Source organism: Sciurus vulgaris, assembly GCF_902686455.1.
Source record: "Sciurus vulgaris genome assembly, chromosome: 17".
NCBI lineage: Eukaryota > Metazoa > Chordata > Mammalia > Rodentia > Sciuridae > Sciurus > Sciurus vulgaris.
In genome coordinates this window covers 61,422,121-61,543,488 of record NC_136478.1, presented here as the reverse complement: position 1 = coordinate 61,543,488, position 121,368 = coordinate 61,422,121, and the positions used below count along the sequence as shown (strand labels likewise).

The following is a 121,368-nucleotide window of genomic DNA, read 5'->3' as shown; positions in this document are numbered from 1 at the left end:
AATTTGAGTTTTCTCTCCCCTCTTTGTTAGTGTGGCTAAGCGTTTGTCTATTTTGTTTACTTTTTCAGAGGACCAACTTTTGTTTTGTCAATTTTTTAAATTGTTTCTTTTGTTTAAATTTCATTGGTTTCAGCTCTGATTTTAATTATTTCCTGTCTTCTACTTTTAGTGTTGTTCTGTTCTTTTTCTAGGACTTTGAGCTGTAATATTAGGTCATTTAGTTGTTGACTTTTTATTCTTTTCTGAATGTACTCCATGCAATGAATTTTCCTCTTAGTACCGCTTTCATAGTGTCCCAGAGATTTTGATATGTTGTATCGTCATTCTCATTTACCTCTAAGAATTTTTTTATCTCCTCCCTGATGTTTTCTGTTATCCATGCTTCATTCAATAGCATATTATTTATTCTCCAGGTGTTGGAGTAATTTTTTTTTGTTTTTTTTTTTTTGTCATTGATTTCTAATTTCATTCCATTGTGATCTGATCGAACACAAGGCAGTATCTTTATTTTTTTGCATTTATAAGGGCTGCTTTGTGGCATAACAAATGGTCTATTTTTGAGAAGGTTCTATGTGCTGCTGAGAAGAGAGTGAATTTGCTCATTGATGGATGGAATATTCTATATATGTCTGTTAAGTCTAAATTATTGATTGTGTTATTGAATTCTATGGTTTCTTTGTTTAGTTTTTGTTGGAAGATCTGTCCACTGGTGACAGTGGTGTGTTAAAGTCACCCAAAATTATTGTGTTATGGTCTGTTTGATTCCTGGCATTGAGAAGGATTTGTTTGCTGTACATGGATGCACCATTGTTTGGGGCATAAATATTTATGATCATTATGTCTTCCTGATTTATGGTTCCCTTAAGCAGTATGAAATGTCCTTTATCCCTTCTGACTGATTTTGGCTTGAAGTCCATTTTATCTGAAATAAGGATGGAAACCCCTGCTTTTTTACTGAGTCCTTGTGCGTGGTAGGTTTTTTCCCATCCTTTCACCTTTAGTCTGTGGATGTCTTGTTCTATGAGATGAGTCTCTTGAAGGCAGCATATTGTTGGGTCTTTCTTTTTAATCCATTCTGCCAGTCTATATCTTTTGATTGATGAGTTTAGGCCATTAACATTCAGGGTTATTATTGAGATATGATTTGTATTCCCAGTCATTTGAGCTTATTTTTGGTTTTAACCTTGAGTTGGTTCTCCTTTGAATGGGTTTTCCTTTAAGGTAGTTCCTCCCTTTGCTGACCTACATTGTTGTTTTTCATTTCCTCCTCATGGAATATTTTGTTGAGAATATTCTATAGCACAGGCTTTCTATTTATAAATTCTTTTAACTTTTGTTTATCATGGAAGGATTTTATCTTGTCTTCAAATCTGAAGGTTAGTTTTGCTGGATATAGAATTCTTGCTTGGCAACCATGTTCTTTCAGAGCTTGAAATACGTTGTTCCAGGTCCTTCTAGCTTTTAGAGTCTGGGTTGAGAATTCTGCTGCTATCCGTATTGGTTTCTCCCTATATGTAATCTGATACTTTTCTCTCTCAGTCTTCAAAATCCTATCTTTATTTTGAATGTTAGGCATTTTCATTATAATGTGCCTTGGTGTGGATCTGTTGTGATTTTGTGCATTTGGTGTTCTATAAGCCTCTTGTATTTGATTTTCCACTTCATTCTTCAGGTTTGGGAAATTTTCTGATATTATTTCATTGAATAGGTTGTTCATTCCTTTGGTTTGTATCTCTGTACCTTCCTCAATCCTGATAATTCTTAAATTTGGTCTTTTCATGATGTCCCATAGTTCTTGGAGATTCTGTTCATGATTTCTTACCATCTTCTCTGTTTGGGCAACTTTATTTTCAAGATTAAATATTTTGTCTTCATTGTCTGAGATTCTGTCTTCCAAATGGTCTAGTCTTTTGGTGATGCTTTCCATTGAGTTTTTTTATTTGGTTTATTGTTTCCTTCATTTCAAGGATTTCCGTTTGGCTTTTTTTTTTTTTTTTTTTTTTTTTTAGAATCTCTGTCTCTTTGTTGAAATGATCTTTTGCTTCCTGCAGTTACTCTTTCAACTGCTTATTGGTGTGATCATTCATTGCCACATTTGCTCTTATCTCATCCTTTGCTTCATGAATCATTTTAATCATGTATAATCTGAAGTCCTTTTCTGACATTTCTTCTATCATACTGTCACTGGATTCTATTAATATAGAATCTAGATTTGTTTGGATCATTTTCTTCCCTTGTTTTTTCATGTTGTTCATGTATCTTCCCCTCTAGCTGTGCAGGCCTGGGGTATTGCAGTTCCCCCCACAACCATAGAGTGACTCTATAGGTTTCCAAAACCTTTTCTTTAAGGGGGAGATCAATATTAGCAGTGCCCAGTACAGACAATATGCAACCTAAACCAAATAGCCCCTATGAGGATGTTAACAATATTGTCATAATAAACAGAATGAGTTCAATTATTATCTTCAGTATAACAAATAGATTTGTGATAAGGTGTGCAGTTTCTAATGGGGACAAAGGATGCGGACAGATGTAGAATGTAGCTGTTAGTGGGATAAGAAAAGAGTATATAAAAGTTCTAAAAAAATAAATAAATAAATAAAAGCAAATGAGGGGGAAAAAAAGTTCTATATCATAGAAAGAGAGTAATCAAAAGAAGTTGGATGTTAGCATGCAAAAAGGGAGAAAGAGACTCTGAGGGAACAGGTAAAAGGAAAAGAGAGTGACAAAAGTAAAGAAATAAAAACTTAAATTTTTTCAATAAGGAGAAAAAAGAAAATCTGCAGTGTAACAGTCACATAGTATTCAAACCTCCCAGTCTTCAGTAGCCTGATATATGAGCAGTGGTGGTGGTTTTTTTTGTTTTGTTTTGTTTTTTTGTTTTTTTTTTTAACGGTGCTGGGGATTGAACCCAGGACCTGTGCTTATGAGGCAGGCACTCTACCAACTGAGCTATATCCCCAGCCCTAGTGGTGGTGTTTTTTAAAAACAATTTTTACTGCAAGAGCCCTCTGAACCCACAGGAAATGAAGGAACACCCTGCATTTCAGGGGGACCAGGCAGGCAATTGGGGAGGACACTAGTCCTTCTGCCTCCTAGCAACCATTTCTCCCTGTGAACACAGTGCCACCTCGGTGTGGAGGCTGAGAAGAGCCCCTCCGCAACCAAACGATAGCAGGTCCTAATCTCTGAACCTAAAGACATTATTTTATTTTTGAAAAGAGGTTTTGCAGATGTGTTTTCAGATCTTGAAATGAGCAGTTATACTGCATTACACTCTTGGGCCCTAAATTCCATCATAAATGTCCTATAAGAAAGAGTTAGAGGGAGATGAGAAAGAGGATCAGGGAAGAAAAGCGACGTGAGGATGGAATGGAGAGAGAATGGAAGATGCCGGTTGTAGTGAATTCTTATGATTCAATGTGCCCTGGACAGCCACTTAGAATATGCGGGACTTTCCCAGGCCTAAGCAAGGCTCAGCCTCCCAGACACAATTTCTAGTTCTCTGGCTCCTCCCATTTAATCCATGTGGTCCATCTAGATACCTGCCTCCACGTGGGACAGTACAGACAGCCCACCTGAGTGGCCCCCTGACACCACAGCCACATGGACCACGCAGATGCCACAGTGACCACGTCTCAAGCACCGCATGAATTCCTGACACTCATGCCCACCTGCTTTAAACTGATCCATAAACTCCCCTCTAGAAATGAGTCGGGATAACACCCTGGGCCCAGGCTCAGGAGTTGGCTCACAGATTTGTGTCTTATTACAGGTAATTCCTGACTTTGCGTGTGGCCTCCAGGTATACCCTGGGGTAATCTTTATTTCCATCCTGTAGCTCTCCAAATATTGGAGGAGAGCCCATCATCTTAAGATTCTAAATTACAACACTGATTTTCAAAGATAGGGGCTGGAGGTACAGTTCAGGGGTAGAGAACACGCTCAGCATACATAGAACCAGCTCCAAAAACAAACAAACAAACAAAAAAATAGAGCGACACAGTGACAAGCCAAGAATTGCCAGAAGCCACCAGAGGCTGAAAGAGGAAAGGAAGGATACTCCCCTGAAGCCTCCAGAGAAATGGGACTCCCTGCCACTTTGATTTCCATCCAGCAATATTGGTTTTGGAATTCTGGTCTCCAGAACTTTGAGAGAATATATATCTGTTGTCATAAATCACCAAGTGTGTCATAATTTGTTACAGCAGCCACAGGAAACTAATACACTGCCCTCTCTCATTCTCAGCTACATCAGAAACATAGGCAAAGGAAACAGGCACATTCTCTGTGGCTAGTGTGTGGATCAGGGATGAGCACAAGAGCTGACTCAGACCCAGCATCCCAGGATACACCGTCCGAGAACATGCTCTTGAGCATCCGAGAATGCCCTCTTGTGAGCTGCTTGGGGGGGGTGATCCTCACGTTCTCATCAAAGCACCTAAATGGAGCCATCTCTGGGCAAGGAGACCTGGTGAGCTCACCGAGCCTGACTCCCGTCATGCCTGAAGACAGACCCACCCTGGCGTTGTCAGCCTCCAAACACCAAAACATGGCCACTTGCTTAAAGAGTCTCCTCCCTCACTTGCAACCAGTGATCCCGGATTGTTCAGGGGACTCTTTTTCCTTCCCCTGAGCCTCTTTAGGCCGAGCTGCCTATAGAACTTCGGACTTGCTACCTCAGAGTAGTTTTGTAGCTGCATAACAAACCATCCTAAAAGGTGGAGCCACTGCTCTGAAGTGGCTTTCTCTTGAAAGAAGCTTGCTCTTACGGTTACTGCAGGTAGAATCCCTTCCGACGAGACTGGAGAAGTGTCTGCGGACTCACTGAGTCGGAATTTGGTGGGATACATCCAACTGGCTTTGGTGGAGATGCCACAAATACCGATTCGGTGGCTGATTGTGAGAGGTGTGGACAGTGCTGATTCCAGGTGGAAGCCCAGCGTGAACGGCTGGGTGGAAGGTGCTGGCCATGGGGCCATGTTCTACAACAGCCCTCCACGCAGCATCTGATGCCATCCTGTGTCAGTGGAGTCCCGTCATGAAGGTGTTTCTCACTAAGCCCTTATAATACAGACCAAGGGCTTGCTGCCCAGCCTACACAGAGCCAACACAGGGCACCAGGAAAGGAAAAACTTCTCATTGAGGGCCACCCATCAGAGACAGAGAACAAATGCTCAAATCTGCCTCTCCGCGGAGTTGGTGGCTGAGGAGGTTCTAGGAAGGGGCAGGGAGGGAGCTGCTTGTGCTTGGAGAGCAAGGGGGGAGGTTTGGGGTTCTCCTGGGGAGAAAGGGACTGCCGCCCTTCCTCTTGACAGGTCACAGGATTCTTTTGGGGGAAGTACCACGTTCTGCACAGCAGATTCGGAGCTTGTGGTGTCTAAAGGTCATTGACCAGAGGAGCAGGCTTCTGCTCATGTCCATTCTAGAAAAGTTTGTTTCAGATCAAACTTGGAAGCTTTTCCTGAAAAGCGTCTGAAGCACTTTGTTATTTAAGGAAATGTACGGCCAGGTTGTGTCCATGCCTGACCCAACTGCACTTAGGCTGTTAGAACTGAGCACGTAAAGGATTTCTTTTAATTCTTTTTTTTTTTTTAATTCTTAACATTCTGTATTTTTAATTTTCTTGCATTTAAAACCTCCGTGAGAGAATCCTTGTTTTCTTTCCATGAAGCAGGGAAATCATACTTTAATGCCGATGAAAAGTGACTTAGTCCACTTTCTGTTTCCATAACAAAAGTCCTGAGGCTGACTACTATGTAAAGCAAAAAGATGTGCTGAGCTCACAGTTCTACCTGCGTGACATCTCTGGAAAGGAACTTGTGGCACATGGCACCACAGTGGCAGGAATGTGGGAGAAACAGGGACCTTAGAGAGAATGGAAGCCAGAGAGAGGACCAGCTGGGGTGTGGCTCAGGAGAAGGGCTCTTGCTTAGCATATGTGAAGCCCTGGGCTTGGTCCCCAGCCCTACAGAAAGGTGGGGAGGGGAGTCAGGCTTGTTCTTCTTGAAACCAGGATGGCTGTCCTCTGAGGATGGCACCCCATGAGCCAATCACCTTCAACCAGGCCCTGCCACCCCAACATCACCACACTATGGACCAGGCTTCCAACATGTGAACCCGTGGGGACTCACTGAAAGCATAGTTGAGCCATGTCTAAGAGTCTCCCAGGATGTTTGACTTTCTTTCTTTATTTTCCTTTTTTTTCTTCTTTTTTTTTTTTTTTTTACTGGGGATTGAACCCAGTGGCACTTTACCACCAGGCTACATCACAGTCCTTTTCATTTCTCATTTGGAGACAGGGTCTCACTAACTTGCTCAGGGCCTCTCTAAATTCCTAAGGCTGACCTCAAACTTGTGATCCTCCTGCCTCAGCCTCCCTAGTCACTAAGATCACAAGTGTGCATCCCCACACCTGCCACAAATTGCTGACTTAAAATAATCTATGGAGTTGAGTCAATTTCATTTCTTATTTACAGTTTGCAATAGTTTTTTATCAATAGGATTATACAAATTAAAAAGAGCAGACAGCAGGGTAAGTACTACACTGATGACAAATGGTAGAATGTGATAAGGAAAGGATTGATGAAAAATGTGTCCCTTCAGGTGTCCAGGCTGTTCTTCCAAAGGACATTATTTAGAAGGGGAAATTCAATTTTTGATTTCTTAAAGTCATGATTGTAGTATTTCCCATGACTGTTTTGAAAGGATTTTACCATTTACAGAACGCAGTATTTACCAATGTTACTGATATGCTAGCAGATGGGGAAGTTGGAATCATCAAGCGCCCTGTTGAAAAGAGGGCCAAAATTTGACAACGATGTTCTTTCCTGTCACAGACACCATTGTCACACGTCATTGACCAAGACGTGCAGTGTCCTCCTGAGGGGAAGGAGAGCCTCGGCCAGGGAATCCGAGGAGCCGCAGCCAGGTCCTTCCCTTGCGGCCAGCACGGCTCACGCAGGCCGGGCTCCTGGAGCTCATGTCCACCGAGCCTTCTCACTAACAAAGGCACAACGGAAAGGAGCAGAGGAAGCAGGAAGTGCCCCCGGAAGGGCCATGTCACTCTGTGTGTGGAACCCAGACTGCAGCCACGGTCAAAGAAGCAGCCGAGAGGCAGAACCAAAGCAGCAGGCCGTGCACCTCGGCAGGAGGGGATCGGTTGACACCGCTGGGGTCTGTTCCAGGTGAACAGGAGCGCTGTGCGAGCAGAGGTGGGGTCCCGGAAACAGCCGAGGAGACGGCGTGTGGGTGCGAGGAGGGACAGACAGGGTGTCGCCCTAGCAGCTAACCCGCGTGGAGGGGAGCAGGGAGGAGCAGGCGGGCAGGAGGATGGCTGCAGCCCAGGGTCGCCTGACTGACCCTAGGGGCACTGTGAAGCTGGGGCACCCTGCGGGGTGTGCCCCGACTGGGCCAGGTGGACAGACCTAGTGGGCTCCACACTAGTGTGTGGCCTTGGCAGGGGGCTCTGGGCCACGGCCTCGCTGCAGACACAGTCCCTGGGGTGCTTGCTGGCGCTTCTTCCTTGATGGCCCACCACAGTCCTGTGAGGTAGGTCCATTTTGCAGAGGAGGAAATTGAGGAGTGAAGTCACTTGCTCAGAGTCGGGCTCCTCACTGGTGATGGGGCTGAAATGGGGGCCCAGTTCGTCCCAGCACCAGGGCGGGGCCCCCCTCTGCTGCTCCCTCTCCTGTGCACGTGGAGAACTGCTGGCCTAGGACTGTCCCTACGTCTCCCTCCCAGGAAGTCCGGGCGCTCCTGAGGGCCTTCACTTGCAGAGGTTGATCTCTGCATATTCTGTCCTGCTGGTGGCCGCCTGCTCCTCGGGCTGGCGGGGCCGGAGCTCCAGGAAGCTGAGGGAGGCGTAGTGCAGCTCCTGGAGCTCTGGCCCCTCTCCCCAGGTCAGCGTGGCCTCGGGGGTGGGATCGCGTGTGGGGCTGTCTGACCAGGACGCCTCCTCGTGACCCTGAAGTGGGGCAGGAGACGGGATGGAATGAGGACGGGCTGGGAAAGAGCCAGGAGGACCCACAAGCCAGCCGCACACTGAGCACTCGGTCTCTCATCTCTTCACCCACAAAACGGGACAGGGCTCCCCTGCTTTCTTGCACACAGTCACGTTTACTCAGAGGCGTGTGTTAGCACAGAAAGACCGGGCAGGACGCAAAGCTCAGGAATCATCTCAGCCGTTTATTCAGGATTGAAGTATCACTCAGGAACAGGGGATGCAGGGATGAAATGACGGTGTGGGACCCACTTTCCTGGTGGGAAATGAGCCACTGAACAAAGAAAGGGACTGGGTTCATACAGGTTGTTTGAGGGGTGGGCTAGTGAGCATATCAGTTTTCTAGGGCACTTAGGAATTTGGGATGTTTTACTGATTAATGAATGTGTCAGTTTGAGTGCTCAGGAATTTGGACTCTTTGGGTCAGGAGTCCGTATTCCACATCTGGAGAGGATCTGCTCTGGGGAGATCAATGCTTCTCAAGGACTCTCATTTTAGATGTAATGAAACACCTCTTTCCTGCCTGCAGCCAGCATCTGGGAGACATTTGTCTTGGGAGAATACAGGAGGTCACACCTTTGCCACGGCTCCACCTCCTCTACCCCCCAGGCAGCTGCTGAGCCCCACCTCACCCTACCCCTCACCTGGGCACCCTCTGAGGGTCTTCATTACCCATCTCCCAGACTCTTCAACCCTAAAGGATAGGACATTAAGAAACTAATAAGAAATACCCTGGGGGCCAGGCTTTTAGCTCAGTAGTAGGAGGCCCTTCATTTGTATCTCCAGTACCACAAACCCTACAAATTTAAAAAAATGTCACCAGCAAAATGTGGTGTCTCCGTAGAATGGAATATCATTCAGCCATAAAAAGGAATGAAGTGCTCACTTTGGCAGCACATGTACAAAATTGGAATGATACAGAGAAGATTGGCATGGCCCCTGCGCAAGGATGACACACTGATTCATGAAGCATTCCACATTTTTAGAGACCGTGCGCCTAATAGAAGAAAAAGTGGGCCCAAATCTCCACCATGTCAGCTTAGGAACTGACTTCTTTAACAAGACCTCTAAAGCACAAGAAGTAGAATCAAGAATCAATGAATGGGATGGAATCAAACTAAAAGCTTCTTCACAGCAAAGGAAACCATCAATAACATGAAGAGAGAACCTACAGAATGGGAGGAAATCCTTACCCCATGCACCTCAGAGAGAGAATAATCTCAAGGATACATAAAGAACTCAAAAAACTTAACACTAAAAAACAAATACCATAATCAATAAATGGGCTAAGGAACTGAACAGGCACTTCACAGAAGAAACACAATCGATTGACACAAATATGAAAAAATGCTCAATGATCTAGCAATTAGAGAAATGCAAATCAAAACTACACTGAGATTCCATCTTACCCGTCAGAATGGCAATTATCAAGGACACAAGCAACAAGCCAGGCGTGGTGACACACAACTGTAATCCCAGCAGCTTGAGAGGCTGAGGTGGTAGAATTGCAAGTTCAAAGTCAGCCTCAACAACTTAGTGAGGCCCTAAATAACTCAGTGAGGCCATATCTCTAAATAAAATATTTAAAAAGGACTGGGGATATGGCTCAGTGGTTAAGCACCCCTGGGTTCAATCCCCAGTACCAAAAAATAAAATAAAATAAAATAATAAAAGGGGCTGGGGATATAGCTCAGTTGGTAAAGTCCTTGCCTTACAAGCACAGGGCCCTGGGTTCAATCCCCAGCACCAAAAAATAAATAAATAAATAAATAAATAAATAAATAAAATAATAAAAAAGAATATAAGCAACAATGAATGTTGGTGAGGTACACTCACATTGCTGGTGGGATTGCAAATTGGTGCAACCACTATGGAAAGCAGTATGGAGATTCCTCAGAAAACTTGGGAAAAAGTTTATACCCAAAGGACTTAAAATCAGCATAATACAGTGATGCAGTCATGTAAATGTTTATAGTAGCTCAATTCACGATCGCTAAACTATGAAACCAACCTAGATCCCCTTAAACAGATGAATGGATAAAGAAAATAATACACAATGGAATATTACTCAACCTTAAAGAAGAATGAAAATTAAGGCATTTGCCAGTAAATGAATAGATTATGCTAAGTGAAATAAGCCAATCCTAAAGAACCAAAGACTGAATATTTTCTCTGATATGTGGATGCGAATTCACAATGAGATGGGGAGAATAGAGATACTTTGGACTAGACAGAGGGAAGTGAAGGAAGGGGAGGGAGCCTGGGAGTAGGAATGATAGTAGAATGATTCAGACATTATTACCCAATGTGCATACATGATTACATGACCTGTGTAACTACATCATGTACAACCAGATGAATGAGAAGTTGTGCTCCATTAATATATGATGGGTCAAAATGCATTCTACTGTCATGTGTAACTAATTAGAACAAATAAAAAATTTAAAAAATGAATTAAGTTTGATACATGCTACAATATTATGAAGCTGAAAAACACTATATTCAGTGAAATAAATCAAATATTACATAATTCCACTTATGTGAAATGTCAAGATTAGGCAAATCATAACTCTAGAGACAGGAATAGATTCGTGTTGCCTTGGGGAGAAGTGGCCACTTAACAAGTACTAGATCTTCTTAAGGGATGGTAGAAAGTTCTCAACTAGATAGTGATGCTTAGTACCAGTGACCTGCACATTTCAAAATGGTATGATGGCAAATTGTTATATTTTTTCACCATAATTTGTTTTTAATTGACAAAGAATAACTGTATATATTTATGTGGTACATTGTCAAGTGTTTTAAAAATGTATACAAGGAGCTGGCGGGTGAGTCAGGCCGCTTGCATCATGGAGGTAGAAGGCGGGCACCCCAACCCGCCTGCCTTGCGGAGCTGGGCGCGAGTAGCCAACCCACCCAACCACCAGGCCAGAGACAGACGCCATCGCTGAACAACCCCACCCGACCACCACGCCGAGGTTTGTCGCCATCATGGAGTTAGCCAGAGGCTTCTTTATAGGCTGGTGCAGGCATTTTGAATTACTCCTGAGGGCGTGGCCATCATCACTGGAAGGGCAACTCCCTTCCTGAGACACCTACAGGAGGCTAGAGGACCTTTGACAAGACCCAGGAGCCAAGAAGAGGAGGTATTGAGAGACCTGGGACCAACTCAGAGCCACCGGGGAATATACCCCACCTGAAGGCCACCACCCGTAGAAGGCCAGCTTCCTAGTGGAGCACCACATTATCAAGTTCCTCCAAGACTTCAGGCTACTGAAGGCTAAGAGGTGAGTTATTGGAAATCTACAGAGACAATATTAGTCAATAGAAGAAATCTGCAATATCCCAGAGTTTCACTATTAGAGGGGTAGATACCTGAACAATATGAGAAAACAAGGGAAGAAAATGTCCCAAACAAACCTACAGGGTATAGAAATAAAATCCAATGACAGCATGGCAGAAGAAATGTCAGAAAGGTGTTCTGTCCAGAGGAACCAGCACAGAGAAAGGAGACACCACCAATCTTTAGTTGACGAGATTTATTGCTTCCTCCCTGTTTTTCTGCCTCCTTTGTTCTGCCACTATCTCCCTTCTCCTACCCTCTCCCTCTCTCCTCCCCCAGGCTCCTAGCTTATCAGCCAATTATAGCAAAGCTTTCTCTCACGCAGGAGAGCATGCAGAGGAATGTCAGCATAGCACTATATGAATCACGAGCTGTCCACACGCGGCATGATATTAGATAGCCAATCCTAGAGCCTGGTGTCAACACATCATAAGTCTCCAAGGAACTAGTAAGCAAGCAACCTTTTTGGGTACTTCCTTATTTTGGTAGCCAGTGCCCTTTGGCTCACTGCCAGGCACCATCTTGTCCAAGACGGCCCTCAACAGAAACCTGGGAGTTCAGAATGTACATAATCAAAACGATCAGGGAAGCAAACGAAGAGATGAAAGAGCAAATGCAGGCATTGAAGGATGAGATGAAAGGGCAAATACAGACATTGAATGATCGCGCCAATCGACAGTTAAAGAGCAAATACAGGAAGCAAAAGATTATTTCAATAAAGAGTTAGAGATATTGGAAAAAAAAAAAAACAAACAGAAATCCTTGAAATGAAGGAAACAATAAACCAAATTAAAAATTCCATAGAAAGCATAACCAATAGGATAGAACACCTGGAAGACAGAACCTCAGATTATCGAAGCCAAAATATTTCATCTTGAAAACAAAGTTGACCAAACAGAGAAGACAGAAATCGTGAACAGAATCTACAAGAACTATGGGATATCATGAAAAGGACAAATTTAAGAATTATTGGGATTGAGGAAGGCTTAGAGAAACAAACCAAAGGAATGAACAATCTATTCAATGAAATAATATCAGAAAATTTCCCAAATCTGAAGAATGAAATGGAAAATCAAGTACAAGAGGCTTATAGGACTCCAAATACACAAAATTACAATAGACCCACACCAAGGCACATTATAATGAAAATACCTAACATATAAAATAAAGGCAGAATTTTAAAGGCTGTGAGAGAAAAGAATCAAATTACATTCAGGGGGAAACCAATACGGATATCAGCAGATTTTTCAATCCAGACCCTAAAAGCTAGAAGGGCCTGGAACAACATTTTTCAAGCTCTGAAAGAAAATGGACACCAACCAAGAATCTTATACCCAGCAAAACTTACCTTCAGATTTGACGACGAAATAAAATCCTTCCATGATAAACAAAAGCTAAAAGAATTCACAAAAAGAAAGCCGGCATTACAGAACATTCTCAGCAAAATATTCCATGAGGAAGAGATGAAAAACAACAATGTAAATCAGCAAAGGGAGGAACTACCCTAATGGAACAACCAAATAAAGGAGAAATAAAGTTGTGTCAAAAAAAAAAAAAATGAGTCAAATGACCGGGAATACTAATCATATCTCAATAATAACCCTGAATGTTAATGGCCTGAACTCATCAATCAAAAGACATAGACTGGCAGATTGGATTAAAAAGAAAGATCCAACTATTTGCTGCCTGCAAGAGACTCGTCTCATAGAAAGAGAATCCCACAGACTAAAGGTGAAAGGATGGGGAAAAACATACCATGCACACGGAAACAGCAAAAGAGCTGGAGTATCCATCCTCATATCAGATAATGTGGACTTTAAGCCAAAGTTAGTCAGAAGGGATAAAGAAGGACATTTCATACTGCTTAAGGGAAGCATAAATCAGCAAGACATAACAATCATAAATATCTATGCCCCAAACAGTGGCTCATCCATATACATCAAACAAATCCTTCTCAATGCCAGAAATCAAATAGACCACAACACAATAATACTAGGTGATTTTAACACACCTCTCTCACCACTGGACAGATCCTCCAAACAAATATTGAACAAAGAACCATAGATCTCAATAACACAATCAATTTAGACTTAACGGACATTTATGGAATATACCATCCAACAAAGTGTGAATACACTTTCTTCTCAGCAGCACATGGATCCTTCTCTAAAATAGACCATATATTATGCCACAAAACTAATGCATGCATATTGTAAGGGAAGAAAACTGAACAATACAGAGGCAGATAGAATAGGAAAGTTCTCTCTTCTGATTCAATTCCAATTCCTAGACTATTCTGTTTTAAAACCTAGATATTGATGTGGGCATACACAAGCAGATGTATTTTTTAAATGAGATCAATGTGCATTCTATTTTGTAACTGACATTTTGTCACTTGACAGTGTATAGTGGGTAACTTTCAATGTTGCTTGTGTGGATTACCTTTTTCCATGTAACATTTGCACCATATTCTACTGCATGAATAGCTTATTTAACTACAGCTTATTGGCTTTTTTAAAATAATCATACATATATGTCTCTCCTTCTTTATAGCTTCTCAGTTCCAAAACTGTATATTTTCTCTTCTTATCTACAAATTTCCAGGTATATGTATATTTCAAAGAATAAACTCTAGCTTTCTTTGATGAATTCTATAAAAAATGTTTACAAACAGTAGAATAACTAAATATAGCTAATTTGTATATTCATCGCCTTGCATATCCTTTTTTTTTTTTTTTTTTTTCTGGGGATTGAACTCAGGGGCACTCGACCACTGAGCCACATCCCCAGTCCTATTTTGTATTTTATTTAGAGACAGGGTCTCACTGAGTTGCTTAGCGCCTCACTTTTTTGCTGAGGCTGACCTTGAACTCAGAATTCTCCTGCCTCAGCCTCCAGAGCCCCTGGGTTTACAGGCCTGTGCGACCATGCCTGGCTGTACCGTTTTTTTAATTGAGAATATTTAAGATCTAGCCTTAGCAATTTTGAAATATGCAGACATTATTATTGACTCTGGTTACCATGCTGTGCAATAAATCACCAACACTTACCTCTCACGTCTAACAGAGACTCTACCCTTCAACAACACCACCATCCTGTCCCACCCCCAGGTAATCGCTCTCCTATTTATACCTTTTTAATTTTTATTTTATTTATTTATTGTTGAGATGGATCTCTCTAGGTTGCCCAGGCTGGCCTCAAACTCCTAGGCTCATGTGACCCCCACCTCAGCCTCCCCGGTAGCTGGGGCTGCAGGAGCTGGTTTTGCCCTGCTCTCTATGTACACATTTTTAAAATGTTGAGTCGCAAAAGAAAACCCAAGACAGGTCAAGAGAGAACCCATGGAAAGAAAGAGAAAGCTTCTTCCCACCTTTTATAAAGGGGATCTACTTTTTCATTTCGTTCTGCGTCTTGAAAATTCCGTAGCTGGCCCTGGGGAAGAGGTTTCTGGAGGTCAGACCTGCCCTGGCTGAAGGGCGTCGCTCGGCTGGCCCGGGAACACAGGTGCTCACCTGCATCAGGACGTCAGGGGAAGGAGGGGTTTGGTGCTGAGCTGAGCCTCCGTCTCCTCTGGAAACTCCTCAAACCCTCTCTAGAGACATCTTCTCTCGGGACAAAGGGTCTTCTCCAGCCCCCACACTCCGAATGCTCAAGTCAGTTTCACTTTCTTAAGTTTCTCCTCAGCAGATTTGGGCCTGGCTCATCCCTCCCACCCTCCATCTTCCTTTAGCATCACCCCAAAATGTCTCTCCAGGACCCCCACGTTAATCATTGTGTAAGGGAGAAGAGACAAATACCCCAGGGAGAATATTTTGTGGGAGGCGACCCTCAAGGCCGTGGCAGGACTCCCCGTCCCTTAAGGGTGGGTTTCACATGGTGATCTCCTTCCAGAGAGGTCAGTATGACAAGGGGGAAAGGGGGAGCTTTACAGTAGAGAAATCTGAGCACACCACCTCACCCAGGTGATCAAGGTCAGCATCAGGAGCGACAAATCTCAGGCCCTTGAGAGGATGTGAGAAGGGTATTCAGCCTGCCAATTTTCCTCCACCAAATCCACAAGGTTCAATGGAGGGCCAGGCGACAGTGACACATGCCTGTAATGCCAGCAACTCGGGAGGCTGAGGCAGGAGGATTGCAAGTTCAAAGCCAGCCTCAGCAACTTAGTGAGACTCTAAGCAACACGGTGAGACCCTGTCTCTAAATAAAATACAAAAAAGGGCTGGGGATGTGGCTCAGTGGTTAAGTGCCCTTGGGTTCAACCCCTGGCCACCTCCCACAAAAAGAAAGAATCACTGGAGGCAGGTGGGAGGGTGGCAGTGGTGCAGCACTTGTCCGGCAGGCGTGAGGCCTTGGGTTCCCATTGTGCTTTCCAGTCTTAGCCATGACATGCCATCCAGGCTGTGGAAGATGCAATTTCCCCAGAGACGTGAACACAGTGGCACCAGAAGCAGCAAGGATCGACTTGGACAAACATCACCCTGGCGACTTTGGGGTGCTATGAGGCATCACCACTTCCAGAGGAACCAGCAAGCAGCCTTGATAGCTCATGAGCCTTGGCAGGGAGCGGACACCAGCTGGAGCAGCTCCCATCCCTGATGTGGCACAGCTGGGCTACTAGGAAGTTCTGGCAATGGGAAACTCCTAAAGCCTCCTGTCACTGGGAGGTCAAGCTCCTTAGCAGAAGAAGAGAAGAGAAGTTCAGGGGGTTGTTGGTGGTGGTTGTGTCCTGAGGCCACATGGAGGGAGGGTCACAAAATGCTACCGGTGTTTGAAACAAAAACACAAGCCCTGGGCTGGGAACTGGCTCGGTGGAAGAGTACCTGCCTGGCATGATTGCGGCCCTGGGTTCTGACCCCAGCAACCCACGCACTAAAGGCAAACCCAAAGCAGTGGCGTGCTAAGACATCCCCGAGCAGGCAGGGGAGCCAGTGCCCTTGGGGAGCGTGCAAGATGGGGTCCTGGGTTTGAGGCCAGCGAAGGGGAGCCCCTGTGGCAGGCGTCGGGGGTCACACTCTGCTCTTTGCCTGTGTGGAGCAGAGGTCGGCCTGGGCAGTGAGGAAGCGAGGCCCCCATCCTGCATCTGGGGCTGTGACAGGCTGTTTCACCTATGAGGCAGGATCTCCTGCCCTGAGGCTGAGGCTGGCTGTCTTCTTCCTGCCAGAGGCAAGTCCCTTGTACCCCCTGCCCTTCAACCCACTTCCATGAAAGGAGGCTATGAAACCAGGACACATGTTTCTGAGGTTCCTCTTTTGTGGCAGTCAGTGGCCCTCCCCCAGGCCTCCTGAGGGAGTGTCCTCTCAGAGTGGCAGAGCCAAAGGCCAGAGGATCCCAGGACAGGACAGGCCCTCTGAGTCCGAGATGCTGCTGCTGGCCCTGCTGCTGTTCCAGTTGAGGGCGGGTGAGTGGTGAAGGGCCAGGGGTCCCAGGAGGGGCTGGGGCTGCGCTGAGCCTCTGTGTCTCCCCAGGGTCCCTGCAGAAGGTGCCGTCTTACTGGCTGCAGGTGCAGGAGCTGGTGACAGTGCAGGAGGGCCTGTGTGTGCTTGTGCCCTGTGCCTTCCACTCCGAGGCTTCCCGGAACCGCTCCACACTTGCTCACGGCTACTGGTACAAGAAAAAGGAGAATTCCAAAATTGATCAAAAAACCGATGATCTTGTGGCCACAAACAACCCAGACAAGGAAGTAAAAATGAAGAACAAACGTCATTTCCTCCTCCTCGGAGACCCCCAGGCTGCCAACTGCTCCTTGAGCATCTCGGGCGTGCAGAAGGCCCACAGCGGGAGATATTATTTTCGGTTAGAGAAAGGAACTGTGAAATACAATTACAGAAGTAACCTGCTCACCCTGATTGTCACAGGTAAGGACAAGTGCCCAAGAACAGACAGCACGAGTGGGTAGGGTGGGTCAACAGGGTCAGGGAGGGACCCTGGTCTTGAGGGGTGCAGTGGGGCCCAGGTGGTTCAGGTGTCTGTCTCAGAGGCACATACAGTTTCCCTCTTGGATCTGGGCTGTCCCTCTCTCCTCCCCAGGTTTGACCCAAACCCCAGACATCCACATCCGGGAGCCTCTGCAGTCGGGCCACCTCAGCCACGTGACATGCTCCATGCCTGGGGCCTGTGACTGGCCCATGGCTCCCAATATCTCCTGGGCTGGGGCTGCCCTGAGAGCCCTGAGGTCAGGCCTGGAGCCCTCCACCGCCTCAGAGATCCAGCTCACACCCAACCCCCAGGACCATGGCACCCACCTCACCTGCCGGGTGACCTTCCCTGAGGCTGGCGTGTCCTCGGAGAGAACTGTCCAGCTCAGTGTGTCCTGTGAGTGCTGTACCAGGGCCCTGGGCTGCTGTGCTGGGGCGGAGGGCTGGGGGTGCTGTGGTCTGAATGTCTGTGCCCCCAGTGACGATGTGGGGACCTTAACCCCCAAGGCAGCCGGGCAAGGAGGTGGGTCTTTGGGAGGTGGCTCTGGAGAGTCAGAACAGCTAGGACAGACTGAGAGAGGCTGCTGAGCTTGCGTCCTGGAGGCCAGGGACCCACAGGAGTATAGGGAGGACACTAGCCTCCTGGGTGCTGCTTCCTGTTTCCTTTCTGTGGCTTCTGGGGTGGCAGGGAGAAGCGCGTGCCATCTATGCATCTGACTCTCACCAAGTCTCTCTGTCCAGATGCTCCTCAGAACCTGACCATCAGCATCCCCACTGCAGATGGCCCAGGTAGGCGGGACGTCCCTCTGGGGCTGGATGGGAGCGGGGATTTCTGCCCGCAGGGAGCTGATCCCTGCGGCAGCCACACCAGGGAAGCCTGGGGGCCTGGGGAGGCGTCTCTCCTCTGGAAGGAACCAGGGCTCTTCCACTCACCAAGTGCAGTTAGAAGGACTCGCACAACACAAACGCCCTGACGCCCCGCATGGTAGGAGAGGAACAGCCCCTGAGACTCCCGAAGGCCTCAAGGCCCGCAGTCTCTTGCAGTCTGTTTTCTCACAGTTTTACCAAACATGCCTGAATCTCCCATAGCCTTTAGTTTGCCTTGGTTTCCTCCCAGGTTTTAGTAAACAGGATGCAAACGCGTGCTACTGCCTGACCTCCACTCCCTCGTGCAGACGGAGGTGCGATCCATGCCTTACAGGGCTGACCACTTAGAGTGAGCATGGGGGCCGCCTTTGGTGCCCTCACAGTGTGGCACTGCCACCAGTCCCCCAGGCCCAGAGCACACTCTTCACAGCAAAGAGAGCCCTGTGCCTGACCTGCTCTCCCAGTTGTCCCCGCCAGGCCTGGCAGCCACTCGTTGTCCCTTGTCCCTTTGGATTTGTCTCCTAGGGACCCTACCTCTAAAGGCTGTCACATAGCATGCCCCTTTGTGTGTGGCTTGTCAGGTGGCCTCGAGGTTTCCTAGACCCAGGCCAGGACTTCTATCCTGGTGGCTGGAGAATGATCTGCTGTCTGGAAGGAGCACACTGGCTTTGCCATTCATCAGCTGAGGGTCGCTGGGGTCCGTTCCACCTTTGTGTGTTCTGAACATCCCTATACAAGTGTCCACTTAGGTCCTGTTCAATTCTGTGGGTCTGTGGCTGGGGTGGAACTGCAGGGTCCTAAGTGCCGTGTCTCTCTTGACGTGGCCTCACCTCGTGTTCTCGAGGTCCATCCGTGTAGCCTGTGGTGGTCATTACTGTGTCCTGCCTGTGGTCACTGTGCTGTGTGAAATGCCACAAGTCACTAACCCAGTTGCTGTTGCTAGGCACGTGGGTTAGATTCCCGATAATGCCTCTGTGAACATTCCCCCTGAACCTGTACCCACATTGTCTGGGGCTCTTGTGAAATCTCCACAGCTGCCTCAGGAGGTCCTGGCAGGGCTGAGGTCTGCCTTTCTAACTGGTTCCTGGGGATTTCTATGCAGAAGACCCGATGCCACAGAGACCACCCTTGGGTAATGGTCTAGGTGTTGTGTCCAGGAGCAAAAACAGGAAGGCAATCCACCACACCCCTAGAAAATGCTGCTGTAGAATAGCTGTGGAGCCAGGCAGTGATGCACGACTGTAATCCTAGCAGCTCAGAAGCTGAGGCAGGATGATTTCAAGTTCAAGACTGCCTGGATAACTTAGGGAGAATGTGTCTGAAAATAAAAAATATAGGGGCTCATTCATGCCCATTACCAGAAGAAAAAGAGAGCTCTGGAGGAACACCCCAGAAACTGGCATTCAGTTGCCTCTGACAAGAAGAACTGTTGCTGGGGTCCCCATGGGAGGGAGTTTCAACAGCCCTTTCTTCTCTGAATTGTACAACACCCTGGAGGGAGAGAGATGGGGAGAGGGAGATCAGCTCCCCCAGAGCTCTGGAGAGCTGATAATTGGATTTTGGATACTTAAATGAAAACAGGCTCACAAGTGTTGGGTGGTTAATATGAACAAGGACCAATGCCTCAGAAAAGTCAAAGAACAACCGAGTTGTCAATCAACTAATGGATGGATGCACAAAATGTGGTGGATTCAAACAGTGGAATATAATGCAACCCTAAAGGAGGGCTGAGCTCTGGCAGGTGCTGTGCACAATGACCCTGGAAACATGGCACTGAGGGAGAGAAGCCAGACACAGTCCACCACACATGTGGGATTCTGTGGATATGTAATGTCCTGCGAAGGCAAATCCAGAGATAGTGGGTTTGTGTATTTGGGTGGGGGAAGGAAGGGTTGGGCCAGAGGGCTGGGGTGTGGGGTTTCTTCCTGGGGTGGTGGGAATGCTCTAGCATTGAGGTGGCAGAGGAACAGCTCTGAACGCACAAGAGCCATCGAACTGTTGACCTGCAGTGTCTGTCAGGGCCATTGTATGGCATGTGGATCATAACTGGACAGAGCTGCTTTGAGAGAGAGAGGAGCGCAGTGTCAGGACCCTGGGCCACACTCAGCTCTGTCTCTGTCTCTGTCTCTGTCCAGCCCCAGAGTCCCAGGGAAACGTCTCATATCTGGAAGTCCAGAAAGGCCAGTTCCTGCGGCTCCTCTGTGCTGCCGACAGCCATCCCCCTGCCACTCTGAGCTGGGTCCTGGAAGACCGAGTCCTCTCCTGGTCCTGCCCCTCGGGTCCCAGAACCCTGGAGCTGGAGCTGCCCACCGTGAGGCCTGGGGACTCAGGGCGCTACACCTGCCGAGCAGAGAATGGGCTGGGCTCCCAGCGTGGCACCCTGGACCTCTCTGTGCAGTGTGAGTGTGACCAAAAGGGTCTGGGTCTGGGAGGGGAGCCGAGGAGGGGCCTGGGACCCCAGGACGCTGGCACCAGGCTCCTGTCCTGCTGGACCACTGGGTCGTCAGAGTCGGGGACCCAGCAGGCGACTTTCCCCTCCCATCACCGCAGTCTCCTGGGATGGATCCTCTGCCCAGAGGGGAGCTCCAGCCCACCTGGAGCTGATCCGTCTCCATTGCAGATCCTCCGGAGGACCTGCGAGTGACAGTTTCCCAAGAAAACAGGACAGGTAGGAAGGCAGAGAGGAAGCAGGGGCCCTCGGTGCCCCGTTGATGGAGCCACAGGTGATGGAGCCACAGGTCAGTCCTGCCTCTTCCTTCCCTAGTCCTGGAAGTCATCCAGAACGGCACGTCCCTCCCGGTCCTGGAGGGCCAGAGCCTTCGCCTGGTCTGTGTGGCCCACAGCCACCCCCCAGCCAGGCTGAGCTGGACCTGGGGGCCGCAGACCCTGAGCCCTGAGTGGCCCTCAGACCCTGGGGTCCTGGAGCTGCCCTGGGTGCAGACAGAGCACGAAGGAGAATTCACCTGCCACGCCCGCAGCCCGCTGGGCGCCCAGCACATCTCCCTGAGCCTCTCTGTGCACTGTGAGTGGGTGAGGGCAGGCCTGGGGTCGGGGCGAGGTGGCACCTGCTGACCCTTCTCTCGCTCTCCACAGACCCCCCGCGGCTGCTGGGACCCTCCTGCTCCTGGGAGGCCCGGGCTCTGCGCTGCAGCTGCTCCTCCCGCGCCTGGCCCGCCCCCTCCCTGCACTGGCGGCTGGGGGAGGGGCTGCTGGAGGGGAACAGCAGCAATGCCTCCCTCAGGGTCACCTCCAGCTCCACGGGGCCCTGGGCCAACAGCTCCCTGAGCCTCCATGAGGGGGTCAGCTCTGGCCTCAGGCTCAGCTGCGAGGCCCAGAACGCCCACGGCACCCAGAGCGCCACCGTCCTGCTGCTGCCAGGTCAGGGGGCCTGTGGAGTCCAGGTTTAGGGAGGTGAATCTGAGGAATGGCCAAGCACAGGGCTTGGGGCCGATGGGCTGAGGCTGGACAGAAGGAGTGGACAGAGGCTGTTCTTTGGCTGTTTGGGGGATGCAGGACTTGAGAGCTCCAGGTGTGCGGAGGGGAGGACAGTGGGGGTCCTGAGGCTCAGAGGGACGTCACCATAAACCCACTTGTCTGCAGGGAAACCAGAACTCAGGGGAGGAGCACTTCTGGGGACACTGGGGGCTGCTGGTGGTGCTGCTCTACTCTTCTGCACCTGCCTCATCTTCTTCTTGTGAGTGATCTTCCTGGGCAGGACACCAGGTGTGGTGGGAGTGTGCGTCCCCCATGACCCCACAGGCCCTGCTGGGGGTTCTGACAGGGCAGCGCGTGTGGGATTGGGCCTTGGGCCAGAGCATCAGAGCAGGGATCTGTGCCCTGCCCATGATCCCAGGAATCACCCAGTAAGACGCGTCCCCCTGACTCCTGGGCTAAGGCAGGCATTCTAGGCTATTTTAGTAGGGTCCACAGAAGTCCCACTGAAGGTCTGAGTCAGCATGTGGCTGAGAGGTCCCTGCCTCCTCCTTTAGGATGAAGACCCACAGGAAGAAAGCTGGCCGAACAACAGGCACTGTGGGGGACGCCCCCACTGACCTGGGTCCTGTCTGTGGGGTGAGTGAGGAGCCCACTGTCCACCAGCCCCTGAACTCCCCAGGTGGCCAGGGCCAATCCTCTTGACAGCCTGGAGATTCATTATGCCCAAATGCACTTTGCTCCCGGATCCCCATCAACACAGCCCCCAGTCCCAGCCTAGTGTCCTGGAACCTCCCCAGCCAAGCCCCTTCTCTGCTGCCACAGCCACGGCCACCCAGGCCTGACCACCCACTGCCTGGGCTCAGTTCAGCCGGTCCCTTCCAATCCCATCTCTTCATTTCTCCCTGAACCCCCGACTCCATTCCCATTCTTCTCACTCCTCAGCAGGACAGGATGCCACAGAGATATCCCCCAAATGGCTGCTGTCTGCTAGGAGCCTCAGGGCGATCTCAGTCCCTCTTTGTTCCTGACACCAGTGGGCCTGTCCCTGTGGAGTCTCTCCCCCAGCTCCTGGTTCTCCGGGGCCAGTGCCTGACAGATGGAGCAGTGTTGCCAACCAGGAGCTCCACCTCAGCCTGGGCAGCCAAGGCTCTACGAGGGGCTGCTCACGCTGATAAGTGGCATCTATGTGGCTGGCCTGGGACACTGGTGTCTAGCTCCTCCAGAGAACAAACTGATGCCACATGACCCTATGTGGCCACCATAATTCACACCATTAGCCTAAAGCGTAGGTCAAACAGCCTGGTCTGTCAGTCAGGCAGGATCATGTGGGACCTGAAGGTACATAATCCCACCCAGGAGCTGGGAGCAAAGGGTCCACCCTTTCTTCCAGTAAGATGAGTCCCAAGGGACAGTGGCTTTTGTTTCTTGGGCTCATGGCAGGCTGCACAGTTGCCTTTGCATGCCTGGCCTCTGAAATGGTCCTGGGTCCTGAGAGCACTGGCGTCTGGGCTGAGGCCTGCTGCTTGGCACTGCCCATTCTTGTGTGTCGTACCACATTTGCTGTTTGACAGGCTCTTTAAGACGGTCACGTCTGCTTGGCCTTCCCCACTGCAAACTGGGTGAGGTCAGGGAGGGTGCCAGCTCAGTTCCCCATGCAATATGCAGGGCTGCCACAGGGGCGCTCTTCCACAGAACACAGGGCGCTGGACTCAGACCTGGCCAGGAATCCTGCCTGACCACTCGTTAGGTTGCTTTGGAAGTGTTTACTTAGCCCCACTATCTCCAGCTGGTAAGCGGGCAAGTTAGTGTTCCTCGGGGATTTCGTGAAGGTTTTAGGAAATGGGCACTGACCAAGAACCAGGGTTCAGGCTTTCCCAACCACTGAGTGAACGTGACTGGGTGCAAGAAAGCAGGGGAGCCCTGTCCCGTTTTGTGGGTGAAGAGATGAGAGACCGAGTGCTCAGTGTGCGGCTGGCTTGTGGGTCCTCCTGGCTCTTTCCCAGCCCGTCATCCTCATTCCATCCCGTCTCCTGCCCCACTTCAGGGTCACGAGAAGGCATCCTGGTCAGACAGCCCCACACGCGATCCCACCCCCGAGGCCACACTGACCTGGGGAGAGGGGCCAGAGCTCCAGGAGCTGCACTACGCCTCCCTCAGCTTCCTGGAGCTCCGGCCCCGCCAGCCCGAGGAGCAGGCGGCCACCAGCAGGACAGAATATGCAGAGATCAACCTCTGCAAGTGAAGGCCCTCAGGAGCGCCCGGACTTCCTGGGAGGGAGACGTAGGGACAGTCCTAGGCCAGCAGTTCTCCACGTGCACAGGAGAGGGAGCAGCAGAGGGGGGCCCCGCCCTGGTGCTGGGACGAACTGGGCCCCCATTTCAGCCCCATCACCGGTGAGGAGCCCGACTGAGCAAGTGACTTCACTCCTCAATTTCCTCCTCTGCAAAATGGACCTACCTCACAGGACTGTGGTGGGCCATCAAGGAAGAAGCGCCAGCAAGCACCCCAGGGACTGTGTCTGCAGCGAGGCCGTGGCCCAGAGCCCCCTGCCAAGGCCACACACTAGTGTGGAGCCCACTAGGTCTGTCCACCTGGCCCAGTCGGGGCACACCCCGCAGGGTGCCCCAGCTTCACAGTGCCCCTAGGGTCAGTCAGGCGACCCTGGGCTGCAGCCATCCTCCTGCCCGCCTGCTCCTCCCTGCTCCCCTCCACGCGGGTTAGCTGCTAGGGCGACACCCTGTCTGTCCCTCCTCGCACCCACACGCCGTCTCCTCGGCTGTTTCCGGGACCCCACCTCTGCTCGCACAGCGCTCCTGTTCACCTGGAACAGACCCCAGCGGTGTCAACCGATCCCCTCCTGCCGAGGTGCATGGCCTGCTGCTTTGGTTCTGCCTCTCGGCTGCTTCTTTGACCGTGGCTGCAGTCTGGGTTCCACACACAGAGTGACATGGCCCTTCCGGGGGCACTTCCTGCTTCCTCTGCTCCTTTCCGTTGTGCCTTTGTTAGTGAGAAGGCTCGGTGGACATGAGCTCCAGGAGCCGGGCCTGCGTGAGCCGTGCTGGCCGCAAGGGAAGGACCTGGCTGCGGCTCCTCGGATTCCCTGGCCGAGGCTCTCCCTCCCCTCAGGAGGACACTGCACGTCTTGGTCAATGACAATGTGTGTGACAATGGTGTCTGTGACAGGAAAGAACATCGTTGTCAAATTTTGGCCCTCTTTTCAACAGGGCGCTTGATGATTCCAACTTCCCCATTGCTAGCGTATCAGTAATGTAAGGTTGGATGCGGGTGGCCAAGAGTCAGACCCAAAGCGGCTGAACAAAGCTCTACTGGGGTTGGCCCTCTGGCGAGATTCACCAGTTCCCCAGGGTGAAGGCCAGGGCAGAGGAGCGGGAAATCGGAGCATGGCTCTGGCTGGCCCAGGTCTTTATAGTTTGGAATTGGCTGGGGGTCCCGATGAGTGACAAGTGAGTTCGAGGCGCCATTAAGGTTCATCTGCCAGCATCTGGGGGGCTGCCTGATGCCCTGCCCCCATCCAGCTGCTCAGACCTCCCTAACAAGTAACATCCATGAATACTGCGTTCTATAAAGGGCAAAATCCTTTCAAAACAGTCATGGGAAATACTACAATCATGCCTTTGAGGAAATCAAGAATTGAATTTCCCCTTCTAAATAATGTCCCTTGGAAGAATAGCCTGGACACCTGAAGGGACACATTTTTCATCAATCCTTTCCTTATCATATTCTGCAATTTCTTGTCATCAAAGTAGCACTTACCCTGCTGTGTGCTCTTTTTAATTTGTATAATCCTATTGATTAAAAAACTATTGCAAACTATAAATAAGAAATGAAATTGAGGGGCTGGGGATATAGCTCAGCAGGTAGAGTGCTTGCCTGGCAGGCACAAGGCCCTGGGTTCAATCCCCAGCACTGAAAAAAAAAAAAAAAAGAAATTGACTCAACTCCATAGATTATTTTAAGTCAAGGATTTGTGGCAGGTGTGGGGAGGCACACTTGTGATCCTAGTGACTAGGGAGGCTGAGGCAGGAGAATCACAAATTTGAGGTCAGCCTTAGGAATTTAGAGAGGCCCTGATCAAGTTAGTGAGACCCTGTCTCCAAATGAGAAATGAAAAGGACTGTGATATAGCCTGGTGGTAAAGCTGTCCTGGGTTCAATCCCCAGTACAAAAATAAAGGAAAAGTAGGAAAGAAAGTCAGAGATCGTGGGAGACTCTTGGCCATGGCCAATGATTTGATTATGTACATAAAACCAGTGAGGAATGTGATGGTTTGACATCTTTGACTCCATGGAAATGTCACAGACAAGGCTATACGGCAATGACTAAACAGACTCCATTTTACCCTGAGACAATGGATGTTATGTAGGAAATGCTTCTCCCATGGGAACGCCCCACCTCTGTACCCATCAACAGTTGCTTGGCATGACTTGTTTGGCAATAGAAAATGATGAAATGACAAGTCTTGTATAATGAAAAATTGTTCTCTTTTTGATTCCTAGTTTCCTAAACAATATCTCATGGTAACGGTGATTTCAACAGTGATTGTTTGGATGTTAGTAACCATTCTTTAGTTTGTTCCTAAGTAAGGTCATTTTGACCCACTTCCCCCTCTGCTGATGATTTCAGATCCCATGATGTTAGTTTGTAATTTTAAATCATAGCAACTGACACTTATGATTGATGTACTGACTTATGGTATAAAAAGCCCTACAACCCTATAGTCGGGGTTGTTCTCCCAATAGCCAATTTTGGGGCCTTGTGTGAGACAGTCAGCCGACCAGTTAATAAAGACTCTCAGATTTGGACTTCCCAGTGGTGATCCATCTGTTCTTAAGTTGTGCCCTATAATAACCATCTTCCTACCTCCTTGCCTGGCTACTTCTCCACCATCTTTCATAGTTCTCCATTCTTACTGTGTTACTGGAACTCACCTTCTCAGATCCAGAATTGTAGAAGTGAACTCCAGGTCTAGAAAGCACTGAAGTGCAGGCAAGGTGTTATTGAGGGACTTCTGCTTAAGCCAGAAAGGAGACAGCATGTGGGGAACAGAAATCCCAGGCTAACTTCAATAAAGAACAAGGGAAGAGCTTTCCAGGTGTCTCCCAGGCAGGCAGGGTTTGGGTCTCCTGACGTCATCACGTGTAGAAGAGATTCACTATCTTGGGTCTCTGCCTCAGGGTGTGAGTCTTACTATGCTAATAAGGCAGACCTCCCTGCCTTACCCATCCTGGTGTGTCACCTCACTCCTGTGGCCTCGGAGATTGGTATACTTTTTAACTCCTAATTTTCTAGTGGGACATTTAACTCCATGAGACGCAGAGCTAGCTCACCTGCCTTAGTTTCCTGAGATGTGTTTATCCCTTCATCCTAAGGGAGTCTTGTTTCTCATGGGAATTCCTATCTGTGTCAGTGCCACTTCAGGTTCCTCCTGGCTGTGACAATTTCTCAGACTGTTACCATCTAGAGGTGCTGAGTTTGTTGTCTCTGTTCTGCAAAGAATTGAAGAACAGGACACAGATAGCAAGCAAGCAGCAGGTTTGTAAAAGCAACAGTGACAGACTTCTCTGAAGAGAAGAGACCCTGAGCGGAGAGTCCAGTGGGGGAGTTCTGGCTTGTTCTTTTTATGGTCTCGAATTTTCTCCTTTCCTTATCTCCTCCCCTGTCCATGTTCTCCTCACTATTATCGGTTGGTGCGCCCGCTGTCCACGAGTCTGCATTAGTTTTTCTATTGGATCCCCCACTTAGAAGCAAGAATATGGAAGTGTCTGACTGATTGGGTCCCTGCTTGTATCCATGAGCACCTTCATCAAGCAGGAAGGTGACCTCCAGAAGACCCTCTCCATGCTCCTTTGTTGTGATCCTGCCCCTGACCACCTCACTCACCATCTTGCACGGCTGCCTAAGCCCTTCTACAGCTCTCTCAAGACCTTCCTTATTTCTGATAACCTTGAAAGTTTGGGTAAGGACTGATGCCTGAGAGGAGACCTTCACTGTCACCATGACGTGTACATCAATCTTCAGCAGAACTCATAGTAGACAGCTGGGACGCTTGGGAGTCTGAGATAGATGTGCTTGCTCAGAAGTTGTATGCAAATACTGTGTCATTTTATAAAGGAACTTAAGCTCTGTGGATTTTGGTACCGCTGAGGTCCTGAACCAATCTCCCAGATAGTGGGGGATGGCTTTGTAAATATGCATCAGAGAGTGTTAAGTGCTATTGAGAGAAATAGGAAGCAGTGTTAGGCTGGGGTGCAGTTCAGAGGTAGAGAGCCTGACTAGCATGCAGGAGACCCTGGGTCCCATCCCCAGCATCACAAAACCCTCTCTTGTCTCAAACAAGAGAGTCAGAGGATATTGTGATGACAGACTCTGAGATGCCCCGGGGTCTCCTGCCTCCTGGAATTCATGCCCTGGTGTAAATCCCTCCCTCTGAGTAGAGGTGGGACCTTGATTTGTTTTTAACCAAGAGAATATGGCAATATGGAAGCGATGTAGCTCACATGATTAACTAAGACACCAACTTCTTACTAGCAGATTTTCTCCCTTGCTGATTTTTTAAAATATATTTTTTAGTTGTAGATAGACACAATACCTTTATTTTATTTATTTATTTTTTTATGGGGAGCTGAGGATCAAACCCCCTCATGAGCACATGCTAGGCAAGTGCTCTACTGCTGAGCTACAATCCCAGCCCCCCACCTTGCTGACTTTGATTAAGCAAATTGCCATGTCAGGAGTTGCCAGAGAAAGAGGTCCATGTGGCCTGGAATAGAGGCCACAAAGGAACAGAAAGACCTGCAGTAAAGCAACCCTCAGACAATGAATCTTGCCCACAGCTACATGAGCTTGGAAACATGCAGAAGTATGCAGAAATGATGAGATAATAAATGTATGTGGTTTTAGACTACTAATATTGTGACCACTTGAAGCAATTGATAATCTGCATGGATGGTTTTTCTGTTTTATAGAATGTGGCCATGGAACACCTCACTAAAAGATAAGAATAGAGCAGAATCCTGCAGCAAGTGAGAGAGGGAGTCGGACAGATACATTTGGGGAAGAGTGAACTGGACAGAGGAAAGAGAACGCACAAGATTGGGGGCAGTAGCATGTTTACATGACTAAAGTAGCCAAAGAGCAGTCATTGTTCTAGTGAAAATGACCTCCTGTCAAAGGTACTTCAGGGCCTGGGGGTGTGCCTCAGTGGTAGAGCTCATGCTTGCACTAGGCCCTGGGTTCAATTCCCAGCATACGAAAAATATATACATCTGTTAGATCATCCTCAGTTCGCTTTTGCCGACAACCTCGTAGCCCTCTGTACACCTGGCAGAGCAGGTTACAGTCCCAAGGCACTCATCTGCCATACGAATGGCGCTGTCCGTGGTGCTGAACGAGAGACTAGACACTATCTACCTGAAGACATCTCTTTAAAAAATGAATATCCTGGACTGGGGTTGTAGCTCAGTGATAGAGTGGTTGCCTAGGACATGTGAGGCACTGGGTTTGATCCTCAGCACTACCTAAAAATAAAGGTAGTGTGTCCATCTACAGTTAAAAATTATTTAAGAAAAAATATCCTAGCCAGGTATAGTGGCACATGCCTGTAATCCCAGTAACTCGGGAGGCTGAGGCAGGAGGATCACAAGCTTAAGGTCAGCCTGTGAAACTTCGAAAGATCCTGTCTCAAAAAAAAAAAAAAAAAAAGATAAATAGGTAGCTCAGTGGTACAGTGCCCCTGGGTTCTATTCCCATATTCCCAGTACTAGGGGAAAAAAAAAAAAAAAAAAAAAAAGAGGTTTCAGACCCGCTAGGATGGCTGGAGTGGAGGCACACAGAAAATAACAGGTTGACAAAGTAAAGAGAAGGTGAAACTCTAATAAATTATCATTGGTAGAAACAGAAAATGATACAGCCTCTATGGAAAACAGTTTAGTGGCTCCTGAAAACGTTAAAGAGAATTACCATGTGACTAATCAATTTCACATCTAGGTATATACACAAAAGAATTGAAAGCAGATGTTTAAAAAACTCTGTGGGAATGTTCACAGCAGCATTATTCACAAAAGACTTAAGAACAAAACATTCATCAAAAGATGAATGAATAAACAATACTGGCCCATAGGTGGCGCTGTTGCTTCGATATTAGGTTTCTGGTGGCAACAAAAAGCAGCTCCCAGCTGAAGCAGAGAGCAGGATTTCACAGCCCACAAGCAGAACAAACGTTATCTCAGGCTGGACTGACTGCGAATCCCTCAGGTTCTGGGTCCATTCAGCACATGCACTAGTGGATTTTTCCCTGGAAAGTTACAAGGAAAGTTAAAAGGAAACTGGTGTTGAAGAAAACAAGAAGCACATTAAGGACTCATCATTCATCCATTCAGAAAATCCTTCACTATCTCTCTTCAAAACGATGAGCTATGGCAGCTGTTCAGCAAAGACTCTGGGATGTTTTGCTATTGCACCTTGCATTGGATTATTACCTCCTTGTGGAGGGAGCACAGAGGATCACAGAACAGGGAAGGGACCTTCAAGACCACCAGTTTGCATAGTATCCTAGCTCCTACTGCTTCTTTCCAGTGGAGGAGCACACAAGGACAGAGGTAATGACTGCCTGAGAGCCTGTTCTTGGCTAGAGAGCATCTGTTGGTTATGTTGTTGACTTTGTTTTCACTCCTTACTTTGTAATGCATTACAATTCAGTATCACTGAGGCAGAGTAGCTCTGTAAATGCAACGGCCAGCACATTTTACTCCCCCACCCGGGTTGTTATGGCAATCTGGAGGCAAATCATTCTATTTAAATGAGTTTTGCTTGCATAGCTAGTCCCCAACCCAGAGACCCTGACCCAGAGCTCACTCTAGTCCAAGCCTTAACACTCATGCTGGCCTGTATCCTCTGCAGAAACATTTAATGCTGGGCTTTGACAGCTGTCGATTATGTACAGGAGCTGGCTTCACTCCTGCTGCAGATCCCATGGAGAGGAACAGCCTCAGGGATGGGAATCAGAATCACAGGACTTAACTCTGAAATCCTCTCCTGGGGGGAGAAAAAGTGGGTATGAGATTCACTACCTTTCTCTGGTTCTGTTTTCATTTCTATAAAATGGGAATTTTTAAGCAATTGGTTTCAAAATCATGCCAGGCCCCTCCTGAGTGTTTTACAAGGATTAATCCATGCAGTGTTCACAACAACACTTTGAGGTGATTGCTATTATCATTCCTATTTTATAGCAGGGGAAACGGAAGCGCAGTGAGGCTAAGCAAGCTGCCCAAGATCACACAGCTGGGGGTGGCATGGCCGTGGGCACCAGAAGCTTGAACTTTTTGTTATTTTGTTTCGTTTTGGGTTTGGTGCTGGGGATCGAATGCAGAGGTGCTCTACCGCTGAGCTACGTCCTCAGCCCTTGATTTTTTATTTCGAGATAGGGTCTGCCAAGTTGCTGAGCCTGGCCTTGAACTTGGCAATCCTCCTGTCTTAGCCTCCAAGTCACTGGGATTACACAGTATGCCACCCCCCGCCACACACACACACACACACACACACACACACACACACACACACAGAAGCTTGGCTCTTAATTCCCAGGTCGGAATTTGGGATTTGAGCCCTTGGGGTTGGGACCTCTTTTGGTGTCAGAGGTTTAATGGACATTGTGAACTGAAGAAGGGACGAACGGATGGATGTCTTAGGAGAGCCCATCTTGACTGCCTGAAAGCCCTTGAAGGATTGTGCTTCGGATACTACATTCGAGGTCAGGGTTTCTAGTTCCAGTAAACAGATCCTTGGACGAGGCAGGACCAGAAGGAAACCACCTGCCTGGACCGTCTGAGTAGAGGATGGTACAAAACCCACTCCCGACGGGGCACGGGCGCCGGCTGGCGGCAGAGCTCTGCTAAGACCGCGCCGCAGGAGACAAACGTTTGATTTGGGGGACGGGGTTAGTGGAATTGGTGCCCCATTGGCAGATCAAGGGTGCGCTAATGTACAGTCGTGGTCAGAAAACCGATGCGCGACGCTGGGGACCGTTGCCAGTGGCTTCCAAACTTATCTGACAATGATGCCCAGTAAGAATCATTTCACATCAACACCACCATGTACTACATGAGCTTCTTACTCTATTCTGCTCCTATTTTTAAACACTGTTCTGAATCCCTGGATTTCAGGCTCTGTAACAGGTGCCCACCTGCCCCATTTTTTGTTTTCAGCTCGACAAAGATTGTGATGGAGAAAGTGTTAGCATCTGGGTGTTATCTCCCTACTCTGTGCTGCCTGTCAGGCCCAGCCTTGTCACCCCTGACTCCTGTGATGGGCTGAGATCTGGCTCCATGAGAATGTTATAGGCCAGACAGACTCCATTTTGCTCTGAGACTCCATGTTATGTAGGAAATAAGCTTCTCCCATGGGAACACCCCACCTTTGTCCCCATCATCAGTTACTTAGCGTGACATGTTTAGCAATACAAAATGACAATTCCTATGTAATGAAAAATTGCTCTCTTTTGATTCCTATTGCTCCTAAACAACGTGCCATGTGAATGGTGATTGTGTGGATGTCAGTAACCATTCTTTAGTTTGTACCTATCTAAGGGTCGTTTTGACCAACTTCCCCCTCTGTTGATAACCTCATGATGTTAATTTGTAATTTCAAATCATAGCAACAGACACTTATGATGTGATTTTTGGTAAAAAACCTACAACCCTATGGTTGGGGCTGTTCTCCCAATAGCCATTTTTGGGGCATTGTGAGAGACAGCCAGCCGGCTTAATAAAGACTGTCAAATTTGGACTTCTCAGTGGTGATGGATCTGTTCTTAAGTTGCACCCCCTAACAACTCCCAGGTAAGGAACCTGAGCTCAGAGAAGTGAAGACACTTGTCCAAGGCCACACAGTTCAAATATGACAGTACCAGTTCCCCTGTCCCCCATGTGCTCAGAGAAAAATCACTAAATGCTTCTAACTTCATTGTTATCAAAGAGAAGTTAAATTCAGTCCTTTAACTGCCAATAAGATTGACCTGAACTGCCCTGCTGTTTTTTTATACTATTTTGTTTTGTTTTAGACAGAGTCTTGCTATATTACCCAGGCTGGTCTCAAACTCATGGACTCAAGTGATCCTCTCACCTCTGTCTACCAAATAGCTGGGACTTCAAGCTTGCACCACTCCCCCCACCAACTCTTACACTGTTTAATGGAAACTAATGATGTTCTGGAGCCCAGGCTTAAAAATCCAAATCTTTGTACATACAAAATGATCTGAGATGGAGATTAAGAGTCTGTATTGAAGGATGGGGATGAGACTTAGTGGTAGAGCACATCTCTGAAATGTGTGAGGCCCTGGGTTTGGTTCCCAACACCAGAAAAAAGAAGGAAAAGTCTGTGTTGGTGGCGTGGTAGTCTATTCTAGATTGTGCAAACAAACCATCTCACTTAAATTTATATAAAGCATCAGAAAAACATCTGCACGGCAAGGACAAGGCCTTGTGAAATATTGGTCAGGATTCCCAGGTCCAAGTCCATGGGGAGAGCTGGAACCTGAGAGTAAGAATGGAGATGCTTTGTCCTGAGGGCCCTTGGCTGCAAACTTCAACTCAGGCCTTGACATTTGTTTGCTCCTGCCAGAGAACTGGGATCCCAATCAGGGATGCTTCAAACTAAATTCAAGCCCTGAGGGTCCCCACCCTCCAGCTGAGAGGTCAAGGTGGAAATTCACAGGAGAGTTGGTCAGTGGCCATGGCATCTCACAAATGTATCTTTTTTCTTTTTTCTACTTTGCTGTGCTCAGCACCAAAAAGTGAAGGATAAAGAAGCAAATGCCAAAATGATGCTCACCACTTCAAACTGATTGGTTTCCTAGGGCTGCCATAACAAACTACCACACTTGGTTGTTTAAAACAACAAAATCTACTTTTTCACAGTTTTGGAGACTGGAAGTGTGAAATCGAGAGGTTGGCAGGACCCTTTCTTCTAAGGTTCTAGGGAAGAGTCCTTCCTTTCCTCTTCCAGCTTCTGGTGGCTCCAGAAGTTCCTGGGCTTGTGACTCTGCTTCAAATTTGACCTCAGCCTTCACATGGCTCTCTCCTGTTTCTCCTCCATGTCCGTTATGGGACATTTGCAATTGGATTTAGAGCCCAAATCTGTCTTTTTCCAAATAAAGTCCGGTTCACAGGTTCAGGGGTTAGGATGGAGCACATCTTTTGGAGGGCTACCATTCAATCCACTGAAGACCTCAGACTGAACAAGCAATTCCCAAAGGAATTGGAAGTGGGGTCTTGAGAAGTCTGCACATCCACACATACAATGGAATATCAGTCAGCCATAGGAAGGAAGGACATTCTGGCACATGCTACAACATGGATGAACTTTGAAAATGTTATGCTAAATGAAACAAGCCAATCACAAAGGGAGAGATGTCAGGTTCTAGTTACCTGAGGTATTCAGAGCAATCAAATTCAGAGACAGAAAATGGGAGGCTGGTCATCTGGGGCAGGAGGAAGGGGAATGGGGAGTTATTGCTTAATGGGCACAGAGTTTCAATTTTGCCAGATGAAAAAGAGCTCTGGAGATTGGTTATGCAAAAATGTGAATAATAATGTGAATTGTACTTAACAATATTGAATCATACACTTAAAAATGGTTAAGAGGTGGGCTGGCTGGGGATATAGCTCAGTTGGTAAAGTGCTTGCCTCGAAAGCACCAGACCCTGGGTTCAAATCCCCAGCACTGCAGGAAAAAAAAAAAAAAATGGTTAAGAGGATCTAATTTTTGTTATATGTATTTTACATCAAGTAAAATTTTAAACACCAAAAGAGGAAATATTTTACCATCCCAGTGGTGAGTGAACTGTGCACTGTGATCTGGCTGATTCTTCCTCAACTGGATTGTGAGCTCCATGACAGGAACCACATCTGTACAGTTCACTCCTCTAGGCTATGTCTAGACCATGCCTGGCACATAGAGAGGGTGCTCAGTAAGTACACGCTGGATTTTCCCTGTCAGTGTTCCCACATCTGCTCAGTTAGGGTGCCCCAGTCCAAATCTTCTGCCCATCAGTGAGTCACCTTGAGGGTAACACACACTGTTGCCTGAACTCAACATCCACTCCCTGCCCTCTCTCCAATGTACCTTCACTAGAGACACTAGGAAAGCTAAATAGCTGCATCCTCCCTTGTAGTGAGGAGTATCCAAGTGCCATAACTCTACATAATAAGATGTGAGGTTGGGTTGGGGATATAGCTCAGTCGGTAGAGTGCTTGCCTTGCAAGCACAAGGCCCTGGGTTCGATCCCCAGCACCGCAAAAAAAAAAAAAAAAAAAAAAAAAAAAAAAAAAAAAAAGGGAGGCAGAAGCTGCTAGAATCTCCTACGAAAGTTTTGACTTCCTGCCTTGAATTCATGTACAATGCCTGCAAATGTTGCCTCAAGGTTTTGACCATGAAGGAAAGGTCAAGAAAATCAGAGACCCAAGCCCTGAGGAGTGCCCGCAGTTCCCCACTGCACACTTCAGTGACAAAAATTAACCTCTGCTCTATGCAACCCATGGTCAGACCTGTCACTTGCAACCAAAAGCATTTGGAACTGATACAATTGGCCAGGTGAAATAATGTGAGTCTCCACACCAGGATGGATGGAAAACACTTGTTCACCACTGTGTGCCCACTGGTCCCCTTCCCACCAGCACTTGGCAGATGGAACTGCACAGATGGACTGGGTGGTTGTTTCCTCACCCAAAAGTTAACCAACTATACCTTCCTCTTGGGTTAACTGAGATAATAAACATTAAGAACCAAAAACAGTGCTTGGCACATAGTAAGCCTTCTACACATACAGGGGAATGTCTCCACCATGATCTGCAGAGACCTCAAAACCAGCCACAGGGGCCACACAGGAAGCTGGGTCCACAGTGACTCAGTCCTGGCAGAATACCCTGTGATACCCCAGAACATCAAGGAAAGATGGGGCAGTGCGCCCTTCAGCAGTAGGTTACCCCTAAATCTTATTGCACTGGTCCAGTCCTCTGATTTTGTGGGATTTTAATTTTTTTTTTTTTAATGTATGTGACAAAGGTCATGGGGACCTGGCACCATTGGCTAGCTTTTCTTCTGCTGTCAATGTTAACAATAAATGGTCTGAATCTAAAAATGGCTCTTTTATTTTTACCAGTTGAGTCTGTCACTTCTCTGCCAGGTATATGCACTTGACAATGAACAAAGTCTGTAATCTTTATTACTGTCTGCCCTGAGACTCCCTCTCCCCAACTTCTCCCAAGACAAGACACACAGGTCAGAGCAAACTCAAGTTTTATTTCTGCTCACAATCCCCCAAAGGATCACACACCCTCACCTAGATGCAGCCCCTCCCCCCAAACCTTCACAAAACACTGATTTTCTCCCAGAGCTAAAATGATCCCCCAGTCACCAACTATAGCCATCCCCCTTCTTTCCCGTTGGCCTGCAGATCCACCTGATCTGTGGACATGGCTCCCTCCTGGAACAGATCCCCAAGGACACTTGGCTTGCTTATTCACCTATATTACATGGGTCCCCTTATAAGCCCCACATAGAATTTCATTTGCAGAGTATCCCTGCTCTGTCTTGGGGGTCAGTCCACCCACCCAGGACCACCTGTAGGAAGCCACTGATTTGCAATTGAGAGACTAGGGCTCCTGGCTCTGAGCTCCCGGTTGGCTTTGGCTCCTCATTGTAGTGGAGGGTGTCAATGTTGACTAAGGGTGAACATTTCCATTGTTGGTGGGGTGGAAGGCATAAAATTCAGAATCAAGAGGAGACAACAGCAGAAGGGGGGCAGAATAAAGGTAGAGGCAGAGGGATGCAGGAGGACCCCTCCCTCCACCTCAGCCCCAGGACAAAAATGGACCTGAGCTGATAAGCAGCCCCTAGAACTCAAAGGCCTGGCCTCTAGCTGCTGCGGGTCCTCTGGCTGCGCGCCTTGTACACCTCAATGAGCAGGTCCTTGACGTACTGGATTTCCCGCTCCACAGACTCAGCCCTCTCCCGCAGCTCCCGGTTCCTCGCCTCCAGCCCCTGGCATTCGCCTTCCAGGGCCTCACCCTCTGCCCGCTTCCTCTGGCGGTACCTCAGAGCTGCTGACTTGTTCTGGTCTCTCTTCTTCTGCTTGCGGTCCCCTCGGGCAGTGGCAGGATTTGGATAGGGGGCTGAGCGAGAGGACGGAGGAGGAGGAGGAGGAGGAGGAGGAGGAGGAGGAGGAGGAGGAGAAGTCTGCTGCTGCTGTTGCTGCTGGGGTGGGACCAGGGGCACCAAGCCCACATCCCCCTGCCCAACCTCACTGCGACAGTAGATGGCCAACAAGTCGAGGGTATCCAGGGCAGGGGGCTGTGGGAGGTCAAAGGTGGGGAAGGAGAGGGGAAGGGAGGGTGCTGGTGGTGGTGGCGGTGGTGGGGAAGGTGGTGGGAAGAGTGGGGCTTCAAGGAAGAAGTCTTCCATCTGCTCCAGCTCCTTCTTGAGCAGGGAGGCCATGGCTTCCAAGTCAGGGGGAGGTGAGGAAGGTGGGGGGAGGGCGCCTGGGGGCAACGGGGTCTCCAGAGGGAGGAGGGCTGTAAAATCAACTCGCTCAGTCATCCAGTCAGAGAAGCCGTCACCTAGGGAGTGGAGGGGGGGACATAAAGTGCCCTGAGTTCCTGGTCCTCCACCCAATTAGGTGATCACTCATGTCTGTCTCAGGCTCACTTGTCTTATTCAACCAGTCAACCAACTAACAAGTCATCAAACTAGTCAACAAGTCACACAGGAAGGAAAGGAAACAATGAACCAGTCAACCAACTAACCAGTCAAACAGTCATCCAACCATCAAGGAATCAACCAACCAACCAATCAACCCATTAACTAATTAATCAGTTGACTAAACCAACAAATCAACCAAAGTAAAAATCAGTTAACCAACTAATGAACCATTGTCAATAAAATAGTCAACTAACCATTTTTTTAACCATCCAGCATCCTCTTCTCCTAAGGACCTGTATCTGCAGTTTCTCTGATTTATTCTCTATTTTTTTTAAATGAATAGTGGATGGTGACCACCAGGTTATTTATTTATTTTTAGTTATAGATGGACACAGTATCTTCATTTTATTTATTTATTTTTATGTGGTGCTGAGGATCGAACCCAGTGCCTCACATATACAAGGCAAGCACTCTACCACTAAACTAAAACCCCTGCCCTATTCTCTATTCTTAAAAGGCAAGTAAGAGGGCTAGGGATATAGCTCAGGCCCTGGGTTCAATCCCCAGCACCAAAAAAAAAAAAAAAAAAAAAAAAAAGGGCAAGATCACATCACACACAGAACCATTTTTTTGAAACTGGGTCTAGCCCAGGCTAGCCTTGAACTTCTGGGCTCCACAATCTTCCTGCCTCAGCCTCCCAAGAAGCTAGGACTACGAGCACATGCTACCCACATCTGGCTACTTATTAATTATTGAAGACCCACTATGTGTCAAGCATTTGGGATATAATAATAAATGTGTTAATTTTTGCATAATGGTCCCTGCATATGCTATTCCCTTCCCTGAAATGTTCTTTACTTTCATCTCCTGGCTCATTTCGTCTCATCCTTTAGGCCTCAGTCCCTACATGACCTACTTGGAGGCTTCCTGGCTACCTAAACTCTGAACCAGGTCCCTATGTCATTTTTAGCCCCACTGCTGCTTTCCACTTCTCCCAGTTCCTCATCATCTGTCTCTTGCCTGTCTCCCCACTACTCTGTGAGCTTGAAGGCACAAGGATTGTGTTACTCTTGATGCCAGCTGTATCTCCAGCACCTAAACAGTGCCTGGCACATTGCAGGCCTTCAATAAATACTTATCGAATGAACAAGGAATGAGGAATCCTTCCTTTCCCCCATCCCCCACCTCCCAGCATACCCCATCTCCAATCTCCATCTGTCCTTACCTGCCAGGGGTTCTCCCCCCCCTGGAAGCCCGCCCTCCAGGGCTCCCCCAAGGACCTCATAGGGGCCCAGGGGGGCAGGGGCCAGGGGGAGTTTCCCATAGTCTACGAGCCAGCCCAGCCCGCTAGCTGGGAGCAGGGCCCTGTCTAGCTCCAGCCCCAGGGTCGCCAGGAGTGACATGACTGTAGCACAGGCGCTGGACACTAATGGCAGTGGAGAATGCACCAATAGCTGTGAGGAGGCTTTGTAGGCTGCTCAGCTGGGCAAAGACAGGCACCAAGGCAAAAGTGGAGGACCTGCACATGAGACAAGAGGGGTTGGGTCACAGTCAGGCTCACCCACCAAAGTGATGGGAAAACCAAGCCAGACCCCAAGCCAATGGGGCTCCTCCCTCCCCGTTCCAAGCGAGGTTTGGAACCAAGTCTTGTCCTTTCTGAATTCTAAATCTGCCCTTTCTTTCCCCAAATTTCTTAGTCCCACCTACTCCCAAGGGAATTCTTTTCTTTAGAATCCCCAAGGCCCACCTCTTTCCCCAGTACAGAACCCCAATGGTTTCCCAGGAGAATTACCTTGAGCCCCTCCCACCCGCCTCATACTATTCCTCTCCATAAAAAAAAAAAAAAAAATTCAATCCCAGGGGAATTTTCTTCCAGCCATGCCCTTTCCTCTAAAATATTTCCATTAGGTCCAATTCCCTTCCTAGATGCCATCCCAAATCAGTTCCCAAGGTAATTCCCCTATGCCGCGTCCCTTCATCAATGCCATCCAACTCAAATGCCACTCTTCCCTTTCAACTTTAAGGCGACTTCGGCTGTCCCTACAAACCCCGCCCCTCATCACAAGGAGCTCCCCCATTGAGCCTCTACCCTACTACTTGTGGACCTAGTTCCACCCCCTTAATGACAGGTGATCCTACGCCCCGCCCTCTGTGCGGTCAATCTAAGCTAGTCCTCGCGCCAGCAGGTGCCCGCTTGAAACGAAGGGAGCTAAACTGTGATCCAGAGCCACGTGAGTCCCGGAGAGTGAAAGGGGCGGGCAGAAAACAGCAGCCCAACCCCCACCCTTCCGCGTGGTTCTCTCGCCGAACGTTAAGGCGCATGCTCCGTCCCATGAGCCGTCCATTGTTCTCGCACTTCTCAACTCTCCTGGGGATCAGTGCGCATGTGCAACCGTTTGTGGCCCGCCCCTCATAATACAGGGCTCTAGTGGGCTCGTGCGCATGAGCAACCGCTCGAGGACGAAATCGTTCGGGAGAAAAAAAAACAACTACCCTTGCTGAAGGCTAGTGCGCAGGCGCAGTAGCACGCGAGCCGACCTTAAACAGCAACTCCCTGAAAGAACTCACCCTCCCCCCACCACTCGGGCCAAGTGCGCATGCTCAGTCGCGCGCCCACGACCCGTCTTCCCTCTTCTGCGCCTGCGCGACCGTGATTCCCTGCTTCTGCCTCCCCACCCTCAGGCCCTGCCTGGAGCTCCGCGAGCTGCTAAAGGGCGGGAAAGGCAGTTGAGAGAGGCGCGAGCGGCTACTCACTCCATGGCTGCGGAAAGGAGAGGCGGCGGCTGCCTCGAGTGAAGAAAGACGGTGGAAGCGGAGAGCGTAGGCGCGGTAAGCGCGGAGAGGGGCTGGGGGCACAGATGGGTCGTGGCTACAGAGCCATGGCCGGGGCTACGCGGGCTGAGGCGGCGTCGCGGTAGCGTGAGGAGAGGCCGTGATCAGAGGACCGGGAATGAGGCAGCCTCGGGGACTAGGGACAAATATACTGGGGGCGGCGCAGCACGGCCCGCCCGGATCCTTCCGCGCCCCGCCCCTGCGCGGCCCCAACCGGGAGGCGACCCGGCCCCCTCTGCCGGATCCGCGAATCTGAACCCCAGCCCCCAACGGCCCTTGGGGTTCGCGGGTCTACCCGCTTTGGCCTGGGGGCGGTCGGGCCCCCTCCTTCCAGTCCTAAAGTTGCCACCTTTCAGTCCCGCTGGCTCGGGTCGAGTTCTCCGTTTGACTCCGAGGTCCTTTCCTCTTTGTGATTTTGGAGATCGGCCCCATCCTCCTCTCTCAGACTCGCATCAGTTCATTTCTAAAAAATGAAGATAAAAATCAACTTCTTGGAGGGCTTCTTTGTGGAAATCAAAGCCCTAAGCAGAGAGCTTGACTCCTCCGTTCTTGTTCAAGGTATTTTATTATTAATAAGAACTCTAGGGCCCAGTCTCACCCCCTTTTCCTCTTCTGTGAAGAGCCCCAGACATTTGACCATCCAACGCCATCCTGAAGTCATTCTCACACCTCCGAGGTTTCAGTTTCCAACCACCCCCATTCCACAAGACAGATGCTCAGCCCGTTCCTCCTCAGGGCTTCAGGCCCTGCTCACCTTTCCTCAGCTCTTGCCTGGCCATGCGGTTCATTCTTTTGTCCATTGCCCTGACTTTCCTTAAGTCCTTGACCTCAGCTGCCCCCACCCCCACCCCAGACACACTGGATAGGAATCAACTCCCAATCCTGCTGAAAATGGGAGACATAAGTTTCCTTTAAAGAGAGGGACCTTAGTAGCCATCCTTCATCCTTCTCCCCATGCACTGGGCCCTCCACCAGCCTGGGCGAGTGTAAGTCTTTCCTCTGTTGCAGAAACCCCTCCTTTTCCCACCATGCATTCATCCACATCAGAACATCGACCATAGAGTTCAGCCGCCTTCTGTACCAGTTAAAAAACTGAATCGAGATACAAAGAAGGTAGGGAGCCAGTGGTAGTGGTGCACACCTGTGATCCCAGTCATTCAAGAGACTTAAGGCAGGAGTATTGCAAGTTCAAGGCCAGCCTTAAAGACTTAAGAAGACCCTGTCTCAAAAAAGAACTGGGATGTAGCTTAGCAGTAAAGCACCCAGAGTTCATACCCCAGTACCAATGGTGGAGGACTCTGATCTTGACAGTTACAGGCAGGTTTCTTCACCCAACACTGCCCCTTCTCCTAGTTGTGCGCAGGATGTTTTTAGAATCTGATCACCTTCCCTTTAGAGCACTTTCTGCCCATTCTGCCAATTTTGAGTTCCTCTATATTCCCTTGGACCTCTAGGGGCTATATTGTAACCTAGGCAGTTTATAGTGTAGAAGTTAAGAAGATTGTGGAGCCAGGTTATTTGTGTTCAAACTGCACCACGCTTGCCAACTGTTATAACCATAGCAATTTCCCTTACCTCACTGTGCCTCAGTTTTCTCTGTAGTAAAAAGTGACATTCATAGTACTTAGGCTGTTCTAAGGATTAAGTGAGTGATTTAATCCACATTAAGCCTTTAGAATAGTACCTAGCATATGGTAGGTGCTGCATAAGGGGTTAATATTATCATTGAGGTGGAGATGTTCCGTCTTCACTGATAACTAGTATTTTAAAACTGACTGCTGGGCATTGTAGTACAAGCCTATAATTCCAGCTTACTCAGGGTGCTGAGGCAGGAGGATAGGATTGGGGATGTAGTTCAGTAGTAAAATGTTCCTGAATTTAATCCCCAGTACCAAAAAAGATAACTATGACTGGTCTTCCGTGTGTGTGTGTGTGTGTGTGTGTGTGTGTGTGTGTGTGTATTACTAAGGATTGTACCTAGGGCCTCACACATGCTAAGCAAGTGCTCTGCCTATCTCCCTAGACCTTTGCATTTTTGTTTTGAGAGAAGGTCTCACCGAATTGCCCACGCTGCCCTTAAACTTGTGATCCTCTTGCCTTGGCTGCCTGCCGCTAAGATTACAGGTGTGCATACCACCTTTCTCAGCTTGATCTTCCAGCATTTAAATAAGACTTGAGTACTGACTTCTACTTCTCAGTGTAGATGCTTGAAAACATAGCAGGTGGGATTAGGGTTAGGCTATTGGAACACCTCTGCTGGTAAGGAGGCTGTCTACCCCTGGCTATCCTAGAAGACTTTTCTAGATTATACTCGGAAACTAAGTGGGTTTTTTGGTGGTTGTATTTTGAAATATGGTCTCACCATGTTGCTCTGCTGGTCTGGAACTTGTAGGCCAAAGCCTACAAGCCTTCTGAGTAGCTAGCTGAGATTATGTGCATGGTCCTCTGCATCCAGGTTAAGTTTTTTTAGTTTTCTTTTTGTGGTGCTGGGGTTTGAACCTACGGTCTCAAGTATGCTAGACAAGCACTTTATCGCTGAACTACATCCCCAGCCCATAGGTTTTGTTTTGGTTTGGTGTGTGTGTGTGTGCGCACGCGCATGCATGCATGCGCGTACGCACACTTGAATATTTTTGGTTGTAGATTGACAAAATAAATTTTATTTATTTTTGTGGTTCTGAGGATCGAACCCATTGCCTCACACATGCTAGGCAAGCTAGGTAAGCACTCTGCCATTGAACTACACCAGAGTTGTTTTTTTGTTTTTTTTTTTTTAATGAACTTTTTAATTTTGGAATAATTTTAATTTTATAGAAAAGTTAAAAAGACATTGCAGAGAATTTCTGTATGTCTTCACCCAGTTTTCCCCCTTGTTAACATCCTGCATTACTAGGATACATTTGTCACAACCAAGGAAGCAACATTAATTAGCACATTACTGTTGACCAAGTGCCACTCTATTCTAATTTCACTAGTGGGTCCCTAATGCTTTTTTTTCTATTAACTGGGAAAACAAAGTGCAAAAAATAAAAAATAAACAAAAATGGAGAAAATAAAAAAAAAGTGTAGTGGTGCTTTTCTGTGATCCCAGCTACTCTGGAAGAGGAGTGCAAGTTCAAGGCCAGCCTCACCAATTTAGTGAGAGACTGTCTCAAAATAAAAAATAAAATAGGACTGAGGAAGTCATTCAGTGGTAGTGTGCTCCTGGGTTCAGTCTCCAGAACAAACAAAACAAACTAGAAATGTCCTTTCTCAGTAGGAGAGTCTTGTTACTGGCTGTGTGTGGTACATACTATCTGAGAAGGTAATGGTGCCAGGACTCTGGCTCCTCTGTTTCATCCTCTTGTGCCCTTTTCTTTCTAGCTAGTGAATCCCACCCAGTTCACCAGTTCACCTAAGCTATTTGATTTAGTTTTGCTGAATGGGTGCCAGTTCACACACCTAACTATCCAGGCCTTCCTAGCATGTTCTAGTTATGGTGGTGGGTTATCAGTGACTTGCTGCCACCCCAGTTCTTGGAACCCTGATCCCTTACCAATGCCCATGCCTGACCCAGGCCCATGGCCCCTCCAGATTCACAAAGTCCTCAAGGGTCCAGGTACCCAGCTCTTCTGCTCCTCATTTGGGGTTGGGAGTAAGGGTGGGGCTGCTGGGGACTCTTTTTCAGTGCGGAGGGGCCTAGCTTTGGGAGTGAGACGGCCGTTGCAGGCAGGTTGCATCAGCCCTGGCTCCTTGAAGGGGAGGGGGAGTAAAGGAATTCTCTGGGGGCCTGAGAGCACCTGGCAATAACTCCTGGGTAGCAGAGCCATAATAGCAAGGATCCAGCACAGCAAGGGAGCAGAGGTGCAGAGGGGGAGGGAGACCAGCCATCTGTGCAGGACCTTGATAACCTGAGACTTGATGCCAAAAAGGGACCTCATATCACAGGAGCCCCCAAATTGGCTTGCAGGAGACAAGACTGAGGCCCCAAAAGGTAAAGGGGGTTGTGCAGAATCACATTACTCCTTAGATAGAGCCCAGGTATCATGACACTGCACAGCTTCCGGGCCCCACGAGGCCTCCAAGCCTGGACCTTCACCTTAGATTTGCTGCTGCTCACAATTGCCAAATTCTATTGATCCCACCTTGCCCCTTGCCATCCCCTCTGCCCTCAAGGAAGCCCTCTTCACCTGCCCTATTGCATCAACCTCTCACTGGTTTCCTAATCAGGGTGGCAGGTTAGCATGATAAAAAAGACTCTTGAATTTTATGTCAGACGAATTAATGTTCTGGTCCAGAGCCCACAGCATTTAGTTCTAGTTTTAGGGGTACAGGCAAAGGCCTAGTGTGCCTAACCCTCAGCTGCCTTCTGCAGAGTGGGTGAGAACCAGCCTGCTGGGTTCACATCCCAAGCTCTGCTGCTTTTTGACCCTTAGAAAGTGTCATTATCTCTGATTGTTTTCTCACCCATAAAATAAGGCTGAAAAGATCCACCTCATAGGGTAGTGATGTGTATTAATGTATGTAAAATGCCTAAAACAGAGCTGGGTGTATGGGAGTTACCCTCTGAGCATTCGCTCTTTCTTGCTAAGGCTTCAGGTGCTGGAGGATTAAGGAAATGACATAGATAAAGCCTGGCTTTTACTGGGAGTTCAGGATCTATACAGGCTTCTTTCTTTTCCCATTCCCTTTACACTTTGTGCTTCTTTCAGAGCCATATCACAGAAAGATGTCACTGTACATGATTGATTCCTCGAGCACTTAGAGGGTATCACTAACTCACTCTTTCCTAGAATTGTTCCCTACAGCTCCTCGCCCTATGCAACCATCTCCATAGGTATCAGTACATTTCTAGTGAGTTGCACATGCACAGAGGCTAAAGAATTTGCTGTCCTGGTCCCTGATCAGTGCCAAGAAGGGTAACTCTGTCACACAAGCTGGGGGCAGGGATTGAAGGTGGGCATTCTGACAAACAAGGGCAGGAAGGCCAAGGCCAGTTTAGCTGGGGAAAGGACAGTGCAGGGGGCTGGGCAGGCAGAGCACAGGCTGCCACGTGTCCCAGTGGCTCAGAGTCCTCCAGAGCTCCTCCCTTGCCCTAAGGCTACCTCAACCCCCTCTTCAGAAGTAGTCTCAGCACTCAGAGCCTGGTTAGGTCCCATGCTCCTGACCTGCTTTGGAATCCTAAATGTTACCATCTTCTGTGACAGGTTGCCACAAATTCAGTGACTCAGAACAATACATTTACTCCCTAACAATGCTGGAGGACAGAACTGTGTTCTCTCTGGAGGCTCTAAGAGAATCTGCTCTAGCCCTTATCAGCTTCTAGAGGCTACCTCGTTCTTTGGCTTGTGACTTCTTCACACCACTCTAGCCTCTGCTCTCATCATCATACCTCCTAGTTCCTCTTCATCTTCTTGCTCTTACTCTAATGAAGATTCTGTGATTGCATTTAGAGCTCGCCCAGATGATCCATGATACTGTCCCCATTGAAGATTCTTAATAATGTATGCACAGGACCATTTACTTTAGAAGGTAATGTTCACGGGGTTCGGGGTAGGACACAGACAACTTTGAGCAGCCATTATTCAGCCTACCACATCCTTCCTCTCACAGTCTCAGTTTCCTCATCTAACAGGTAAAGGATAGGCCAGGCCTGGGGTGCCTCCTCTCTTGCATTCCCACAGAGATTGGAAATAGGAAAAGAATGGGGCAGACTGAGAACAGTTGACAACCTAATGTTCTGGAGCCCAGAATGCCATCACTTATCATTGTGTGTGGCTGCACTCCTCTGTGCTGCAGTCACCTGATCAGGAAAATGCGGACAATGGTAGAACTCCCTCAGAGGTCAGTAATCAGGGTCAGAGTTAACACATGGAAAGGTCTAGACCAATGTCTGGCTTAGAAAGTATGAGGTGCCCCAAGACAGGGCTATCATTGACCCAGAGGCAAGGGTGGGCCCCCAAAGCACCGGGACCACTTGGAAGGCACAGATACTGCTTGGAGACAACTTATTATACTAGGCAGCAGCTCCAACCTGACAGTACAGAGCTGCTGATTTTATAAGAGGAGTTGGAAATCAAGATTTTTTTTTTTTTTTTTTTTTTCTGTGAAATCCAATGTTAGCAAGTACTTCAGAGAGGAAAAAAAAAAAAAAAACTTGAAGACTCCCAACAAATCATGATTGTGTCTAGGGCTCTTATGACTTTCATGTTCAGTCATTTCCCTTTCCCAAGTCTTTAATCCTCTCTGACCATAGCAGAGGGCATGAGGAGCTAAGTGCTTATTATAGAGTCACAGAGAAGTGGGATCATGCCCCTCTCTGCTGGATTGAATAGGAACAGGGTCTCATTCAGATTTGGGCCAACCCTTTGTAAAGTTTGGCAGTACAGCACTTGGGCGTAGGTACTTGCTAGGAGGAGAGGGTTATTACCCTATCTCTTCCTCATCAATCCTCCATGCCCCAGTCAAAGGCCACCAGGAACACATCTCTCATTGCAGGGAGAGATCCACAGAGACCCTGGGGGATGAGCATCTCAGGGAGTGTTGGGAAGGGCTTTGTCAGGTGATTCGGCAGGTTCAGGAAAGTGGGCTTTGCTCTGGGTTGGGTGCTTGCACTGGTGGAGACTGAGGAGGACTACTGGAACCAGTACCATGGTTTTTTAGGAAGCACAGATCAGCTCTGAGCCAGGGGTGAGTGACCATTTTTATAGTTTGGAAAACTTTCATGTTTTTGTCTGTGATAAGATGTGATTCCAAGAGTGGTCTTTTCTCAGTGTTCCACAGTCACAGTGGTCTTGCCTGATACTAGCATCCAGCAGGAGAGCACCAGGGCCTAGTCATTCCGACTGCTTCTGTTTCTCACAGCAAATATGTGCATCTTGCCAAGATGGAAAGGGGGATGAGAGAGCTAGCAGGACTGAGTGGCAGCACCCCTCCTTTGGCAGGCCATGATGCCTGGTTTCCACAGGGGCACCTGGGCATAGGAAAAGTATCTGGGCCTGGACCCAGCCAACTCTCCTGGGCTGGGCAGTCTTAGTGGAAGCTGAAGGGAGAAAGAGGAAGAGGAGGAAACTACAATGTGAAGACTCACAGAACCCCTGGCTCCTTGCTGTTCCTCAGCAATATTGTGAACACTATCTGTGGAGAAGGTTGAGAGTCATGGCCATTAGAGTACCAAGCCTTAGTTCTGCTAGATCAAGTCCTTTGCTGTTTTTCTGACCTTCCTCCCTGCCCCTGCCATGGAGCAGGAACTGCAGAAACAGCAGGTGAGAGGCACGAGCAGCTGATGCCCCTCTTCTTGCCTTACCTCTGTGCCATGAGGCAGATAAGATGAACTGGATTCAAGAGTGAAACCTAGGGCTGAAGAGATAGCTCAGTTGGTAGAGTGCTTGCCTTGCAAGCACAAGGCCCTGGGTTCAATCCCCAGCACTGCAAAAAAAAAAAAAAAAAAAAAAAAGTGAAACCTAAACTGGTCTGGAAGATCATGGAGATGACTGACCTAAGGTGTCATCACAGATGTGGCATGGGGTGGTGGTGGTAGGGAATGAAAATATGTCACATTGGAAAGGCAGGAGGGGCTCAGTAATGGTGGAAGCTCAGCTATGGAGCCAGACCTAGGTTAGAGCTGTAACTAACTGTGTGACTTGTGACAACTTAAGTTCTCTTGACTTCAGTTTTCTTGTCTGTAGGATGGGAATAAGAGTTCCCATCTCATAAAGTTGCTACAAAAGAGAGTTGATGCAGGTAAATCCCTGAAAATGGGACCCAGCACACAACAAATGCCTATGGAATATTAGTGTGGTGATTCCACCCAGGGGCCAGGATGGGAACTGTAGTTGGTTCTAGTTCTCAGAATCAAAGCCACCCTGCCCCCAGCTCTGGCTGCTTTCACCTGGTTCCCAGAGAGACTTCCTTCATGGCAACTGTCTCTACCATAGCCTGACCTGAATGCTTCCCTCCCTCCCCACTGACATCACTGTTTCTCCCCTGGGGAAGGTAGTGTTGAGAAGAGAGAGGCCCAGGAGGGAGCACAGTGATGTGCAGTTCTCCACCCACCACCCCCATAATGTCCACTTGCTACCCCCTCTTCAGGGCTCAGTGTCCTATCCACACCCTGCTGTGTTCCCTATGGAACCTCCTGATGACCTGCACAGGTGACCAGAATATTTCAATTCCATTTTCTTCCTCAGACAGCATTACCAGCTACCCCAAGAGAAAGTGTGGTCCTGTCTTTACAACAGCCTGACTCCTGCCCACCTCTGCAACTTCACTATTGCCCTTGACCTGACCTTCAAACTACTTGGTTGGTTACTTGGTTGATTTGTTTAATGTATAAGCCACATGCAGTTATCAGAGTATATAATTTAGTGGTTTATAATACATTGATATAGAGTTGTGCAACCACTTGTACAACTTTAGACTATTATCATCACCCCAAAAAGAAACCCTTGGCTATTACCTCTCAATTCTTTTCCTGCCCAGCCCTAGGCAACTCTAATCTACCTCCTGTATATATATATAACCTATTTTAGACATTTCATTTATGTAGAATTATACAAATCATGACCTTTAGTTTTTGGCTTCTTTACTCAACATCATATTTCTCTTTGTGTGTGTGTGTTTGTACACCACACATGCATGCTGAAAATTGAACAGTTGAGCTACATTTCAAGCTCTTAAGCTCTTTTTATTTTTTGCAACAGGTTCTCACCAAGTTGCTAAGACTGGTCTCAGATTTGCAATCCTGCCTCAACTTCCCAATTCTCTGGGATTGTTGGTGTGTGCCACCACACCCAGTTCAGCATCATGTTTTCAAGGTTCTCTGCTCTGTAGCATATATCAATGCTTCATGACTTGTCTTTTCTTTTCTTGGTACCAGAGAGTGAACCAGGGTTGCTTAACCACCGAGCTACATCCCCAACCATTTTTATTTTTTTAAATATTTTTAATTGTAGATGGACACAATACCTTTATTTTATTAATATACTTTTATGAGGCTGAGGATAGAACCTAGTGCCTCACACATGGCTAGGCAAATGCTCTACCACTCAGCTACAACCCCAGCCCCCTTTTTCTTTTTTATTTTGAGACCGGGTTTCACTAAGTTACTGGCACTGACTTAGAGCTTGCAATCCTCCTGCTTCAGCCTCCCCAGTAACTGGTATTACCGACGAGTACCACTGTACCCAGCATCAGCACTTCATTCCTTTTTAGGACTGGATAATATTCCCTTGTGTGGATGTGCTACATTTTTGTTTATCCCTTCATCAGTGGACATTAGGGTTGTTTCTACTTTGGAGCTCTTATGAATAACGTTACCGTACTGTTCCTCAGAAAGCTGCTGGAATTATAGGCATTTACCATTGTGCCCTGCTACATAGCAGCTTTTTAACAGAGGTTACCTTGAAGGTGTTGTAGACCAGAGTGTAAGATAGTGTTCAAGGGAGGCTTGGTTTATTGGTGATAGTTCCAGAAAATATGTCTAAAGAAAGGATGGTATTAATTATATAGTTAAATTTTAAATGTTAAGGGTTGCGGTTGTGGCTCAGTGGTTGAGTGCTTGCCTGGCATATGTGAGGCACTGGGTTTGATCCTCAGCACCACATAAAAATAAATAAAATAAAATAAAGGCATTGTGTCCATTTACAACTAAAAATTTTTTTTTAAAAAATTTAGATGTTGAAAATGCAATTGGGTGTAATTTTTTCAGTACAAGAAAGAAAACAATTCTTAGCAAAAAGGTAGGAATCCTGGCATCAGAACACTCCTCAGGTCTCTTTCAGTTCTATTGTTTTACATTAAGAGCAGTGGTTCTAGACTCCTTATGAACCAGGCACATTGGCGTGCACCTGTATATTCAGCTACCTGGGAGACTGAGATAGAAAAACCATTTGAGCCCAGGAATTCAAGACCAGCTTGGGCAGCATAGTAAGACACCCCCCCCCCCCCTTTTTTTTTAAGTTGTTGACAGACCTTTATTTTATTCATTTATTTATACATGGTGCTGAGGATCAAACCTAGTGCCTCACACATGCTAGGCAAGCACTGTACCACTGAGCTACAACCCCAGCCCAAGACCCTCTTTTTTTTTAAAAAAAAAAAAAAAAGTTCTTCCTTAAGATCTATTTCTCTGATTATTTCCTGGCTTCCTTACTATGCATGTCTAAGCTGATTGGTGTTCCCATGGGGAAGATTGCTATTTGTCCCACCACCTGAGCTCCTTGGGTGTGGCTGGGCCTCAGGAGTAGGAAAGAGAATGTAATTGCTAATTAGTTGTAACTAGTTGGGAAAGGGTATTTTTCAGGGGAAAGAGGGAAAAACAGAATGTTGAGGACCTTGAAGAATCCAAGAGTCATTTAGGTACCACCCTGTGTAGCAAGTGACAGATATAGGATTTGGGATCCTCAGACAGGTCAGTGCCTCAGTTTCCTTATCTACTAAATGAGGAGAATAAGCCTGCTGAAATACATTAAATAAAGAAAGAACAGTGTGTCAGCATACTGTCTCTTAGGTACAAACAAGGAGAATACAAATTGCACATTTGCTTAGGTGCACAAAAAGCCTCTAGAAAGAGACCCAAGTAACAACTTGTCTCCAGGAGTGAGATCCAGGTGACTTGGGACAGGGGACCAGAGTTTCCCTTATTGTACTTTTTCTTCATAGCACTACGAGAACATAATAGCACCTGGTCACAAAATAAGGTGGTTTTTTTTGTTGTTGTTGTTTTTGTTTTTAACATTAGGTAATGTGCATGTGTCATAACAAGGTTTAACGGGAGGCACAGTTCTCAGAGCAGTGTGAATGTTCAGTCATTATGCTTATAACTGAAAAGATCCAAGTTTGTCTTTTTTTTAAGCCCACCAATATGTCATTGGTATGGCTGAGAAATGGGACAGATGTGGTGAGACCTCTGTGGCAGATACATGCAGGAACATATGAACATTTGAATGTTAAATGTCTGAACATGCACTAAAGATTACTGTGATTCATTCTGGAAGAAAAGACTCACTCACTACACAGATCACTATGATCTGATCTGTGCAGGGAAACTTCTTGCTGCTCTACCAACTGAGAAGCAGACAGACACCTGTTCTCTGTCTTTGAATAGGCCTGTAATCCTTAATGCAAGTAGGAGTATCTGGGAGGTTCAAAGGCCTTGGGGAGGAATGGGCTAGATGAAATTAGTACCAAATCCCAGGCAACCTAAGGAGGTAAGAAACCAGCCTCTCTGTTCCTTCCACCCTCCCTGCTATTGGGGATACCCCAGACTGTGGAAGAAGACTGTCCTGAGAGTGCTTGAGGGGTGGGCTGAGATCTGCTCGGCTGCAGACTTGGCTTAGAAAAGCACCTACACCACTTCTCTGGCTGGTTTCCTGAAACTAGAGAGAAAAGTCTGCCCCTCAGTCAAGTGACTGGGTAAGAGCTGGATAGAACAGTCCAGGCCACCACGAGCTCCTGTAAGTAACCAGGATGAGTCTGCCCCATAGGACTCCTCCTGTGGCTTATTGCCATCACGCTGTAGCCTGGCCTCACAGGCCTTTCTACTGCAGAACCTGCCAGCAATGCCTCTCCTCTGCACTGCTGTCTCTTCCAGGAGCATTGACACCTCTGCCTTGGCTGAGGTCTTAACACGGTGCTTGTTGTTCATCAGTTGGTTTCCGTTCTTGAAGGCAGGCTCTGAGCTGATCTGTTCCCTGAGGCTTCGAGGGTTTCCTTTGACATGAGGGAGAGTGGGAAACTAAGTGGTTCAAGGGATATTTAAGATAAATGGACAGCAAGTACTATGTGACATGTTGGGTTTGCTGGCTGGTGATGCTGCCCAGTGAATATGCTCAAATGGACAAAAGATGGTATTTTAAACAGGAAATCCCTGCAGAAACACTGGGTACAGGCCCAGCACCACCATGGGGGGGCAAGTGAGGGAAAGTAGTGCCCAAGAGAGTTTTTTTGTTTTTATTTTCAGACGGTCTCACTAAGTTGTCCGGGCTGGCCTCAAATTTGTGATCCTTCTGCCTCAGCTTTCTCAGTATTTTGGGGATTAGAGTCAACCTTGCTAGGTTGCTGAGGCTGACTTTGAACTTGCAGTCCTCCTGCCTCAGCCTCTTGTACTGCTGGGATTACAGGCATGTGCCACCACACCCAGCTCCAGTGCCTTTCTTGACCCCAACTCTAGACTGTTTTTTCCCATCTATTTTTCTAAATTCACTTCTTTCTCTATTCTTCCCACTGTCCTCTTTCCCAGTTTCCTCTGGCTGTCCTCACAAACTTAATGGTTTAAGCAGTACAAATTTATTCTTGTATAGTTCTGTACTCCTGAAATCTAAAATGGGTCTACAGGGCTGTATCCCTCTGGGGGCTCTGGGAGAGAGTTCATTTCCTTACCTTTTCCAACTTCTAGAGGCTATCTACCTTGGCTTGTAACCTCTTCATCTCCAAAGCCAGCAGCCTGGTGTCTCTCAGACATTTTTCCATAGTCGTCACTCTCTTTCCTCCTCTTCCTTCATTCTGCTGAACAAACAGCCCATATGATTGCCTTAGGCCCTCATGGGCAATCCAGGATCCTCATCTCAAGATCTTTAATCACATCTGCCAAGTCCCTTTGGCCACGTGAGGAGTGTAGTCACAGGCTCCAGGATAAGGGTATGGGCTTATTTGGAGACCATTATTCTTTCTGCTGTCCCCCCATATTTCTAATCCATTCTTTCTTCTTGATCCAAGGCTAAGGTCTTCCCATATTCCTTTTCAGACACAGCCCTACTCCAGACATCTAAGGAAAGGGGCTAAGGTTAGGGCAAGAGGAAATCAGAAGCATCCCAGGACTCAGTATCAGTGACACCTGCCTTCTTGGCCACACTCTCCTACTGTTTCTGTCCCCTCAGGACCTTGTTCCATCTCCTCACTGGTCAGGAACGTTCTTCCCACTGAGAGGCCTTGGTTGATCCTCCCACTGCCTTTAGTCTTTGCCTAGACTTGAGATGCCTGCCCTGCCTACCACCTTCACCCGGCACTGTGCCCCAGCTCCCCTTGCCCTGACCTTTTCCTTTACCCATAATGCCGAGCTTCTTCTAACACACAGTAGTCAGTCATGTCTGTTGTTTCCTTTCTCCCATTAGAATGTAAACCCCACGAGAGCATGTCTTACAGCACATTTCCAGGCCTCAGACAGTGCCTGGTACAGCAAGTGCTCAGAAGTTTTTGCTACATGAACAGATGTAATGGAAGTAATTTATTTCTGCTCTATGATGCCCCCTCAGTGAACAAGTCTCTTGCAGGGATGGTTTACTGGGGATTAAACCCAGGAGCACTCGACTTCTGAGCTATGTCCCCATCGTTTTTATTCTAAGACAGTCTTACTAAGTTGTTGAGGCTAGCCTTGAACTTGGGCATCTCCTGCCTCAGTCTCTCAAGTTGCTGGAATTACGGTTGTGCAGCACTGTGCCCTGCAGGAACAAGCCTTTATTCCCCTGTGTTTTCATCACCTTACTTTGGGTAGTGCTGAGTGAACTATTATTCTAGTAAATAATTCAGGTGAAGTTAGAACTTGGAGTGGCAAAACAACTTAAGATGGAGGGGCGGTAGTACAACTGAGTGATGGTTGGCAATGACAGAAGAGAACCATGGTTCCCACACGGGGGGTGGGATGAATCTGTAGGTCACAATCCCAGGTGGGTCTTTCTTCAGCTCTCAGGGAAATGAAAAGTGGTAACAGTGTTCTGAAACACAAGAGCAGATGCATGGGGAGTGGCAAGAGGGATCAGTAACCTCGGTGAGCTGCAGGTGGCTACAGCTGAGTCCTATCAAGCCCGGATCACCTGTCCTATCAGCCTATCACCTTTACAGGAAATGCACCATTTCCTCAGTTTGGGTTCCTCTCTGCTTCCTCCAGCACCATTGGCTTCTTTTTTAGGAAAACTCTCCCCTATGGTAAAAATGGAAATGCCTGTGTCAGAGCTCATGATAGCTTGCATTTATGAGAAACTCTCCACGTTTTGGCTGTCAGTGACCCTACAATTTTTGTGCTCATTTTTCAGATTGAGATGCTCTCACCTCTATGCTCTATTCTCAGAGTCTCAGGTCAGGCCTTGGGCTCTCAGCCCAGACAATTGCCCTAGCCTTAGCCTAGTGCCCCCTCATATCTGGCCATGATAATCCCCGAACACACACACCCCTTAAAGTCCCCTGTGGCTCCCTCAACAAAAAGTTTGAGTTTCCAGCCTAACGTACGTGACTCTGCCAACTTCTACCACATCTTGTCTAACTGTCCTCAGGACCACCCTCAGGCTTAGTGATTCACTCTAAGGATTCACCAAGCTCACCAGAACTGTTATACTCATGGCCAGTTTTTTACAGCAAGAGGCCACAAACTAAAATCAGCAAAGGGAAGTGGTGCATAGGTCTGGGCAAGACCAGGGATAAGCGTCCAGGTGTCACTCCTTGAGAGTTCATGGACAGCATTTAATGCTCCTAGCAACAACATGTGGCAGCACACATGGAGTACAGATATGCTGCTTGACCTAACATGATGCTGTGTCCTGAGAAACCCATCATAAGTTGAAAACGTATGGAATATACCTAACCTGAACAAGCTGGTTTAGCAGCACTGCATACTTGAAATTGCTCTTATGATTGAAGGGTTGACTGCAAGCAACCCCTTGTTGGCTGCTGTCCAGCATCTCAAGAGAGGATCATTCTCTTTTTTTTTCCTTTTTTTTTTGGGGGGGGGCGGGTTGCTGGGGATTGAACCCAGGACCTTGTGCTTTTGTGCTTACAAGGCAAGCACTCTACCGACTGAGCTATCTCCCCAGCCCCAAGAGAGGATCGTTCTGTGTGTCACTGGCCTGCAAAAAGAGCAAAAATTGAAGTACAGTTTATGTTGAATTCATATCACTTTCACACCTTTTCGAAATCAAGAAGTTGTAAGTTGAGCCAGGCATGGTGGTGCAGGCCTGTAATCCCAGCAACTAAGGAGACTGAAGCAGGAGGTTCACAAGTTCAAGGCCACGCTCAGCAACTCAACCAGGCCCTCAGCAGCTCAGTGAGGCCCTGTCTCAAAATAAAAAATAAAAAGGGCTAGGGATGTACCTCAGTGGTTAAGCAGTCCTAGGTTCAATCCCCAGTATCAATTTAAAAAAAAAAAAAAAAAAAAAAAGATTTTTTTAAGTTGAACCATTGTAAATTCGGGACCATTTGTAGTGCCAAACAGGGAAGTTCACCTGAACCTTGATATCCAAAGTGTCCATGGTGATCAGTTCCATGGGCAAGGAACATCTTTGTAAATAAACTTAGATATTTGATCCTCTCTGTCCACTATGAATCAGTGTTGGTTATAGACTATCTGGCATGGCCTAAGGCCACAGGAGAACCAAACACTTATCTGTCTTCCAGGGTCTTAGACATTCTCTCCCAGGAGCTGGACAAGAGCCAGTCTACTTGGAATGTTCAGGTTCTGGACAGCCCACACCTGCCAAGTCAACCCTTTACTGCACATCCCACTGTCTCATTAGCCACTCCAGATCCATTTACACCCCAGAGATACCTGCTGTTTCAGGCTCTCTTGTGTTCTCACAGGATCCTCCCCCACCTGGATGACTTCTCCTCCTTACCCAGATCCTGGCTGGCCCTGACAGCCCTGATTCTTTCAAAACACTTAAGACTTGTCCCTGGGATCCAGGTCAGGGTAAGAGCCTCTTCCCTGCTCCTGTGACATGTGCCCCAGCCCTGTCTCCACCTGGAACCTAGTCCTGAAGCTCACATATGACATACCTCTGATCACCTTGATGGCAGGAGCCATGGCTTAGCTCACAATTCTGGCCCTCATAGTCCTGGTTGATAAGATGAACCTACCTCGAAGTTTGCTTTCAGGAGTGAATAATAATGTCAAAAGCACATAGAACAGGGCTGGATCAGCATGTATGCACCATAAGAATAGATCCCTGACTCCTGAGGCATCAGAAACTGATGGAGCATTGAATCAGTAGGGAGCCATTACACCAGTCAAGCCCACAGAAATTTTTTTTCTCTGGTAGTCTACTAGGATTGTTTTTTGTTGTTTCCCTCTTTGTAATATTGGGGATAGTACTGAGTGCTTTAACCCTGAGCCTACATCCATTAGCCACCTTTTTTTGTTTTGTTTGAGACTGTTGAGGTAAGTTATCCAGGCTGGCCTCAAACTTGTGATTCTTCTGCCTCAGCCTTCTGATTTGCTGGGATTATAGGTGTGTGCTATTATGCCTAACTCTTGTAGTCTTTTAATAGTAGTAAAGAACTTTTTATAAATGTTCTTTGAAAATTTTAGCTGCAACTTATTAATAGCAGAAGCTCTCTCAAACTGAGTTCTTGAGAACTGAAACGTAAATTTAGCCATTCAGATGTTTTGGCTTCTAATAACAAACCCAGTTCAAGGTGGCCCAATAGTGAGGAGGTATAGTCTCACACATGAAGAGGTCTGGGAGCTGAGACATCTGCCATGGTCTCTGGAGAGTAAAGGACTTTGGGGGGAGAGTGGGGGATTACCAGATATTGAACCCAGGGCACTTAACCACTGAGCCACATCTTCAGCCTTTTTTATTTTTTGAGATGGTCTTGCTAAGTTGCTGAGGCTGGCCTTGAACTTGGGATCCTCCTACCTTTTCCTGAGTCGCTGGGATTGCAGGTATACACCATGGGACCCAGCATGAAGGGACCTTTCACAGAATTCCTTAGGACAGCTTGTAAAAATGACAAGGTCAGGATCCCACCTCTAGAAGGTTGACTTCCTTGACCTGGCAGTGTTATCTTTTAAGTGCTCCCAGGTAGTACCACTGGGCAGCCAGTTGAGATCTACTGGATTAGACCAGGCCAGTCCAGCATGTGACCCTGGGGACATCTCCCACATGACTGTGGAAAAAATAGGGGTCCATGAAGAAAGCAAAGGACACAGTGAAAGGGATGAGGACAGCTACGGTAGGTTTCTTCTGACTTCAGCTAGGAGGTGAGTTCCTGTTAACACATCCAGAAATAAGAACTGGCTTGGAGAGGGAAGAAGAAACAGACCCTTCTCAGTTGTGACCTTGTTTATTCTTCACAAGAGAGTGGAGATTGCTTTTGTTACATACAGGGCATAGAAAGCTTTGGAAGAACTAGTAAGTGGCATAAGCTACACAGAATTCAAGCTTTGGTCTCTTCCTTGCATCTGGAACAGACTTTGTGCCTGAAAGCAGAAGGTACCCTGGAGCTGCACTACCTCAGCTCTTTTTGGTGAAGAGAAAATCAGAATTTGAGGGTGAAATGGAAGGAGGGGTGTGCGCCTGTGGAGCTGGAATACAGAGGGTGGTGTGGTACATGGCCCACTATAGGATAGGAATTGACTGAAAGCCCATTTCCACCTCAGCCTTTTTCCTGACCTGTGCACAGGGACCAAAATCCTGACCTCCCTTCCAAGACTGTTGGGAAGTTAGCTGAGGGTCTGGGTGAGGCATGGTGTTGGCCACACCGAGTTGTCAGGGTTGACGTCAGCTGCCCAGAAAGCTCCAAGAATTGACATTTGTAGCCACACAACCCACAGACACACTAAGCAGTGGTAACAAACTGAATTCGTTCTAAACTTGAGGTCAACCACACCTGGGGTCTTTTACGAAAGAACTTCACAGCTGGTGTTCACAGTACCTCCCAGCTCCTTTCCTCACCGTCTTCCAGAGGTGTCCACAGTGTGAAAATGCCTTCTGTTCCTGCCTTGTGGCCACAGTGAGAGTGAGTACCCTGGCTTTTACCCTTCCTACATTGGTTATACATCAGTACCCTACGTGATACCCCAACTTTCCTGAGGAGAGAGCTAAACTCAGAGGTTTGCTATTCCTTATCATCCAAGAGAATGACTTGAGTCCCACCTCCAATCTACTTCAGAACCGTATTCCTTTCCTCTGGCTACTCTCACAAATTACCACAAACTTAATGGCTTGAACCGACACACATTGGTTCTCTTATAGTTCTGCAGGTCAGAAGTTCAAAGTAAGTTTTACAGGGCCAAATCAAGGTATGGACAGGGCTGGTTCTTCTGGAGGCTATAGGGGAGAATCCGTTTCCTTGTCTTTCCCTAGAGACTGTCGCTCAGGTTCTTGTGTTCAGGGAACATACTCCCAGGTTCTCCATTTTTTTATTTGAAGCACATTATTTCAATCTCTGTTGCCATCATCACATGGCCTTCTGATCAAAAATTTCCCTCTGCATCCATCTTACAATGTCATATGTGGTTACATTTAGGACCCACTGAATATCCAGGATAGTCTCCCCATATAATATTTGTTTTTTGTGTACATTTTGGGTTTTGTTTTGTTTGTTTTGTTGTTTGTACTGGGGATTGATTGAAACCAGGGGTGCTTTACTCCTGAGTTACACCTACAGCCCTTTTTTTTCTTTTTTTTTTTAATTTTGAGATACATTCTCACTAAGTTGCTTAAGGTTTTGCTAAGTTGGAGACTGGCCTCAAACTTGTTATCCTCTTGCCTTAGCCTCCTGAGTTGCTGGGATTACAGGCATTTACTGTCATACCAGGCCCTACTACAAGATTCTTAATCACATCTGCATAGTCCTTTTTAATGTATGTGGTGACATACTCCCAGGTTCCAGGAATTAGGCTGTGGACATCTTGGGAAGGTCATTATACTGCTTGCCACACCATCTGTACTAGAAACTAGTTAGGGCTCCCCATTGCTTATATGGAAATATTATGCTCTTCATGCTCGGGCCAGACCTGTATGGTTTGCATATGCCATTCACTGCTGCCTTTAGCTAGTCTGTGGTCTCCACCTACCTGCTCTTGAGCCCCTTTCCCCTCCAGTGATGGGGATTGAACCCAGAGCCTCGTGCATGCAAGGCAAGCATTCCACCAACTGAGCTATCTCCCCAGACCTCCCCATCATCTTTGAGGCAAGGCACAGTCTGACAGAAAGCCTGCCTAGGGTGGCTTGTTTAATTCATTAACTTGGTGTATTGCATTTGGATTGTGTTTATAAAAACTGGTTGTGAGGCCACTAATATCTCAGAATGAATTCACATTGTATAATTTGGTTCTTTCAAAAACCAAGGCCTTGAAGGGCATGGTGGCGCATACCTGTGATCCCAGCTACTCAGGAATTTAAGGCAGGAGGATTGCAAGTTGGAGGTCAGCCTTAAGCAACTTAGTGCTTAGATAGATCCTATCTCAAAATTTTAAAAAAGGGCTGTAAGGGCTGGGGATATAGTTCAATTGGTAGAGTGCTGGCCTTGCAAGCACAAGGCCCTGGGTTCAATTCGCAGTACCACAGGGGAAAAAAAAAAAAAAAGGACTGTAGATATAATTCATCTTAGTGAGACCCTCAGCAACTTAGCAAGATCCTGTCTCAAAATAAAAAGGCCTAAAAGGCCTGGGTATGTAGCTTAATGGTAAACACCCCTGGGTTTAATTCCCAATACCAAAAATAAAGTGAATGGAGATGTGCTGGCCCTGGGAGCTTCTGGGTTGCACTTTATCCCTCTCTCTTCTCTTTCCCCAAACCCATCACTCTCTGGTGGCAACTCATTGCTTCCTATTGCAGATGGCTAAGAAGATGCCCAGGGGGAAGGCCTATATTCATACCCTCTGTGGCTACACCTGCAAATAAAAGAAGGTATTGCCTTTTAGCCTGGTGAAAAACCCTAGGGGAGCACTTTGACTGACTTACCATGTCTTGATTTATTCCTGAGCCATCACCGCATCCAGAGGCATTAGTGCCCTGACTGAGCACTTGGGTCTCACACCTGTCCAAGGAGGACATAGGCTCCAGCCTGCCCTCCGTCCCCTGATGTTGTGAGGGATGTACGTGGATGCTGCCTTCAGCAGCCAGGGTCCATCTCTCAGCAGCATGAGCCAGATTATTTTCCAAACACTTTGCTTGCAGCCAGCAGGGGACCCTCACTGGGTCCCACCCTGGGAACAGGTCCCACAGGAGTTATTTTGTGTCCTTCTAGTTCCATTCACTGGAGGTGCCTCCATTTGAACCTCCTCAGGGTCCATCTCCCACTTTCTTCCTTCAGTGGAATGCTCCCACTATCCTGAACATGGTTGCACACTGCCAAGCACATTTAGTTCCTAGCACCTAGCCCTTTGAGCATGAACTTTGTGCTTCTGGATCCTTTGCTAGTTTAGCAGAGTCTAGTTAAGGTCATACAGAAGGAAGAGGAAAGGTTGCTGCCTGTTCTAATTGTCTAGCCCCACCACCCTCCAAACCAAGCATGCTCCATCATGCCACTGAGGTTGCCTTTCCAAAACTGCCATCTGATCATGTTGCTTCCTCTGCTTTAAAAATCTTCCCCAAGGTTGCGAAGCTGTTGAATTTGCTTGGAAGCCGGAGTAGCTGCCGCCACCAGAGTCTGGAGCCATGAGCGGGTTTAATTTTGGAGGCACTGGGGCTCCTACAGGAGGGTTCACGTTTGGCACTGCAAAGACAGTAACAACCACCCCTACAACGGGGTTTTCTTTCTCTGCTTCGGGCACTGGAGGGTTTAACTTTGGGACTTCCTCACAGCCAGCTACAACCACCCCTTCAACTGGCCTGTTCTCACTCACTACCCAAGCTCCAGCAACACAGACCTCAGGGTTCAGTTTTGGAACAACTCCTTCCTCTGGAGGTACTGGCTTTTCCTTAGGAATCAATGCTCCAAAGCTAAATTTGAGCAACACAACTGCCACCCCAGCCACGGTGAACCCCAGTGGCTTTTGGCTTGGCAGCAGCACCCTTACCAATGCCATATCAAGCACCGCCACCTCCAGCCAGGGGGCAGCACCCAGTGGCTTTGTGTTTGGCTCCTCTACCACCTCTGCAGCCCCAACCACCACATCTGGAGGGTTCTCCTTCACCAGTGGAAGTACGTCCCAGACTGGGACCTCTGGTTTCAACATTGGCTCTGTGGGCAGTTCTGCCCAGCCCACAGCACTTACTGGATTACCCTTTACTCCAGCAACACCAGCAACCACTGGAGCAGGGACCACACAGCCGGCTGCTCCCATACCCACTGCTGCCACTACCAGCGTGGGGCCTACCCTCTTTGCCTCAATAGCAGCTGCTCCCACCTCATCCACCACCACAGGGCTCTCCCTCTGTGCCCCAGCAACCACTGCTGGAGCTCCTGGAGCTGGTATGCTGGGGTTTAGCTTAAAAGCCCCTGGAGCAGCTTCTGGTGCCTCCACAGCAACATCCTCCACCACCACCACCACCACCACCACCACTACTGGCTTTGCCTTGAGTTTAAAACCACTGGTGCCAAGTGGGATCCCGAGCAATGCAGCAGCTGCTGTGACAGCTCCACCTGGCACCAGTACAGCTGCTGGAGCAGCCACCTGTCCCGTGATGACTTATGCGCAACTGGAAAGCCTGATCAACAAGTGGAGCCTGGAGCTGGAAGACCAGGAGCGGCACTTCCTCCAGCAGGCCACCCAGGTCAACGCCTGGGACCGTACACTGATTGAGAATGGGGAGAAGATCACCAGCCTGCACCGTGAGGTAGAGAAGGTGAAGCTGGACCAGAAGCGGCTGGACCAAGAGCTTGACTTCATCCTGTCCCAACAGAAGGAGCTGGAAGACCTGCTGAGCCCACTGGAGGAGTCAGTCAAGGAGCAGAGCGGGACCATCTACCTGCAGCATGCTGACGAGGAGCGCGAGAAGACCTATAAGCTGGCTGAGAATATTGACGCACAGCTGAAGCGCATGGCCCAGGACCTGAAGGACATCATCGAGCACCTGAACACATCTGGAGGCCCCGCTGACACCAGTGACCCTCTACAGCAGATCTGCAAGATCCTCAATGCACACATGGACTCTCTGCAGTGGATTGACCAGAATTCAGCCCTGCTACAGAGGAAGGTAGAAGAAGTGACCAAAGTGTGTGAAGGGCGTCGAAAGGAGCAGGAGCGCAGCTTCCGAATCACCTTCGACTGAACGCAGGGCTGTGGATTTGGGGCAGGGGGTGGTGGGGGTCGTTTTGTCTAGTTTGGGGTTTCTTTCAAATTACTGTGCTGTTGAGAGAATGGTTCTGTGGTTGGACTTTACCCATTAGCAAATAGGAAATATTCTGAGTCCTCTGGTCCAGGCAGCAACCTAGTGGCTGGATTTTGTGTTTTGTTTGTATCTTTGACCCTTTGCACCTACTACAACTACCCACCTCTTCCTTCTTGTTCCTGCTATGTGATAGAAAAATGCTGATCTGTCAAAGAACAATCTATTCCCTATCCAGGGTTTGTGTTCAGCAGCCACTTTGTCCAACTCAGTCTTGGATACACTGAAAAAAAGACCAAGGTTACTCCCTGTCTCTCTGAGGAGATGGCAGCCTGGTCTTGGAGTCATGAAAGTTAACCACCATGACACAGAATGGGACCGACAATGGGATAGAGAGTTTCAGAGGAGATGGTCCCCGAGGGTCCACAAGGGATGGCAAAAGGGCAGGATTCACACCCAGAGGCCTCCCTTTGCCTGGTTAATATGCATGCTCATCCTCCAGGTCTTGCCTTAGGAAACCTTGATTGTGCAAAGCTGGGTTAGGTGACCATCCTGTGGTCCCCATAAGACACTGGGCTAGCACTTCACACCATATTGTGTTGACTGTGTGCTTCTCAATCTATTAGATTGTGAGCTCCTGTGGACAGAGACTGACTGTCGTTCCCCTTTGTGTCCTCATCACATCACAGTCCCTGTCACATGTTCAATAAACAGTGAAGATGAAACAGCAAACACTAGTCCACACAAGTACCTGTTGATATGACCTGACTTGCCAGAGGCAACCAGACTTGGTTCTGAACTTCCCATGGTCAGAGTTAACTTAGTCATAGTAAGGTCCACAGCGTCTTGAAGGCCAAAGCCAGTTGGTTATATTCCAGTTGTCTTTTTTATATCTTATCTTTGTACTTTGCTGCATTCTTTGAAATACCTATGACGGTATGTTGCTTTCCTAAATAAAGTGCATTGTGAAACAAAACCACAGCTGTTTGGGTAGATATTAGGAGAAAGTTGCTTTTCAGTTTGAAAAGCAGAAGACTACTTGAGGGCTGGGGATATAGCTCAGTTGGTAGAGTGCTTGCCTTGCAAACACAAGGACCTGGGTTCAATCCCCAGTACCACAAAAAAAAAAAAAAGACGACAACTACTTGAAGCAAAACTACACTCTTTATAGACACCCATCAATATGTGATTGGACCTTTGGTGAGAGGGAGCAACACAAGTTCAAGATAGGCTTTCTGCTGACGGGATAGGTACTACAGGTGGAAGAGGAGCACCTAGGCAGTCCTGCCCCAGGGCCATGTTTATTGTAGAATCCTGTCTTACAATAATGTGTGAGTGCTGTCATCTGCCACAAGTGGGTATAAGTGTCATGGCGACATCATAGACTGCATTCCTCTCTATCCCACCGTGCCAGCTGTAGGGCTTAGGTTATGCTTTAGTGAAGCTAATGCTAGGTGAAGCTCTAGGGAGTGGGTTTGTGTGGGAGGGCAATTTCCAGGTAAACCACCCCCGCCCATGTGCCTCAGCCCTCCAGACACCCACGGGCTCAAGTGATGCCAAGTGCTTGAGTCTCGCGCTTCTAGGGGATGGAGAATCAGGCCCTTGGGCTTTCCTCAACTGGTTCCACATTAAGCTGGGCCACACATTTTGGAGATTTATGGCCCAGTTTCCGGAAAGAAGTCTTCCAAAGTTGAGATCATGAGAGATTATTTCCTTGGACTATCTTGGGCACTAAAGAACAAATTTTGTTCCAGCAGAAGCCACAGGAGAGGGAGCAGAATGGACTAGAGGAGGGAAGCCCTGACTGCCTCAGTGGCTTCCCATTAAAGCTGTGCCCACTACTGTCCTTTTTCTGCCATGGACCTTGATGCCTATCTGATCGCTTTGCCCAAAGGAAGGCCTCAAGTTCCCCTAGAAAACAGGAAACCACTTGTTTCATCTGTTTGTTCCTTCAACATCCATTTTTGGAGCATCTGCTTCATACCAGTTCCTGATCTGGCATTGTAGTTAGGAAATGGAGTGATGTTTCTCTGCCCATAAGATCATCACTGGCAGGAGCCACTCAGATGTGATTAGAGAATATTTTGAGCATACATTTCACGTGTGTGTGTGTGTTTAAATATCCCTATTACTGCCAGACCCAGTGGCATGTACCTGTAATCCCAGAAACTCTGGAGGCTGAGGCAGGAGAATCACAAGCTCATGGCCCCTGTCAGCAATTTAGCAAGACCCTAAGCAACTGGGGAGCCCCTGTCTCAAAAGGCTGAGGATGTTCAGTGGTAAAGTGCCACTGAGTTTAACCCCAGTACAAAAAATATAATATTCCTATTTGCATATTAAGCATGAGTAAAGCTTAATTACTTTCTTACAGTTGGGTTTTTGTCAGGTGTGGCGGGCAGTGACAGGAAGGATTTTGTGCTTAGGTGTTTTAACCCAAGGCCTCATACCTGCTAACTATGTACTACTATGGAGTTATACCCTCAGCTTTCTTGTGTTTAAAAAATAAACAAATTTTGAAAACAAATTGGAGTTCTGATATTTTCTTCTCATGCCCTGGGGGATCTTTGGCACACCACTTTGAAGAACACAGGCAGTTAGGATAAATAAGAATCACCATGTGTAGTGCTCTGGATCCAGAGGGAAATGGCCCCAGCAGGCCTGGGGGCAGTCAGGGAGGGTCCCCAAGAACAAAAAGGAATAGCAGTGTACTGGGGCCTCCCTTAGCATGACAACTTCATTATAATTGCAGTTTGTCCCTTTTCAGGAAGAAAACAGGCAGATGTGCTTCCTTGCCAGTCCTGCAATTGGCCCTTCCACTTAAGTTCCTCTTCATTAACTATTATGAAGACAACAAACAAGTGGTGACTAGGTTTGGAATCCAAGGCTTTTAAAGGTGATTCTCCTCACAAGCTCTCCCTGCATTCCTGTACCTTGTTTAGGAATGACCCTCAAACAATTACCCACCTTACTGCCCAACCCCTTCCCCTAGAGGACACCCCTATCCCATCAGGCTCAGCTTGGCATGGGAAGGGTCAGATTTCTGAAACAGCTTTAAGTTCCCAGAAAAGGAGTACCTTGGTCCCCTGTGGAAGGTTGGAATAGATGGTTCCCTTGCAGTGTTAACACTGGCAGTGTATTAACCGTTCATCTTGGAGTGGGGAAGCATAATGGCAGTAGATGCCAGTCTACATGGTTGTATGTGCTTCCTCACACCACAGCTGACTTCTGTCTATGTAAGGTTGGTGAACACAGATTTGGGAGGAGACACACCAGTACAGAAAATACATTTACTTCAAGAGTCTGTGTAATAGGGTAAAACACTCAAATATGAAGTGGTGGTGCATGCCTGTAATCCCAGCAACTCTGGAAGAAGTGGGGATTCCTGGAACGGAGCTCAGTGGTAGAGTGTCCCTGGGTTTAATTCCCAGGTACTGCAAAAAAAAAAAAATTAGGACATGATGGGCTTTAAATATTAATTGTCTTTGTTTTTAATAACATTTATTAAATTGTAGGTATCTTTTTAAGACTGAGTTGCTTACAAAACAAAATCCTGAGATTTTAAATCGGTTTTTGTGAATCTGATGGAGCCAGTGCCAGCATACCACTGATTCTAAATTTTGGGGGAACCCCAAAATTAAGTGCTTTAAAAGTTTGCCCTTGCTGGGAGTGGTGGTGCATGCCCATAATCCCAGCAGCTCAGGAGGCTGAGGACTGTGAGTTCAAAGCCAGACTCAGCAATTTAGGGAGGCCCTAAGCAAGTCAGCAAGACCCTGTCTAAATAAAATATTTAAAAAGAGTTGGGATGTGGCTCAGTGGTTAAGTATCCCTGGGTTCAATCTTGGGGGGTAAGCGGGGGAGTAAGTTCCTATCTTTTAGATCAGAGAATGGCAAACTGTGGTCCTACCTCTTATTGTGAATAAAGCTTAATTGGAACGTAGCCACCCCCTCACCTATACGTTGTTTTGAGTAGGACTACATTGAAACAGACGTGGCCTGTAAAATCTCAGTCATTTACTGAAAAAATTTGCCTTTCCCTGTTGTAGACAAACATCCTGAAGTATATATTTGTGAAACATCATTTGGGATTTGCTTCAAAATAATCCAGTTTGGGGAGGAAGAAAATGTAACTAGAAGCAAGGCTGTGAGATGGTGGAAGCACTTGGTTTCATCATCCTCGTGTGTCTGCTTTTATACATGTTGGAGAGTTTCCATAATAACACACTTTTAGGAAAGGAGGGCCTGCCCTCCCATAGCTTCCCAACTGCTCTAACCCACACCAGGACCTGGCATCCCTGACCCAACAAGGGCGGCACGACAAAGCCACTGCCATTCGTTCCAGTTCTGCATACGTCTGATGATGACTTCTGTCCCAGGCTAACCAGAAAGGCCATGGGCACTGAGAAAGCCCCCCACAGCTGGCCATGCAGTGAGTGCCCCCGAATCTGGGACCCAGGGGTGTTCTGGAAATGGGAGGAAGGGACAGGAGGGCTCTGTGGAAAGGGAACCCCTTTCTAAGGGTCAGGCCAAACATCAGGGGCCTTAGGTAAGTTTGTCCTCTGCTCTCTGTGCCCGCCACATCCAGGCTTGGACCTCTGACTTCTCCCTGGGTAGTCCCTGCCCCTCTGTGACTTGGATAGTGCTTTGTCATCATTTCAGTGCTGGAAACGGAATCCGGGGCTTCATGCATGATAAACAAGCTCTCTGAGATATACCCCATCCCTGTTTTTGTTTGTTTTTCCTTTTTGTAGGCAGATCCTCACTAAGCTGGCCTCGAACTTGGATCCTCCTACCTCATCCTCCTCAGTGACTGGGATCACAGGCATGGGTCACTGTGCCTGGCTTGGGGAAAATTTGAATGCTGATCACTCAGGGTCTTCAGATAGACTCAGAGAAAAGCATACAAAATGCCACACAGCAGCCCAGTCCCTGGGACGTCTGCATGGTCACTGTCATCATTCTCTGCCCTGAGGGGCCACAGGGACCCCCAGTGGGACTGGGGCCAGGTCTCTGACTGCTGTAGATGTAACCTAAACCCCATTAGAACTGAAATTATGGTTCTGGAAGTAAAACAAAGTTGGGTAGGGTTTTTCCCCCTAAAGACCATTTCTACCTAGAAGGATTAAACTTGTCTTCTGGAAATTCCACCTTAAATTCCAGGATTTCCCAAAACCAAGTGAAACAAACAGATGCTTAGTGTGGCCTCTCTCAGCACCACCGCACCTCTCACCCCCTCGTCTGACCTCAGCCCTCTGTCTGGGCATCCTGTCCTGTCTCCTGCCCACACCTTGGACACCAAGCCTAACCTGTACTGCTCTTCTTTGTGGCTCTTACCTCCCTGATCCCACCCTCACTTTGCCCCCCCACTTCCCCTGGAAACACTTGGTTGCATCCATAGACATTTTTGGTTGTTGCCCTTAGTGGAGGGTAGGGTGTTACAGCATCTAGTGGGTAGAGGAGCCACTTGGCACCCTGCACTGCACAGAATAGCTCCACCCAAGATTAACTGGCCCCAATGTCAATAGCACCAAGCTAAAGAGACCCTGCCCTGCCCCATAAATCTGAGCATGTTGAGCTGGGTTTGGTGGCACATGCCTGTAATCCTAGCAACTCTGGAGACTGAGGCAAAAGGATGGCAAATTTGAGGCCAACCTCAGCAACTTACATGCTAATTCAAAAAATAAAGAGCTGAGTTTGGTGGAGCACACCTATAATCCCTGCAACTCAGGAGGCTGAGGCGGGTGGATTGCAAATTTGAGACCAGCCTCAGCAACTCAGCAAGGCCCTGGGTCAAAAAAAAAAGGGGGGGGGGGCGCTGGAGATATATAGTCCAATGGTAGAATGTCCCTGGGTTTGATGTGGCTTAGTGGTAAAGTGCCCCCTACTTCCATTCCAAGTACCAAAAAAATTAAAAATGTGAGCTTTTTACAGCAGAAACAGTTGAGAATAAGCCTGGAGCTGGGCTGCACAGGTCCGGCGCAGGCTCACCACTCCAGCTAGTGACCTAGCCAGGCCTCAGTTTTATCCACTGTAAAATGGATCTAGCATATATTTAAGTACTACTGAGCAGTAGCTGCTGTCATCGGTAGCCGGGATTTATCATGCTTTATGTGATAGGACTCTACCCTCCATTGTAGCCACCCTCCTGTTCCCTAGATTCCACCAGGTGAGGGGAAGCCATGAACAGAGCAGCCCATTGCCAGAAGGACAAGGAATTCACTCACCCACCCTGGGGACCCAAACACCTGCCCTGATGTGCCCTAGTAGTCCTTGGCTCTGCCACCTCCACCCCTTTTCATGGTGGTTTCTAGTTCCTTAACTGGTACAGGATGTGACTATGAGACTACAGAGGCCAGGGTCTTCAGGGCAGGAGCCAGGCCAGCAAGGATCGAGGAACCCCCAATGCTGTTGCTCCCACTGTGGGACTCAGGGCAAGTCCTTCCCCTCTGAGCCTTGTGGTCCTCCTTGCCATGGTTGAGCCTCAGTTTCCTTATCTGTCAAATGCAGGCCTTGTACAAGTCACAGTGAATGTAAAATTCTGAGCATAGGGTGGCCCAAGTGGAGACTACAGCTGAAATGGCCCCTTAGTCCCTTGTTGCTGTCCGTGCTGATTTGAGCTCTTTCCCTCAGCATTCCGGCTCTGTCCAGCTCACTGATTTTGCCCCTTGGCCACTCCTCCCCAACCCCTGCATCAAGTTCTCTGACTCATTCCCGTGCACCCAATCCTCCTCACCAAACCACATCCCCCTTTGATTTACTGCAAAATTTCCCAGCCTGCTCGCTCTTGCTATTGCCCCCACCCTGGCTAGAGAACCAAATGCCTCTAACTTTTCTCCTCAGCGACCCCACCCTCTCTACAACCCCCTGTTGCTTCTTCACCATTGGCTTAGGGGCTTAAGTATTGCCCTGTGTAGAGACTCGGATGACTCCAGGTCATCTGGTCTCACTGCTGCCTGACATGAAGACCTTAAAGAAGTAGAGGCTCTGGGGAAACCATTTCTTCAAGGTGCCACCCCACACCGTGGCCTGTGCTGAGTGCATGGTATTCTCAAGGCAGGGATAGAAAGGAGGGGCAAGCATCCAACTGCCAGGTGGCCACTCAGGAAGCCCCCAGTCCCCCTGCAGCCACTATAGCTGACCAAAGGAACAGGTTCTAGTCTAATCCAAGCGCTCTCTGCAGGATCTTACCTGGATTCACCGTACCCCTTCACACTCGAACAGCCCCCACTTGACAACAGCATTCAGGAACCATACTCTGAGAGGGCAAAGACCCTGGCTGGCGGGCACTGGATCCAGGATCAGGACTGACCTGGAGCCCACATCCTGCTCACTGCACTGCTGCCTGAGAGAACACTGCTGTTCTCGTTCCACAGAGGGGAAATTAGGGCTCAAATGGTATATGGGAAGGGAAATGGAGCCAGCAGGGGCCCTATGGGCACAGCCATAGCAGACAAAGGGAGGACTCAGAGAAGAAAGGAGGTCTGACCCAGTCACGTGAAGCCCCAAGACCAGAAACCCTTGGTCCCCCTGCCCCAGGAGTCCAAGAAGCTGAGAGCACAGGGGAAGTAGAGACAAGGACCTGGTGACCAGGATGGGGCAGGTTCTGGGGGAAGCCCCCACCCTTGGCATGGTTACCTGAATATAAATTTCTGGCCTCCCGACTGCCCCAGAACTATTTGGGGCAAGAGGAAGAAAATAGACTGAGTTACTTCCTCCTGACCCCTTTCCCCAGGCTTCCAGGTTAGCTCTGACATCTGAGACTCCAAGAAAGCAGTTTCATTTCCCCAGCCAAACTTCCCAAGGGAGGAAAGGGTGGGGCCAGCTACTTTAAGAAGAGAGAGGGGGCTGCAGAGCCAGCCCTGCTGCCCTGTCCTCAGAGAGCTGAAGGTAGAGCTGAAGGTAGAGCCTCGGAGGCTGGTGTGGGGGTGGAATGGAGATGGGCCTGCAGAGAGCAGGGCTGACAGGGACAGTGGGGAGGACAAAGAGACACAAGAGACTGTCAGATGAGGAGACAGAAAGAGGGCAGAGAGAAGAGAGAGGGGCAGAAGCGGGGAGATAAGAGCAGAGGCAGGCTGGAAAGTTAGGGCCAAGTCAGGGGACACACAAGCCCAGAGAGAAAGGCAGCCGCAGGGCAAGGGCTCAGCCAGGCAGGCCACTGGGGGACAGTCAGGCTTGGGGGAACACAGGTTCTGGTCATAGTAGCCTCTGTTTTTCCTCCACCCCAGACACCATCTCCACTAAGAGTCATGGCCCAGTTGGGTAAGTTAGCAGGGGAGTGACCCTGGGACAAATGGGGCAGAATCCTGCCCCCACGTATGCTCTGACTCTTTCCTTCTGTTCTCAGCCCTGCGCCTCCTCACCCTAGTGCCAATCCTCCTCAGTCTAGCAGCCTCCCTGGACTGGAAGGTGGCCTTCAGCCAGGACCCCTTTGAGAAATGCATGCATGATCCTGACTATGAGCAGCTGCTCAAGGTGGTGACCTTGGGCCTCAATCGAACCTTAAGACCTCAGAAGGTGATCGTGGTTGGTGCTGGCGTGGCTGGGCTGGTGGCTGCCAAGGTGCTTAGTGATGCTGGACACAAGGTGAGAAGTACTTCTTATAGTCCCCCTGGGAGTCTGGAAGGAGGACACCCTTCCCATCTGGTGTGGCAGGGTGGCGGGGACAGAGAGAGACTTGTCCTTTCTCCTGAAACCCCTGCTCTAACATGTATGCCCTGAGAGATCTTTGACATGCTCTGTTCCACTCCCTCTAAATCACTCTTCTTGTTTTTTGGTACCAGGGATTGAACCCTAGGACACTTAATCACTGAGCCACATCCCAAGCCCTTTTGTATATTTTATTTAGAGACAGGGTCTCACTGAGTTGCTTAGGGCCTTGCTAAGTTGCTGAGGCTGGCCTCAAACTTGTGATCCTCCTGCCTCAGCCTCCTGAGTCACTGGGATTACAGGTGTGCACCACCATGCCCAGCTCTAAATCACTCTAAATGACAGGTGGGAGCAAGGATGAGGATTTGTGTTCGTGGAGGCAAAAACTCCAGGGGAAGTGACACTTTCAGTCTAGAGTCTCCCCTACTGAAATCCAAGAATGAGAATGAGCCAGCCCAGGGACTTCTATGCATTTGGGAAATCACCCCGTTCCTTTCCTAAACTGGGAAGTCCCTCTGCAATCCAGCCAGTGACTTTCCTGCTGGAAATGCCCACTTTCTGTTCTTCTACCAACCCCTCCCACCACTCATAAAGAAAGGAATCTTCAACTAGACATGGCGGCACATACCGGTAATACAGCTAACTTGGGAAGCTGAAGCAGGAGGACTGCAAGTTCGAGACTGTGTCTCACAATTAAAAGGGCTGGGGATGTAGCTCAGTAGTAGAGCACTTCTGGGTTCAATTCCCAGTATTGGAGCGGAGAGGGAGAGAGGAGAAAGAGGAGGGAGAGAGGGTGGGGAGGAGGGAGGAAGCAAGCAATCCTGATCTAGATACATACCACTGCAGGATGGAGGAAGGGAGAGTCTGGCATAGGGTGGGAGACTCAGTAGGAGGAAGGTCCCTGCTTTCCCCTCATCCCTCAGGTCACCATTCTGGAGGCAGATAACAGAATTGGGGGCCGCATCTTCACCTTCCGGGACCGGAAGACAGGCTGGATTGGGGAGCTGGGAGCCATGCGCATGCCCAACTCCCACAGGTGAGGCCAGACCTGGGTGCCCCCAGCCCCGCCTCTGTACTCAGACACAACCAGAACCCAACCTTGATCCCAGCTCCAGGCTTCAGTGTCTGTTTTTATTCTTTTTATGGTACTGATGATTGAACCCAGAGCCTCATGCATGCTAACCAAGAGCTCTACCACTGAGCTACACCCCCAGCACTCTGCTCCAGTTTGTCACCCTCAGGCCTAGAGGCCCCACACAAGCTGGGTCTGTACCTAATCTGCAACTTCATCTTTCACCTAATCCCAACCTCATGGTCCCCTGGCACCAGCCCCATAGTGGTACCTGCTGCAGGGCTCAGGTCACCTCCTCCAGCCAGAGCCCCTAGCCCAAGCCAGTGCCATCCCATCCCCTGCAAGCCTCCCCAGTTCTCCCTCTCCCAATGCCCTCAGGACCCTATGCACCAGCGTGACCACTGTCTCTGGCCCTTTCCCCATCCCTAACCTCCAACTGTCCTGAACTCTCTTCCTGTTCTCAAGGCAAACCTGAGCTCCAACTTCATCCCCAGTGAAAACCAGTCCCTGCTCCTGACCCAGTCCTCATCCTGGTTCTGCCCTCAGCCTTCCAACAATGTCTCCATTTCATTCCCATCCCTAGCACTGATCCCAAATCTACTCCAGCCTCATGCCCATCCCCACTTCCCTCCTCCAAGCCCCACTAGGACTGCAAACCCTGGCCCTCACCCAACCTCTCCCACATCCTCAGGATCCTTCATGAGCTTTGCAAGAGCCTGGGACTCAATCTGACAAAATTTACCCAATACGATGAGAACACATGGACAGAAGTGAATGACATGAAGCTGCGGAACTATGTGGTAGAGAAGATGCCCGAGAAGCTGGGCTACAACCTGCGCCCCAGGGAGAAGGGTCACTCACCTGAAGAAATCTACCAAATGGCTCTCCACAAAGTAGGTGGCCCCACACCCTCCTCCACCCTGACCTTCTGTGCCCCACCTTCCCTGTCTTCCCTACTGTCTCCTGCCACTGGCTCTTGCCTTTAACTCCCCCACCAGAAGCTTCCCCTTCCCACTGTGCACTGCCCTGGACCATCTTTGGCTAAAACCCTGATCACCCAGGTGATGTTTCCTGCAACCCAGACCTGTGCCATGTCCCCTGGCCACCCCTCAGCCCCACTGAGCTCAGTATCTTTCCCTAAACCCATTTGTACCCCCAGGTTCCATCGTAAAATGGCTCCATTCAGTCACGTGGGAGACCCCCAGGTGCCATTCTCACTCCCCACTCCCTTTCCCACCCCCACCACATGTTCCCACCTCTCTGTCCAGCCCAAGCCCAAGCCCAAGCCCTCTGAATCCTCACCCCAGCCTCTTCCCTGGCTGCCCAGCCTCCTGCTTCCACAGCAGTCTTCTCACTCAGAGCTGACCCTGCCCACAGCACTCTTTGGCTCTCCAGAGCCTCTCAGACAAAGTCCTAGCCCCTGAGACTCATGTGCCAGCCCTTCATGGCCTTGCCTCCCCTTCTTCAGCCTTTCCTTCTCCAAGAAATTCATTACTGCCCAAAGTCCTCCTACTGGTCCAGACACACCCACTCTTTGCTCCTTGAAGCCTGCTCCACTCAGCCGTCATCCCATACCTGCGCCCTCACCACATCTCCTGCTTCCCCACCAAGGAGCTTCTGCTTGTCCCTTGAGAGCCAGCTCCCCCGCTCCAGGAGGCCTTCCTGATGCCCTTAGGGTGGACTGGCCATAGTCAACTCTGGGAGCCCCTTCCTTGTCCATTTCCCTTCACAGACAAGGGTGAGCACCAAATCCTGGTCAGCTCTGTGCCCTGACACTGATAGTACAGGGAGCCTAGGGAAATGCCAGCCGAGCGAGTGAGTGAGTGGCAAGTGAAGGGGCTCATCCTTCTGTGGGGGGTTCCTGGTCAGGAACGAAAAGCAGATGGACAAATGAGAGGGCTGAACTCTGACCCGAGCAGCAAGGCTTCTGGCAGGGACTGTGACTTGGAACAGAGACTGAAAAGGGTGGTCACTGTGTTCCAGGCATAGATGAGGCAGGAGAATCACAGGGCACGATGGAGGCAGGAGGGTCCCAGGGGCAGCCTAGGCACTGGACATTGTTCTGTAGAACCAGAGCTGTCTTGAAAAAGGGTGACTAAGGGGCTGGTGGGAACCTGGAACACCAGGCTGAGGGGGAGCCAGAGGGCAGTGGTCAAGAGAAAGGTTGGGGAATACACCTTGTCAGCCATCATGTCTTGGCAGTGCTGACCAATGGCAGAGGGGACTTATCTTCTGTCCATGCCAGCAGTGATCCAGAAGAACACAGCTGGGCTGGCACAGACACAGTTCTTGGGTGGACTGAACTGATGAGGGGTGAGGGGAACGAACATTTAAGATACTCCTCCCCCCGGTGTCATCAGAGTTGCGGTGGAGGGCAAGGCTGGTGGTGCAGCATGGGTGGAGGCCTGGGGGCTTGAAAGAGTGGTGAATATCTGGCCTTGGGCAGAACCAGGGGAACCCAGCCCTTCCTGCTGGCACATTCTGCTTGTTCCCGGACAGGCCCTGAAAGAAGTTATGGTGCTGGGCTGCAAAAAGGCAATGAAGAGGTTTGAAAGGCTCACACTTCTGGTGAGTGGTGGCTTCGATTTTTCTGTCAGAAACGAGGGCAAAGAGGGTGCCCGCGGGGCTTTCCCAAAGAAGTAAGGAATTCAAGGCTCCAGTCTGGCTGCTCCCTGGACACGCCCCCTTTCTGGACCTCTTTTTCCCTCATGGGTTGGTTACAAGAGGGGGCCAGATCATTAAGGTCCAGAGCATAGAAACAGGAGGCCCAGTCAGGGGGAGGTTCTCGGGGAAGTGGGGACAGAGGTAACAGCTGGCAGGTGCAGCCAGCTGATTTGGGCCTGCATCGGCCCACAGGAATACCTCGTCTGGGAGAGCAACCTGAGCCAGTCGGCCGTGCAGCTTCTGGGAGACGTGATGTCCAAGGACGGATTCTTCCACCTTGGCTTCACCGAGGCCTTGAGGGCGCACAGCTGTCTCAGCGACCGGCTCCGGTGAGCGGCGGGTGGGCGGGGCCAACCAGGCAAACAACCGGGAGTGGGTGGGTGGAGCTGGCGCGAAGGGCGTGGTCTGCAGGGGGAAGGAGTGGGCTAAAGGACGGAAGAGGCCGGCGCATCTAGTCTGGCCTCGCTTGCCGGCAGCAGAGGTCCTCCAGAGGACCTGGTAAGAAACGTTCCAAAGAAGGGTGTGCCCCAGGGAAGAGGCGGGGCTTCCCAGTCCTGGATCCTCTACTCGGGGCCTGGGGCCCTCAAGAATAGACAGGGGCGGGCGAGGGGGGCGGGGAGGATGAAGGGGCGGGGTCAAGGAGGTGCCACTAGGGGCCAGAAACGCGGGGCCCGAGCTGAGGAACCCAGGAACAAATATCAACTCACTCGCATCCCGGATCGCAGGTACAGCCGCATCGTGGGCGGCTGGGACCTGCTGCCGCGCGCGCTGTTGAGCTCGCTGTCCCAGCCAGTGCTGCTGAACGCTCCAGTCATGGCGGTAACTCAGGGCATGCACGAGGTGCACGTGCACATTGCGACCTCGCACCCATCGCGGAATCCGAAGGAGCTGACCGCAGATGTAGTGCTGCTGACCACGAGTGGGCCCGCGCTGCAGCGTATCACCTTCTCACCGCCGCTGTCGCACAAGCGGCAGGAGGCGCTGCGCCAACTACACTATGTGCCGGCCACCAAGGTGTTCCTTAGCTTCCGTCGGCCCTTCTGGCACGACGAACATATCGAGGGCGGCCACTCGAACACCGACCGCCCATCGCGTCAGATACTCTACCCGGCACCAGATGAGGGCGCGCTGCTGCTGGCCTCGTACACGTGGGCAGACTCCGCGGCCCCGTTCTCGGGCCTGAGCCAGAACGATGCCATGCGCTTGGCACTCAACGATTTGGCGTCGCTCCACGGGCCCCTTGTGTACCGGCTCTGGGACGGCAGCGGCGTCGTTAAGCGCTGGGAGGATGACCCACATAGCCAGGGTGGCTTCGTGGTGCAGCCGCCGTTTCTCTGGCAAACTGATCAGGACAATGGGCAGGACTACGACTGGGTGGTCCCCTATGGCCGCATCTACTTCGCCGGGGAGCACACTGCCCACCCGCACGGCTGGGTGGAGACGGCTGTCAAGTCGGCTCTGCGGGCTGCCATAAAAATCAACACCCGGGAATGGGCCGGGCGTGTGGATACGGCCCACGAGGGGCACGCAGATACGGTCCATGAGGGGCGTGTGGATACGGTCCACGAGGGGCACGTGGACCACGAGGGGCACGTGGTCCACGAGGGGCACGTGGACCACGAGGGGCACGTGGACCACGAGGGGCACGTGGTTCACGAGGGGCACGTGACGCACGAGGGGCACGTGACTCATGAGGGGCACGTGGCTCACGAGGGGCACATGGACCACGTGGATACGGTCCACGAGAGGCAGGGGGATGTCCCAGAGGAGACCGGCTATGTCCCATGCAAAGAGGGAAAGGGAGAAGCCAGCCACCGTGCAGCCCATCGCCTCCCATCTGTCCGGCACACCACCCACGTTAGGGTTTCAAATTAAAAGTATTTTCCGGAAAAGTCATGTGGTCCAGCCTCTTCCCTGCTCTGCAGCTTCCCCAGTTTGCCTGGACTGGCTACTCGCCCGCCAGTTCAAAGGGTAGTGCTTCTCCTGGAGCCCAGAAGCTGTCTCCAGCTTCTTTCCTGACAGGGGGCTCTATGGAAAGGGGTACAGGACAATGCACTACTCTCGTAAGTGGTACATGGGCCCCACCCCAGGCTGGTCAGGAGGCTGTGACAACAGAAAACCTGACTCCCAGTGGGCTAAACAAGTTTATTTTTTTCACAAGAGCAGTAGCCAGTAGGCAGGGTCCCAGTGTGCAGCTCTGCAGGCCCCTCACTGCCATTATGTCCAGCAGGTGGCTCCCGCCACAGCCCTGAACAACCCCCCCTTTCTTCCAGAGCCCCAAGTCAGGCCAGCTGGAAAGCCCCGCCTCCACACACCCTCCAGGGACCTCCTCTTATGTCTCACTGGCCAAGTCCGAGTCAGGTGGTCAGGCTTGGGCTCTGCTCAGGGGTCACATGGGTCACTACCTCCTCATCCTGGCCACAATGCCAAAAAGTAAGATGTCAGTTTAATGAAACCAGCTTATCAGGGGTGTGGCAGGGAGCCACCCTCCTCACAGGTCCCTCCCTCCCTGGCCCAGAGGCCCAGGGCAGATCAAGTGGCTGGTCAGTGGGTTAGGAGTCCGCACCTTCTTCCTCCTCTGGCAGGATCTCTAGGCTGCTGTCAGGCTGTGGGGCTGTGTCCACTGAAGGCGGCGGGGTCGGCAGGGCCCGTGTAGGTGATAGTGGCAGTGGAGACACTGGGGGCGAGGGGCTGCGGGGCTCTGAGGGCGGCACCAGACCCAAAACCTCCTGCACGTTGTGGGGCAGCTCCTAGGGGCAGGCAGGCAAAAATCAGGGGTGAGCTAGCAGAGGAGGAGCAGGGAGCCCGCTGTGGGGGGGGTTGGGGGGGCCAGGACTCACGCGGCAGGCAGTCAGCTGCCGGTAGAGGGCCTCCGCGCGCGTTAGCACATCTTCCACACTCAGCTTCATGGTCAGCTCATTGATATGCTGTGGGAGGGGGTGGGTCAAGCTTATGGCCCTCATCACCATTGCTGCCCAAGTGCCTACTCTGCACCTGCCTCGTGCTGGGGAGTGGAGGGAAGACAGGGCTGACCCTCTGGGGGCTCAGAACAGGGATATGGGGTCAGGGAGCCAGGTTTCTCAATCCTGCAGCCATCATTCCCAGCGCTCACTGCTCACCAGACACACTGCATAATGAAGGGAAGCGGCCTGAGTTCATGTATGGGCGGCCCTACTCACCTGCTCTGTGGGTACGATGCTAGAACCCAGGCGGGGAAGGGGGAAATCAGCAGGTCCATTCTGACAGTACTCACAGCCAACCATCCATCCAGTAATCGTTTTGAGCACTGTAGCACAGGCCAGGCAGTGCCAGCCTCCAAGTGCCACAGCTAGGTCAGGGTGGCAGGGGGAGCCCTCACCTTAAGGATCTCGTTGGAGCCAAAGCCAGACAGCATGAGGGTGTCACGTTCCATGTCCAGGATGGCACAAGCTACTAGCAGGTGCAGATTGGGACCAGGAAGCCCTGTCCACAACACCTGGGGGTGCCAGAAGGAACCTGTCTGAGATCCTACCCGAGTCTGCCCCACTCACATCTGTTCATCTCCCTCCAATCTTCCAGCCCCTCCCACTTCTTCCTCTTCAACCCTCCCACCCAAACTGGCTGGCCCACCTCCCACAGTCGAAGGATATCTGGGAAAGGGAATTCTCTCTTGAACCAGATGAGCAGCCACCGGAAGCAGAAGCAGAGAGAACCGGAGTCCTGGGAGTCTGGGGGAGGACAGTGCATGACTCAGCCTCACCCAGAGTTGGTGCCCCATAACAAGCAAACTCAAAACCAGTTTCCCCCAAACTCAAAACCAATTCCAGTTCACAACATGCCCAGCAGCTGGACAGAGCCGAGTGGTCCTGGCTGTTAGGCCCTCCCTGGGTACAGACAGGTCATGTGTGCTGGCTGAGGGGCTTCAGAAGCTCACTGCAGGAGCTTTCCCACCAAGGCTGCCACTCTTCAGAGGATGTGAACTACCTCCACATCCTCCACTGTGCTGAGATGAACACGCCCAAGGAAAACAAAATCTTAGCCACCAGTGCTGTGAGGGTTGTAGACACAGACACCCAGAAACACTGTTGGCCAAAATGTCAGTTGGGGTGGTAACTGCAGGGAAGTGGTGACCAGGACATCACTTCAAAAGATGGCACATGCCTTTAATCCTAGCAACTCAGGAGGCTGAGACAGGAGGATCACAAATCCCAGGCCAGCCTAAGCAACTTAATATCTTATCTCAAAATAAAAACTAAAAAGAACTGGAGATGTAACTCGATGGTAAAACACCCCTAGGTTCAATTCCCAGTTTTGGGGTGGGGGGCTATAAAACTTTTGCAGTGTTGGGGATGGAGCCCAGCTAGGCACACATGCTAGACAAGTGTTCTCCCCCTAAGCCACACCCCAAAAACTGTAAAAGTAAGTGTTGCCCTTGACACAGTCAGTCCCCTTTTTGAATTATGACCTTAACTATCTTTCCTGATGAGAAACTGCAAGTGACTTGAATGTCCAGCAGGTTAAATCACTTCTAGTGTGTCCTTCAGGGGACAGAATTCCATGCATTCAGAGGAGACTGGGAGCATTCAGGCTGTAGACAATCCCATGCATTCAGAAGACAATGTTGCAGAGAGGCAGCTCAGGTCCTCATGTCCCAGAAAAGTGACACATGCTTTCCCAAGAATCAGTTTCTTTCCTCTTTAGTAAGGTGAAGTCAGGTATATATCATCTCCCTCCCCCAGCAGTCCTAGAGCTTCTTTAAGGAAAGGTTCATAAATGTTTGTTTGTTTGTTGTTGCTTTGGTTTTTTTTGTGGTGCTGGGGATTGAACCCAGGGCCTCATGCTTGCCAGACAAGCACTCTACCAACTGAGCTATACCCCCAGCCGAAATGTTCGTAAATGAATTACCTTATCATTGTCTTTTAGTTTTTTCTTCATCTGAATTTTCAGGTTTTTTTACATTGAACAAATAAAAAGAAAAAGCTTATAGATAGCATGTAACAGCCCCACCCAGGGGCCAGAAAACGAGTTTCTGATCCTGGCCCAAGGTGAGCAGGAGCGGGTGGAGAGAGATGGCGGATTCCCACAGAGGTCCTCGTTTCTGACACATCCTGGGCAGGGTTAGCCACACTAAAGCCAGCTCAGGTGGAGGCAGGCATGGGCATGGGCAGTGCCAAGGCTCAGCAGCAGCTGTCATTCGGCCCTGACACAACTTCAGGATCTGGGCTACCTGAGGATGTTTCTCCTGTTCAGATCAAGACCAGGCATCCCAGACCTTCTGTGGCTACTGACAGAATCTTGGGCAAGGTCTGTGAATCCCCTGCCCACCCATCCCACCACCAGCCCTAAGGACATACCCAGGAAGTCGCACAGCGGCTGGTCCAGCACCCTCAGGAGCAGCAGCAGTTGCCCAAGCTGCCGCTTCATGGTCTCCTGACTCTCCTCAAAGTTTCCATGCTGCAGGGAGAGGAAGGCAGTGGGCAGGTGAGGAGCCCCCAGCCCTGACTCCGTGAGGTCTGTATCCCACCCCCATGGTGGGCCTTACCACAAGCTCCATGAAGCCACAGAAACACCAGAAGGCATCCACTTCACTCTGAATGACGTAGAGGATCGGGGACAGAAGGTCACTCATGCCCTGGACATAGCCTGGGGGGGACATAAAGTCAGGGTCTATCCCAGAGCTCCCCCACCTGACCCCGAGCCGGGACCAGTTCCTCACCGAGGTCAAAGTGGTACATGCAGTACGTGAGGAGAATGTCATGCAGGAGGCCCAGCCCTGGGTTCTCGGGGCCCTCGTAGAATTTGTTGGTCCTGTCAGTGCGGCTCACATCTCTCTCTGCAGGAACCGGGTGCAGAATGCAAACATGACAAAGGTGAGGGCCCCATCCCTCCTGGCCCAGCACCAGCCCTGCCCACTCTGCTCTCTGGCAGCCCCCAGCTTCAGCGCTCGCTGTGGGCAGGAGCAGGACTGGTTCCAAATCATCACTAACACTCCTGCTGGGAGGCACCGGGCTTCACCCACCAGCTCAGCCTATCCTGCGAATGAAGAAACCGAGACCCAGAGACTTAAAGCCACTTGTCTAGATCTCCCAGTGACAGCTGACACTTGAACCTGAAAGCTCCCCCACCCCCACCCCCACCCCTGTCCGCTCCCCCTGGCCATTCCTACCACTCTTCACCCCCATTTTCCTCCCCAGAGGACCTCATCCCTCCCCCGGCGCTCCCCACTACTTCCTATCTCCCACCCTACCCTTTCATCTCTGTGCCAACCCAATACCTAGCACACCCACCAATGAGGCTGCGGTATCCGTGTAGGAGTGAGTTCCTCCGCTCCTGCTCAGGACTCACAGACTTCCACTGCAGCTTCATGCGGAAATACTCATCCCTAAGGAGTGGGGAGGGCACACAGCTGTAACTAGTAACACAGCATGGCCCAGGAAGGAAAGCAAGGCAGGCTGGAGACAGACCACCCAGGGAAGGCAGGTCTGCCTGGTCCACCACCATATCCTTTGGCACAGGACAGTCCCAGCATATGGCAGGCTCAAAACCAGTGTTTGTGAGACAAGCCTATTTATCATCTGTAGTGTGCTGTGAAAAGCCAGGTATTGTGCTGGCTCGTGGGGACATGCTCCAATCCACCTGGGAGACTAGGGAGGTTGAAGCCAAAGCTTTGCGGGGCAGAAGTACCCCAAGAATACAGAGATCATATTTTCTCACTCACGTCTTCTTGCGCACATGGGCCTTGTGCTCCTCAGCTGAGCCTTCCCAGCTGAGGTAGCCCAGGAGGAACTTCCAGGCCTCTCGCCGCAGGCTGGGACTCAGACCCTGAGGGTAGAGTGGCATAGACAGCTCAGAGGACCTCCTGATGCCACTAGCCCATCCCATCCCCCCATCTTCTGGTGCTCACCCCTGAAAAGATCCGGTTCTTCAATTCAGACACCTGCTGCAGGCGGCCCTCAGGGCCCACGTGGAGGGCCCACTCCCCCTCTGTGACTGGAGAAGCCCGTTCCACGGGTGGCCGTGACCCCAGTTCTACCTGCAGTGTACAGGTAGGTGAGCCTGGGGCTTGCTGGATCTGGCCCTCAGCCCCATCTCAGTCCACCTCCAAGGGAGCTCAGAACCCTTCTTAGGTTTCTGTCCCTTTTGATAAGACAGGGACTGAAGGGACAGATAGCAGCTCCCTCCCTGAGTCAGTAGCAAAGTCACGCCAGGCAGGATAGCCCCCAGTGACAACAGCCATCGGGTGTGCACTGTGCTTGGCACAGCAAACATGCTTCCATAAAATCACTCCCTCTTTTCTTTCTTTTCTTTTGGTGCTGGGGATCAAACCCAGGACCACTGAGCTACATTCTAAGCTTTTTATTTTTTTTTGAGAAGAGTCTTGCCAAGATGCCCAGGCTGGCCTCTGGATCATGATCCTCCTACTTCAGCCCCACTCCAAGTTGCTGGGATTACGGGGGTGAGCCACTGTGCCCAGCCATACTGTCCCATATTATCAAGGAGGAAATGGAAGCCCAGGGAAATTAAGTCATGTGCCCATGTGACACAGCCAGAAAGTAACAGGCAGGGCTCACTTGATACTCACGCAAGAGATGACCTCAAACCCAGGCTCAGGCTCATCATCAGGTGGTGGAGGAAGATCAGGGGAGGTCCCCTCAGGGTGTGGTTGCAGGGCTCCCCGGAAAAAGTTGGTCACTCGGGAGAAGCTGCTGAAGGTGGTGGAGTAGGGGTCCTGGAGGAAGCGCTGGGCACAGAAACAAAGATTATCATGGGCCCCTCTGGGTCCTGCCCCACTCCCACCCTGCTGTCCTGCTACAGAAGACACTCACAGACACCACATTGGAGCTGTCCTGGTCAAAGAGCTGCAGGTGGTGAAACGAGTTGGAGAGGGCAGAAGAGTCGTGAGGGAAGACGAGGTAGAGGCGGGAGTCCTGCGGGGAGCTGGCAGGTGGGAGGGGATGCACAGGTGATGCACGTGGAGGTGGAGGGCCCAGTGTCCTGGACTGTCCAGGCACACATTTGTCCATTTTGGCATTCCAGCTGCCCTTGGGAATCCCTCATCTCAGAGACCACAGGTGGACCTCAGGTGGGCACATGACCCAGGGCAGGGCAATAAGGGTCTTGCACTTCCCTGGCCAGGGTGAGTGACTCAGGGATGAGCCAGTGAGAGTCAGATGTAGGATTCTGCTGGAATGCAGTGGAAAGATGTGGAAAGTGGAAAGATACAGGGGCATTGCTAAGCCTGGGCTGCTGGGGGCCCAAGAATGACAGAAGCTCAGAGGGAAAAGACACAACCTCCAACATGGTGGGTCCCAGGGCCTGACTGAAATCCATACTACTCTTGGGCTTCTGGGTTTTGTTGTTGTTGTTTTGTTTTGTATTTTTATGGTGCTGGGGATTTGAACCCAGGGCCTTGTGCTTGTGAGGCAAGCACTCTACCAACTTAGCTATATCCCCAGCCCAGGCTTCTCAGTTTTGTATATGCCAGTCAATTCCCTTTCTCTTCATTTAAGTCAGTTTGAATTCTGTTTTGTTCGCAGCGCCAAGGGGTCAAGGTGCAGCTGCAGAGGGACAGGACCAAGTCAGAGGCCCAGCACTGAGAGAAGACTCACCTGGCCAACAGCAGGTAGCGACTGAGGACACGGAGCAGGGCTCGGGTGCCCCCACGGTGGAAGTGCAGGGCAGGCAGTGAGCCTCCAGCCTGAGTCACCAGGACCAAGTAGGCCCAGCTGAGGCCTGGCTTGGACCGGCGGATGGACTTGAGCTCCCCCAGGCTCACTGAGAAGGCCCAGGGGCCCCTGGTGGAGCTGGGCTCTGCACCTAGGGAGAGAGCATTGTGTTAGAAGCAGCATGGGAGGACAGAGGCATCCTGGTCAGCACAGTTGTCTCCTGAGGTCCCACAAAAAGTGGCCCCCATGTCCCAACCTCTGGGAACTGAGCCATCTTATATTATTTAGGGAATACAACTGAATAAAATGAGGAAGAAGCCTGGTGGACATGTGCCTATTCCAGAGGCTTCCCAAGCCCTTACAGTCTTCAGGGTGGAGACCATATTCCTCAACCTGGTACTGGAAGCCCTGCAGGTCTGTCCCAAGTCAGACACCTTCCTGTCTCACCACCAACCTCCTTTTTACTTAAGACTCTACACTTGAACCACAACAAAAGGTGTGGGGCTCTCTATAAAACCCCCTGTACTGCTTCCTCTGGCCTTGCTGGGAGAGAAAATTCCTGAGTGTCCCTCAGAGCCAAGCTCCTCCTCTCACCAGAGAGGACGGATACTGCCTCTGGATACCCTGCTATAACTGTCACACCCATCAGCCTGGAAACCTTCAGGGGTAGGACTCAGGGAGAGCCTAAGGCCAACCCATTCCCCTCTCCTGGGACAGGAAGGTGGTCCAGGTGGCCATCTTGCCTAAGCAACGAAACCTTTGCTACTGAGGGCAAGAGGCATTCCACCTGCCTCCCAGGGACACCAGTTCAGCCTACCTTCTGTGGGCTCCGAGTGGTGCGGCCGTGGCCGCACAGTGCTGATGACAGCCCAGTCGGGTTCATAGCCTGGGTCAAAGGTAGGGTCCTCCTCAGAGGTACAGGAATCACCCCCACTGGAGTCCTTGGGGGAAGAAAAGAATGAGGTGCTATGGATTCTGAGTCTCCTGATCTGAGCCTCGAGCATCCGCTAGAAGGCAGTCCATCTGAACAGGGAGAAGGCATAAAGATGGCACAGCATTGGAACAAGATCACCCAGCACAGCCAGGGACTGAACCAAGACTTGAACCCATGTCTTCCAGTACATGGGAGGTGAATGCCACTGAACAAGTAGCTTTGCAGTGAGACCTTGAGGCTGTAGTACTTAAAGGAACCTGCTAGCACTTGTCAGGGAACTGCACGTCAAAACCACCATAAGATGCCAATCACAGGTTGGGGGTGTGGCTCAGTGACAGAGCACTTCCTAGCACACATGAAGCCCTGGGTTCCATCTCAGTACCACAAAAGAAGAAAAAAGAGAGAGAGAGAGAGAGAGAAAAGATACCATTTCATACCTACCAGAATTGCTGAATCAAACACACAATAACAAAATGTTGACAAGGATGCAAAGAAACCAAACTGCCTATGCTGCTGGTGGGAATATAAAATGGTGCCACTGCTCTGGAAAGCAATCTGGCAGCTCCTCAAAAGGCTAAACACAGTTACCATAATGAGCCAGCAATTCCATTCCTAGGTATGGGCCCAAAAGAGACGAAAACCTCTGTCCACACAAATACTCAGACATGGTCACAATACATAATTCATAATGGCCAAAAGGTGGAAACCACCCAAATATCCATCAAACTGATGAAGAAACAAAATGCTGCACATCCATGTGACATGAAGGCCAGATACTATTCAGCCTCATGGGCCACACTACAATATGGATGGTCCTTGAAAGTATAAGTAAAAGAACTGCATGATTCCATTTATATGAAACGTCCCAAATAGGCAAAGTCAAAGACAGAAACAGATCCACAACTGCACAGGCTCTGGGGAGTGACTGCCAGGAGGTGCACGGTTTCTCTGGGGAATGATAAAATGTTTTAGAATTAGTGATGATAGTGCATACACTCAACTACACACTTTGGATTTTCCACTTTACTTTAAATTAAAATGTTATGGTGAATTATATCTCAACAATGAAAAAAAGTAGTTCACTCACAGACTGTTATGAAAATAACAAGTCCCCACCATGGGGGCTGGTACACAGTTAAGAGTCAATAATGGTGGTTGCTTTTAATGTTGCTAGCTCAGGGGCTGCTGGGCAGATTCTGTGAAATGGTGCAGACAAGGGCCAAGTAGAGTGAAAGCCAGTGGTGCTAGTGACAATCCAGGAAAGACAGGAAACGGACAAAGTACATATGAACTGTGAGGAGGGAACAAGTGGGTAAGAAGCCTCAGTGAGCTGTTCTCTAAGCATGATGGCAGATTACTCCTGAGAAATGTCACACCCCTTCAAGCAACTGGAATCCACAGGCTGAGCTCTCCCCTCCCAGCCTAGCAGGGCTCCCCCAAGGAGCAAAGGGGGCAGGAGCAGGTGTCCTCACAGCCATGAATCTCACGGTCCTTTCCCCCTGAATGGGCATTTTTAGCCCATTTCACAAAGAGGAAACAGAGGAGCGGAGAGATCCTAGTACTCAGCCAGGCTCACGCGTGCCCCAGGCATACTGTCTAGGATGGCACCCAGGTTCCTCAATGCCTTCTGCTGCTCAGACCTAGAAAACAGTAAGAAGTGGAATGCGATGGAAGCCTACCTTCTTGGAGAAGAGGATTTGGGTGGAATCTCCAGCCTCCTCTACAGGAGCCCAGTGCAGAAGGACGTCATTGTCCTGGGGGCAGTGAAGAGGAATTAGAGGGCTCTCCAAACCACCTCAAAGCTTTCAGTACAGGTTCCCAAATTCTGTAGTCCCCACCCTCAACCTTCCAAGGCCCTTCTGAAGGCCCTGCTCTCTTTCGGCCCACCTTCTCCACAACACGGATGACACCTGCAATAAGCGAGTCCGGATCCTGGTGCTTTTTGGCGCTGGTGTGCAGGTACACGCCTCCCTTCTCAAACACCACCTGCCGGAGCGAACCAGGGAGGGTGAAACCCCGCCAGGGCAGACGCGTGAAGGAGCGGCACCGGTAGGGAGCCAATGGGAGCGGGCCTGGGCGGAGCTAGTACCAGGGGCGGGGCCCGTGACTTTGTGAAGGGGTTAGGGAGGGTGGAACCAAGCCCAAAGACCTGCCCTGCGTTCGGGCGTGGGCGCGCATTCCAAAGAGGGCGGGGCTAAAAGGCAGGGTGTCCCTTCGGACAGCCAAGCGGAGGGTGACAGCGCGTTTACAAGGGAATGGTGTTTGCTAAGGCTTTGCCTGGTTCCTATAGCCCCTGCACGACCGGCAGACCACCGGAAGGAGGCGATCTGTATAGACAGAAGAGAAGGAATAGGTTCTGAGTGCTTACCCTGTGGCCAGATCCCTCCATAGCTGCCACCAGGCCCCACTGCCCCGGTTTCCTTCTTTTCCGGGTCAAAGTGGTGTCACATCCGGAAAGGACACTCCCCCTCCAGTCCAGATGGTGGTAGCGCCCCTACCATTCTAAAGCAGGAGTGGATTAAACCACCTTTCAGGATGGGGTAGTTGAACTTGAACTGCAAGGGTTCGAGTCACATGGCGTAGACGTTGAAGGTGGAGCTGTCAGAGTGTGCGCAGGCGCAGCGTCGCCGCTCTAGTCACCGAGTAAACAAGTGGGAGGGCCCTAGAGCTCCGCCCCCTAGCTAGAGTTCGCCCCAAAACGTCTACTTCTTTTTCCATATTGTATACTGGCATCGAAGTCAAAGAGGAGCCATTTTGCTCAAGGGCACGGTCATAGCAGGTCGGCCGAGGCCATGTTAATGCGGGGCAGTCTCATTTCTCTGCGGGGCACGACAGCGAGGTGTTGGAAAAGAGGAACAGATAAAGAAGGTGAGAGGAGATGTACACAAGACGTTCGGAGGGGCTCGGGATAGCGGGATGCAGCCGTAAATGCCGCTGGAAATGAAGCTGTCCCAGACGAATTCCTGAGTCACCGTGGAAAGTGGGCCGAGCCGCCATCTTGAAGCTGGGCAAACCGAAGCAAGAAATGCTGCCATATTGGATCTTTGCCAGTCTTGGTGCTGCAGGGGGGTAGGTTGGGAGGGAATATCCATATACATAATGGGAAAATGAAGCTAGACCGGCTGCCTTGTCGCTGATGGGCACTGTTTTGCTCCACTTTTGTGTCTGCGGAAAAACTTAATTACGCGTGAGGGATGTCAGGTCACTTGCCTGAGTTTATTGCAACTCTGTGTGAGCATCTGCGGTCAGCCATATTTCTTGGAGGCAAATCGAAGTGGCCTAGGCTTGCGCGGAAACCTTTCTTCCACCATCTCATTTATGGGCACTCTGCTGTTACTATTGCCCCATTGGTCCAGATGAAGCATCTATGGTTGCCATTTTGGTCTCGGGCGGCCCGGATAAGGGAGGAGGAGTGTGCGGAGTGGAGGAGGGGCAACTGCACGGAAGTGACGCAGTGCCGCCATACCTTTTGAGGGCGGCGTCGGCGCCGGGCCGGCCATGCTGGCTACGGGCACGTGAGTGGAGGCGGCGTTGTGAATCGTGGTGTGGGGAGGATTTGGCGTTCCGGAGGCAGAGGGGGCGCTGGGAGGTCTAGCGATTCACGGAAGGGGTACGGCCTGCATAGGTCAGCGAGCAGAAATCGTCCAGCGGACCTTTGGCTGAATGCTGGAAAAGGGTCTCCCGTGGGAACCGTCATGTCTGACCTGAGGAAAATCCTAGACAACCTTGTTTTCCAGTGTCCATGCCCACAGGATCCTTAACCTTGACCCGTGGGCCATGCCACTGGGTCGAGGTGTCGCCCGGGGGGCTCGGGGCGCCCCTCACCCGTCCAAAGGCGGGACTTCCGGTCCTGGCCCCACCTGGGCGGGATTTCCTGTTTTTCCTGGAGAAGTTGGTCCTCCCTGGACCCCGGGCGTGGTGGGAAGGGGTCTCAGCGGCGGAGCCCACCCGCGACGTTCACCCTTCCCGGGCTACGGCGTGCATTCTCGCGTTCCTCACCCCTCCGGGCGAGGGTCGCTTCCAGCTTGACAGGTGTGGGGGGCTTCGCTAGCATCCCTCATGCTTTGGGGACTTGCCCTCACCGCTAACTGGAGGGTGTTTCCTCACTCGTCTTCCTCTCCTTTCTTTCCTCCACACCCCATCCGAAGGGACCAGTAGTCTTACCACCCCCCTGCTGTAGGGGACACTTCCCACCCCCATCTTAAACTCCACGGGGGGCGGGGCTCGCTCCCGGAGGAGGGGGCGGGAGGCTCAAAACTCTTAGCTGCTGCCCTTTTGGGGAGCGGTCTAGAGAGCCCCCAGGCCTTGGCAGAGAGGTCGCATAAGTCGCCCTGCCCCTTTTTGTCCCTGCCTCCTGTCTGAGGTGCGGGGACCTTCAAAGCCCACTTAGCCCCCGCTTTCACACTGGTCAGCCCTGTGACCACCCCAAGGACTAGTGCAGAGAGGTAGTTAGATCTTGATTCCTCTTCTATTTCCTGCATGTCCATAGTGGCAGAGGCCCAGGAAACTGAGTGCCCAGACCATGTCGGTCACTATCAGGCCTCACCTGTGACTTTGGACCAGTCTGTCCCTGCTCAGAGCCTGGGTTGAGTGGGTAGGAGACACTGGGCACCTCCCAGTGCTGCAGGGCTCAGAAGTCAGGCAGACAGCAGGTTTAGCCCCTCTTCTGCCTTGCCCCGCTGAGTCTTCTGGCCAGTGTCTTAGGCTCACTGAGCCTCATTTTCCCAATCTGGATGAGAAAATCATGAATCTTCCCTCCTAAGGCAGGCAGGATGGCAGGCAGAATTAAGAACTCTCTTGATCCTGTCCTAGTCCTGGCCCCAGCCCTTCTGTTTCTGGCTGTGTGACCCTGAGCACTGTGCTGAATTTCCCTGGGCCTGAGTTTGCAACTGTGAGGTGGAGTAGGGTGATACTCTCTCCCCTCCGCTTAGAGAGTTGGGAGTGAGATGAGAAGATTTGATTCCACCCTCAGGCCTTGCCTGGTGAATGGAAGGTGCTGGGTAGACCTCCCTCTCACCAGAGTTGTATACTCTGAACCCTGTTGTGGGTTAACAGACCCCTCCTTGGTGAGGATGTGGAGTCCCTGCACCTACTAGGTACTCGGCAGACACTGGCTTGTGTGGACATGACTCACAAAGAGCCCGAAAGTTGAATTCAGATTCCTTGCTTCCTTTCACTGTGACCCTGGTGGGCTTGACTCTCTCCAGTGTCAGGGTACTTAATTATGTCTCCAGGGAAGCTCCTCAGCTGCCCAGCAGCTCTGGCTCACCACTCTGGTTAACAAGAAAAAGGAAGAGGGGATGGTGGCCCGGGGTCATGTAGCAGGTCAGAATCAGGGCAGGAAGCCAGCCCCGGGCCTCTGGCTCTTCTCACCGCTATTGCCTAGGACTGACTTGTCCTGGAGACAGATTCCTGCCCTTGGGGAGCTTGAAGTCTGAGGAAGGAGTCAAGCAGTGGTGCAGCTGTCACTAACTCAGGTGACATGAGCTAGAATGGAGGGAGCCCAGGCATTGTGAGGGCTGAGGAAGACTTACAAGGCAGCAAGACAGCATCTCAAAGGCAGTGCAGAGCTTTCAGTGGGCGGATTTCCAACCACAGAGCAGCTCACGTGGCCATTCTTTGCCTTTATTCAATGCCTGTGCCCGTGGGACTCTGTCATGGAGCCAGGCAGTCCTCTTCTAAGGGAAATGTGTGGTGACAGGAGGGTGCTCAGACGTGGGAGCCCAAGGAGGGGAGCTGGCTCAATCCCGGGATAAGGGAAGTTTTCATCCACTCAGGATGAGTGAACCCTTGGCAGCGAGTGGAGGACAGCGTCCCCAGTAGGGACCACCTCATCCTGGGAATTCGGCAAAGGGCAGGGTCAACTCCTGAGGTAGAGGGCCCTCTGGGCCTCGTGTTAGGTGACTGGCGGCTGGGGCAGTGGCACAGCTCATTCAACAGAAATGCGCTGCCAGCCTGCCCTCGTGAGTTACTATTTCCTAGAAGCCATTGGAAAAAGAAAACAGATGAAATTCATTTCCGCCATCTGTTTTATTTAGCCAGTATGTCTAAAAGCCATCCTTTGAACGTGGGATCCAGAATGAGCGGTGGCTGCTGAGCAGTTTGCCTCCTGCTGCTCCGTCCTAAGTCTTCAGAGCCGGCATGGCTGTGACACTCACAGCACCTTTCTGCTCATAGCTGCCACATTCCAAGGACTCCTGACTTGCAAGTGGGACAGGGCAGAGCCAAGAGGAGACCCCGGGCTGGGAAAGGACGGTGCAGACATTCGGGGCAGGAGGGAGGTGGGTGTGAGTGAGGGGTGGCACGAGGGGCCCCGGGAGGTAGCAGGTTTGCAGAAAGCACCGAGCTCAGCTGGGACAAAGTGGATGTGAGGGGTGTGAGTTGCATCCAGGGGCAGGTGAATATGGCTGGGTGGGGACAGTATGGGCACCTGAGCTTCATCCCCCTTTGTCCTGCTTTGGCCCATAGGGCGCGGATGGCGTCAGGGCGGCCGGAGGAGCTGTGGGAGGCCGTGGTAGGGGCTGCTGAGCGCTTCCGGGCGCGGACAGGCACAGAACTGGTGCTGCTGACTGCCGCGCCACCACCCCGCCCGGGGCCCTGTGCCTACGCAGCCCATGGACGTGGGGCCCTGGCTGAAGCTGCCCGCCGCTGCCTCCACGACATTGCCCAGGCCCATAGGGCAGCTGCTGCTGCCCGGCCACCTGGCCCCCCACCAGAACCACAGCCACCCAGCCCTGCCCCAAGCCCACTCCAGCCTGTCCTGGCCAGGGAGGATGAGGAGGACGATGAGGATGAGCCAACAGAGACAGAAACCTCTGGGGAGCGTCTGGGTGGCAGCGATAACGGAGGTAAGAAGAGGCCGGGGGGGGGGGGGGGGCTGGGGTGGTCTAGTCCTAGCCAGCTGCCTGCTGTGGACTTTCTAAGGAAGCCAAGGCCGTTGGAGGCTATTGGGGCTGCCATCTCCATGGAACATCCACACAGCAGGAAAGGGCAGCACTGCAGCCAGCTGTGGAGGTTGGGTGCCTCCCAGAGGCTGGACTCAACACCAAGGCTCTGAGGAGTGAGAGGGTGACAACAGCAAGAGTATTCCTATTTATTGAGTCCCCATTGCTGGAGAAAACCTGCAAAGTGGGAAGGCACAGATTGGAGCTAGGTATTCTGTGTTGAAATCCTGGCGATGTCAGTTACTAGCTGTGGGACCTCAGGCAAGTGATATGATCTGTCAGGGCCTCTGGGTCTCCATTTGTCAAGTGGGTGCCATATTTCTCTCAGCCTGTGTTTTGAGTCACATCTATTGTTCCAGACAGATCTTAGAGGTTTCTTGTTAACTCAGCTAGTTTTTTTTGCACCTGAGAGTGTAACAGGTTGACAGATGAATTCTGCTCATGGCCAGGCAGATAATGGGCACCAGGTGTTTGAGGCTGAGAGCATAGTAATTGAGTAGCTCCCAAAAGGCAGTGGCAGTGGCTGGAGTCGGGGCAGTTGTAGCAGGATGGGAACCTGACTGGCCAGGGCCTCTGACACCATCCACAGGGCTCTTTGTGATGGATGAGGATGCCACCCTCCAGGACCTGCCCCCCTTCTGCGAGTCAGACCCTGAGAGCACAGATGGTGAGTGTACCCCACTGTCCCCACACCCAGGAACTGGGATGCGAGCAGGGACAGAAGCTGAAGTTCCCCTTTCTTACAGACGGCAGCCTGAGCGAGGAAACCCCAGCTGGCCCCCCAGCCTACTCAGTGCCCCCAGCCTCAGCACTGCCCACACAGCAGTATGCCCGGTCTCTGCCCGTGTCGGTGCCTGTATGGGCCTTCAAGGAGAAGAGGACAGAGGCGCGGTCGTCAGATGAGGAGAATGGGCCGGTGAGGGGCATGTGGGGCCGGGAGTGCTCAGAGCTACCTGCTGCAGGAAGCCCTCAGCTGTGCGAGGCAGGTTTCCAGCCAAAGCCCTGCAGCTTTAGCCACTGCACCTCATGTTATGCCCTAGGGTGCTGTAGGGAAGGCCTCCTCTGCTCTCCTAGGGCAGCTCCCGATACCCAACACTGACACTTCCTGAAGCCTGGAGGAAACAGAGGCACTGAGAGGACACTTGGCCTCCCAGAAGTCTGGGCCTGCGAGGGGCAGAGCTGGGACTGGAACCTATCTTCCTTCAGAGGAGCTTTGGGCTGCAAGGGAGCACCCTGGGTCCCCATTGTCCCCCTCAAAGCTCATTGTCTTTACTTGCAGATCAGTGATCAAAATGGTGACTGCCAGCAGGCTGTAGAAAGGCTTAGTGAGGCATCAGATGCAGCACTGCTGTCCTTGTTGGCAGCTCTGGTCACACAGTTAACTGACTAACCTCCATGGCTTCTCCCAGCCTACTGGAGGGCTTTGATGGTGGAACTCGAGGTGGATGTGAGATGTGAGGATCCTTTCTGTGCAGTGGTGGCCACTTGATAGTCCTCTTCCTTGTGGTCTCCAAGCTGATTATCTAATTTCAGCCCTCACAGGGGCCTATTAGCCCCATCTTTCAGAAGGGGAGACTGAGGCCTTGGAAGGCAGAATCTTGTGTACAGCTGGTCAGTGGCAGAAGTCTGATTGGAACGTGACAGAACCTTTAGCCCAAATCTGACCCCGAGACCCCTCCCTGCGGTGGCACAGACAGCTGTGATGGCACACAGGCCAAGATGGGGAGGGGTAGAGGCCAGGAAGTCTGCCTGAGGAGCAAGATGGAGAAGGACATGGCCGGCAGTGGGCATCGCAGGGCACAAGCGGGAAGACGGGACATGGCGGGAGTGGGCCTGGTGCCCAGGGTGCTGGCGCTGAATGCTGGACCTCAGGGTGGGTGCCGCGGGCCCTGAGGGCACTGACCCACCCCGCCCATGTCTCTGCAGCCCTCGTCGCCGGACCTCGACCGCATCGCGGCGAGCATGCGCGCGTTGGTGCTGCGGGAGGCCGAGGACACCCAGGTCTTCGGGGACCTGCCGCGACCCCGGCTCAACACCAGCGACTTCCAGAAGCTGAAGCGGAAATACTGAGGCCGACGGAGGAAGCTGCCGGGGCCGCGTCTGCTCCGCCCACACTACACCCCCGCCGCGCCCCCGGGTCTGGCCAATCCCCGCCCGAGCTGGGACGGCCTCCCCGCGAATCCGCGGCCCCAGGACTGACCCGCCCAGCCAATTCCCGTCGCCCTTGAAGCCCTCCACCTCCGCACGCAGGAGCGGGATCCTGCCAGTCTCCGCAAGGGGTCTGTCGCCCATTTCTTGGCCCAGCGACAGGTTCTTTGCTTCGCTCTGCCGTCGGGGGCGTGGCGGTTCCTAAGCCCTCCCCGGGTCAGCTCTGCCTAAGCGACAGTGGTTTCGCTCTGGCGGCACTGACCGACCCTGAAGGAGCACAGCCACACCCAGGGTTTGGGTAGTGGCAGACGAGCCTGGTGAACGGGCAGCTCTTTGATTGGCTCGAGTCTCGTCGCGGGCTCGGTCAGTCTCCCGCGGTCCGCCCCGCCCTTCCTGAGCTCTCCCGCCTAATTTGGCTCGGGCCCCTGGGGGCGTGGCCAAACCCTCCGGCGCCCAGAACTGACCTGCGGCTTTCAATTTATGGCTTTACACTACTGGGGTTGGGGTCGTCTTTGCCCCTAGTCCTGACAATTGTGACCCTGGCCACCTCAGGGATGGCCCAATCCTGTCCCTGAGTCTGATACCCCACTTCATTGATTCCATCCCACAAAAACCTGCCAATCGAAGCCCGTCCTCGCATCCAGGACGGAACCAGCTCCCGCTCCTCTTCCCCCACCCCCACAGGTGCCTTAAAGGGCCCTCGTCCACCAGAGGTGGAGGGCAGGGGGCCTCACTCTCCGGCCCTGGTGTGGGGGAGAGTTGGGGGGGTCGGAAATTAGGGGCGCTCTGAGATAAAGAGTTTTACCTCTTCAAGTGTGTGTGAAGTGTTTTGGGTGTTTCCACGAAGCCAAAGAGCATTTCATTGGTTCTCAGTGCAAAGCTTAAAGTTGGGATCAATGTCCCGTTTTTAATAAGAAAACGGCTTTTCACAGTGTTGAGACCATTCCAGTCCTGTGTGACTATGGAACTCCAGCGTTCGTGGGAACCGTGATGGTCCTTAATTAATCTGGAGGGCAGCGCAAAGGTTCCCAGGCAAAGCCAGGAATTTTGAGGCGGGGCCACCTTAAGAAGACAGCTGGCGATTAGACAGCAGGTGGAACCTGGTCCGAAATTAGGACTAGGTTCGGGCAGGCCTTGGTGGAGCGCACATGTAATCCCAGCGACTCAGGAAGTTGAAGCAGGAGGATAGCAAGCGCAAGGCCAGCCGGAGCGATTCGGCGAGACCCTGCCTCGAAATAAAAAAGGGCTGGGCGGGGGGAATGGCTCGGTGATAGAATACCTCTGGATTCAATCCCCAGTACCAGAAGCAAAAAAAAAAAAAAAGAAGCGGGGGGGCGGGTAGGTAAAAAATGAATCTTATCCCCCATCTTCAGACTACCACCTGAGAAGTGAACAGCGGAAAAGACTTTAAAAGGGCATACTGTCGCTCACTTTTACAAGCTATTTACATACATCAACTCTTTCTCTTCCTATAACCCCACAAAATGGAAACAGTTATCTCCACTTTATAGAAGAGAATCTAACTGCAGCATCGAGGGTGAAACAAAAGTAGGACGGATGACTAGGGGGCATGAGTTTCTTCTGACGACGACCGTCAAGTCGGAAATCCTCCTGTTGTAATTCTCTCCAGCAAAGGGGATGAAACTAAGAGATCAAAATGGAAATGGGAAATCTGTGGATGGAGGATCCACCCCGCCTAATGACCTGAGCCTCGCGCTGCAGCAAGAGGGATGCAGGGCAGAGCTGCAAAAGGACCCTAACGGCAGGAGAACTGAGGAGGGCGGGGCTACCGCCGAGGAGGAGCCCCGCTCCCTCCGTAAGCGAGTCATTTCCGTTCGCCGGAAGCAGAGAGGCATCTACTGAGTGGCGGGCAGAGCGCCTCGGGCGGGGCCTCCCTGGTCCGAGCGGCGGGCACGGGTGAGAGTTAGGGGTGCACGCGACGCTCTCGACCTTTGCCGGGAGAGGTGAGCCCCTCACTCACCGGGTTGGGGCCGGCTTGTCGCCTGGCAAGCAACACAAGCCCGAAGGCAGCGAGGGGGTGGGATTTCCGGAGCCGGTAATGCAGGGAGGGGACTCCTAGTCCCGGAAGGTGGACCGAGGCGGGACTTCCTGTAGCTCAGACCCCGTTACTTACTTCCCCCTAGGCCGGCGCCAGGATGGCCGAGACGGAGGTCCAGGGCCGCCTGTGGCTGGAGAGCCCCGCCGGGGCAGCACCTCCCATCGTCTTGCCCTCGAACCGGCAAGCCCTGGTCCTGGGCCGGGGACCCCTGACCCGGGTTACAGACCGGAAGTGCTCCAGAAACCAAGGTGCGGGCGGGCTTCAGCTGGAAGGGGTGTGGCCTGCCTTACAGGCAGGAACAGGGCCCTAAGGAAAGGTGGACGGTTATCCGACTGAGGGACGCCGGCTAAGGGCAGAATTGCGTGGTGCATCCAACCCTGAGATTGATTGGTGCCTTCTGGGGAACAAGGGAAGAGAGAGGTTGTACCTGACCTTGGGGGAGAAGGTGTGGAGCCAACCCCGTGAGAATTGTCAGTGGGCCCAGGAGGCTCTTCTCAGGCCATTTGAAGGTTTAAAACTGGTCACCATCTTTGTGAAGAGAGAGAGGACCCTACGGAGAAAAGTAAAAGTCGGGTGGATGGTAACAGGGCAAGCCCAGGTCCTGCCTCTAGCCACACTTTGTGAAGGAAGAGGCCAATTCTATATATAAAAGTATCTGCCCTGTTACTACTAGGCGAGGACCAGAGTCACAGGCAGTCCTAGGGACTCTGGCTGTGGGAGCCAGTCCCACTGAGAAATAGACTGTCTCCTGCTCCCTCCGGAATGGATGCTGTAACAACATGTCGTGGCCTGAAACTGGCCACGCTCCCCAGTATGAGGGGGCCCTTCACACAGGAATGCGAATACTGACTCCACCCCCTCATCCCGTAGTGGAGCTGGTTGCAGACCCTGAGACCCGGACAGTGGCTGTGAAACAGGTACCCGTGCTTCAGCAAGGGGCGGTGGTGCCTGGGGGTAGGGCCTGGAGGACAGTCGCAAACTGACAGGGAATAGACCTATTAGAAAACTGGCCTGTGATCCCAGTTTTGCCTCAGCAATGGTGAGGTGCTAAGCAACTGGGTAAAACCCTGTCTCTAAATTTAAAAAAATGAATTTTAGAAATCCTGTCTCTAAAATTCAAAAGAAGGGTGGGGAGTGACTCGGGGGTCGAGTGCCCCTGAGTTCAATCCCCGGTACCACTGCCCCTCCAAAAATAAACCCCACAAAACTGGCCAGGAGAATGAGGTGTGCCAGTACAAAAGAGTTGCCACCTTCACTAGGGTATTCAAGAAGCTTGTGGCCTTTCCAAAGTCTTGTTGGCAGTGAAGAGGTGGGGCTTAAGGGTCTGATTGATAGGTGCAGCAAAGCAAGTCTTGCACTAGGGTATTTGGAGGAGGTTCTCACGGTGGGTGGGGCTGATCCCAGCCCCTCCCTCTCTCTGCAGCTGGGCGTTAACCCTTCAACTGCTGGGACCCAGGAATTGAAGCCAGGGTTGGAGGGTTCTCTGGGGGTCGGGGACACACTGTATTTGGTCAATGGCCTCTACCCACTGACCCTGCGCTGGGAAGAGACCTATACACCAGAATCCCAGCCAGATACTCCGCCTGGCACCCCCACGAAAGCTTCAGATGAAGAGCAGGAGGAAGAGGATCCTAAGCAGCAGAAAAAGCGCATGCGGAAGTCATCCCCTGGCTGGGAGAATTTGGAGAAGCTGCTAGTGTTCACAGCACCTGGGGTGAAGCCTCGGGACAAGGTGAGGGCTGCCTGAGGTGTCATGGTTTGGGCATGTAGTCTGAACTTCACAGTGTGATCCTGGGCAAGTCTTCAATCCTCTCAGCCTTGGGGGAAATGCATGTTGGCCCCTGCTACCCCTTGGTAGCCACCCAGGAATCAGCCAGGATGGCCATGACCAGGTCAGCAGGGGCTCTTTGCACTTCTTAGATGTGTTCAAGGCCACGCTAAGTCTACATCTCACCTCTGAAATGATGACTCCCTGAAAAGTATGTGGCCTGGCCCCTGACAGGCAGTTAATACCTCAACAATGCTTTTCTCCTGTTTTTTGTCCACTTGTGGTTACTAATCGCCAAGGTGCAGAAGCCCAGGGGAGAGGGTGGTAGGATCCTAATCCTCATTGTTAAGACTAGAAAGGCAGAGGCAGAGGTGGGGTGGACACAGTAAGGATCTCAGGTACTGCATAGAGGTGTCCTGGCTCAGTTTCCCCATCTTCCTGCATTGCAGTGTTACTGTGACACTTCCTGTGAGTGAAGAGACAGGTGTCACAGTGCTGCCTTTCTTCTGTTCTTGGTGACACCAGGTAGCTGCCTTTGATTTGGATGGGACCCTCATAACCACTCGCTCCGGGAAGGTGTTTCCCACTGGCCCCAGTGACTGGAGGTGAGGAGGGGCAAGAGAAGAGAGTCAGTGGAGCCAGGACTCCTCAGGCCCCAGGTCACTTGTCCACTTCCCACCCACACTAGGGTTTTGTACCAAGAGATTCCACGCAAGCTGCAGGAATTGGAGGCGGAGGGCTACAAGGTGTGTGCCTATGTGAGGGAGCACTACAGGGTCTCTGATGAGGCGACCCTGGTGACACTGTCTGGTCCCTAGCTGGTGATCTTCACCAACCAGATGGGCATCGGACGAGGGAAACTGCCAGCAGAGGAGTTCAAGGCCAAGGTGGAGGCTGTGGTGGAGAAACTGGGGGTTCCCTTCCAGGTATGACCAGAATGGAGGCTAGGGCCTGGATAGGGGACAAACACCCTCGGGTGGGAGACAGACCCAGAGCTCTTGGGGATGTGTGTGACAGAGGCCTCCACTGGGGTCAAGCCATGGGCAGCTCTCTGGGGATTGGTGTTCGTGGAAGAGCTGATGATTGCATATGACCCCTGCCCCACTACAGGTGCTGGTAGCCACACATGCAGGCCTGTATCGGAAGCCAGTGACTGGTATGTGGGACCATCTGCAGGAGCGGGTGAGCTACATTTCTCCTTTCTTGCTCCAGCCTCTCACTCCTGGGGCTTGTTCCTCTCTCCTCTTCCCCCATGGTCCTTCAGGCATGTCCTAGGTGCTGGTGTGAGACAGTGCTGTTACATTCAGAAAGTCAGAGGTTGGATCACACCTGTGTTCCAAACTACTAGGGAGCGGAGACAGACAGGAGGATAAGTTTGAGCCAACCTAGGCAATTTAGGGAGATCCTGTCTCAAAATATAAAATGAAAGGGCTGGGGCTGTAGCTCAGTTGTAGAGCACTTGCCTAGCATGTCTGAGTCCTTCGGTTCCATCCCCAGTACCATCAAAAAAATAAGTGGTTGAGAAATTGCTCATTCATTCATTCCCGGGTCTTCTGTGCATGGCATCTTCCGAAGCCCCATTGAGTCAAAAATACTGGTGAAAACACCTGCGTGCCTGCTCCAGCAGGGCTCGCAACCAGCTGCAGACCACACACAGGGTGGGAGCTAGCAGAAAGAGGAAGCAAGAAAGCAGGGTGTGGTTGTCATTCTGGTGGCCAGGAAGGACCTCTCAGAGGTGACATTTGAGTAAAGGACTAAGGGAGGTGAGGGAGGAGCCACATGGATGTCCAGGGAAGTGGTCCAGAGTGAGTTTGTGCAAAGGCTCCGAGCCTTGCGAGTTCACCAGTGTGGGGGTGCCCATGGGGCTGCACCCAGGTGAGCAAGGGCAGGGCCGCTGGTAGGCCAGGGGAGCAAAGTGGGAACACGCACCCTCTGGCGACCACGTGGGGAGTAGGTGGGGATGGGGGCCAGGCCACCAGCAAGGTACCTAATGAATAGCCCTGGCCAGACTGAGTCAAGGCAGTGATGCATGAAAAGAGCCAGGATGAGGAGGAGGTGAAAAGTTTGCCATCTGGCCTGGTGCAGGGCACAGACCAAGTGGAGTGGCCCCAGGGAGCCCTCCAGTACACAGGAACAAAAGTTGTAAGGAGGGGGTTCTGTCTGTCTCTCCAGGCCAACGAAGGCATTCCCATCTCCATGGGGCACAGCATCTTCGTGGGAGGTAAGGGCTTGGGGCTGCTGTGGGGGTGCCTGGAACCCCCCCCAAACCTGCTGGTGGTGAAAGGCATTCTTGCATGTTCCAGACGCAGCAGGCCGCCCCGCCAACTGGGCCCCTGGCCACAAGAAGAAAGACTTTTCCTGCGCTGACCGCCTGGTGAGCACACCCCCTCCCTGAGCCCTGCCCCCTCTGACCTCTACCTGACCTCTGCCTTTGCCCCAGTTTGCGCTCAACCTTGGTCTGCCCTTCGCCACCCCGGAGGAGTTCTTCCTTAAGTGGCCCGCAGCAGGCTTCGTCCTCCCAGCATTTGACCCGGTGAGGCCCGAGGGACGGGAGAAGGGAACACAGGCAGCAGTCAGTCTCAAGCTTCTTGTCCCACCCCTCCTAGAGAACTGTCTCCCGCATGGGGCCGCTCTACCTCCCAGAGTCCAGCTCCCTCTTGAGCTCTGACCCAGAGGTGGTTGTCGCCGTGGGATTCCCTGGGGGTGAGATGCCTCAACTGCCATCTGGATGCCCGAGTGTCCTTGTGGGTCCTGAGCACCCACTGACACTGATCTTGTATCCCTCAGCTGGGAAGTCCACCTTCCTTAAGAAACACCTCGTGTCAGCTGGGTATGTCCACGTGAACAGGGTAAGAGGCTGCCTTGGCGCCATCCCATCGACCAAGCCCCCGACCAGCCCCAGCCCAGCCTCCACCTCTCTCCTGCAGCTCTGGTGCCCCGTCCTGCCCCCACCAGGGCATCTTCTATTCCCCAGGTTGGACAATCCCTGCTTGTGACCTTCTCTCTCCTGTTCCCAGGACACACTGGGCTCCTGGCAGCGCTGTGTGAGCACGTGTGAGGCCGCTCTGAAGCAGAGGAAACGGGTGACCATTGATAACACGAACCCAGACGCCACGACCAGGGCCAGGTACTTGACCCCATGGGATGTCTCCAGTAGGGCAGGCAAGGGCCTGGTGACAGCCTTTTCCTGGACTCGACAGGTACATCCAGTGTGCCAGGGACGCAGGTGTCCCCTGCCGCTGTTTCCTCTTCACTGCCACGCTGGAGCAGGCGCGCCACAACAACCGGGTGAGCCATTGGGCTGCTATGCCTGGGGCCTGCACCTCCCCCCTGCCCCACCCCCTGGCCCCCCCCACCTGCCCCTGATCGACACGCCCTGCACCATCCCCCTGCAGTTCCGGGAGATGACTGGCTCCTCCCATGTGCCAGTGTCCGACGTGGTCATGTTCGGCTACAGGTACCTCTAGTTAGTGGGCATTGGGTGGCTGGGTGCGCAGGTGGGAGGGGCTTGGCCTCCCCTTACCACCCCAGTCTACCACCTGCCACCAGGAAGCAGTTCGAGGCTCCTACCCTGGGCGAAGGCTTCTCTGCAATCCTGGAGATCCCATTCCGGCTGCAGCTGGAGCTGCGACTTGAGCGACTCTACCGGCAGTTCTCTGAGGGCTGAGTTGCCCAGTCCCATACCCCTTGCCCACACCTGGCAATAAATACTGTTTTTCTCCAAACTTGGCCAGCATTTTGCTGGGAGGAAGGGGTGGTTGTCTTGGGGTTCTGCCCTGCACGCAGAAAGGTTTCCATTTGATCTCATACAGAGAGAGGCTTTAGAAACATTTTTGAATGACAGAAAAGGAGACCTGGATTAGCTCAGGCTGGCCCTCTTGCCTAGCTCATGTTCTACTCTGAGACGTTCTGCACCAACCACTCCACCACCCTGGATGTGGAAGGGATCTAGGTGGTGTTACTAAGTTCAGCACAGGCAGGTCAGACAGGCAAGTTGAGACGTGGGAAGGCAGGGCACTGACAGACCCCTCAGCCAGCCAGAGCTTGATTCAAGATAGTCCATGAGGTGCTCAGAGGCAGCATGCTTGCCAGCGCCTGAGGCCCTGGATTCAGATCCTAGTACCACATGAGGACAAAATCCAGGCCTGGGTTCTGTAGCATTGGACCTGCCTGCAGCTGAGCAGTGGATCCCCTCCAGTTATAGGAGGCAAAAATGTCCCTGTCCAGTCGGGTGTGGTAGCACACACCTATAATCCCAGAGGCTCGGGAGGCTGAGACAGGAGGATCTCAAGTTCAAAGCCAGCCTCAGCAACAGCAAGGCGCTTAGTACCTCAGTGAGACCCTGTCTCTAAATAAAATACAAAATAGGGCTGGGGATGTGGCTCAGTGGTCAGTGCCCCCGAGTTCAATTGCCAGTAAACCGCCCCCAGCACCCCCAAATGCCCCTGGCCTATACTTTCTTACAGCTAAGTGAAGTTGTCAAAACTCCAGAGAAAACCAGGAGCACTACTTGCGAGGCCCTAGCAGCAAGTGCTGGAAATGCAGAGAACAGATACAAAGGCCCCAGGACACAAGGCCACCAACCACCCTTCCCCACTTGTCACAGCTAGGGAAGAACCCATGCCAGGTAACTCTGGAGGTCCTTTCCCTCCCACCTTGGGTGACAGGGATCTCAAAAAGCAACTCCCGAACAGTAGCCACAGCTTTTCCTAGCACCCTGCTAAGGACACTCCAGGCCCCTAGTGAACACCACCAGCATCTCAAGGGCTGGGAACTTACATAGGCACTCAGGTGAGGACTGCTGCCAGGACAGGGGCTCAACCTCCTGCCATGGTGTCTGATCCCGCCACAGCATCTGGGCAGCAAGCTGAGGTGACAGGTGGATTTTTAAAAGACTTTATTGGGGAAACGCAAAGGGATGGAGACCGTCCTTGGAGACCTCAGGACGCTGTCCTCCGTGTTGCTGGGCAGTTGCAGTCCCAGGGGCCCCAGCACAGAGGCATCTGACCTGGGAGGCAGGGGATGTAGTGGAAGGGGCTGGACACAGCACCTCAGCAGCCCCAGCAACTGTGGGAAGAGCCCTCACCATACCTAGGCCTGGCAGCTGCTGCCCATGAGCCAACTCCCCGCCAGGGTGGGGCTAGTATTCCTAGGTGGCACAGACCACTGGGGACCGCAGTGTTTCTCTCTGGTCTTCCCCAGGCCAGGGTCACCCTGCTTCTTCCCAACACCCCAGGAAAGTCTGAGGAGGAGATCCATCTGCACTGAACAGGGTTGCCACTCACCAGTCTCTGCAGGGACCTCATCTGTGACTCCTGGAGGGCCTGGCCTGGGGGAGGGGCACTACCCCCCCATCTGTAGAGGAAGTGAGGGGCAGAGTCAGCAGTAGGGAGGGTAGGGGGTGCAAGGCAGGCGTTGAGGCTGGCCTCACCCCTCGCTGCTGCTGCTCCTGCTCCAGATTCCGCTGCAGGACCTGCTGCTGGTTGGCTATGACACGCCGGATGCCATTAACGAAGTTGCTCTGGTCATGGGGGATGAGGCCGATGAAGATCTTCTTCTCCGAGGAGTACAGGAGCATGAGCACGCGGATCTCACACGAGGCTTTGTAGGAAAAGTGCACACAGCCAGCCTGGCGGGCACGGGGTACGTTTCACAGGTGGTTCCTGTCTGCTCCTCCCACACACTGCCTCCTTCAGCCCCAAGCTGGGGCCAGCAAGTATACTGCCTGCCCAGTGCTGCCCACTGCCCTGCCTTGAAGCCCCCATCTGGAGGACAAGGAGACTAAGGCCAAGATCAATGAGTGGACCAGAACCAACAGGCCTCCATGCAATGGCCCAGCAGTTTGTGGGTAACAAGCACTGCTGAGGCTCGAGGGGCAGGCACATGGGAGGCCTCCAAAAGAGCCCATCAGAACAGACCAGCACCATGCCTCCACTTCCTGCAAACTTGGCCTCCTACCAGGAAAAAGTGAAGCAAAGCTGCTGGAGACGGCACCAAAGCCCCACCATGGCCAAGCTTCCATGACCACAGGTCTCAGGCAGACTTCAGACACACATGGCTGACCAAGGGTTCATCGTGGCTGTCCCTGATGGATCCCACTGGATTCTGCACAGGAAGTTACCCTTCCCACATTATAGAGGTAAAACCAGGGCCAAGAGAGGGAGGGACTTATAGCTCCCCCCCCCCCCCCCCAAACGAGAAAGGACTCAGCCCTGCGTACTGCCTCAGGGCTGTGGTGCAAGGGTACCAGGAGGAAATTCTTGGGGAGCTCCTGGGCAGGGGCTGTGCCTGTCCCTACCAGAGCCAACAGAGGGATGGGGCCTAAACAGATTTCCCAAGAGACCTGTAAAACCTATATAACCATACCTTCAAAAGGACAACTTCGTGGCTATCGTTACAGACTAATGTAGAGGGAAATATGGTGGTGACTTGTGGATAGATGTCATCCAGGCATGGAAAGTACCCAGAAGGGGGACATCCTTGGTTGAGGGTTCAGAAGCAAAGAAGGCCACTCTCCTCACCTCAGTGAGGAAACAGGTCCAAAGAAAAGACTCAGCTGAAAACCAGCCAACAAGACAATCCCAGGTGCTTGGGATCTAGGCTGGAGGCAGAAAGACCTCCTGTCTGGGAAGGGACCTAAGCTCAGAGCCCCAGTTTTCCCATTGGAAAACCCTGGGCAGGGGGTAGGGGGAGCACGAGGAAGACCACACGTAGGGCCTATAGTCAGTGACACCAGCCCCTGGGACCAGCATTATAGGGGTGGGCCTGGAATCCATACCAGCTTAGGCAGATGTCCCAGGCCCATTTCCCCATCTGTGTAACAGAATCAGGACAGCTTAGAATGCCAGGGAATTTGTCTGGAGCAGCACAGGTGCCTGTGCAGGGCACATGCCCCCTTCCTTTGGGCACAACCACTCTGGCTGGCTTGCAGAAAGTCGCACTCATTTATTCATTCATATTTGTCTCCAAGTCCAGAAGTAGCCTCCTCCTACCCCAGCTGGACGTTCCCTGAGGCTCCAAGCTGTTGCTTGGTGGCCTGCCTCTGCCTGTGTGGGCCCCACTCACAAAGCCGTTGTCCATGATCCGGCACAGGCTCTTCAGCGTCTCCAGGTCCTTGGTGAAGTGGAACTGCACCAGACGGGAGTTCCGAAACAGTGGCACCAAAGTGGTCTGTGGGAAAGCCAAGGGGCTGCTGACTCCATGGGCCCCTCATTCTGGTCACCCACCTCCCACACCAGCCAATGGCAACCTGTTAATATTGTGCCACCCTGCTCTCCTGTGTGCCTTTACCTGCTCAGAAAAATGTCACCTCTGCAAATGCTGGGGACCCAAGAGTCCCACCCCCCTCCTATTCCTCACCCAGCCCTGTGCCAAGGGAGCCCCAACAATGCAGGTTCAGTTCGACTTCGCCTATTCTCGGCAGCTACCATCTGGTCCAGGCCACCTCTGCCCTGCCTCTCATTTCCCTCACCGCAGCCTACACCAAGTCTGGACCTCACTCAGCCACGGGGGGGCCTTATCAACCCTGCTGTCCACACCCCTACTCCACCTGCTAGACAGGCCGCACAGCCCAAGGCCTCTGTGAATGTTGTGCTTCCACCTATGGCCTGGCTTGCTGTTCCAGCTGGCAACTCAAGAGCCAGTGCCTTAGGGAGCACCCTTGCTGCCCCCCATGGCCCTGATGCCTCGGCTGGCTGCTGTCACATGGGCACACCAGTTAAGAACTTGCCCTCCTGCAACTCACCAGCAGCTGCTGTGGGATGAGCTGCATGTACAGCTTCCTTGGCCACTGCTCAGTCCTCCTGCGGGCACAAGGGCAGGGTCAGGAGTCTGTCTTGCTAGAAGGTAGCCTCTGTTCCCAAACCTAACACTCACAAGATCTCTCCTTGGTTCACATAGACATGGGACGGCAGCCACCTCTTGGACCGACTGTTGGGCTCAGGCCTAGGCTTTGGGGACAGAGAAAGAGAGAAGCCTAAGGGGTGGGACACCAGATGTCAGCAGCCCTTGAAGCCCAGAGTGAAATACACTGGTCCCACGGTCCCCAGCACGCTAGGGCTCACCTCCTGCCACTCCATGACACCACTCCATGCCAGGAACTTATTGTTGACAATTTGCACAGGGCCAGAGTGGACTCCACCAGGTCCCACCACCTGTAAGGAAAAGGCAGGGTGGGCTGTGCACCAGGAGAGGCTCCCTGGACACTGCAGCACTGTCGCAGGGCTCCTGAGCCTGCCTCCTGCCCTGGCCTGTCAGCTCCAGCTGTACCTATCCTCCCACCTCAGTCTGCCTTGACCACAGCCCCAGGGGAATCTCAGGGCTGGCCATGCCCCCTTGCCTGCTGAATGTTTCCTGGTGATTCCCAACTGTCCTGAGACAAGTCTTTTCCTGTCACCTCGTGTACAAAGCCCATAGGGCCTGTAATTTGTTGTAAAAGCTGGTGCCCTTCTGAGAAATGGCAGCACTATCAGTAATTGACAGGCATGAGCATCAACCAGGACACGTCACCCTCCAGAGCCTTTGAGCCTCCACACCACCCCTCCCTCTGAGGAGCAAGCCACACCTAATGCTGCCACCCTGCTCCAGAGGCTTTTCTGTTGCCAGCACCTGACCTCCACTGTCCCTCCAGCCCTTTAAAGAATCACTGACAAGCCCTGATGGAGATGAGCCACGGACTCCAGAGCTCCCCTAATGCTCCTGCTCCAACTGTCACATCATGCTCTGCCAAGATGAGTGCAGCTGCCCATGTCCACCAACTGGGGGGCCAGGCTGCACTTGGCTGGCACACCTGACCTGTTTGCGGGTAGTGATGACCTGTCGTATGGCGTTGACAAAGCCACTCTGGTCGTAGGGGATGAGGCCCATGAAGATCTTCTTCTTGGACGAGTACAGGAGCATGAGCACGCGCACCTCGCAGGGGGAGATGTGGGGGAAAAGCATACAGCCCGCCTGGGGGAGAGGCCAGCAGGTCAGGAACCCCAGGCACTGCTGAGGAGCCACTCGCCCCTCCAGGCTACCCAGAGACTGGGAGAGGAGTACAGGTCATCAGAGTCCAGGCCGTGGTCTTCCTGCAGGCTTGTGGTTACAGTATACCTTCCCAAGAGAATGCTGCATCACGGCATCTCCCCTACCCTGCACTGACTCAGGCTGGGTTGGCATCTTGGACCCATACTTGTGGTATGAGGCTCCTGAGAGACTACACTTCTGCAGAACCTGGGTGGCTCCCAGGAAGGGCCTGGGTCACCTGATGACAGCAGCCTGGGCTGTGGTTAAGAGCACAGATATCAGGCCAGGCTGCTGGTACAAACACAGCTCTACTACGTCCTTGTTGGGGTGCTAAGGCAAGTCACCTGTTTCCCCATCTTTAACACAGTTAACAACAGTGCACGCACTAAGTACTATGTGAATGCTCATTACATGAACTTCTAATGTCTTCGATGGCAGGCAGGAAGACGAGCTTGACAAGACATCCCACATGTGTCTGGAGAAAGGAAGTCCATGCCAACCTCAATGGTCTGCCTCCTAGAACACCTGGCTCTGTGCTATCTGCCCAACTTGTTTTTTAAGGATGTGGGGGTACAGGGGATTCCACCTGGGGCTTTGCACGTGATAGACAAGTACTCTACTTTTATATTAAGGGGTGGGGTCTAAGTCACTAAGGCTGGCCTCACTTGCAACCCCCCTACCTCACTGGGGTTACAGGTATGCCCCACCACAACCAGGAGCCTAACCAGATCCTGACCTCAGTGCAGGATCCACCTACTCAGGGACATCCCAGGTCGCACTGTAAACACTATGTGCAGATGCCCATCTCCTAGCAGTCTGGGTCTTGGGGACCAACACCTCCACCCTCACCAGGTACTGAGTGAAGGGGACCTGCTGGCTAGGAGACCTCACACCGTCACAAGTCATGGTGTGACTAGGTCCTGAGGGAATGGAGAGCCACCTAGACGGGTCTTGGCACAAATGGCATTTTTGGAGGAGGTGGCAGAGAATGGGAGGGGCCAACTATTCAAAGGAAACAGGGACTGGGGATGAGCCCAGAGCCATGTCCTCTGGGTATCATAAGTAGATGCCCCCAGAACAAACCTTCTACAGCCAGGCAACTTTGAGGGGGCCAGGGGCCACTGCCAAAACCAGGACCTAAAAAGGGGACATTCTGGCCCAGAACTCCAAGGGGACTCACTTCCTGACCTGCCTTGTGTCCAAACCCCAAACTCTTTGGCAGTCTTACCAGCTCACATTTACTTCAAGTCACTGTTACAAGCACTGTACACAAACATTCCATCCTCTCAGAGACCCCATGAAGTAAGGGCTACTGGTAATCCCCCTTTTTTCCTTTTGGCAGTGCTAGGGACTGAACCCAGGGCCTTATGCATGCATGCCAGGCAAGCCCTCTACCACTGAGCCATATTCTCAGCCTCAGTAGCCTCATTTTAGGGAAGAAGAAACTAAGCCCCAACACACAGTTTTAGCCTGCTCCTTTTCCCCAACCACACCCATTTACCAGGTTCAGGGCATGTTCTGGACCCCAACAGGGCCAGACCAGGTCCCGCCCAGGTCCCTCTACTCACTCCCATCCCAATGGTAAGCTCTTAGGGCCTGAGACAGACCCAAGGGGGGAAAGTACTGTTCTCTTGGCCCTACTGAGAATTTCTCAAGAGACGGAAAACAGCAGCCAGGCATGGAGGTGCACGCCTGTACTCTCATCAGCTCAGGAGGTTGAAACTGGAAGATCCCAAGTGTAAGGGCGGCCTCAGCAACTTACTGAGAACCTGTGTCAAGACTGGGGATGTAGCTCAGTGGTAAAGCACTCTGGGGTTCAAACTCCAATACCACAAAAAGAGAGACTGAAACACATGCAGGGGAACAACCACTCCCAAACCCTGCCTTGCACTTTGGGTAGAGATTTGCCCACCCGCTGCCCAACTCACAAAGCCGTTGCCCATGATGCGGCAGAGCCCCTTGAGCGAGTCGCAGTCTCTGTTGGTGAAGTGGAACTGTGCCAGCTGGGAGTTGCGAAACAGGGGGCCCAGTGTGGTCTGGGGGCAACAAGGCGACAGCTGGGTCACCACCAGAGCATGGGGTGCTCTGGCGGGTAGATTAGGCGGGCTGGAGGGAGTCTCACCAGCAGCTGCTGCGGGATCAGCTGCATGATCAACTTCTGTGGCCACTGGTCGGTCTCCCTGCAGGAAGGAGCAGGTCAGGGAGCGCCTTCTGGCCATGAGCCCACCCAGTCCCCTGTCCAGGTACTCACAGGTTCTCGCCCTGGTTCACATAGGCCTGGCAGGGCAGGGCCCGTTTCAACTTTGCGGTAGAATCAGAGTAGGGTCTGCGTTTCTGTGGGAGTGAGGCAGATGGGGGTCATAGGACACAAGCTAGAAGCCCAGGCCATCCCCCACCTAAGCCAGGCACAAAGACTCCAGTGAAGCTGACAAATTCTTGCTCACCTCCTGCCACTCCAGGACTCCGCTCCAAGCTAGCAGCTTATTGCTGAGCCGGTGTTCACTTACGGCCAGACCCCCAAGGGAGAGGCCCGGAGAGGAAGGCCCAATGGGACCCAGAGCCCCGAAGACCCGAGCACCTTCCTATGGCAGAGAGGGGTGAGGAAACTCAGACCGGGAGAACTTCCAGGACAGGCAGTCCAAACACAGTCCAGAGGGGATGTTCCAATGTTCAAATTCCCTGCTAGATACTCCCAAGGTCCCAGCCAAACCCCTTGTCTTAGTGGTCAACACCCCTCAAGGTTGACCCCATGTCCTTTTTCTCCACCCCTCTCTCCCACAACCCACTGGTCACACGACACTGATCCAAATGGATCCTGAAAGTCACCAGCCTATTCCCCCTCCAGCCTCTACTCCAGCTGTGCTCAGTCTGGAATGCCATTCTGCCCCTTTAGAAGATGCCACCACTCATCCTCTGAACAATTTGTCAGACCCAACTCAAAAGCCAGCTGTCTAGGGGTTTTCTGTACCCAGCAGGGCCAGGTGGGAGCCCCCTGAGTGGGATGTCCTGCACACTGGCTGGTCCTGTCCCTCCAATACTCAGAACCCTTCTAAGACTACCCACCACCCTCAGGAAAAAGTCCAAACACCCTTGCTAGCTTGTGCCAACCTTTCTACACAGATGGTGGCCTTTCTTGCTGAACCCAGGGAGGCAAGGGAGGAACAGAGCCATCCAGGAAAAGCAGGGAGGAATCTGGAAGAGGGTTACGACCAACCCTGGAGGAGTCACACCAAAATGCTCACAAAACACCAGAAGGCACAGTATAGCCAAACCAAGCTACAAGTTATTCTAACACGACGCTCTCTAAACTCTCTTTTTTTAAACCAAACACATCAAGCAAACAAGGGAAAGTTTTAGAAAGAGGTTGGGAGCAGGAAACCTGTGAGAATCTCAGTAGAAGGTAAGAAGCAAATTTCTAAGGTGGTTACCTTTCATCATATCACTAACGGGTATCTTCTACATTCCTTATTAAAGCATATAGAGATCCTTTTATCCCAGAATAATGACAAGCAGAAAAATTCCTATCTTATCAGAGCTTAAAATGAAGAAAAACATGAGCAAGCATGCTGTCCACCTGGACAAGTGAATCTGGGATTTGGGCAAATACACAAGATCAAGAAGAAAACCAGAAAGGACCAGAGATACATTGGAGGAAAAAAAAAAAACCACACAAGAAGAAGAAAACGAGAACATTCCAGTATAAGAAAGCATTGGTGTGCTTAAGACTGGAGTGTGTCCGGGACAGAGAACAGGTCCTGAAGGCCCAAGTTTGCAGTTACCCACCTGGGAGGCTCAGCACCTGAGCAAAGGTAGGTAAAACACAGCTGCAGGAGTCCTGGGAGATGAGGGTGTACTTATGATACATAAGGCCCAGGAATTAGGGTGTGCTTGGACCTGGGCTACCTAAACTGTATACATGTTCTGGGACAGAACACATGGCCACAAACGTATGCATTTACAGCCACAGATGAGCTTAAATTAAGAACAGGTGAACACATTTTTCTAAGGGCCCAATATAAGATCCAGCAACACACTTAAGGTCTGCTTGTCTAGAAGGACAGAGTCCTAAGAACCTGACATATTTGGATCTGTACCTACCTACACCTGCAACTTCAGGATGAACATATAGAATCAGGAGGATCACATTTAAGGTCTACACTAAAAGCAACCCCAAAGGAAATCTCTCATCTAGGTAAGTGTGTGTAAAATTGTGCTGATTTGCTATTTACTGCATAGGGTAGCTCTGTTGGGATTTGGAGGGAAGTTTAAGCGTTCCAATGCACGTTTGAGGATTTAGGAAGCACTTTTGAGCAACTAGATGGGAAGGCAGTGGAGTGAAAGGTGTAAACTGGACGATGAGCAGAGTTTAAGCATCTGTTTCAGAACCGCGGCAAAGAAATGTTTGAGGCTTGAATAAAGCTGCCTCAGCTCTCGCGGCCATGGTCAACGTCTGGGCAAAGTACTAAGTGAGCCTGAGCACAAGCGTAGGGGAAGTCTCACATGTGGACAAGTGTGCACGGTTTGACTGCACGTGAAACGCCGTGGTGTACAGTTTTACCGCCCCCAAATAAACCTTTTTACGATTTTTGAAAAGAATGTGCACGTTTCGAGTCTGGAGAAGTATGTGCAGCCTAAAATACCTCCAATGTTTACCTTTAAGGTCTGGATTCACTGGAATTCATAAAGACATCCCACATCTGGACGTGGGTGCAAATTCTAGGTGCGCATGCCACAGGCATCATTCGGGCACCGGGGGAGAACGCCCCCGGCTGCAACATCTGGGTGCGCGTGTGCAAAACGCTGCCCCCGCCCCTACTCGCCGCCGTCACCCAGCCCCTCACGCATTTCCAGATTTCCTGCCCAAGGAGAGACCAACTTTTCAAATGGAAAAACAACCCGGGCGGCATCCGCCCGCCCCCAACCCGCGTTTAAATAGGGCCGCGGAGTCAGCAGTAATTTGAACCCACCCCGCCCCCGTACCCCACCCCCACAGCAGCCGAAACGCGTAACAAAGAGGAGAGCCCGGCGTGTACCACAGGGGGTTCCATGGGGGAACCCGGCTCTGGGCGGGACCACCCTTCCGGCCACTAGGGAGACCCCGGAGAGGAGGGGGCCTCGGACAAAAGCGTGATCTCGGGGGAGGGGCCGGCGGGGGCGGGGCCGTGGAAGGCTCTGGAAAAAGGGCGGGGGGCTCACCATGGGAGGGGCCGAACGGGCCCGGATCCGCGGCGGCTGCGGGCCTCGAGGACTGGCCGGCCAGGAGCGCGAGCGGACCGCACGCACCACGAGGGGCCGCGGGGGACGGCCGCGACCCCCGAGAGGGCCCCCAACGCCAGAGCGATGCGGGGCGCGGCGCGGACGGACCATGGCGAACGCGGGCCGAGCGGGCTGAGGGCTGACACGGGCCACTCGGGGGACTGCGGGCTCCACCGACTGAGGGGCGCGGGCGCGCGGCTTCGGGGGAGACGGGCTGAGCCGTACCAAGCGCGAGGGACGCACTGCCAGAGGGGTCGCCGCGGCCAAACCACTGCGGCAAGCGGGGGAGCCTGGCGCGTACCAACGGCGTCCGCGAGGGGGCGTGGTCGGGCCGTACCAAAACGGGCTGGGGGAACCTTTGGAAAAGAAGGTGTGTGAGAAGAATGGCAATAGGAAGATACTATGGGCCGCTCCGGCATGGGGGGAGGGAGTAGGTCCGAGGTACGAGAAACAACTGTGGGGGCGTGGCGGGAGCCAAAGACTGTACCAAAGGGTGGTAGGGGGTTGATGGCACCAGGTGATACCAAATCGGCTCCCAGTTGGGGGTCGGGGAACCTCACCTACAGCCCGGGGGCCGCTACCGAGACGCCGAGGGTAAGGGTAGCACCACACACAAGGGGAGGGCTTTAAGGATTGTAGGGGTGACGTGGCTAGGTGGGTAGGGGACCACAACTCCCAGCGGGCCCTGGAAACTCCTCCAGTCACAGGCTGCGCTCCCAGGCTCCACCCCCTGCGCCGCCCCCAAGCTTCTGCCACTCACGTCTCACCCGCTATTCGTTGATTGACTCTCGCTTTACTAAAATTAAGTGACTGCGTAGCCATTTACTAGTCGCTGCATACGATTTCTTGCTTCAGTCTCTCTTCCTCAAGTATTATAATATCCAACTTAGAGAGATTATGAGGATCAAGTGAATGTAATAAAATGTTAGGACCAGTGCTTGGCACAGTAACTACTCGTTACCTTTTAAGAAGAAGAAGAAGAAAAAAAATCCTATTATTAGTACCCTGACTGGTTCTGTGCTGGGCAGTGAGTATATTGCGATGATCAAATTACTCCAGGTCCCTCATTGAGCCCGTGATCCATTGGGGAAAACAAATATCAGAAGTTGCGGTGCTTGTTGACTAGAGCAAATGCACAGGTCAGTGGGCTGATGACCATGGGGAAAATTTAACAAGGGGAGTTAGGAAAGTGACCTTTAGCAGCCCACAATTCGAGATAAGACGGAAGAGTATGCTACATGAGGTTACAGCAAACACATAAATCCTTAGAGGAAGGCGAGAGCAGAGTGAGGTAAAGGAGAACTGGTATGTCAGGAGGGTTCTGTAGAAACCCAAAGAATTTGGGTTTTAGCCTCTGCTGGGTGACCATCAAAAGATTTTTAGCAAGGAGCAATAGTCTCCCATTGCAAACAAATCATTCGTAGAACGTATAGAATCTCACTATAACTATACAGAGCTGGGCACTGTGGCACATGCCTGTAATCCCAGAGGTTTGGGAGGCTGAGGCAGAAGGATCACAAGTTCAAAACCAGCCTCAGAAACTTAAGGAGGTCCTAAGCAGCTCAGCAAGGCCCTGTCTCTAAATAAAATATTTTAAAAAGGGCTGGGGAACCATAAAGAATGAAATTATGGCATTTGCTGGTATATGGATGAATGGAACTGGAGAATACTACGCTAAACCAAATAAGCCAATCCCAAAGAACCAAAGGCTGAATGTTTTCTCTAATATGTGGATGCTGATTCACAATTGGGGGTGGTGGGGTTGAAGAAGGTATTTTGGACTAGACAGAGGGGAGTGAAAGGAGGGTAGAGGACCTGGGGGTAGGAATGGTAGTAGAATGCATTACCCTATGTGCATATATGTTTACATGACCTGCACAACTACATCATGTATAACCAGACAAATGAAAAGTTATGCTCCATTTATGTATGACGTGTCAAAATGCATTCTACTGTCATGTATAACTAATTAGAACAAATAAAAAAATATTTTCAAAAAAGGGCTGGGGATCCTGGGGTTGTGGCTCAGTGGTAGCACACTCAATAAGCATGCATGAGGCCCTGGGTTTGATCCTCAACACCACATAACAATATGTGTGTGTGTGTGTGTGAGTGTGATTTAAAAAAGACTGGGAGCCGGCCATGGTGGTACACATGCCTGTAATCCCAACCAGGAGGCTGAGGCAGAAGGATCACAAGTTCGAAGCCAGCTTCAGTAATGGCGAGGTGCTAAGCAACTCAGTGAGACCCTGTCTCTAATTAAATTACAAAATAGGGCTGGGGATGTGGCTCAGTGGTTGAGTGCCCCTGAGTTCAATCCCCAGTACCAAAAAAAAAAAAAAAAAAAAAAAAAAGGGTCTACAGAAGCAGCAAGAATCCGTAGTCAGCTCTGAAGAGAGAAGGCAGATGTAGGGTGAATAAAGTGGGGTACACAGGGATGAAATGGAGAATCTGTTCATTTTTCTCTTACCATATACAAATGTTATCTACTGAAGAATAACTTTTGGAAGGTTTTTTTTTAAAGGATCCCTCTGGCTGCTATGTTGAAAATAACAGTGAAAACAATTGAAAGTTTGCGGCAATAATTTGGACAAAAGGAACCGACAGGATGAATCAAGGGCAGGATGGCTGCAGTGGAGGTGGTCAGTTTCACAACTGATTTTCAAGCTGAAGCTCAAAGGATTTGTGTAGAGAGAGTGAGAGGGAAGGCTGAAGAACCAGGCTTTGGCTTGCATAGAAGTACTACTAATTGACATGAGGAAGGGAATTAGTGACACTAATTGCAGCTAGGGAGGGAATTGCCATTTCTGTTTGAGATGTTGACTAAAGAATGTAGGCGAGAGGGGTCTGGCTATGGAAACCAATGGTCCTCAGTGTTTGAATGGATGAGGAACATGTGTGTTGTGTGCAGATTGAACTGGTCACTCCAGCCCTGTAGCTTTGGGGCCATGTGGAGCAACCAGCAAAGGGCACAGGAGTGGCAGGTGAATAGGGAGAACCCCTAGGCCAGGCCAGTTCCCTGCCCCACTAAGCCTCCTGCCCAAGGGCTCCAGAGGAATAGCTTGAGCCCAGAATATGACCTGGATTGTAGCCAAAAAGTGAGTCAGTGCTCCTTGACAGACAGCAAGTTAGATATGAACAGTACCTCTATAGCAAAGAGGAGAGAAAATAGAGACAGGAGCTTCCAAATCCTCTCTTCTCCCCATTCTCATCGGTCCAAGCCATCTCTTACCTGGATGATATCACCTAACTTTTGTCACTTTAACACTCACTCCTCCAATCAAATCCTACAATGGCTTCCCAATGTCTTTAAAATTAATCCAAATTCCTGGTCATGTCCCCTGCTGCCCTCTCTAGATCATCTCTCAAGCTCTTCTCCATCCTTCTTGTTCTTTACCTAGTTAACACCTCTTTTTCCTTCAGACTCCATCAAGACACACATGGGGATGAATGCCTAGGACTATACATACGTGGAGAGAGATGCACTCCAGGGTGACCAAACTGGAAACTGATGTCAAAAGGTGAAAGGAAAATGTAGGCTGCAATTCTATCAGTAATACTGTAGTAAAGCTCTCTGAAATCATGTCACCTACCCAAGTCTGCCAATTTGAAATAAACTCTCCAATTCATCTGTAAAACCTGGGCACAGGCTATCAGGTCAATATTATGACTTAGCAGCCCTGCTCCCATCTGTCAGATTATATACTTCCTGTGAGGTAGTTGTTCCCAAACTGTATGCTGATTGTTCTTAGGTTAATAATTTAATCCAATAATAATTTAACCAAATATTAATGTAAGAATTGTCTTATGCAAACCAGGTTACAATGGAAAGAATGAACATGAGTTGAGAGAAAGAAAAAGAGCTGTCAAATTAAGTGCAAGCGAAGCAACTATAAGTGATTAAATGGATAAGCTCATAAAAGCCTAGGAAGAATCAGCTCTCAGTTTGCTTCATAAGTGTGTTTAGGCTCTCAAGTCACTTAAAGGCTTAATTAAAAGTGAGGTCACGCATTGTGATTTGTGAACATAGTAAAATACAAGAATATGATGCTGTATGCTAACTAGGAGACCAATACTGAAAGAAAAGGACTTTGTTCTAAATGGAGCTAAATGTCCGTTTAAAGAGTCTTGATTAAAATGTAACACATAAAGTGTTAAAATGTTAATTAGTGCTACTTGCCATGTATTTCTAACTCTCTACTTGCTCAGCAAGTGAACCCACTGTGGTTGAGCAGGATAATAAATAAGCAGAAATGACATATGTACACCTGTAATCTGGGCTAACTGAGATAGGAAGATAGCAAATTCAAGGTCAGCCAGGGCAATTTATCAAGACCCCATCTCAAAATAAAAATTTTAAAAAGGGCTAAGGGTGTGGCTCAGCGGTAGAACACTTGCCTAGCCTGCATGAGGCCCTGGGTTCAACCCCCAGATCTGCAAACAAACAAACAAAAATAATAACTTAAAAACCCACCTTGACATATGTGAATTCAGCCTGGCACCACGCTGACACTGAATGCAACATGAGAGAAACCTACCCTTACCATTTCCAGCCCCTGCAACTTAGGTGTTATTGCACTACATGGGGCCTGTCCTGACATGGGCATGTCCTTTACAAATAACCGTTTTACCCAGCATTTGTTTAAAGTGAACTGCCAGTCTGAGTTTACTAAAGGGATGAACTGGGAGCACATATAGGAGGAATGTTATTTATGACAGATAAAGACATGGAGACACATGAACAAATAAAAACATACTGAGAAATGACAGTAGCTGGATCTCTGTCTTGGGTTACTTTTTCATTTTCATTTGCAATTACAAATGATGTATGATTAAATTTTATAAAGGTCTGCCTGATACATGCTCCACAAGCTCTGTATCGTCTACCTTCAACTTTCTCATCGGAACTTGTGATTAGACTGGGAGCTTCTTGAGGAAGACCATGTCTACCTTACAGCTGTAGCCCACACACCCAGCACAGAGCAGGAACTGAAGAACCACCTGCAGGGTGGACGGTGACACAGCTCCTCACAGTGGGAGCATGGCCCCATTTCCAGTCCCAGGCAGTTAACGGCAGTGTGTACTCCCCATGGAGGTATGGATGGTTACTGGGTGAAGGGCTAGAGGGAGGAGCCTGACCCACCTCCGTCAGGGGCACAAGAGGGAGAGGACTCTTTAATGCCATTATCTACTTACCTCATGTATCCTACACTGTCCCCACTCGACTTGCCCTTCCCTCCAGGTGTACTATCAAAGAATGACCCACAATGATGGACAGTTACATTTACTAACCAGGAAACGGAGTTCTCACTTAACTCTCAAAAGGGTCCTTCAGGTGCAGCTCAACAGAAACCTTATAGTTCAGAGAGACCAGTACATCGAGTCACCTGGCCACTTCCCACCAACTCAGAGGGCATGACTCCAACTTGTGTTTTCAAATGAATGAACTGCAAATCTATGACCTCTGACCTTACTAGGCCCTGCTGCTGCATCCTAGAGTCTGTACATTTTCCTTATTACCTGCTGTTCTCTCCCTCTCTACTTTTTTTTTTTTTTTTTTTGGTACAGCGATTGAACTCAGGGGCGCTTAAGTCACATCCCTAGCTCACCCCACCTTTTCCTTCTCCCAGTACAGGGTCTCACTAAACTGCTGAGGCTGGCTTTGAACTTGAGATCCTCCTGCCTGAGCCTCCAGTCACTGAGATTACAGGTGTGCGCCACCTACCGGTTTACCTGCTCTTCTCTAGATGCGTTCAGCCCCTCCACTGTACAACAGTAAACACACCTTAGTGAGCTGGCCTGGCAGTGAGAGCTGGTGCCCTGCCTGCAACACCTCATTTAAAAAAAAATCTTGGAAAAGCAATAACCATTATAATTCTTTTTCCCCCCTCTGGTACTTATTTTTTCCTCGAGTACCCAGGGCCTCACACTTGCTAGGCAAGCTGCCATCCCAACTCTGAACTATATCCACAGCTCTTTTCATTTTATATTGAGACAGGGTCTCACTAAGTTGCTGAAGCTGGCCTTTAATTTATAATCCTCCTGCCTCAGCTTCCAAAATAGCTGGTATTACAGGTGTGAGTCACCGTACCAGGGGTTAGTTAATATTTCTTAAAACACTTCATACCTGAACTCACTGAATCCTCACCACGAGGCCATTCTATTGATTATAATTATTACCCTCATTTGAATGAGGAAACCAAAGCTCAGGAGGCAGAAGCCTGTGCTCACAGGCTGAGGAGATGGACATGGTGAGGGCAGGGCTGGGCTTTAGCTTCAGCAGAAGGTGCTGTACCCACTTGGTGGGAAAGTGTGGGCACGAGCAGTGTACCCCCTCACCCTCCATTCTGGCCCACTTGTGACCGTCAGTGCAGGCTGGGATCCCCACCTATCACTGCAGCCCTCCACTCTCCAGCACACACTGCCCCAAGTGCTTGGGCTGTAAGACCCAGGCCACAGCCACGACTCCTTACGACGGCAAGGAGCACTGAGCCTGCCACACACCCTGCCTGTCCCCTTTGGCCACCAGGGTGACCCACACCAGGGGAACTGGTGATAAACAGACTACTACAGTTGATGGGCAGCAGGGAATGGCTTATGAAGGGGGTGATGTGTCAGTTCTGTCTCAGTCTAAAATAGGTACTGAGGGCTGGGGATAGAACTCAGTGGCAGAGCACTTGCCTAGCAGGTGCAAGGCCTGAGTTCAACCCTCAGCACCACCAAAAGCAAAACAAAATAGGCACTGAAAGGGCATGGTGGCACATGCCTGTAACCTCAGTGGACTTGGGAGGCTAAGGTAGGAGGAATGCAAGTTTAAGGTCAGCCTCAGCAATTTAGTGAGGCCCTAAGCAACTTAGTAAGACCCTGTCAAAATAAAAACTAAAAAGGGCTGGGGATGTGGCCCAGGGGTTAAGCAACCCTGGATTCAATCCCCAGTATCCCAAAAAAAGGCACCAAAGATCAGAAACATCCTCAATAAAGGGCTGGGGAGATAGCTCAGTCGGTAGAGTGCTTGCCTTGTAAGCACAAGGCCCTGGGTTCGATCCCCAGCACCGCAAAAAAAAAAGAAAAGAAACATCCTCAATGGACAGCATCAGGGGGCTGATTAAGAAAATGGTACACAGGGCCGAGTGGTGTTCACCTCAGCCCTGGCCACTTGGGAGGCTGAAGCAGGAGAACTGCTTGAGCCCAGTTCAAGACCAGCCTGGGCACCACAGTGGGGCCCCCATCTCAGAGAAAGAGAAAAGGAGCGAGGGTGAAAGAAAAAAATGGCACATTCATAGGAGAGACCACTCTGCCCTGATGATAAGCGCAGGGCTGTCTGTCCTGCATAGACGTCAAGACATGTTAACATTAAAAAAAAAAAAGTAAGCTGAAGAATAAAGTAGGCTGCCTCAGGGTAGGAACGCAGGAAGATGTATGTACTTCTCTATTTGCTTCTCCCTGTGTCTCTCTGAAATGACACATAAGGAATTGCTAAGTGATTTCTAGAAGGAACTGGGAAAGACTTGAGCATTGGGTTGGTTTCTGGAACCAAAGTAGGAGCCATTTTGAAAACTTATATAAGAAAAAAATAAATTCAATACTTGAAGCCATATAAATAAAAATAAAATCAGCATACTCGATTTGAAATATCACTGTGAGGAATGCATTCCATAGGAATGCCTGCTCGAGTGAGTACACACACACACACTCACACCCACGCTCCTCCTCTGGAACGTTTTGGAAGACAATGAGAAGTGCACAGCTACCCACCTGCCCACAGATGGACTGGCAGGCAGTCTGAAAGATGGCCGCCTCTGGGACCACCCCGCCATGGAGACACTGCTTCTGTAGCATCCTCTTAGCTGGGGAGTGGGCTGTGCTCAGTAAATCATAATGAACAGAATGTGGCAGAGGCAATGGGCAGGCCAAGATTAAGGTACAAAGACTGCAGCCTCCATCATGGGCAACTTCTCTCCTGTCAGAAGCTGGTCCCACATCCCAAGCTGCCCTGGAAGAGGCTTAATAATAAGAAACCAGAGTCCCCTGCCCTCAGAAAGCATGGAACTAGACTCCTGACCCACAGCAAGTGTGAGACACAAATGCCTGTTCTATGCCAAGGGTCTGTGGTGGGGTCTGTCATATATCAACAGACATCACACAAGCAGGTCGGCTTGCAGGTCTGCAATACACCCATTTAGTGGGCTATGTGTGGCCACAGGACACAGAGCCACAGATAATGAATGGTGGAGACAGGTGGCTATTACTAAGTGGGGGACGGGGGCTGAAGAACAACATATAGATTGATGCCACTTATGTAAAAGAATTAAACGGTCAGCTGCATGAGTTGGCCATACGCCTGTAATCCCAGCAACTCAGGAGACTGAGGGAGGAGGTTCACAAGTTTGAGGTCAGCCTCAGTAACTTAGCAATACCATGTCTCAAAATTTAAAGAATTTCAAAAGCTGGGGATGTAGCTCAGTGGTAGAGCACCCCTGAGTTCAACCCAGTACCACACACATATACAGTTACTTTCAATGTGTCTATAATCCAATGCATATAAATGCAATTTCATATTGGTATGTTGCAAGGAGCAGGAGTTGTGGCTCAGTGGTGGAGTGCTTGCCTAGCATGTGTGTGGCACTGGGTTCGATCCTCAGCACCACATGTAAATACATACATACATACATACATAAACAAATAAAAATGAAGGTTCATCCACAACTAAAAAAAAATTTTTTTAAAAAGCACTAAGTATTGGTAGGAAAATGACCCCCTCCCTGTGATGCTGGGGTTGGAACCCAAGGCCTCAAGCAAGCTAAGCACAGTTCTACCACTGAGCTTTGTCTAGAGTCTTTTTTTGAGTCTTCTCCAGATTACAGAGACTAGAATCAAACTTACCATCCTCCTGCCTCAGCCTCTTGAGTCCCTGGGATTACATGTGTATACACCATGCCTGGCTGTAACTCAATACATTTTTAAAAACACAGACTGTGAAAACACTAGTAGTGACTTTTGTGTACCTCAAAACAAATACTTGTATTTGCTCTTTTTAGGTGTAATTTTTCCTCATAATTTTTCTTTAGGGATGGTGAGTGGGCATTTTCATTCACCTAAGACAGACTTAAAACTATTAGTGTGCCAATGTTTTACCATTTTTACCTCAAAGTGTTTTTCTTTTCAATCACGCCCTGCCATTCTTGCCAGACCTGCTCCTTTGGGAGTTTTCGTGCATTCCCAGCCTTGCCTCCAGCCACAGGCACAAGATCCACAAGAATTGGTCAAAAATGAAATGTTTCCAACCAGTCACACACCTGGTTCTAACCTTTGCAGGCTCACTAGTGATTTTCTGTTCAATGTTGGTGAACAAACCCATGGTCTTGCACACGCTAGGCAAGCACTCTACCACTCTACCATCCCCAGCCTTTTTAAAATTTAATTTTGAGATGGGGCCTCAGTAAATTGCCCACCTGACCTCCAACTTGCCATCCTCCTGCCTCAGTCTCCCAAGTTGCTGGGATCATTTGCCAATGTCAACAACAATGGCTGCCACCAGCTCTCCTGTCATGGCCTGGATTGGACCAGGTTTGTTCCTTGTGATAATTCTAGGAGATAGTCATAATTTGATGTATGGGCAAAGTGAGGCTCAGAGAGGGACAGGGACCTGCCCCCAAGTCTGAGTTAACAGATGCAGAAACTGGGGGTCAAGTCCAACTGTCCTATTTCTTCTACATTTCCACAGCTTCAATGGTTTCTTTTTGTTCTGAGAAATATTTCCCTGAAAGACCTACTGCCTCAGTGCTGGCTGTATTTCAGAAGCACAGGAAGTTCCCAGGTCCCACTGCCACCTGCACTGTGACATGGGGATATGAGTTCCCTGTATCTGGGTGTGCTCCATGGGTGTTCTTCTGCCTCACCCTGTATGTCCATGGAGTGATCAGGCCATAATAGTCCCTGTGGTTCATCTGAGTGTTAAGATCAGGAAGGCCTCACTGGCCAGAGATGGCCACACTGGCAACTGGAAACATTTCTTTTTGACCAAGTGGTTTTGGATTCAAATCCAGGTTTTCCTACAGGGATGTCCACCCCAAGGAAGCAGCACAGGCTGCTTTCCATCCCCTCCCTTCTCCCCTTCCAGGGGCTTCTGACACCGTGGTTCACTCCCTCCTCAGCA

The 121,368-nt window shown here is 50.7% G+C and overlaps 8 protein-coding genes across 30 annotated transcripts; 5 read left to right on the top strand and 3 right to left on the bottom strand.

The window, feature by feature from the left end:
* The first annotated feature begins 15,175 nt into the window (after positions 1–15,175).
* On the top strand, positions 15,176–24,734 carry LOC306647631 (sialic acid-binding Ig-like lectin 11). 5 transcript variants are annotated; one of them, XM_079117154.1, is made up of 11 exons: positions 15,177–16,743; positions 16,811–17,200; positions 17,373–17,657; positions 18,002–18,049; positions 20,263–20,526; positions 20,748–20,795; positions 20,892–21,149; positions 21,221–21,505; positions 21,728–21,821; positions 22,117–22,198; positions 23,720–24,733. In XM_079117154.1, exons 1-11 carry the CDS (start codon positions 16,560–16,562, stop codon positions 23,957–23,959), a joined length of 2,178 nt encoding a protein of 725 aa, XP_078973280.1. In that variant the 5' UTR covers positions 15,177–16,559; the 3' UTR covers positions 23,960–24,733. The 5 variants fall into 5 exon arrangements, with proteins under 5 accessions (XP_078973282.1, XP_078973280.1, XP_078973284.1 ...); XM_079117158.1 differs by having other exon boundaries at positions 15,177–16,747; XM_079117155.1 differs by having other exon boundaries at positions 15,179–16,743; positions 23,607–23,943.
* An 11,124-nt stretch (positions 24,735–35,858) lies between these two features.
* Positions 35,859–40,164, bottom strand: ATF5 (activating transcription factor 5). The gene is made up of 3 exons (XM_079119512.1): positions 40,031–40,164; positions 38,502–38,795; positions 35,859–37,194 (listed from the first exon to the last, which is right to left on the bottom strand). The coding sequence occupies exons 2-3, from the start codon at positions 38,677–38,679 to the stop codon at positions 36,494–36,496; spliced, it is 879 nt and encodes a 292-aa protein (XP_078975638.1). The 5' UTR covers positions 38,680–38,795; positions 40,031–40,164; the 3' UTR covers positions 35,859–36,493.
* IL4I1 (interleukin 4 induced 1) lies at positions 39,968–76,348 on the top strand. 6 transcript variants are annotated; one of them, XM_079119464.1, is made up of 11 exons: positions 39,968–40,105; positions 64,838–64,966; positions 66,354–66,499; positions 66,822–67,076; positions 70,296–70,329; positions 70,415–70,653; positions 71,640–71,752; positions 72,480–72,681; positions 74,288–74,356; positions 74,645–74,781; positions 75,178–76,348. In XM_079119464.1, exons 4-11 carry the CDS (start codon positions 66,978–66,980, stop codon positions 76,325–76,327), a joined length of 2,043 nt encoding a protein of 680 aa, XP_078975590.1. In that variant the 5' UTR covers positions 39,968–40,105; positions 64,838–64,966; positions 66,354–66,499; positions 66,822–66,977; the 3' UTR covers positions 76,328–76,348. The 6 variants fall into 6 exon arrangements, with proteins under 6 accessions (XP_078975590.1, XP_078975591.1, XP_078975592.1 ...); XM_079119465.1 differs by lacking the exons at positions 66,822–67,076; positions 70,296–70,329; XM_079119466.1 differs by lacking the exons at positions 64,838–64,966; positions 66,822–67,076; positions 70,296–70,329.
* Positions 60,229–64,587, top strand: NUP62 (nucleoporin 62). Its single transcript, XM_079119493.1, has one exon. It carries the CDS (start codon positions 60,460–60,462, stop codon positions 62,014–62,016), a length of 1,557 nt encoding a protein of 518 aa, XP_078975619.1. The 5' UTR covers positions 60,229–60,459; the 3' UTR covers positions 62,017–64,587.
* Positions 74,752–86,558, bottom strand: TBC1D17 (TBC1 domain family member 17). 4 transcript variants are annotated; one of them, XM_079119486.1, is made up of 18 exons: positions 86,400–86,558; positions 85,919–86,017; positions 85,711–85,785; positions 83,915–84,038; positions 83,041–83,248; positions 82,258–82,369; positions 82,014–82,172; positions 81,336–81,464; positions 81,150–81,253; positions 80,719–80,813; positions 80,148–80,264; positions 79,974–80,074; positions 79,786–79,885; positions 78,062–78,159; positions 77,811–77,927; positions 77,293–77,379; positions 77,019–77,202; positions 74,752–74,857 (listed from the first exon to the last, which is right to left on the bottom strand). In XM_079119486.1, the coding sequence occupies exons 1-18, from the start codon at positions 86,418–86,420 to the stop codon at positions 74,766–74,768; spliced, it is 2,022 nt and encodes a 673-aa protein (XP_078975612.1). In that variant the 5' UTR covers positions 86,421–86,558; the 3' UTR covers positions 74,752–74,765. The 4 variants fall into 4 exon arrangements, with proteins under 4 accessions (XP_078975612.1, XP_078975613.1, XP_078975615.1 ...); XM_079119487.1 differs by lacking the exon at positions 74,752–74,857 and adding an exon at positions 76,345–76,480; XM_079119489.1 differs by lacking the exon at positions 74,752–74,857 and adding an exon at positions 76,578–76,866.
* Positions 86,559–86,687: 129 nt separating this feature from the next.
* AKT1S1 (AKT1 substrate 1) lies at positions 86,688–93,932 on the top strand. Of its 7 annotated transcripts, none has more exons than XM_079119505.1 (5): positions 86,763–86,899; positions 90,500–90,879; positions 91,565–91,642; positions 91,722–91,891; positions 92,902–93,932. In XM_079119505.1, exons 2-5 carry the CDS (start codon positions 90,507–90,509, stop codon positions 93,043–93,045), a joined length of 765 nt encoding a protein of 254 aa, XP_078975631.1. In that variant the 5' UTR covers positions 86,763–86,899; positions 90,500–90,506; the 3' UTR covers positions 93,046–93,932. The 7 variants fall into 7 exon arrangements, with proteins under 7 accessions (XP_078975635.1, XP_078975631.1, XP_078975630.1 ...); XM_079119504.1 differs by lacking the exon at positions 86,763–86,899 and adding an exon at positions 87,123–87,546; XM_079119507.1 differs by lacking the exon at positions 86,763–86,899 and adding an exon at positions 87,522–87,641.
* Positions 93,933–94,943: 1,011 nt separating this feature from the next.
* PNKP (polynucleotide kinase 3'-phosphatase) lies at positions 94,944–100,675 on the top strand. Of its 4 annotated transcripts, none has more exons than XM_079119491.1 (17): positions 94,944–95,087; positions 95,268–95,430; positions 96,053–96,099; positions 96,606–96,914; positions 97,476–97,555; positions 97,639–97,696; positions 97,769–97,876; positions 98,061–98,132; positions 99,123–99,171; positions 99,254–99,324; positions 99,391–99,483; positions 99,557–99,653; positions 99,738–99,799; positions 99,968–100,077; positions 100,151–100,238; positions 100,346–100,407; positions 100,500–100,675. In XM_079119491.1, the coding sequence occupies exons 2-17, from the start codon at positions 95,280–95,282 to the stop codon at positions 100,615–100,617; spliced, it is 1,575 nt and encodes a 524-aa protein (XP_078975617.1). In that variant the 5' UTR covers positions 94,944–95,087; positions 95,268–95,279; the 3' UTR covers positions 100,618–100,675. The 4 variants fall into 4 exon arrangements, 3 of the variants coding, with proteins under 3 accessions (XP_078975617.1, XP_078975616.1, XP_078975618.1); XM_079119490.1 differs by having other exon boundaries at positions 100,343–100,407; XM_079119492.1 differs by lacking the exon at positions 99,391–99,483 and having other exon boundaries at positions 100,343–100,407.
* Positions 100,676–101,830: 1,155 nt separating this feature from the next.
* PTOV1 (PTOV1 extended AT-hook containing adaptor protein) lies at positions 101,831–111,537 on the bottom strand. 2 transcript variants are annotated; one of them, XM_079119497.1, is made up of 13 exons: positions 111,153–111,537; positions 108,401–108,538; positions 108,208–108,290; positions 108,079–108,136; positions 107,885–107,992; positions 105,744–105,899; positions 105,014–105,103; positions 104,826–104,899; positions 104,695–104,752; positions 104,016–104,120; positions 102,382–102,579; positions 102,236–102,305; positions 101,831–101,958 (listed from the first exon to the last, which is right to left on the bottom strand). In XM_079119497.1, the coding sequence occupies exons 1-12, from the start codon at positions 111,321–111,323 to the stop codon at positions 102,294–102,296; spliced, it is 1,251 nt and encodes a 416-aa protein (XP_078975623.1). In that variant the 5' UTR covers positions 111,324–111,537; the 3' UTR covers positions 101,831–101,958; positions 102,236–102,293. The 2 variants fall into 2 exon arrangements, with proteins under 2 accessions (XP_078975623.1, XP_078975624.1); XM_079119498.1 differs by having other exon boundaries at positions 111,438–111,461.
* Positions 111,538–121,368: the final 9,831 nt, after the last annotated feature.

Coding starts and splice junctions, on each gene's coding strand:
- LOC306647631 (XM_079117154.1), top strand. CDS start 16,560: ATGAAACCAGGACACATGTTTCTGAGGTTCCTCTTTTGTGGCAGTCAG. Junction 17,201..17,372: donor GCTCACCCTGATTGTCACAG/GTAAGGACAAGT, acceptor TCTCCTCCCCAG/GTTTGACCCAAACCCCAGAC. Junction 20,796..20,891: donor TTCCCAAGAAAACAGGACAG/GTAGGAAGGCAG, acceptor TTCCTTCCCTAG/TCCTGGAAGTCATCCAGAAC.
- ATF5 (XM_079119512.1), bottom strand. CDS start 38,679: ATGTCACTCCTGGCGACCCTGGGGCTGGAGCTAGACAGGGCCCTGCTC. Junction 37,195..38,501: donor GGGGGGAGAACCCCTGGCAG/GTAAGGACAGAT, acceptor TCCACTCCCTAG/GTGACGGCTTCTCTGACTGG.
- NUP62 (XM_079119493.1), top strand. CDS start 60,460: ATGAGCGGGTTTAATTTTGGAGGCACTGGGGCTCCTACAGGAGGGTTC.
- IL4I1 (XM_079119464.1), top strand. CDS start 66,978: ATGCCACACAGCAGCCCAGTCCCTGGGACGTCTGCATGGTCACTGTCA. Junction 67,077..70,295: donor CCCAGTGGGACTGGGGCCAG/GTCTCTGACTGC, acceptor CCTCCACCCCAG/ACACCATCTCCACTAAGAGT. Junction 71,753..72,479: donor CGCATGCCCAACTCCCACAG/GTGAGGCCAGAC, acceptor CCACATCCTCAG/GATCCTTCATGAGCTTTGCA.
- TBC1D17 (XM_079119486.1), bottom strand. CDS start 86,420: ATGGAGGGATCTGGCCACAGG. Junction 85,786..85,918: donor TCATCCGTGTTGTGGAGAAG/GTGGGCCGAAAG, acceptor CACTGCCCCCAG/GACAATGACGTCCTTCTGCA. Junction 80,265..80,718: donor CGGATACCGCAGCCTCATTG/GTGGGTGTGCTA, acceptor CGGTTCCTGCAG/AGAGAGATGTGAGCCGCACT.
- AKT1S1 (XM_079119503.1), top strand. CDS start 87,774: ATGCCCACAGGATCCTTAACCTTGACCCGTGGGCCATGCCACTGGGTC. Junction 90,880..91,564: donor GGGTGGCAGCGATAACGGAG/GTAAGAAGAGGC, acceptor CACCATCCACAG/GGCTCTTTGTGATGGATGAG. Junction 91,892..92,901: donor CAGATGAGGAGAATGGGCCG/GTGAGGGGCATG, acceptor ATGTCTCTGCAG/CCCTCGTCGCCGGACCTCGA.
- PNKP (XM_079119490.1), top strand. CDS start 95,280: ATGGCCGAGACGGAGGTCCAGGGCCGCCTGTGGCTGGAGAGCCCCGCC. Junction 97,877..98,060: donor AACTGGGGGTTCCCTTCCAG/GTATGACCAGAA, acceptor GCCCCACTACAG/GTGCTGGTAGCCACACATGC. Junction 100,408..100,499: donor GTGGTCATGTTCGGCTACAG/GTACCTCTAGTT, acceptor ACCTGCCACCAG/GAAGCAGTTCGAGGCTCCTA.
- PTOV1 (XM_079119497.1), bottom strand. CDS start 111,323: ATGGTCCGTCCGCGCCGCGCCCCGCATCGCTCTGGCGTTGGGGGCCCT. Junction 107,993..108,078: donor TGATCCCGCAGCAGCTGCTG/GTGAGACTCCCT, acceptor TGTTGCCCCCAG/ACCACACTGGGCCCCCTGTT. Junction 105,900..107,884: donor GCATCATGGGCAACGGCTTT/GTGAGTTGGGCA, acceptor CCTCTCCCCCAG/GCGGGCTGTATGCTTTTCCC.